This window comes from Lissotriton helveticus, chromosome 2_1, assembly GCF_964261635.1.
Source record: "Lissotriton helveticus chromosome 2_1, aLisHel1.1, whole genome shotgun sequence".
NCBI classification, from domain to species: domain Eukaryota; kingdom Metazoa; phylum Chordata; class Amphibia; order Caudata; family Salamandridae; genus Lissotriton; species Lissotriton helveticus.
In genome coordinates, this window is record NC_136059.1 from 1433741911 (window position 1) to 1433886089 (window position 144179).

The window sequence follows — 144179 nt, forward strand, 5'->3', positions numbered from 1 at the left end:
CTAGTTGCACCATACTTATACTTTTTCTCATCTTAACACTAGTGTTAATTAGCAGAGCGCCTAGTTCTCCCTGGCCACTAAAAACCCTTCCTTAGAGATTTCCCTTATAGTCAATGGTGTCCCGGTCACTTGGCAGTCGACCATGTTTCGTTGCCTGGGCATCAGGGTGTATCACGATGACCAGGACTTACTAGATGGCAATCCTACCAGGGCCCTCACTTTTCTGTCATCACAGATGACTTTCTGGAAGACGCTTGCTCTCTCAGTAGCTGGAAGGGTATCGCTCATTCAGATGGTGGTGCTCCCTATACTTCTTTATTATTTCACCAACTTAACGATCTATTTAACTCCCTCCTTTTTCCGACCTATCGAGTGTATGCTACATGAATTAATATGGAACACATCCAGATACAGAGTAGCACTCGCAAAGCTATACCTACTGTCAGATGAGGGAGGACTAGCAGTACCCAATCTAGAGCATTACTACTTAGCTTCATAACTTCAATGGTTGTGCCGGTGGGCGGCTAGACTAAATATATCGGATTCAGCTGGGGACGATGCTCCATACATATAAAACACTATTCTCCCTTTGCTTCACCCCTGTAGCAGAAAGTCTGGCTCCTTCCCCCTGCTGCTATAAGTGGCCAATCACTGCTTTCATAGATCACTGTTCCTCACCAGAAACATCAAACCATATGCCCCAGCAATTCCGTTTGCTAGGGATCCTCAGAGGCAATGCAAAAACTTCCCTGACGGATCTTGCTGCTTGGCACTCCTCAGGTATACACACACTGAACGATCTCTACCGGGACGGTGCACTCCTGCCTTACAATGTTCTGACACAAGAGAAATGTCTCCAACGCACTTACTCACACACGCCTTGTGGATTAGTCTATTGGACCATAAATGGGGGGATATAACGCAAGAATTACAGACACATCTAGTGCTCCAGTATATAAATGTTATGGAAGAAGGCCAACATCTTACTCATTGGTTTGCAGATTAATTATTTCTACACACAGCAATAGACCTGACTCCGCTACGTGCAAAATGGTAGACTGATCTAGGCCGCCCGTGCACAGACATGGAATGGAATACAACTCTGGCAAACCCCACTCATATCCCTCGCAATATCAGGTTCGGACTGATACAATACTATATAATACACAGAGCATACCTGACCCCGGAAAAAAAAATATTTTTACTTTCATAGACATGATATGGGTTGTCTTAGGTGTTCATCGCGAAGCTGGCGTCACATATATGTTATGGTCATGTCCTAAACTACAACAATACTGGAAGCGGGTAACACAGAATCTATCCGACTGCACACATAGACAACTCTCGAACACATGGGAAACGAGCACACTATGGATATTCACATGTGATATAAAACACAGAGCCACAAATCGATTCCAAGATTTGGGCCTTGGAGTGGATAAAGGGCTCATAACGAGGTATTGGAAATCTGGGGATTTACCTCCTCTATTAGCCTGGACCTGCTCTGCTCTCAATTGGGCAAACGCTGAAGGTGAATCCCTCTATGGGGAGAACACTCTAGGGTTACGGAAGTTCCCTATATCAGACAGTTGGAACTCGATCCTCGTAGCTCTTCAAATGACTGTACAACCTGACTTAGAAACAGACATCTCCCCGATCGGGGAACCGGTGTCTAGGTGAGAATTGAGGACCAATATCCACATTGCGGGGCAAACTGTGTGTCACGACCCATGTAGAGCTATATAAACAGGTGGGTGGGGTGCGCGGGAACATGCTGGTCTTGTAGCCTACCATATACACTCACTACCCATCTGGGGAAGGACGCACTGAGTATTAGTATGCCTGGTGTTGGTTAGTGTTATTGTTCAAATGTTCTCTGATCTCCTACACTTGTTTGTAAACAGCACTTCTTACCTTGATGTTACTCGACTGTTACACTAAGGATTAACAAGAAAACACGTTTAACCACAATGTAATTTATTTCCTTTACTCTCATTGTAAAGTATGGGACTGCTGAAGTGTGGTTGAAACATGAATACAGGCTACACATGTTAACCGATTTATGTATTAATTTACTGAGCCACTGTATCAACAAGTTGAATCATTTGTAATAATCCAATGTTGTTAACGACTGTAGCAGGGCACTGTGACACCCCTGAGCTAATACCACGTGCATATATGCTCTATATCCATATCCTTTTCTATCTGCAAAAATCAATAAACAGATCAAACAAAAAAAACAGTGACTCCTCTCGATTTGTGCACTGTCACCCGTACATGAAACTCTAGCAGCACTCCTCTAGTTTTGCCAACGTGTCTCTTTGGTCAATTGGGCTTTCTGCAGTTTCTGCATAGATTACTTACAGGCGTTCCTTCCACTAAACTCAGCACTCCCACTTGGTTAACACCCTATGGACATAAGAGTGCCTGCAGCAGGTATGGTCCCTTATTGCTTCTGGGTATACTCTATATCATGCTCTCCTGATGATTTCACAGTCCTTCAATGAGTTCAGGCTATTGATGCTCCTGGATTTATTCCATATGACCCCCCTGCTGACTTAGCAAGGCCTGTAGGAGGGTTGGTCATCTGTCACTCCTAGGTGGGGTCTATATAATATTTTATTGGTGGTGCAACAGTGGCTCCAACACTGTGGGCCCTTTTTGATGCTACAGTGTAGACTCCATATACCATAATGTAACCCTGATACGCATCAGAATTGGCTCCTATCCTTGAAATTATGCACCAAAATATGTGCACATGTCCTTGCATCTTTTCTCAGACTGTCCACAACGGATGTATGACATTACAACGCATGCTTTTACATCGCATGCCTTTACAACGCTGTTTTTACAACGCATGCCGTTACAACGCATAGTGCTTTGGGGCGCTGGATAGTGAATAGTTTAATTTACTATTCCAACTCCAGTCCCCGTGGATAGTAGGGAAGGTGTTGGATAGTAAATTAAACCTATTTCCTATCCTAGAGCGCCCCCCAGCGCAATGCGTTGTAATGGTTTGCGTTGTAAATGTTGCGTCGTAAAGGCACTGCGTGGTAAAAGTTGCGTTGTAAAGGATGTTTCCCGTCCACAACGCCATATGATTGCATGCAGCGTCATTTGACGCACCATGCCCATACATTGTCAGACCTTGCATACCTTCACTCAGCATGCCCAATGTTGGCCAAACCATTACATCCCATTGCAATCTGAAGAACGACCAGGAACCATTTGCAAATGACAGCGCTAGTAATTCACTTATAACTATATAATTAGCACAGTTAGGGAGCCCCTAGAATCCATGTTGGGCGTTGCAAGTTTGAAGGTGCTATTCAAACACCAAAACAATACATTAGAGTGTATTGTCATAGTGACAACATTCTCCCTAAAGATTCCTAATTTGTCGACATTATTGGGGCAGGTGTTGGTGGGTTTAGAAGCAGGTTACAAAATTCTCAAAATATCTCATAGTTCTAATTGACTGTAAAACTATTTTGGCTATGTTGCTTATTCATTTACTCCTAAAATGAATCATTTAATTAAAGATCATAAAAAACTCTGGCCTAAAATATTAATGCAGTTTAGTTATCTACGCCTGTAAATGTGTGCGTTCCGTATTTTGATGAGCTTAATTCTAGAACTGTCAGTAGTCTTTGGAAATGGGAGACCTCTGCCATTTTAAATGTCATTAAAGCATACAATGGAAAAAACAGCAGCAAAATACTTCAATTGCACGGATAGTCCTCTAGATTAAGTTTATTAATTTAGCTGCCATTATAAGCTCTTTCTTTGTAGGTTTTTAATGGTATTGTTTGCTGTTTTCTATTTAGGTATGTCTCAGCCATGACCACGCCTGCTAGAATGTCACCAGTGGACTTCCAAACACCATGTTCTCCAAGATCCCCTAATTCAGAAATATCTCCACCGGTATCCAGCCTAACAGTTTCAGTCCCTTCAGTGGCTGTCAGTCCATTCATGGAAGAAGACAGGCCTTTGCTTCTGGTCTCACCCCCTCGAATACGGGATAAGAGGTACGACCATTACTATACCCAGCAATTACAGACCTATCACCACCACAATCCTATCCATGACAGTGGAAGTCTTCCGCCAAGTCCTTTGAGGATAGTGGAGGATGAAGAGTATGAAACCACACAGGAATATGAGCCAGTACAGGAGCCTACTAAGAAACTAGTCAACAGCAGGAGATCAAAAAGAACAAAGCCTAATGGTCATATATCCAATCGACTGGAAATGGACACTGACATAAGCTCTGAGAGTTGTAGCTCTGAGAGTGAAACAGAAGATGAACGAATAGGTGAAGATACACCATTCCTGAGTATTCAAAACCCTCTGGCAACCAGCTTAGATTCAGCCACTACATACCGATTGACTGAAAGCAGGACTAACCCAACGAGTCGTTTCTCTACGCAGGAAGAATTGCAAGCAAGGCTCTCTAGTGTAATGGCTAATCAAGACCCTATAGCTGTATAGAACATAAACATAAATTCACCTGTAAAACTTTATTTTATATAATTATCCCTTGCTAAATTAAACAATTTATTTTATTTTAACTGTTAAGAATTAGACAGAAAATGTTTTATAAATTAAATGTATGTACAAATGTGTTATGTGCCATATGTAGCATTTTTTACAGTATTCCAAAATGAGAACGATATCAATGGTGCCTTTCTGTTATATTATGTTGAAAGCAGGTATTGTACAGTTCTCTCCGTTGGTACTCCACAGTATTTTTTCAGAACCTCCAAATATCAGTTTTTGTGGCTTGTTGTGTATTGCATTACTGGTGTGGATTGGCTATATGATTTGCACGTGTTGCTGCAGTCCCATGATTTGCTTCAAGCAGTGCCCAAATGTATCAGCCCAGTAACACATAGAATACCCTTTAATACTTTTTTTCTCCATACATGGTTAGTGTTGGCTTTGAGTATGGAATATCAGTTTGGTCTGCTTTCTTGTAACCAAGAGGTTTGTTTCAGCAGGCACTAAAATAATACTAGATTCAACAGCCTGCAACTATTAATCACAGCAGGATTACTAAAACTACATTAAGTAACAATACATGTTAAGAAACATAATGTGATGAACATTTATAACCTGAAGCCCACAGCTTCTTTAGAACTGTTTACCCATTTTTTGTTTAGAACACAGTGTGCTTTGAGTTATCACCTGGGAGTGTTTTCATGTTGTGTGAACATCTAGTTAAACCTGAAATGTTTTACTAGTAAATATTTCAAGGACTCTCCCATCTACATTACACGACTTCTCTTTATTCAAACTACAAGGAGCACTAAACTGGACATGAAAACCACGTAATAAAGGTGCAATTATTTTTGACCACGTTTTTAAATGTTTAATATTTAATTTCGGCATTATGTTTTTCAGTTTGATATGTGTTTGACAAGGCTATGGCCTTGTTATAAATTCACTTTTTATTGATGGTCATATTTGCTGTGGAGACTATTCTTTGTATTGTACATAGGAAGTTCTTGTTACATAATGCTCTATTACTTAAAGGGTATAACAAAGTGTAATTTTTTAATAAAACATAAAACCTTAAAAATACAGCCAAAATGTTGCTAAAATAGCAGCTACGCAACCTATTTTCTTAAAAATATATTTATTTGAAAACCACTTATGTAAACAAGCACGTTTGCATTAATTAGGCCCATGAAGTGCATGAGAACAGTATGTTAGGAATGTGCATGTGACCAGCGGTTCAATGACACTATTACTGTTTGTGTACCAATGTTGCAAATATTGCGCCTTTTACGAGCAGACTCGTTTTTTCTCTTTCTTTCCTTGTTTTATGAGTTATTCTTAATGGCCGAGCAACCCTCCTGTTGCTTCTTTTTACACCATCAACATTTTCACACCTGCTAAACTCTGCACATAAATAAAGAATAAAATATCTTTTTGTCATTCAACAACTATTGCTGAAATGTTTTGGAGTATGTATTTAAAAATTAGCACGAGGTGTTCCGATTTTAGATTTAGCAAATTCACAATTATCTTTATCCCATAAAGAATAATACTTTTTTTTAGAAAAAAGTTAAACATGTTTAATTATTTTAGTTTTTCAGCAAAGCAAATAATTGTGCATAAATCAATATTCAGGATTTCTGTCTTTAGTATTACTTATGGTGCGCGCTATCTTTTTTTTCTATATTCTCATATGATGTCTTAACTGTTCCTCATAGACCTAAGGGTTTTGCATCCATGTGAAAGCAATATTCTCGTTCTGGGGGTGTGACAACCGGCTTCATTCAATTATGTGCGAGCGTGGGTCATATTTTTCAAGAATTTGTTTTTTGTACTCTTGCCTACCGCTCCCGGTTTGTCTCTTACACATATGCCGCTGATGTGGGTGTTAGATTGTGTCTGTACAGCCTATATTCTTTTTTAGTGTGAAGTTTTTGTTTACTTATGTTTCTATATCTGAAATCCTAACGTCAAAATGATTATCTGTGCTTACCCTCGCCGTCGTGGGTCTATTGTCTGTATCAGGTGTGGGTTACAAATGGATGCATGAAGTGAAATTGCATGGGAAAGCTTAAAATTGGAAACCTATGCACTGGTGAAAAAAACCAAGCCCGATCCCGCATCAACTATATTGGCTTTCGTCATTAAAATACCTAAAAAAACTGCAGTTTTGAGGTAAATAGAAAGGCTGCATATTACATTGTTGAATTTTAGATTGTTTTGTAAATACCATATACACTTCATGGATGTAATTCATAGCTCATGAACTGTCTTGAGAATTCTGCATCAGCGATCCTTTCATTTTTTTGTAACCGTGTAAATAATATAATGGATTTTATTATTTATGTTAGGACAGCTAATGAGAGTTTTCATATTGTTTTAAAATTATGCTTTTTCTTATCAAATGTAAGGTGTCCTATTTTCCTTGTGTTTTGAAAAATAATTTATTGTTCAGTAGAGAGAATGTATCTGTAATGGAAAATATGCACAGAATGAATGTCAGAAGTTACCAAGACAAACTAAAATATGTACTATCACAATTACTAATCCTTTATTTATGCTCCGTATTTTTTTAAATTTTGATATATATTTTTATCATTTGACTTTACTACAGCTGTCAGCAGCTAACAATGTGTATGAAAGTGCTCTACCGGCATTCTTTTAGCATATACTGATCAGAGGTATAGAACAATATGTTAAAGCAATTGTAAATTATGCAAGAAGATGAACATTCCAAAAGTCATGCTGCCCCTGAATGTTCGTGTATTTTCCAATGCCAAAAATGTAAGGAAATATATTGTAAACAGGAATCAGCGGACTTGAGAGAAATATCATGCATCCTTTAGTTGGGTGCCAGTTGTGTTTTGTTTGGAGGTTCTAAAACCGCCCGTGATCGGCTGATGAACCTGTATCCGATCACCAATGATTAATTTGTAACTGCAGAGAAAATATTTTCATCAGAAGTCTGCAGCGCCACTGTAAAATGTCTGGGTTGCTGAACACCAGGAGTGTATAGTCTTGATTTCACCTCATGCCTCTTCCATTAACATACTCCCCCTATTCTTTTATCTCACTCCTCCAAGTTCTTTCTCAACCCTAGTTTCTCCCTTTATTGCTATGTTTCACTTTTCTCTTTTGCTGCCTCCTTACTCTTCCTCTGGTTCAAAGTTTAATGTTGGAAAATTAGTTTTGTTCCCACAAAAAGCGCACCAGTGGACCTCACCTGCTACCACCTGCTCAAATTAAGCATTGCCGATAACTGAGATTGATACCCAAAGGGAGGATGGTCAAAAAACTGTTAGGACAATGGGCACATGTAGTAGGCACACTTTGCTTTAGACAGCTGTGGAGAAAAATACATTCCAAGTGATAACTGTAATATTTAAATTAACATTTAATATGATTCAGGTCAGTTTAGCTAACATCTCAGTAATCATTAAATTCCACTCAAGGGGCCAACACGTATTTTGTCAAAAAGGCTTTCTCAAAATGGTACGGTATAGTACCAATCAAAGACTTATGTTCACACAATGTACAGGTATTTGTTCATGAGGTAGACCTTACGTATGGATATCTGTATGCATATGGGGCACCAAGAATAACAAGGGTGCCTGACAACACTGAGAGTTCTGGTGTGCTTTGTTTTGGAGATTTGAACAGATGCTGACCATTCTGTCAACTTGGAGTGTATTAGTTTCCCATGAATATTTAACGGACTACAACACCTACTGCATTTGAGTCTGAACTTGACTGAAGCCAAAACTGTCACTCTTAGCAGGGGTATAGTTGATCTGAACATAAGTTTCCCGCCTCCTAGAGCTGTATCACCTGTCTAAAGTAATTCTGATTTGACTAAAAAGTTTAACTTTGTTTTTTCTTTAATCTTTGAAAACATGCCATTGTACGCAATGGGAATGCTAAAAAGTTGATTGTTATTTTATTTTTCTTTGCTGACAAGGTTTGCATTATTATTAAAATTTCATTTTCAGTTGCGCTCATAGATACCATTTCCATCAAAGAAATGCCTAGTTTAAATTGGATGAAGAAAACATATTTCCATTTGCATTGACCTTGAGGCTGATCCAGCGGGTTACCTGCAACAGGTAATCGAACACCGCATACTCACATGGGCTAATAAATTCATTCACAACATGCTGGCAATAACCGCTGGGGTCATGTTTTTGTAATTCTCTAGATTAGTTATCTCTAGTTCCTAACTAATCTTTCACTGATCAAAAGTTCTTCCCTTTGGTCAGTGGACCATTAGTTGGAACTAGTTGATGGTGAAATTACATATGTTTTCAATATAGTCACAACTCAGAAATAATCACAGGGTTGGGATGTCATTTTAAATGTTATCTCAGATTAAATTCATGTGAACCACTTACACAGTACAGAACCAACTCTGTTTCTCACAGGAAGGAAGATTCAATTAATCAATCAAGATACATTCATTTATATTTTGCAATGACACTGCATGAAAGGGAGAGGATAGAGAGAAAAGCACATACACAGATATATTTATATTTACCCAAAATGGTGTGAAAACCAATTCCCATGCCTAGGAATTGGTCAGGGCCCCCCAGGAAAAATCTGGCGAACAAAGGCTTCAGGACAGGAATTAGGACAGGACTCCGGACAGGACAGATGACCTCTCTATCACCGACGCTTGCATAGCACCCCTCTCCGTGACACACTCTTCCTCCTCGAGATTCTTCCGCCATCTTCTTCTAAATTCATTTGCTTAAGATAATTGGTTCAGCACTTCGATTCTTCTTCAGCATCTCCGTCTGGGACTTCTCCGTACTCTCGGACAGCATCCCGGTCTCTAGCCAGCTAACTAAATAATGCTACCTCAATTATACCTTTCTGTATGCTTGTACCACCCATTAATGTTTCAAACTTATGAAATTACTAACTCTGATTGGACAGGCAAGGGAAGGTGATCATCACACCATTCTTATTTCCCATTATTTTTTTCAGCTCTTTGTTTAAAATCCCACCCCTTAAGTTTTATACATCAGTTTTTATTCCCACCCGTATTCACGATGTAATTGTCACAAATTAGAGAAAAAAAAATTGTAGTTCCCATCCATTTCAGTGGACTGTCGTTCCGGTTCCCATGAAAGTATCCCCTGGAAACCTGGGACGAGGTACAAGTTGACATCGCGTCTTCTAGCTTGGTTGCACTACGCATGTGCGCTAGAACGAGAGGGAATAGACTGTGGTTCGTATTTCAAGGGCCCATAATAAGCACTATTGAGAGAGTCAAAAAGACTAATTTTAAAATAAAAAATAAATGGTTTCACTGTATACCACCTATCTCTACTCTAATCCCATTTACTTATTATTACTCTCCTCGCATTAGCATTAGTAGAATAGCTGGATTTAGTTTTTCAGCAAGCAGATGGCATGCATGTGAGTTTCAAGCAGCCATTTTGTTAGCTACTGCGCAAGTGCAGAAACATTCCCTCCAAGCGAAAGATAGGTCATACTACATAGATGCAGTAGATGCATGGGCACTAAAGATTTTTGGTTAGCCGCCATTTTAGAATCACACTCCGGTTACTGGTTTATAAGACACATCGGCAAGCTTCATTCTTATTCTTAAATGTTGTGTGATGCATGTTATTTCCACCATACAAGTTTAGTACGGGGTTAGTGGGTAATTGAGAAGATTGCATCCAAGCAAGTCTCTTTTTCACAAGTCCTTGCGCCATCAGACCTTATGCTTCAACATCTAGTGTTTGTCTTTCTGTTTCTCCTTATTTAATTTAGACCATTCTACCCTCATTGGGTGGCATTCTCTAATACCATTATAGCCCTTCTGCATTGAGTTATTTGTTTTCCTGTGGTTCTTAATTAAGGTACAAAGCGTACACAAATGGCTTATTGAACAAAAATAAGTCATATGACATTAAGTGGTACAACAATTGAGATTTGTGCATCACATCGGAAGTGAGCATATACATGGCACAGTTAAGCGAGCAGTACATATATATAGTAGTGGAATTGCTGTGTGTGTTCCTTGCCAAACATCAACAAGTATATATACTGTGACCATCTAAAAGAAATAATACTACCACACTGGGACTTAAATGGTCTATGTTGCATTTGCGAAACTGACCTAGCATATTTCGCAAGAGGAAAATGATGTCCCCATGCCTCATGAAATCTTTCAATGTGTGGGGCTCTCAAGTCCAATCAAAGGGAGGATAGTAATATTATATGATTGGAGCTTTTTACACGAGCTCCAGTTACATTACACAAGGACACATTCAATTTACTTTTTATGCATGGCTGGTACATATTTTCCAGTTTTAAGTGTTGAAAGCCCGAAATGGTATTTGAGCCAATGTTTACTCAGAGTGGTTGGTAATACGTACAGGCATATTTTTAATATCATAAAAATGTTTGCACAAGTTTATAAAACTTATTTTTTTATTTGGTTGACTATCACAATACTGGTGTACTTAACATATAATGCACATCTAATGATGAGTTAAGTGCAGAGAGGAGAAGTCAAGAGACACAAATGATTAGCATACCCAACATTTGAACTTTCAAAAGCTATACTATCTATAGCTTGGCAAATCTTTGCAACTTCGCCTCTAAACATTTAATAACAACATGTTTTTTTCAGAAGATTGTCCTTTCCAGCGGCTCATACTTAGGTTTGCAACATGCACAGCCCAAATCCTTAGTGGAGTTTAAATATGGAGGTGCAGTGAGCACAAGACCTAGATTACAAAAGACTCTACATATACAGGACCACTCTGTGGAATTTAGAAATAACAAATGACAGGCGCAATGAGCGAAAGGATAACCAAAGTTTATTCAACTTCGTAAGCGTAGATAAGAACGACCTCAGCCACAGCAGGTGACAGATAAGCTTTTCCTCCGCGGCGCTCGCCTTGGAACACTGGTCGCGGTGACATTCTAAGTGATGTCCCCGCGAGCAGTTCCATTACATGCTGAGCTGCCAGGGACGGGGGGGGGGCAAGGAACGGGTGGGAGATACCACACATCCCCCTTCCCTAATGAATAAGACATCTGGAATGAAACATTGTAAAACAGGTGTGCAACAGGAAGTCACATCATCACATAATGCTCTAAGTGTCTGGGCGGTCTGATCACTCTCCGGCTAGTCCTACCACCCAGGTGCGGGACCGCCCCCTGTTCCCTGGGAGGGGAACCCATACTCTTCTCTGAATTGCCCTCACGCCCACCTTCCCTACAGGAATCCTGCCCGGGGGGGGGGGGGGGGGGGGGTGATACCTCACAACTCTTCCCAGGTTCCAGATTTTTCCTTCCTGGGTCTTTACAGCATTCCTAAACAATTTAGTAATCTTAGTGGGCCTACTGTATTCAGACCAACTTGCCCTGCCCGTGGGTGTCCTGATCTTAATATCGTCTCCGACTTTGAACCCTGCCTCTTGTGTAGAGTGGAGTCTGTCAAACCTTTCTTTCCTCTCAATCATTGCTTCCCTCTGTCTCCCCAGTCCCTTTGCTTCTTTGGAGTGGTCCGACCATCCCTTGTTCCACCCCATCCAGCCTGGTGATAGTTTTGTGTTGGGTATTCTTCCTCGGAGCAACTCAAAAGGGGTGACGCCTGTAGTTTGGTGGGGTGTGAACCTGTATGCTTCTACCCGTCTCCATACTTCTTCCTTCCAGTTCATGCCGCTGGTTTTGGCCAACTGTATGCTCTCTTTGAGAGTCTTATTGAAGCGCTCGACCATGCCATAGGGCTCAGGGTGGTACAAAGCACAGCGTTTGTGTGTGATTCCCCTCTCTTCAAGGAAATCTCCCATCTCTCTCGAACACAGTTGCACTCCATTGTCCGTGAGTAGACTTCTAGGTAGACCTTCCCTACAGAATAACTCTCGAAGGAACTCCATGACGGTCTTCGTTGTGATTTCGCTTACGAACTTCACTTCCGGCCATCTGGAGTACAGATCCATGAGCACCAAAATGTACGGTGTGCGCACTTCCCCCGTCAGTGGGCCCACGATGTCCAACGCCAACTCTTCCCAAGGTCCTGATGGGGGTGGCCTACACACCATTGGAGGTGTGAGTTGTTTAAGTACTTTGTCGCTGATGCTGCACGGGATGCAGTTTTCTTTCAATGGCGAGGTCCATGCTCGGCCACCAGTAGTCTTCTCTCAATCTTTGTTTGGTCTTGGTGATGCCTAGGTGGCCATCATGAGCCATATCCACGAGATTTTCCCTTACAGCTGCGGGAGGTACCAACCTCGTTCCCCTGAACAGGCATTCGTCGACCACAGACAGCTCATCTTTGATCATCCAGAAAGGCCTAGAGCGTCGTCCCGCTTATCTTCGGGTTTCCATCTACTTTTCACTCTTTTGCATCCCACATCCAAAACTTCGTCTGACTTAAGTGCTTCTTTCCACGTTTCTTCTCCAATGGCTCTCTGTACTATTGCACACACATTTTCCTCTTGGTAGTCTTCAAATTCCTCTTCCTCTTTTCCCTTCGATTCGTTCCCATCATTTTCCCTCACCAGTCGTGACAAGCAGTCCGCTGCAAGATTTTGTGTTCCAGGGACATACTCGACATGGAATGTGTATTCTTGGAGACTTACAACCCAGCGTCTAATCCTGCTAGAGATCGCATCCAGGCCCTTCTTGCCGAAAACTTCCACTAATGGCTTGTGGTCAGTTCGCAGAGTGAACTTTGTGCCCCATAGGAAGTCTCTGAATTTGTCCAATGCCCAGAACACCGCCAAGGCCTCTTTTTCAATCACAGAGTAATTGTTCTCTGCCTTCTGTAGAGATCTTGAGGCGAAAGCTATTGTTTCTTCTCCGCCTGTTCCTACTTGGGTGAGGACCGCTCCTAACCCCTTGGCACTTGCGTCGGTGGTGACTACTGTCACGCGATTAGGTATGAAGGATTTCAGGCTGGGCGCTTCTGCGAGTGCATTCTTCACGTCTTCAAACTCACTTTGGCACTCGTCACACCATTCGAACACTGTGTTTCTTTTTAGTAGCTGTCGCATTGTAAATGTTCTTCCTGCAAAGTTCCTTATGAATTTTCTGTAGAATTCCAGCATTCCCATGAAGGACTTGACTTCATCCTTTCTCTTCGGGGGCACCAAGTCCATAATGGTGTTCTGGAGCTCAGCTTTCGGACGGATCCCCTCAGCGGTTACCTTGTGTCCCAAAAAATGTAGTTCTTTGCAGCCAAACACACACTTTTCTCTTCTCACAGTTAATCCTTGCGACCTAAACCTGGTCAGCACATGTCTCAACCTCTTGTCGTGTTCCTCATGGTCTTTTGCGAATACTAGCACATCATCCTGGTAGCATAGGACGCCAGGGATCTCTCTCAAGATGTTCCCCATGAGTCTCTGGAACACGGCTGCCGCCGATACCAAACCAAACGGCATCGTCCTGAACTTGAATGCGCCCATGGGCGTAACAAACGCCGTGAGTTCTTGCGACTCTTCGTGCAGCTTGATCTGAAAATAAGCAGAGGTAAGGTCAAGTGTGGAGAATACCCTTGCGCCATCCAGCATGCTCATCATCTGGGTGATGTTGGGCAGAGGAAACCGGTCGACCACAACCTCCTTGTTCAAGGCTCTATGGTCAGTGCATAGACGGACCGACCCGTCTTTCTTCTGGGCTGCTACAATAGGCGCAAGCCACTCTGTCGCTTTCACCGGTTCGATGACTCCAGCTTTGCACAGTTTCTCCAGTTCGGCCTTCACCGCCTCTTGGATGGCAATGGGTAGCTTCCTTACCTTGGCTACCACAGGCTTTGCGTTCTCCTTCAGTTTGATCTTGTGGCAGTAATTCTTCAAGCACCCAAGCTCTTCACTAAATACTTCTTTGAATTCTGTCACCAAGTCTTCCTTTGGCTCTTGCACTTCTTGTATTAAGATCTGGGGATTGCTATTTGGATTGAGATAGACCCCCAACTCCTTCTGTGCCTGCCAGCCCAGTATGTCGTCGCCTACTCTAGATACATAGACCTTGGACACTGTTGTCCTGTCCCTGTATTCAACTGTGTCCCAAAAGTAACCCTTCATAGAAATGGGGCGACCAGCATACCCCCCCGGCCTAACATCCATCCTCCTCAAACTGATCCTCCCCTTAGACACCGTAGTAAATTCCTTTGCACTGATGATTGTTATTCTTGAACAGGAATCAAACAATGCCTCTACTTCCGTACCCTTTACCTTTATGGTGTCTTTAGGGCTGCAGACCTGACCTTCACCTACTTGTACGACTATTTCATCACATACTGTGCCTTCGGAGCTGCAGATCTGATCTTCGCTCACTTGCACAACTATTTCGTCACACACTGCGTTTGTCCTGTCCTTACTCTGTTTGCTAAATCCCTGTCCACTCCTGCAGTATTGCCTGAAATGACCTTTCTTCCCACACTTGTTACACGTGAATTTGAGGGCAGGGCATTCCTTGTCGTTGGCCATGTGCCCCTGTTTCCCGCATCTATAACAGGTACCCTTGAATGACCATCCCATTTTACTCTCTTTCTGCTCTTTCCCTACAATTTTTTGACCTTTGGCCACAGACACAGCCTCACATTCAGTCACAATTTCGTTTACTTTGGGTTTCTCTTCGTTTTTTTTCTCACCACTGTCCTGTTTGATTTCACTGACACACTGCAGCATGTGTTCTACCTGTTTTGCAACAATCAAGACTTCCCTCAGTGGTGGGTCACCTTTCAACCATAACTCCTCACGTACGCGCTCTGTCCTGCACGCTAACACAAACTGGTCCCTGATCCTCTCTTCATTAGCACCCCCAAACTTACATGACGCCGCAAGTTTACGTAGATCAGACACAAAATCTTCCACAGACTCCCCTTCCTTCTGCACCCTTTTACCAAAATGGTACCTCTCCATTATTGTGCTAGTCTTAGGAAGGTAATGCAAATCTAATTTTTTAAGACTGATTTCTACCTCATTCAAGCCTCTCGCTTCCTGTGCTCCCAGTTCTGGTAGATGATCCAACACCTCTTCCCCCTCCGCCCCTAGGTAATATGCTAATAGGGCTACTTTTCTTTCTAACCTTAGATTTGGACCACACACTGTTGAATAGTTCAAAAACACTTTCTTCCACTTTTTCCATTGTATGGTGGGCTCCCCTGGGCTAGTCAGAAAGAATGGTGGTGGTGTCACACTTTGCATAATGATGTTATTACTAGGGGCCTAATAGGTGGGACGTATTTTCCTTGAGATACAACCTGGGTTGGGAGTGGGGGCCAGGTTACAGTTCCAAGAAGTTCCGAGCAATTCTTCCCTTTCTGAAGAAATCTGACCAGTATCACATTAGCTGGGTAGGTGCAATACATTTTCAAACCACTAGGTGGCGGTGTTTCGCTAAAGTCAGCTCCCCACACGGTGAGATGTCCTTGCTGGTAGTACTGGTGTATACATTATTCTTTTAAAAGAACACTTCACAGTCTCTCTCTCTCTCTGACAACGCGTTTTCCTCCCTTTCCCAAAGTCAATTTAGTTTTTCCTTACAAGTCCCTTCAGGATAAGTATGATATGCAACCAGATTCGCTTTAGATCAAAAAGGGTTTGTTGAAAGGATCAGTTATGGCCACTCGACACAGAGAAGGTGAGGACATTCTAAGTGATGTCACCGCGAGCAGTTCCATTACATGCTGAGCTGCCAGGGAGGGGGGGGGCAAGGAACGGGTGGAAGATACCACACACTCCTTTTTAAGTAATTGCTTGCATTTGCATTACCCTCCACTTCCTGTGCGTCTATTGGAATATGCATTCCATTTTCAGTTTTAGTTGGACACATTGTATTTTCCTGGGCATCGTGGTGGTTTATATTTTAAAATCAATACTAAGACATTGTTTAAAATATCAATACCCTCACATCTCTTGATTTATTACAGCCATTACCAACATAGGTTGTGTGTTTTGGAAGTAGATGTGTGTATCATGAAATCATTCCATCATGAAGTGTTATTGCCCTGATGGAGAGTGTGCACAATTCTTCTGTATGGAGTTTGACTATACCTCTGTCCCCAAATTATTTATTGGAAATAATCATGTTTGGTTTTTGTGTCAGTCACAGTTAAGTAATAGAATTCGAGAAAAGTAACTATGAAAAATAAGTACAAACCTTTCAAAGAAACATCTCAATAATACAAAAGGGCCTAAGCAGCCACATTTAAATATTAAAATAACTTCAAGGGTGTGGCATAATGACCAGAGCTGCCGACTTTGACGCTAGGAATCAACGTTCGTGTCCTGGCGCCGGCTCAACATTCTGTGATTCTAGGCAAATCATCAAAGCTTTATTTCGATATAGATATATCATAAAAGCATTTTCCAGTTTGTATTTTTTTTTATAGAAAAAAAATGTTTCTTTAAAATCAGAATTAAAAACATAGCAGGATAAAACGTGTTCCCCTCTTATACAATCAGTAAATAACAGTTCATCCAGAAAAGGGAGAATACAAGGTTATAAAATCAATTACCATCAGGTAATTGAAAGAAAGAATGCACAATACATATTGTTTAAGATTGAATTAAATAATCACAGCTTTGATGCAAAGTTAAAACGCAGTTTGGGAGATGGCTTCATCCAACACATAACTTTTTCGTGCGAATCACCCATGACCACCTCAGGAATTTAGCCACCCCACAGACCAGAGTACTGTTATTATCTGTGCGTAATATTCTCAGGGCTTCACAATGGTTCCTAATTGGGAGCAAACCGGATTCAACCATTTTTTCCTCGGTTTTACGTAGGCAGTACAGGCGAACATAAAATGTGGGACGCTTTCCACTATTTCATCACAGTGGGGACAGAATGATTGGGTCTCGTACGGGTGTTTCCAACTACTAGTGAATTCTCGAACAGGAAGTGTGCCTAGCCTAAACTGGATATAAAGAGCCCTGTCTTTGGGTTTCTGAATGAAGTCAAGGTAGAGTTCTAGTTTTGGGACCTGTTTGTGTAGACGAAAATCGTCGATCAGCCTACCTAGTCTATTGTTTCTAGTCTCCTGCCTATCAACCCAGGCCCAGTAGGCACACTTGATGTCTGACTTACTCAATGGGGTCTCTGAATCCCAGGCTTCTCTAAAACCCAATTCAATAAGAATTTTATTTATATTCGAGAGCCAACTGATTTTGTGGGATCCCTCAAGGTGTATCACTTCTCTTAGGCCGTGGGCGTATTTGGATAACTCGGGTGTACGCCACAAGCGAGCCCAATAGAGGAGAGGACGTAAAGTGGCAAGGTCTTTCAATGAGCGACACCCCATGTCGCTCAACAAGGGCTTGATTGGGGTTCCTTGCGGCAAAGAGAACAGCTCTCTAAGGAATTTATTTTCTGCCTTAACCATGTCGTCAACTTTCTCAAAGCCCCAGAGCTCAGCACCATATAGTGCTGAGCCTATGGCCTTAGCAGCATAGATCACAAGCGCAGTAGCAATTGGCCTGGAACTTGAGGAGCGATGCTCTCTACCTATGGCTCCAACAACCCTCTTGTGGTTCAGAGCCATTTTATCCATATGAGGTTTCCAGGACAATTTATCTGAAATTCTGATGCCCAAGTAATCAAATGTTTAGACGCACTCTAAGGGGACCCCATCAAGTGTAAGGATAGACTTCGACTGTCTACTGGGGTTAAAAAAGAGATGTTTCGTTTTTGTTGTGTTAATTACCAGGACCCTCAGATTGCAAAACGAGTAGAACCTATTTAACAATTTCTGAAAGCCTGTGGGAGTTTTGGAAATTAATAAGGTGTTGTCCGCAAAAAGTAGGGTGGGCCCCTTATCACCCGCCAGGACTGGGGCATCTGCATTTGTTTCTAGTAAATAGGAAATAACCCCATTCACAAAAAGAGAAAAAAGGGTTGGGGCCATAACACAGCCCTAACGGACACCTCTCTCAATTGGGATTTTCTGAGTTTTTTGGCCCTGTGTCCCCCACCTGATTCGGGCATAGTTGCCCTCATGCATATGGACCAGAAGGTTCAATATCGGCGGGGGTATCCCCATCTCGTGTAAGACCAGCCAAAGGCGGTCTTGTGGGACCAGGTCAAAGGCAGTCTTTAGATCGATAAAAGCGAGGTAAAGACTGCCCTTGCCAATGGTCACCACCTTCCAATGTAGCAGGGCTAGCCTAAGGCCTGATCAATCGTACTTGTACAGGCTCTGAACCCTGCCTGATAGTCAGACAAAATGTTATTCTCCCCTACTCAAGAGAGGATCCTCTCCAGGAGGACCCGGCCAACCACCTTCTGACCGACATCTATAAGACTAATCGGGCAGTAGTTGGCAGGGTGGTCCCTAGAACCCCTCTTAAAGATGCGAATTACCTCAGCCCCCTTCCAGGAAGCGGGCACAGTTGCCCCCGCCAGGAGAGCATTGATGAAGAGGGCAAAATATATGGCCCATTCTCTTGGACTAGAACGGTATAAATCACCTGGTATGCCATCCTGGCCCGGGGCCTTTGCCGGGGTAATCTTGTCTATAGCTCTCTCGACCTCGCTAACCGCTATTGGTTGAAACGGCTCAGGCGGAAGGAGACACAGTTGACAACAGGAGGACTTTTGGCACCCTGGATCACTAACTCCTTCATACAACTTTCTAAAATGTTCATACCATTCCTGATTGGTGATGTGGTCAGGGTCATGACCATTGGATCTCCTGACCAAATTCTAGAACAGATCACCGTTTTTGGATAGGCTAGCCGCCTTCAATTCTGACCAATGGGATTCCTCCCACACCCTCTTGGCATCAACCAAGGATCGTCTATAATCCTTTCTAAGCCGTAGGACCTCCCTCGGATTGTGGTTCTTAATTGCGGAGATCAGAGAGGACTTCTTTAGTCTACACTCCCTATTGTACCATACATGTGGTGACTTACGGGCCATGGATTTATTATTGGGTGCAAATGGTTCCAGAAAAGGGAGCTTAACTTGTCAATGGTATTGGTGTAAACATCCCCTACAGTTTGAACCCCTTCCTTTTCTGTGCATGCTTTGGTCAATTTTGAGGTCTGGATGCTCACAATTTCACCAAGGACCAACATTTTCTGCTCATTGATAGCGACTTTTGGCCATTTGTGAAACCGTTTATAGTTGGATGGTATAACTTCTTTGGTTAACATCATATGGCCACTATTAGCACGTGATGCCTCGCTGGGCCAGACATCCATCATTACAAAGGAGAGTGGGTTATGGTCACTATCAATTGACGGGATGATAACCATATCAACCACCTGTCTCCAGAGTCTTTTGTCAACCAATATATAATCAATTCTGAAAGGACATGAAGCCCTATTAAATGTATTGGCTCCTAAGACATCTGAGGTGGTTCGCCCATTGAGCGCCCTTAGTCCAAGTTCTAATGTTCAGGCGTTAAGTTGGATGGCCACCGGTGACCATCTCTTGACTGGCGGAAGTATTAGAGGGGGTATACCCCATCTTGAATCTTCCTCCTCTGTCCCAATGAAACTATCAGAGGCCAAAGGTTTGAAGGTGCAATTAAGGTCACAGGCCACCATAATCTGAGCACTAGTTGGACATAACAGGAGTTCATTAGATAATGTAGAAATAATTGGTGACTTAGCTCTTCCCCTCGTGCCTCTAGCATAAACATTAAACAGTTCGATGGTAATGCCTCCAGTAAACCCCCTCAGAGTTAGTCTCATTATGTCAGGGGTGGAACAGATATGATGAGTAATTCTACAGTTAAGTGCAATATTCACCCAGACCATGAGCCCCCCTGATGGACGACCACGACCTTGTGTAATTGCCGGTATAAAAAAGCACGAGTAGCCGTGTTGATACAGTGGTACTAGGCTCCACGTCTCCTGGAAAATACATAGATCATAACCATCTATGAAACTGTTCCAGTCTGGCAATGGTAATTTACTTTGGAGACCGGCTATGTTCAAATAAATTATTTTAATATTCGCAGATATTGCCCTTTGGGCATTCACACTGCTTCTATGGACCAAGATATGGGAGGACAAGGCACCATCCGAAACAATGTCACTCGTATCAGTGGTAGTAGAGAACATAGGATCGTCTTTTTGGTGGGCAACCAGGATAGAAGATATAATGTGTGCAATAGGGGCTGTACTGATGCTACTATTAACAGGATTAGTGTTAGCAGGTAGTCAATCATTTGCATCAAGTGCTGACTGACCCACTATGGCTGGAACAGGGACAGGACTACAATACTTTATAGATTCCATGGTGGGGAACCGCCTAAACTGTATTGCAGATTGGCCTGGGGGAAAGGTTCTAAAGTCCAGTGCTAGAAGGCCCCCGGCGAGCAAATGATTAGTGAGAGTTAACTCAATGGTATCAGTACAAATGCCCCTGGAGCTACTTCTACATGCCCTGATTATGTCCTCCCTTATCAGGGACCGGCACCCCCTTACGTGTCGAATCCAATGTGTTGCCTTGTTGATTAGAGAGCCCTCATCTTCTCGGGAACATGATTTAGGGACATTAACCATATAAACTCTAGGTTGGATAGTCTTAGGCCCTGTTCCTAGATTATACAAAGGTTGGGATAATTGATCAGGACCCAGCCTGATATGTGCTGGGTTAGGGGCAAGACCAACACTAGGGGGGGCGGGAAACGTTCTCAGCAGAAGGCTGTTGTGGTGGTTTGGTTATATTATAATCCATTAGACTATTCTGCTTTCTAGTGGAGCTGTTTATTGTATGTGTGATCATTACACTAGGGGTTCTAACATTATTTCCATTAGGGATTAACTTATTTTTGTCCCACCCTGTCTCTCTATGATCTTTGGGGTCAATGCCCCTGGCTGCTGGGCCAGTAGGGTGTTTATTTCCAACGCCCAGCAGTTCGTGCATTATGAGCTTTAATTCTCCTATTTCTGCTCTAAGAGAGGCGATTGATTGGACAACATCATGTAAACTTCCCACATATGGTGTTACCCCCAGGGTCCCATTGGTTATACAATTTCTAGGAGCTACTTCCTTCCCAGTCTCTTCAAGTAAATCAGTGGTTTCAGCTAATGCCGAAAAGCGATTAGAGCAGGAAATTACTATAGGCTCCAAAGGTACATGGTTAGGAGTTGTTATGTGCTCATTCCTAGCTTCATGAGTTTAGCTGGAGGTTTTTGGAACATCGAGGGCACAATAACTGCTCGAGTAGGGCTTGTATTTTGAGGGCTACATGAAGTGGATTTGCTGGAAAGGGCGGAGGGCAAGGTGGGATCCAAAGACAAAATATCCCCGTATTCAGCTACTAAAGTCTCAATTCTATCGAGTGACTGAGAGATGCAGGGGTTTTTGGAAGCCTTCCATGCCTTTTTCCGTTTAGCCGCCCCTCCATTTGCACCAGGTATCCCACCTGCAGGGTCCACGAGTTTCCTTTTGCCCATGTTTACTAATTAATTGAAAATAAAAATGAGCCCAAAACAAGTTCCCACCCCTTAACAGATACAAATATGTTCCTAATCGAGGAAAGTTAATATCACAATTCCAACAATGCAGCCAGATGGAGAGAAATTCCTATAAGTTGTATCAAAAGTACCTTTACCACGTTGTAAGTGGACAAGTCCAGAGTTCTGGATACAGGCAACAGGGGGGTGGCCCAGCCCCGCCTCTTCCGGGCTGTGACGGGCAAGGACGGGCCCGCCCTTGGCCCGGGTTTTACCCGGGCGCACGCGCGCAGGAGGCGCTGAGCAGTGTTAAAGGCTGGCGGCGGCACCGAGCACTGACGCTGGCTCTAGGCGCCGGGAGTGGTGCTGGGAGTTGGAGTCCCCCCTCGCTGGCCGTTTCCCTCACGGCAGACTCATATTGCTGGCAGGAGAGGTAAGCGTTGGACCGTTCCCCTCACGGTCGTCCAGGAATTGCCCCCAATAGTTTGCACGTCCCGCGCTGCGGGAGGCCATGAGCAGTGTTAAAGGCTGGCGGCGGCACCGAGCACTGACGCTAGCTCTAGGCCCCGGGAGTGGTGCTGGGAGTTGGAGTTCCCCTCGCTGGCCGTTTCCCTCACGGCAGACTCATATTGCTGGCAGGAGAGGTAAGCGTTGGACCGTTCCCCTCACGGTCGTCCAGGAATTGCCCCCAATAGTTTGCGCGTACCGCGCTGCGGGAGGCGCTGAGCAGTGTTAAAGGCTGGTGGCGGCGCCGAGCACTGACGCTGGCTCTAGGCGCCGGGAGTGGTGCTGAGAGTCCCCCTCGCTGGCCGTTTCCCTCACGCAGACTCGTATTGCTGGCAGGAGAGGTAAGCGTTGGACCGTTCCCCTCACGGTCGTCCAGGAATTGCCCCCAATAGTTTGCGCGTCCCCTAGGCAAATCACTTAATCTGTCAGTGCCTAGCAACACCACCTAGATACCCTCACAGGTGATTAGCCTTTCTCTGAAAACCCCAGTATCATTATTATTTCTTATTAAGTTTATTACAAGTCATTCAGCTTCTCCTGGCTCACTATACTTAGGTCACAATAAGAGAGAAATAAAAAAGTTTCCAAAGTATGGTAATGGAACAAAATCCTGACTAAAAAAACGCTATAAAAGACTCAAAAGATTCATTGCTTGTGTGGGAAACGTCATAGCAGCTGTATACAATCATGCCATACATTGTACCAATTGTCACAATAGACACATAGACAGTATCTAAAATAGCAAACGCAAAAAACAATATGACATACGTATGTTGAATTCAGACAATTACCTTGTACAGCTCCTCAAAGGACCAAACTATTTCCTCTGTGGAAATCAGCATTTTGTTTGCAACTCACAGAGCAGTCTCTCTTTATATACTTCAATTTTTTGCCATTGTATGTACTTTATTCGATAAAAAAATTATCATAAAAGTCTGTACAGCATCGTTATAAAAAAATACGGCAATCCATTTATACATACAACTAATGTACATGATAATAAATACAATAAAAACCATATGTACAATAAAAACAAGGGATCCATAAAATGCCAATATGTTGTACTAAATTATCACAATCTGGGTAGGCCCACAATCTTCTAAGGCGTACTATTCTTTATCAACCTTGTGCGGGTCTGCCAGGCACTTCCCAGATACTTTGCTACACCACACACGGTGACCAAGGATGATGTATCAGTAATTAAAACACGTAAGGCCATTCTGTGGCACCTAAGCCCCAACTCTTTGCAAATTGGTTTCAGCCATGTTCTCCTGGCCGCCCTATAGGCTTTACATGCAAAGAGAAAATGGGCTAGTGACTCCAAAGGGGCTGAGCACCCTGGGCATGGAGCTGGTGGGGAGCTGCACTTTTTCCAGCCTGCTTTGGTTTCGTTAATCGGGAGGGTCCCAAACCTCAACTTTAAGTAGAGAGACCTATCTCTGGGCTTTTTAATGTAGTCGAGGAATGGTTCGAGCTTTTTAACTGTTTTATGCTAGAAAGAACCGCTCAGTAAGGGTCCCCCATTTTGTGCTGTGTGACTCCTCCTCCTGTACCCAATCCCAATACATCTTCTTAATAGTCTGTTTGGGTGGCGGATGCTGGCTAACCCATATGTCGCTCAATCCTATATTTGAAACCAGCTGTCTAAGTTTGTTTATCCACTTGATCTTATTGCAGACATTCAGTTTGATCAGTTCATCTAGGGCAGCCGCATAATTTGCCAATTCAGGCGTCCTTCTTAAACGTACCCAGAATAATAAAGGACGTAGGCAAACTATGTCTTTGATCGAGCGCTTACTCATGTCCTGATGCAGGGGTTTTAGCGGGGTTGATACAGGAAGTGAAACCAGATCTCTAAGAAACGTATTCTCTGATCTTAACAGATCACTGGTATTCTCAAAACCCCATAGCTCAGACCCATATACTGCCGCAGACAGTGCTTTTCCCTCGTACACCGCAAGGGCTGGAGCTATTGGTTTACTGGTAGACCCCCGATGTTCTCTTAGGATAGCTCCTGACACTCGCTTATGATTAAGAAGCATTTTAGCCATGTGGGAGTTCCAATTCATCAGGTTGTTAACCCTAACTCCCAAGTAGTCGAACGAGTCGACCACATCTAGTGGGGTACCATTTAGGGAAATGTTGTTCCTAAATCTTTTTGAGGGTGCCATGGTCATTAGCTTCGTCTTGGTGGTATTGATAGTTAGGCCTCTTTCCACACAAAAGGAGCTAAATCTATCTAGCAACTTTTGGAGACCTACTGAAGTTTTAGATATCAGGAGCGTGTCATCCGCGAAGAGCAGGGTCGGTATTTTCTCCCCCGCCAGGACTGGGGCATCGGCTGGGTCCTCTCTCAAATGGACTACCACCCCATTAACAAAGAGAGAGAACAAAGTCTGGGCCATCACACAGCCCTGGCGGACTCCCCTGTTCACGGCCACCCTCTCTGTCAGCTGCCCCTGATCCCCCCACCTGATTTTCGCATAATTCCCCTCGTGCAGCTTTTTAAGGAAAGCAAGTAGGGAAATGGGGAGACCCAGGTCATGCAGCACCTGCCATAGTTTGTCGCGGGGTACCAAATCAAAGGCCGTCTTCAGGTCTATAAAGGCCAGATATAAGCTGCCTTTCCCAATGGTCACGGTTTTCCAGTAGACAGCAAAAAATCTAAATACCTGGTAATGTAATGTAATGAGCATTTCTACCGCGCAGCTTCCACTCCAAGGAGTATCTTGGCGCATTACACAACTCAGATGGAGGAGTCGGAAAGGGAAAAAGAGGTGCTCTGATTTCTGATCACACATTACACTAAAGTCCTACAAGTGGCGTCGGGCAATGAGAAGATCCAAGTTTTCAATGCCTTCCTGAAGGGGGCTTCTTGAGAAAAGGACCGCAGAAAGAGCGGAAGTTTATTCCAGGCTTTAGACCCGAGTACAAAAAGGGATTTGCCACCTTTTGTGGCTAGTTTAAAATAGGGGAGGGAAAGTAAATTCTGACTTGCAGATCTCAGACTTCGTGATGGATAATATCTTTTAAACCCATTATATAAATAGGTAGGGCCTCGTTGGTGAAAAGCCCGGAAGGTAATTAGAAGAAGTTTAAACAAAATTCTCTTTTACCTATTGGCAACCAGTGAAGGGTGTTTAGGGCTGCTGAGGCTGACGATCTACGAGGCAGGCGTAGAACAAGGCGGGCTGCCGCATTTTGGACCATCTGTAATTTGTGGAGAACAGATTTATTAGCTCCAACGTATAATCCGTTACAGTAGTCCAGCCTAGAACTTATTAAGGCCACTGCGACAGTTTTCCTAGTCGATAAAGGGAGAAGATCAAAAAAACTTCCTTAGTGCTTTGATGATTTGAAAGCACGTGCCTGCTACTGCTACAGCCTGGGTTTAAAGGATAGCTGGTTATCAAATTTCATGCCCAAATTGCGAACAGATGCAATTGTATTGGGGGGCACTTCAGCATCCGAAGGCCAACATGCTATTGGGGAAAAAAGATTGTCATTCCCAAAAGGAAGGATCTCAGTTTTTCCGACGTTACACTTTAAATGGTTATTAGTCATCCATTTAAAGATTGCTGCAAGGCAATCCTTAAGATCTTCCTCGGCACCTGGGCGCTCCTTATCCAACATCAAAATCAGTTGGGTGTCGTCAGCGTATGAAATAGAACTGATCTTGAATGACGCGATCAGTTTCATCAGGGGTGCCATATATAGATTAAAAAGAACAGGGCTCAAACTAGAGCCCTGCGGCACCCCTGAGCTGACGTTTTTGGCCTCAGATTGGTATGGCCCTAAAACTGTTATTTGGTGTCTGTTGGTAAGGAAATTCCTACACCAGGCCAACACCTGTCCCCCTACCCCTGCGGCAGCCAACCGGTCCACTAAGATGTTATGAGAGACCGTATCGAAGGCTGCCGACAGGTCAAGTAGGATAAGGACAGCCTTCTTTCCTTGGTCCATTGCTGCCCTAAGTGTTTCTGTAGTATATAATAGGGCTGATTCGGTGGAGTGTTCTGACCGAAATCCTGACTGATTGGGATGGAGAACGTTATTCTTCTCCAAAAAGTTAGTGAACTGGCTGTTGACAAACCTTTCAGTCAGCTTGGAAAGAATGGGTAACAAGGAAATCGGGCGTAGGTTGGACAGGGTAGTAGGATCGGCCAGGGCCTTTTTTTGGAGCGGCTTAACAGCTGCCAGCTTCCAATCATTGGGGATATTAGCCGTTGCTAGAGAGGAATTGATGATTTTGTTTATCATTGGGTTAACCATCTCTATTAATAAATGCAACACCGGGAGAGGGCAGGGATCAAAGGGGGAGCCTGATTTACTGGCTAAGATCGCTTTGGCGGATTCCTCCAAAGATACTGGGGCAAAGTCATCCAAGCAAGGGTACGATATCGTCTCCCCTTTCTCTTCAGCATCCATTATTGCAACAGTTCCTGATGGAAAGGTATTTGTAATGGCCAGGATTTTATTGTCGAAATAATCAGATATCGCATTGCAGAAGTCTTGCGATGGAGGGATTGCTTGCGATAGAGCTGAAGGATTCATAAAATCCTTAACAATCTTAAAGATTGCTTTTTGTTCCTGGCCAACCATTGATATGGCCTGCAGATAATATGTTTTTTTTGCTGACTTTATTCCTGCATGGTACTTCCGTCTCGCTTCTATATAAGTAGTACGTGCAGTTGTGTCATAATTTCGACGCCACCTCCGTTCCTTTGTTTTTACTTCACCTAATTCAAGCTTGAGAATTGTTGTAAATCAGGGGGCATTCTTTTTTGGCTTCCTGGATTTGGGGTTTTCATTTCTAGATGATTTAAGTAACGTACCTGCTTCAGCAATCCAGTCACAGAAAGTCTGATTATCAGTGGAGGTACAGTCAACTAGAACTGGTAGGCTAGTCTTAAGTTTCTCAACAATGTCAGGTCTGCTGGCTAATAACTTCCAATCCGGAAGAATTTTAGTATGCAATGTGTCATTGCCCTTTAGAGGCCTTGAGGAGGGTTTCGGAGTCCCAATTATATTAAAAGGAATTAAAAAGTGATCTGTCCATACCTGAGGACAGGGGGGTTTAGCTATCAGACTGGGATAATTAGAACAAATACAATCTAGCAAATGTCCTGCATGGTGGGTGGGTTCCTGATTCACGAGAGTGAGACCCAACACTTCAATTGTGTCTAAAAAACCGCTGACCCCAGAATCATTTGGGGACTCAAGGTGCAGATTGAGATCGCCCAGAACTGAGAAGTTGGAAAACCTGAGTGTTCGATCGGTCAGCACCTCACCTATAGAGTCCAAGAATTTTATAGGAGAGCCCGGGGGGCGGTAGATATAGGCCCCCGAGAAAACAAAGGAATCACGGATTTCAAGAGAGAAGGCTAAAGCTTCTGCCTCTTTTATTTCCGTCAGTTCTTCGATAGAACATTTGAAAATGTTTCGATAAATAATAGCAAGGCCCCCACCCCGTCGTTCATGTCTATCTAAGCGCTGAATAAGATAATCATGAGGCAAGGCTATGGATAGAGCGGGATTACACCACGGCTTTAGCCACGTTTCTGTGACCAAGAGCCAGTCCAGATGTGAATCGGTGATAAGGTCGTAAATATTCTGGGCATTTTTCACTAGGGAGCGTGCGTTAATTAGACCACCTCGCACTAGAATAGTGTCTGTGGGTGTCTCTGTTGCTGGTTCAGGGCTTAATGTCGTGTGACAATGGGCACAGCTAGCAGGGCCATGCCAACTGTGAGGTAGTATGGAACAATTACAAGGGCCACGGGGCCCTTGAAATGCTAACAAAAAGTCACGGGACATACCTGAGTCAGGAGTTTGCATTACAACAGGTATACGGTTTGTCAGAGTCCCCTGGTCCATCGTGCCCACCTGGAAGTGTGAGAGAATGTTCCCGTCATCCATCCACGACCCTATCCTAGAGACAATGACCCTGCCAACCACCTTCTGGATCACGTCAATTAGACTAATCGGCCTGTAGTTGGCAGGGTCCTCTCTAGCACCTTTTTTGTACACCGTTACTACCTCGGCTCCCTTCCATGATTCCGGGACAGGGTAACCCCTAGCAATCAAATTCATTAGCAGGGAAACGAAGTTAGCCCAGAGCATAGGGTCGTATAGAAGTAAATCCCCGGGAAGCCCATCAGGGCCTGCCGCCTTTCCCCGGGCTAAGTTCTTGATGGCCAGATGTACCTCATTAATGCCAAAGGGTTCTGCTGAGACCTGTACTTCTGACCCATAACTAACCGGAGCGGTTTGTGGGGGCCGGGCCTCGCCCGGACCACAGTACAGACCAGAAAAATGGGTATACCATTGATGTTCCGCAATGTGGTTCGGGATAGCATCGGCTCCTCTTCTCTTGGCTTTATTAATTAGATCCCAAAATAGAGTTGAATCCTTCATTTGGGAGGCAGATTTAACTTCCAGCCAATGCTGCTCCTCCCAATTACACTTTGCTCGCACTATGGCTCTTTCATAATCCTTTCTAGCCTCTCTTACTAGCATCAAATCTTTGTTATGGAGTGCTGTGGTAAGAGCCTTCCTCTTTACTCTACATAGGGCCGAATACCAGAGGTTACTTGATTTTACTAGGGACCGTTTCTAAGTACCGGTCTCCTTAATAATAAAGAACGAGCCCAGCCTCTCTATCAAAGTACTATAAAATTTGGTGAGGGACTCTGCCTGAGCTTTTTCCAGGGCTGCCTCAAACTGTTCCAGCTCCAGGATCTTCAATTCTATGTACTCCCTGGTGTTGAGTAGTTTATCTTCCTGGCAAGCTAAACTGTGCCATTTCAAACGGCGATTACAATGCGATGGCACGACCTCCTTTGTTTGCATTAGCGGAGCCTTAGTCACATTTTCATTGTGCATTCCCCACCTAATTTTCGTACACAAGGGATTGTGATCACTGTCCTGGGACTGTACTACCTCCATTTCCAATAGATCACCCCAAAGACGGGTGTCCAGCAATATGTAATCTATACGTGACGGGCCGCTAAGCCTATTAAAGGTATTAGCCCCGTTAGGATCGGAGCATGTCCTGCCATTTAGTGCTCTCAAGTTGTATTCAAGAGTCAGAGCATTGATTTGAATTGCCCTTGGAGACCACTTTTTAATTGGTGGCAAGGTCAGGGTAGGTATAGACCATTTGGTATCTTCCTCCCCTATTCCTAAAAAATCTTCCCCACTTAGGGGTTCGTATGTACAGTTAAGGTCTCCTGCCACGATGGTATTGGCGAGGGGAGGGAGACCAACTAATTCCAACTCTAAGGCTGCTATCGTGGCAGATGTTTGTGCCCCTGGAGACCTTCTTGCATATACATTAAACAGCTCTACATTATTACCCTTTTGAGGTCCTTTTATTGTAAGATGTAAAACATCCGCTAAGGAGGAATTATGCACAGTGATAACCCAGTTCAATGCAATCTTAACCCAAGTGTGGAGACCCCCTGCTAGTCGACCCATCCCTGAACATGTGGTGGGGGTGTAGAAGGTGGTGTACCCGGGTTTGTATATAGGGAGCATTCTCCAAGTCTCCTGAAACAAGCAGACATCAAACTTCTCGATAAAATTGTTCCATTTGGGTATGTCCAATTTTTTTTGGGTCCTGCTATATTCCAGGAGAGAAGGTGTATCACCCTTGAGTTTGCTATTGGCGTTTCTACAATGCCGCGCTTGCCTCCATCCTTCCCAACCACACTGCAGGATCTTGATACTGTAATACTTTCACATGGGGCACTCCCTCGCTCCACCCCCTCATATAGATCTAATACGGGAGGCTGATGATGGGCCTCATCTAGTCAGTCCACTCTGTTGAGACCAGATTCACACCCCTCACTGTCAATGGTCCAAAGTGGCAAACGTCTGATTTGTATATCTGAATGCTTGGGGGGGGAGGTGCGGTACTCCAGGGCCACTAGATTCTCCGCAATTACTTCAATTTTGATTCTGTTGATCAGCTTCTGATACAGGGCTGAAAGCAGAGCGACTTTCCCTGTGTTTTGCCCATGAGTCTGGTCTAATCACTTCTGTCATACTGCTACTTAAAAATCCTTACACCAACTTGAATATTCCATTATATTCTTTTATTTTAAAAACCAAGTTATCTAAAAAGTGTTTAGCTATCAGATATGTTTTATATGTGTGTGTTAATAAAGGATACGTTGCCTGCTTACCCCCCATTTTCTATGGTATTGGAAATTCACCCTATGGATGTATATGGTATTTATATAGCGCAAACCTAGGCAAAATACACTGTACATGGTAAGAGACTGTATCAAAGGGAAACATAAACTTTAAAACCTCTTCAAGTGCAGATCGCTTAATTAGCTGCATGTAGAATAGTAAGATTCTTTATGTACAAGTGGGTCCACTAGCCACCTGACATCTTGCTATCACTTGCCATTTAAAATCTTTTGCTTCTGCTCTATCAAACAGGCTGCATCCTTTCTATCAAAACTTATACAGAGGTCTTCTATGCAAAAGTTCAATCTTCAAGCATGCTCTCTTTTCCTAACACACCTAGATGTATTGCAGTCACTTTAAAGCAGTATTGGAGAGTCTATGTTGAATAGTATACTAAGCAACATAGATCCAGTTGTGCCGGAATTACAATTATGGTTTCTGTTTTTGATTATAGCTCATTATTTAATTGATGGCTCACAAGTCATGCAGTTGTTGATTTCTCAGTACCACTCTGAACTGCTGGAATTCTTTCTTTCTCCAAAGCCATTGCTACTCAGTTGTGCAAAGCAAATTGTAGGAAAGAAAGCTCTTCCAAAGTTAAGCAAATTGCTTGAGCATTACCTCCAGTAGTATTAAAGATTCTTTCCAGTACAATCTCTTCGTATATTTCCTTTGTCCTTCCCTAAAATAGTGTTTCCCAAGACTTACATAATTGGTACCTTAAAGGGAAAATCATCCAGACTTGACATCTCGGAACTGCTTTATGTATTTTATAAATCTATAAATGTGTATTGGTGAATAAAATAGCTAAAATATTTTGAAATAATGCTATCATGTATGGATTCAAAAATGGTTTCTTTTACATGCCTTGCTTCAATCAGTAATGAATATCCCATGATTAGTTGCTACATTACAGCCTAGTCCCATCCATATATGTTAACAGTTTATCGGATGAAACAAAATTAAAAAAATACATTTGTGGGATTGATTTGTGCGTAAAGGTGCTTTTTGTACAAACTTACATTTTTTTTTATACCTAATGGACTCCAATTCAGGGAAAAAGTTTAAAAAAGTAATTCTACAAACATCTATATTGGATCTATTTGCTGAAGCAATATATGAATCTCCAGATTGAAAGTGCCTTCTATAGTCTGAACATTGTTTGCAGATTTCCCAATGTATTTCCTGCAGGGATGGAGTGCTTTAAAAAGGACTTAACATTTAATTTTTAGGTATGAGATAATAAAAGGTTTTTGTCATGAACAAAAATCATGAAAATACACTGAGATGGGCTTTGAATCATTCCTCTTCAGCCATTGTGTGGGTGAGTCCTGTATTGCATTGCTTGAATAAAATACCATTCACATTTTGAATCTAGCCAGAGGGTTTTGTCTTGCTCACCGTCGTTTAGTTCTCTGGCAACTAACTGCTAAGCTGCCTAGATTCTTGCAGTCGTATTTTAGTAAACGATTTTTCAACAATATATAAGATTTCCCATGAATATAGGCACATACATCAATGAGCACCTCAGCATTAGCAGCAGCATAAAAAACACATAAATTTCCGGTGGTAAGGGCAATGGAATTGGTGAATAATGCTGAAGACCTTGCGCACCACTTGGATATTCTCTCCCAGGAGATTTGAGTACTCATAAATACATGCTGAATGGGATTCCAAAACATTGGGTACAGTCTTTCAGAAGGCAATTAAAAAAACTGTCCTAGCATAATCATGTACACTTGAATACGCTTCTGTCCATCCACAGAAACTGCAAGCAATGGCCCAGCTCATAACTTTACCATTTGGAAATTCATATACAATCAATAAGTGTCTGCACAAAAGAGCTCCCTGTTGGGGATTGTGTTCAATGGCCTCTTCTGTCCCTACATTGAGTTGTTGGCGTATGGAGTTCACATAACAATACTTTGCAACCAAAAATGAAAACATGGGATAAAACAAAACTTTTCAGATGTGGACCACTCCATGATACACATGAGCAAGGGTACAAAGAGGATAATGCTACTAACATGCCTGTAGGTGACAACCCAGAGACCATCAGATGACTGGGAACAACCACATGTAATCCAGTTATCTTTCCCCCCATTGGGCTGTCATTTCGAGGGTTGACTAGATCATTTGAAGCATAAACTGTATGATTGGACATAGGAGGAAAATTGGATAGGTTGGGGTAGATAGCAAGGAATATAGGGCAACAATATATAATTGCTACTGCATCTGCTCAAGCATTTCCTTTGGTGACTTGGTGTACAACCATTTGGCTACTGACTTTGCAAGGCATTTGAAGATCAGCAAGCACGAGGGAGACCCACATTCCATTTTAAATGGCTATATCCACTGATGTGAAGAACCTTCAAGCCCATACCCATCCGAAATCATAGGCATTTTTTGAATCATTGTTAATAGTTGTTCACTTTTGAATCCAAGAACACATGCTTGGATAAGAGCGAGTAGTGCATCCACCTGGGCAGAATAAATTCTTTTTAGTACATTGCTTTCTATGAGACCGCACATACATTATAAGACGCTGTCAAAAAGCCTGGTTGGTTTTGTAAAGAAGAACCATCAATAAAAAAACGGTCACTATTGTGGATCTTTGTATTAAATAACATGAGGTTTGGAAATATGGGCAATAATCATCAGTCATGAGGTTCACCATCACAGGGAGTAGGTAACCCTTAAGAAGGGTTTAAGGGATAGCACATAGTGGGGTTATATTAAAAGGTGCAAGAAGGATTAATTCATACTCGGCTTAGTATGGATGAGATGTGGAGTCCTACTCGTTAGTAATGGAAATGCTATATCTTGAGGGACAGCCACAGTCGGGGGGGGGGGGGGAGGGAGGGGTTACCATTGATATTATTCTCTTAAGACTGCATAAGTAGGCTCACTCCTTCAACAGCTCATAAACAAGGGGCTAAAGGGTAATAAGCAAAAGAATGGCTCTGATCCCCATGTTTTAAAGTCAGAACATTTCATTCCAAGGAATAATGTTAATGAAAAACAGAGGGGTTTAGTAATCTGGTGTGTGAGGACCAGGGAAGAAGGCAAAGCCTGTTTAAGAGCAATACGAGAGTATTCTGCAGCAGCAATCCAGAGAATGGGATTGGCATTAGAACAAAATGTTTGGTAGTTCCTGCCATTGTTTAGCAAGCACAGTGTAAGATGTGATCCACGGACTGCAATATCCATATATCTCCAAGAAGGTTCGGACTTGAAACTGGGCCACTGGCTTGAGTACTGTGTTGCACAATGAAGGGCAAAACTGCCATTTCAAGTTGGCAAAATAACCCATTTGCCAAATCTAAACCTTCCTTTTTAATAATTAGAAATCTCCGTTAAGGTAGGCCCTAAATGCTCATAGGAAGTGTGCATGGTATTCAAAAAGTAGGACATGTATATTTAATGGTTTGCATGTCCTAGCAGTGAAAAACTGCTGTTTTTCACTGTGGCAAGGCCTCCCATAGACTATCACTGGTTTATCTTATTACATTTAATAAGTGCTAAATTCAGTTAGTGAACCGTTAGAATACATTTTTTCTCATTTTAATTGTAATTTTAAATTATTATTTTGGAACTGTACCCATTTTCTTTTACGTTACTTTAGAAAGTTGGCATTTCCCTAATGTTTTTGGGGCCTTTTCTGTGAGTGGCCAGCTGCCTTGGACTGTCGATGGCTCCTAGGCAGGAAGTATGCATTGGAGCCAGACAATGGGCAAAGGACTTGGGTGTATTGGGGGGTGGGCGGGGGAGGAACTGTGCCATGCCCTGATTAAACTTAGAAGGGACAGTCCTACACACATAAAGTGATCCTACCTGCCCCAGCCATTTGTTTCACTAGCCAAATTGGCGCCAAATGCATGAAAGAGGGGAGAACTAACCAGAACTACTTTTGGGGGTAGACAAAGGATTGTTCATGCTGGCACAAAAGGGGAAAATCCAGAAACTGAAATCAAAACACTCCTGGGCCTATGATGACTCAGAAGGAGGACTTCCCTGCTGTCTGAATCCTAAAGGATGGCTGTCCCAACTTGATTTGAACCCATGACTCCGGAACTGACTCCAGAGGTGAGTTGACTGACTTGTGTGAGCTACAGGTACGCAGGTTTCCGGAGGCCATCTTCCGCAAATTCTTTCTTTTCTTGCAGACTGGTTCCAACTGGAACTGTCCTGGACCCTGCTACTAGCCTCTACTTAAGTAAGTCCTAACTCCGAAGAGGTGCCCCCAAGGTTCTTGATCCTAGATTGGTGTTAGAGTGTATTGCTCCTGTCCAAAACTGTAAACTGGGCACTAGAAACCTTTCTCAAATGAACCAGAGGCTCCTGCCAGGACCATTGCAAAGCTGCAACCTCTGCCTTCGATTGGCTTGTCAGATCCAACTTGCTGGTTTGCCTCACTAACAGGATCGCGACTTCCAGAAAAGTTGCCAAATCGGAACATATAGGATTTCGCCGGTACCAACACTGAGCTGCAACCCGATGTGGACAATGAGTTCCTGGGCCTGGACTTCGCCTGCTCTGGGCTTTCCCACTGTCTACATCAAGAGCCTACCACTGAGGTCCTGCTCTTCAGCTGGCCACTGTGACTGAACCCCTCTTCGGATCCAGCCAGCAGCGAGACCTGCCAATGACCCTGTCTATGAGGACTTCTTGCCAAAAAAGGTTCCACGTGAAAACCTGGTTCCTGTATCCAACCTGTACTCAATCACATTTGGCCATTGACATTTGACTTTGACTCTGGTAGACCCAACATCATTGGTATGCAACTTTAGTTCTTTCTTGCTGACCGGTTTTAACTGGAACTGCCCTGGTCCCCCTCTTAGCCTCCGCTTGAGTAAGTCTTAACTCACAAGAGGTGCCTGAGGTTCTTGACCCTAGATTGGTATTATAATGTATTACTCTTGTGTAAAACTGTAAACTGTACACTAGAAACTTTTCCCAAACTTTTCTTCAAAAGAACCAGAGTCTCTTGCCAGGACCGCTGCAAAGCTGCAACCTCTGCCTTTGAATGGCTGGTCAGATCCAACCTGCTGGTTTGCCTCACTAACAGGATCGCGACTTCCAGAAAAGTTTCCAAGTCTGAACATAGAGAATTTCGCCGGGACCAACACTGAGCCACAACCCGACATGGACAATGCGTTCCCTGGCCTGGACTTCGCCTGCTCAGGGCCTTCCCACTGTCTACGTCAAGAGCCTCCCACTGAGGTCCTGCTCTTCAGCTGGCCACCGTGAATGAGCCCCTCTTCGTAACCAGCCGGTAGCGAGACCCGCCAATGACCCTGTTTATGAGGACTTCTTGCCAAAAAGGTTTCCACATGTACACCTGGTTTCCTGTATCCAACCTGTACTCACTGCTGGCCTTAACATTTGACTTTAACTCTGGAAGACCCAACATAATTGGTATGGAATTCCCCCAGACATTTTGCCTTTACACTCCTATTTCTGCCTAATTTGTCTTTTTTGGCTTTATTACATTTTGCTAGTAACAACAGAGGGTCCCTACAAAACTGATAAAGTGAGGGGGGGGGGCAGGGAAAATTAGACAAAATCAAGAACAAGCCCACTCACTTAATAATATTCACAACTAGGTGGTACATCCTAGATACATATATAAAGTAACATTGCCCCACAAGCAAAGGATATTCAAAAAATATTATTCCTTTTTATTTACATATTTTTATAGTATTTTGAAACATAATAGCAGTATACATTCATATTCGTGACCACAGTACACAGCAAATTATCTATATATACATATTTATACTATATACACATAAAAAAGAGGACCCCCATAAATCATGAACACAACCAGGCAAACTCAGTCAGTCAGAACCATTCAAACAATCCATCTGCACAAACCGTTACAACACACTCACAAACCCACTACACACAAGGTTCAAAAGGTATATGGTAAATGACAATCAATTTCAATCAATAATAAAAAAATATAAGAAAAAGCAAACAGAAGCGCCGACGCGCGTTTCGGAAAAGGAACTTAATAGTCCTAAGGTCCTTCGTCAGGGCGCAAATAAATCATAGGTTCCATATAGGGGTTTCCTGTTCTGGATATAAGGATCCCCGGTCCAAAATTCAAGTAATTGGTTATGAGGAGGTACACTCCAAGAATGACGGAGTAACCTGATTTAGAATCCAAATGAATAGACAAAGGGCATAGGTCACGAGCTACAGGTCATGAACGTCCTGATGTTTGTTTATGAAGTGTTAATTCAAACACTACCAGGAATAGAAAGCGCACCGCCCCAATGACGATAGAATAGGGCAGGTGTAAGTACACAATAGGGGAGCCCTCAAGGTCAATTCTGGCATCCCACCGAAAAAGTCCAAGGATCAGGACGATAAAAAGCCCGTCCGCTGTCCAACCAATTTGTTTCAATGCTGTATATATAGAAAGCGGTCCGTCACCGAAGATGCCAAGGAGTCGGACATTTTGCACTTTATCCCTGCTAACTAGAGGCAGGGTGAGTCTTGTGCTCACTCATTTAAACATGGTAAACTTGGCATACACCTAATCAGCACATTTCATTTACTTGGATATCCTTAGTAAAGGGTACCCACAACTATTAAATCACATGCTACTAGTGGGTAACAGTACCTCTTGTGCCGCCCACTAAATTAGCATTGTAAAACATCCCAGTCCTGTCACTGCTGCATGTAGTACAGCTTTAAACTGCTATTTCGATTCTGCAAAATAAGCCTTTCCCAGGTCTAAACCTTCCTAATTCATAGTTTTAAGTCATCGCTATGGTAGTCCGTAAGGCTCATATGTCAGGGTGACTTAATAGGTGGGACATGTGTACTTATGTTTTACATGTCCAGGAATTAAAAACTGCTAAAATTGTTTTTCCCGGTTGTAAGGCTTTCACTCCCTTATTACCCTTAATAAGTGATAATTTCAGTTTCGGAACAGTACATATCTTTCCCACTCATTTGAATTGTAATTTTAAATTCTTTTCAATGGTAAAGTCAGATTTTAAGTTACTATTCTGAAATGACACTTTTAGATAAATTTAGCATTTTTCTACCTAAAACAAGTGTGCCTTTCTGCCAGTCACATGACTGTGAATAGTTCTTCTGTGGTGTGTTGTGTATTCCTTCCACACATGAGTACAAAAGGGGCCTAGGTGTCAATGGCGTGGGTCTTCCTGACAAGACGTCTGGGGAGGAGATGTGCCCTTGAAGTCAAACTCAGTAGAGTTAGTGACCAGAACCTGTTCAGGAGCAGGCCAGGTACACCCCCCCACCCCCCACACACACACAAAGGCTGGCACTCAATATGAATGTAGCACTTTCAGAACCTCTCATCAGAGCAGTCATAGGCATGTGGAAGATTCAGAAGGACTGCCCTGCCTTCTGAAGAAGGAAGACTGGACCTGCTTGCCTTGAACCCAGCATCCCCCGAAGTTGCTCCAAGGGTGAGTTGGCTAACCTTTTTGAGGCTCTGGAACACAACAATCTTCCAGATGTCTTCTCTGCAGCTTCCTAGCCAGCACCAGTTAGACCTGCCTGAGCCATGGCCTCTGCTGGAGTGAGTCCTGATCCCGAAGAGCTGCCCACCAGACCCTTGCCCCTTAGCTAGCATGAGACTCTACCCCTCCTGCCTCTGAACCAAGTTAACAGTTACAATCCAGAAGATTGAAGCTCTTTGAGACTGTGAGTGAGCTCTTTGCACATCCAGAAGCTTGAAGCTCTTTGAGACTGTGAGTGGGCTCCTTGCATCAACAACGGTCACTGCGTCACCCACCAACACTGTTCTGACATTGAACTGCTCTACATGACTAACAGCAACTGCCCGCATCTCCCACCAGTGCGGAGCTCCAGTGATGACTGCTCCTGCTGAGGCTCATCTCATGGACCGGGACTTTCAGAAAGTTAAACCTCCTCTGGGGCACACCTGTTCCCATCATCTGACCCAGACTTCATCGCAGTTGGCCTGAACTTGTGACTTCGACCTGGTCCGGCATGACCAGATTCTGATGAGTGGCACTTTGTGCTTTTTGGCACTCTTTTCACCTGAACGTTTTAAAATATATAAGTTTAGTTCTACTTACTGGTATTTTATCCTTTTGATGTTGTATTTATTATAGTTTACTCTAGTATGGAATATTTCTTGTGTTGTTTCCCTTTACACATTGTCTCATATTTACTCTTGATTGCTTTTCTACCAAGCCACTAGAGGGTAAGCACAGGTTTATTTATTGACCGTTTTTGGTTCTCCCTGACAAGGAGTGTGTTCAATAATGGAGTGGGGCTTCTACCCCTCTCAGCTAATAACCAAATTATTTTACATTGGTGTTCTTTGGTAGGATCCAGTACTTGTGTCTGTGCAGTGTCACTCATTGATTTCTATAAAACCAAAAATTCCTAATAATAATCTGACATCATCAATATTTTTTTGATTCTCCTTGATTGACTATTTTTTATCTTTTTCCAAATTAAATCTGTGTCTCATATTTGCGATACTTGTCTGAAAGGGGAGTCCTAAGCAACATTGAAGTCTACACTAAGGTGGAGCTGAAACAGATGTGCAGGGCAAGCCGGCTGCAGCTATCAAAATGCCTGAAAATAAAGGAACTCCAAATAACCCTCGGAGCCTGGGAGGGAGCTCCCCTGCTGCAAGCTAAAGCACAGGAAGAGGATTAGGATCATGTGGTAGAGAAGGAGGCAAGAGAGGGCACCATGACCATGGCCCAGAGGTGAGAAGAGTGAGGGCCCCTGGTGGATCGAGAGCAGGAAGCAGTGTGTCCTCTTGTTAACTGTCCCCTGAGGAATCGGAGGACAGGAAAGCTGAAAATGAGCTGAAACTAGCTGCTGAGGAGAAAAGGACAGAGGTTGAGATGGACCTGAAAGTGAAAAATGTGGAGATGACCATGGAGGCGAAAGGGCAGGCCATGAAGGAGAGAACTGCCGCCAAGGGCCTGGAAGATAAAAGATAGGCTTCGGAGGACAAAAAGTCGTTGCTGGGAGTCAGAAGGAGCTGTCTTTAAAAGCAAAGAAACTCAAGAGACCAGTAAAGATGGTTGAAGTGTTGCAGAGGTGCCTAGAGTAGGTAATTAGGTCATTCTAACAAAGATAACAGTAGGTCAAGGAAAGTAGTAAACTATCTAAAACTATGTGTTTGATTAGGGAACAGTCACGAGGTAAAATGATACGTGGTGACCATCAAATGATTCCCATCAGATACCCGTCCTGTGCCGCCCTACATCATTTGGGATCCTTCAGCCGAAGGAAGTGATGTACAACCACTAAAGATTAGGTGAACTGTAACCCAATCAAGTGGAATCGAACTCAAATGTGGTAGCTTGGTTTATGTGGCATAAGGAGGGTAAACTGACTAGCAGTGCAAAAAGTATGATCAAATAACGGTGCTTAATCTAAAAAGTGAGTGCTTTAAGATTGGGTTGTGGAAGTGGAAAAAATATATTTTAATAGTATCCTATCCACACCCAACAATAAAAACAGTGCAAAGTAGTTTATACAAATAACTACTCAGATGGAATAAAGGTCGACATGTTTCTGCGGTGGACATGGAGTCTCGAGATCTCCTCCTGCTTCATCAGGACCTTATAAAAATGCTACTGCGTGATGTGAACAAATAAGAAAAAGTGAAATTGGTATCACCTGAAATTCGCCTGTTCGGAAGAACCCAAGGATCACATCGTGACAATGGACCAACAAACAGTTAAAAAGAAACAAGAAAACACATAGTTATTGTCGACAGTTTACAACGCACATATTGTATGTGTAAGTTGCATCTAGCCAATCGTGTTATTGGTCAGAGGGTCCCATTTAGTAGACCATATATGTAATTGCCGTCTTATTTGAGACCTGTTTGAAGGACATATTAATATCCACTCACCCAATTTGCGGGGAATATACGCCCCACCTCACCTGGCTACAGCGCAGGTAGAAACGGAGCACCGCTCTGAGGGAGGAAAGGAAGAATGAAGTAAAAAAGGAAGGATACAGTAACTGTACTAATAGCATCTACAGTAGTAACAGAATGGCCACAACATTATTAGTAAATGGCCAAAACTCATGTGTCTATAGGAATGTATAATACGTGATCACATGGTCGCTTGTCTTCACCATTATCCACTAATAGTGTCTACAGTGGTAGCAGAGTGGCCACAAATTTGTTAATACAAGGCCAAAAATCATGTATATATAGAGTAATGCGTGATCAAATGGTCGCCTGGCTTTACCTCTATCAAAAAACCAGCCATGTTGAATTAAATATTGCTCTGTGTCGTTTATGGTTTCTACACACTTTGGCAATTTGCAGGGTTAAACGTTAGATCATGATGCCCAGTGATATCGCATTCTTAGCGTGCACACGTCTTATGGGGAGCGTACACTTGAGGTGAACACAAACGGCTGACAGGCATGAAAAGATCCGCCCCGCCACTGCAGGCTATCAGATAACAGCCTAGCACGCTGTCATGCGTCTACCCCTAAGAGTGCATTTAAAACAGTGCCTTGCTACCCGACCCGCTTACCTGTCCGTCGGTACTCCAGACATCCGTCTAGGCTGTCATGGAGGGAGGTATCGAGACGGACAGGAAGCGGGTATTTATTCATCCTGTTTAGGTGGTGAAAAAATCACGCTATGATGACGGCGTCACGTAGTGATGCGTGGCGATGTCTGGGTATGCCGGGAAATGTAGTTCCCGCATATTATTACGTTGCGTGTCAGAAACAAAACTCCTTGCGCTCGAAAAGAGCGTACATCAATGTCCACCTGTGTTGTGACCTGACGTCAAGAGACTAGGGGAGATGATGTTTTTAATGCGAGTGCCAGGTATTTGCTGTGCATCGACCAGATCATATGTATATTTATACGCGATGTATATTCTGTGTGTATGCGAGCAAAATCACCCAGGTACCCTGAGTGAAGATGGAACGGATACCGGGAGTTATGAGAGAATCCAATATTCTCATGTGTATGCTCACATAGATAACATTCAAATTGATTCACCTAGCTCGCTCTCTTCCCTAGGGGAGATTGCTGCAGCCTCTAAAACAGAATAGTGTTATGCATGGGCACTTGATTAAATATATTAGATTTGCACTATTGCAGTTTGTAAATCTGCGTTGTTCCCAGACTTCTTCGGTGCCAATATCAATAGTTGTTGATCTTGATGTCTGGGGGCATGCTGCACATTGTCCACACGGATGATGCCCTGTGACTGCTGGCATGTTCCACAAAGTTCCAACTGCTCTAGGTACCTCGCTCCTCGGCCTTGTATGGACTAATTTGTCCTTCAAGTTTTGTGCTCTTTTGTAGGCAAAGAGTGGGGGAGGCAATGTATCTTTGTCAGTGTTAAGAATGCCCCAGTGCCTCTTTACAATCTTAGTAATTTGGTTGGAAAAAGTACCAAATGTGCTGACACATGTCATGCGTTCGGTCTTAGGCTTGGGAGGCAGGATTTCAAGTAGACTGGCTCTGTTGTTGTTTGCCGCACGTTTTTTGGATGTCTGAATCAATCTTTTGGGATATTCCTTATGTGTCAGATCTTTGGCTAGACACTGGGCATGTACCTCAAAGGATGCACGATTGGAGCAATTCCTCTGTATGCGCAAAAATTGCCCATAGGGCAAATTGTCATGCAAAGACTTCGGGTGGCAGCTGTTGTAATTCAGCAAGGAGTTGCGCGCCATCGGTTTGCGATAGAGTTCCGACGCAAGGCCAGTAGGTGTACTGTGGATAAGCAGATCCAGAAAAGCCAATTTCTGAGTGTCATATTCCATGGTAAACTTTAAGAATTGGTTCCTTAGATTAAGCCAAACATGGAACTCTTTTAACTGTGTTTCACTTCCACGCCACACGACGAAGATGTCATCTATGTAACTTTTCCGTGTCCGCAGACACCTTAGATGGGGGTTGGTGTCTGCGAACACGTGCTCCTGTTCGAAGTGATGCACGTACAGATTAGCGAGACTAGGATCTAAAACTCTGCCCATGCTAGTCCCGCTAATCTGCAAGTATAAACAGTCTTCAAAACTGAAAATCAGCCAATCGACTAACACATCCAAGACCTACTGAACAGAGTGGACTTCCTGGAAGATAGAGCGGAGGACGCGGAAGGCAGGGCGCGAAGGAACAACGTGCGCCTTGTAGGCGTTCCGGAGAAATGGGAAGGGAGACACCCAGAGGAGCACATGGAACAATGGCTGCGGGGCCTACTACCGGAGGGTTCGTTGTCCCCACACTTTGTGATTGAAGGTGCACACCGCGTCCCCACCAAACCACTGGCAACAGGCTCTAATCCGAGGCCCATGCTACTACGTATCTTGAATTACAGGGACAGAGACTCCATCCTGAGAGAAACGCGCAAGCTCCAAGAGATCAGAATCGAGAACGCATCAGTGATGTTCTTCCCGGACTACACTATTCAAGTGCAGAGACAGCGGCACGACTTCCTGGAGGTGAAAAAACGCCTGAGGCAACAAGGCCTGCAATACTCTCTGTTGTTTCCTGCGAAACTAATGGTGGTAGCTGGAGAACGCACCCACTTCTTCACTGCCCCGACAGAGGTGGAGGCATGGCTGGACAGCGGCATGGGCACGGACCCTGGGACCGTGGCGGGTCCTGCGCCCAGGAGGCAGAACGGAAACGCCCGGAGGAAACGCAGACCGCGCCGGAGTTCACGATCTGCTCCGCGAGGGACCGCAGGGACGGCCCCCCCGGAGGACGCTCGGCAACAGGAGAAGCAAGACGCCCTTCGCCTGGTCATGGAATTGAGCTCTTCCCCAGTGCAGAGTGTGACGGCAGGAGACAGCCAGCAAGACCCTCCCAGCGACGATGAAGCCATCTATGGCATTCCGAACTCACAAGGCTCGGAGGAAAGACCGGACGTCACGCCCCAGACGGCGGACTATATCAGCTGAGCGCGCCACAGGGGTAAGGGACATGACTCCGACAACGCCTCCACGTCGCGTGGAGGTATGGATGGACATGCGCTCACCCCATGCCGGGTGTGAGCGTTGGCCCTGCATTTTGCTTGAGAGGTGAATGCACACCTGGGAACCCCTGTGGCGATGATGACCCACAGACATGTCACCAGCGCCCATTCCCGGCTGGCACACACGCCCGGAGAAGCTGCTCCTGAACACTGCCACCCTGGGACACGTAACGTATAGTGAATTGGTGCATGTGTACATGGGGGCCCGCATTTGCATGGATGTTTTTCTTTTCCCCTTTTCTTTTGTGCTGCCGAACATTCACCGGGTGGGTGGAGGATCTCCATGGACAGACATTGCTAGTTTGCTACCACGATCAAGGTGCGCTTTGCACACCTACCCCCTTCAATCTTAGATATGGTTACTCTCCTTGAGAGTATGGACGGGAGCACGTTCCGCACCCGACCTTTTGGTATTCTATATGTTCACCAGGTTCGAAGGTTCACTGTTCCTCCCTTTTTTTGTACCCTTACCCCCTCCCCCCCTTCCATTGCTGGGAATTGTGGTCATGGGGAGGCTGCTGGGGTGTGGTGCTGGGGCGAGTTATTTGACGATAATGTGGGGCACGAGGGGCGGCGACGGGGAGGCGGGGTGAGGACTGCTATTGGATTGCCGTAATGTCTGCCATTAAGATATGCACGTGGAATGTCAGAGGCATGCACACACCATCCCGGCGCTACCAAATATACTCCTACCTCAAACGCCATCACATACAGATAGCTCTCCTACAGGAGACGCACCTCAGTGACCCGGAGGTCTGCACCCTGCGCCGCCGATGGCGGGGACAGCTATACGCCATGCGCCATTCGTCATACACCAAGGGATCACTAGTGTGGGTCAGACCAGGCACACCTTGGGCGATGTCGGACACGCACATAGATCCCGGAGGAAGATTTGTAGTGGTCCATGGCAGGCTAGATGGGAACCCACTGGTGCTGGCCTCGGTATATGCACCCAACACGGGCTTGGCGGCTTTCCTGGCACAATTATCCACTACTTTAGCTCCCTGGCATGGTGTCCCGTGGGTGTTGGGTGGGGATTATAACGGCACACTAGACGTGACCCTGGACCGTTCACACCCCCCGCCGCCCAACTCGCATGCACAGACTACTGCTGACACCCTCCAGGCATGGTCCACGCAATGGGGCTTGCGAGACGCTTGGCGTAGCCGCAACCCGCACACCAGGGCCTATTCGTACTACTCTGGGGCACACGCTCTTCATGTGAGGTTAGACAGATACATGGTCACTGGAGACATATTGCCACACGTCATAGACGCCTGCTACATGGGCCGCACACATTCAGACCACAATCCCCACACTCGGAGTATAGCATGGGACTGCCCCCGATCCCCGGCGCCCACTTGGCGGCTCCAACCTGACCTGCTCCTAGACGGCCATTTCCGAAGCTCCATTAGCGCACAGACGGCACAGTATTTTGAGGACAACACTGGCACGGCGTCATCCCCGCAGATTGAGTGGGACGCATTTAAAGTGGTCCTCAGGGGGCAATGTCTAGGCACACAGGCCCTCTCACGCCGCCGCATAGAAGCTGACCACAAACGACTGGAAACAGACCTGTTGCAGGCTGAGCGAGAAGCGGCTAACGGTGATGACTCCAAACTATTGGAAGCACGCGCGGAACACGACAAACTGATGGACAGCCTGAAACATGTTAACTATGCGGCACACTCGGCCCGCACGCATCACACTGGTGATAAACCTGGCAAACTGCTGGCTTGGCTAATACAACGCGAGGAGCGAACATCCCCCATCACTGCGATACACCCGCCCACTGGCGCCGCGGTGTACACCCAAGCGAAGATCCATGACGCCTTTATAGCGCACTACCGAGCGCTATATGAGTCACGTCTCTCAAACCCGCACCCGAACATTGCCGATTACCTCGACGGACTCATGCTTCCCGCCCTCACGGCAGACCAGCAAGACGACCTTGGGTCGCCATTGGAGGCGGACGAGCTCCGCGACACCATCTCTGCCCTCTCAAACGGTAAAGCACCCGGACCAGACGGCCTCCCGGCTGAATACTACAAGGCTTGCTCCGACATCTTGATCCCGGAGCTCCTTAGAATGTATTCGGCGGCATTGGATGACTCTGCCCTACCCACATCCATGAATGAGGCGACACTGGTGTCGCTTCTCAAACCCGGCCGGGACGCCGCGCTCCTCGGCTCGTACAGGCCTCTGGCACTCCTGAATACGGATTACAAGATCCTAGCGTCCTCCCTGGCAAGGCGACTGGCGCCGCTGGTGCCGTCCCTGGTACACGGCGACCAGAACGGCTTCGTGCCCACTAGGTGCACATCCCACAACATCAGGAGACTGTTTCGGGTGCAGGAATACGCGGTGCGGAACTGGCCAAGATCGGGGTGCCTAATTCTCGATCTCGAAAAGGCATTCGACTCGGTCGAATGGCCGTATCTGCGGGAGGTACTGAACAAATTTGACCTGGGTGATAGCTACATCGAAATGGTCGGTCTGCTGTATAGGAGTCCGGAAGTGCGCGTCCGCACGGGCAAGCTACTTTCGGATACTATAAGAGTCAGGCGGGGCACCAGACAGGGATGCCCGCTGTCCCCGCTACTTTTCGCGCTGGCAATCGAACCTCTCGCTGAGATCCTGCGTGGAAGAGGGGCGAACTGGGGCATACCGCTAGCAGACGGCACACATGTGGTCTCGCTGTACGCTGACGATCTACTACTGTACCTCAGAGACCTCACGAATTTACCACAGGAACTTACGGACATATTCCAGACCTTTGAATCCATGTCTGGACTCAGAGTGAATTGGGCGAAGTCGGGAGCATACTCCTTTGCGCCCAACGTCCCGAACCCAGGAATTAGCATCGGTGGGGAACTACTGCCATGGCATGACACCGTGTTCAAATACCTGGGAATTTATGTATACAGATCACACCCTGACATCCTGGATGGCAATCTGACACGCGCCATCACATCCATCAGGTCGCAAATATCCTTTTGGAAGACTCTCCCACTCACTGTCCCGGCCAGGATCACATTGACGAAGATGATAGTGTTGCCTAGGCTTCTCTATTACTTTGCCAACATACCGATGTATGTCCCGGCCCGTACATTTAAGGACTTGGAGTCTATACTCAGGGATTTGATTTGGAATGCTGGGCGACCCAGGGTGGCACTAAATAAGCTCTACGCACCAATCGAGGCAGGCGGCCTTGCGGTGCCAAATCTGGAGCTATACTACCTAGCGGCGCAGCTCCAGTGGGTGACCACCTGGCTCTCGGGCAGGAACCTGGCAGACACGGCCTCGCACGAGGACCCGCTCACCCTCCTGCAGATACACTCGTTTTTCCACCCATTAACACGTACGAAACACCGATCACAGCTACATGTGGACGTGGCGGTGAAATGCTTCAACAGAAGCATACGGCTCACCAAACATGTCACACCTTACGCCCCAGCGCTCCCACTCCTGGGCACGCCCAAAGCGACTACCATAGTCACAGAAGCTGCACTGGAGCACTGGACGAGCTCGGGGATTGAAACCATGGCGGACCTATATGCCGATGGCACCCTGATTCCCTTTGAGACACTGGCTGACGACACGGGCATTCCCACGGGTCAATTCTTGCAACATGCGTCCATAGTAGCGGCATACACCCGAAGATGGGGTAACATCACAGTTGAGCCCCCCACACATCAACTGATCCAACACCTCCATGTCATGGGGGAAGGTACGCACGTGATACACTGGTTGACCCAGGCCTTATTGGCCCACACGCAACATACCCTACAACCCCTGCGTACTAAATGGGCAATCGACAGAGGGAGGGACTGGACGGACAAGGAGTGGGCGATGGTGCTCGCCGGCCCCAAAAACATCCCTCGTAACGCACGCTTCAAGGTGATACAATTCTATGTGTTGCACAGAGCATACCTCTCGCCAGACAGACTCAACCAATATTTCCCGGGTGCCTTGGCTGGCTGCCCCAGGTGTGCACTGACTGGAGCAGATCTGCTGCATATGTTATGGCTTTGCCCACGGATACAACCATACTGGCAATCAGTGCTACTGGTCCTTGACCGTTGCACGGCTATGCCGTTACCGCACACATGGGAGACGTGCCTGCTGGGCCTCTATAAGAGGACTGCCCTCAACAAAGTCCCCTCCCGTTTCTGGGATCTGGGCCTCATTACAGCCAAGAGACTACTCACTAAAAATTGGAAACGCACGACCCCACCCCTGATTCAACATTGGCGCACCTCTCTAGACACCTGGGCAAGGGCGGAAAGCATAGTCCTACACAATGAAGAGACGGCGGGGTTGCGACAGTTCCCGATAGCAACACTATGGGATGACATGCTCAGCGCCTTTCACAGCGACAGACAACCACTGGGAGACCACACACCCGCCAACTCCCCCGAGAGGGGTGAGGACACGTTCGCGGATCAGGCCGATGCGCATGACAGCCCTGATGTCACTTGCCCAGCCCCTCGTGCACCCCCCTGAAACGATGTTCGTCCTGCTGCCGGTCAGGCCGCCCTCTGGCTAGCGGGGAGATGACCTGCATGCCATTCCAACACCTCGCGCCTCCTGCAGGACTCCCCGCGCCCCCCACCACACACATCCACCGACCACCGTACCGGTTGCCCTCGCTGGCACCCGCTCTGGCTGCGCCATCCCCACGACACCACGCGAGACGTATAGCTGACCTTGCTGACCGAACCCAGCCCCTCCCTCCCCCCCCATTCTCTCTCCCCTGTTCACCAGTTCATATAACAGAGCTCATGAGACAGCGATGACATTGCTGCGACCACACCGCGAATTGCCGAGTGGCAGTGAGGAACACAATACGCAACGCACCGAGACTTCACCTACTTCCTTAGGCGTTAAGACCAAGTGGGACATGCCTCTACATTCCTCCTCCCCACACGCCATTGGTGCGCGTTGACCGGTCCGGGAATGGCCCGACCCGCACACTTCATGGCCCTTGGTGGCGCCACTCCCCACTGACACTCCATTGGCCGCACTCCAGCGACTAGTGCAGCACCACACTCACATTAACATGCACAGGTGTCGTTGCCTCGGCCTACAGAGGCTTCCATTGTCCTGGAGGGTGGACGGGGGTGGCCGTGGAGGGGAACGGCTCATACTGGTGGGAAATGTAGAATAAGGCTGTTATGTGTCACCACCACTGTTTTCCTCCCCTATACCCTCCATTCCCCTTCTCCACAGTGACACTAGATGAGCCTCGTGCTGGTGGCACCGTACAAATTTCTCACTGTATTTGCTCCTAGCTGTGATTCCTATTACTCACTGCTGTCTCGCCCTGTACCGTATGCAGCTCTGTATTGTTACTATATGTTGAAATAACAATAAAAAACATTCAAACAAAAAAATGATGTAGGGCGGCACAGGACGGGTATCTGATGGGAATCATTTGATGGTCACCACGTATCAATTTATATGGACCTCGTGACTGTTCCCTAATCAAACACATAGTTTTAGATAGTTTACTACTTTCCTTGACCTACTGTTATCTTTGTTAGAATTACGGTATAGGGGATGATATCATTGTACGGTCATTAAATATTCCCCTCTGACCCTCCTTGTTGTTATTTATTAGGTAATTAGGTCCACATTCCCAATGACATGGTGCCTGCTTGTATGGTGGGGGATGACATTCACAAATGGTTTGATGCCCTTGAGGTGGCCCTGGAAATGTACAGAGTCCCTGAGGAGGATTGGGGCTAGCCTGTAGAAACATATGCCCAAATCACGGAGGAACACCCCTGGAATAGAGGATTGTAAACTCTGGTTATGAAATGTTGTCTTACCCCGTAGAAATACAGGCTAAAGTTTAGATACAGCCAGATATTGTCTTACCAGTCTTGGGGGAATTTCTTCAGAAATGCTCTGGATTCTTGGGTAAAGTGCAGTGAAGTGAGCAATTATAATGAGCTGTACCTTCTTGTTTTGAAAGTAATGGTTTTACAGAGCTTCGCCAACATCTATTAGAGTCCATGCTCACTGCCTCCAGTAACCTTGCCAAGGAAGCATACTTTTGGCTCTGCAAAAGGCTCCACAAGAGAGTACCAGAGGGCAATCACTAAAATGGTTGACTGGTTCCACAACAAAGGAAAAAGGGGAAGACGAGGAAATACCTAAAGAGTTTTCCAAAGGCCCATAAGAGTTCTCAGGATAAGTTCCCCAGTTCCACCCTGAACAAAAGGTCACTTTACACCCAAGAGCCATGAGTGCTAGGAGTTTGGGCACTTTAAGGGGGATCCCATCTGCGAGCGCAGGAAGCAGCCCCCTAAGGGAGGAGGATGCCCCTGTTCGTCTTGTGGGGAGGGGAATTCAGAGGTTACCATAGTGTCCCCAGGTGACAAGGAAAGGGTACCAAAGGCACATATTCCTGACGATACCAAGAAGTACTGGCATTGGGTCACCCTCAATGGGCAGAGGGTGGAGGCTCTAAGAGGGACAGAATCCAGAATGGCTACTGTTAAGTGGCATCTGGTGTCCTCAGAGCAGGTAGTCCCTGATGTAGTGCTCCAGGTGTGACAGCAGACAACAAGGTGAGACACTGTTGTTTGGCTCGACTTTCCTTTGAATGAAGGGGATCTCCGGTTCCTTAAAGATAACTGGGAGTGCAGTCATGCTTATTGAATGTATGTTAGGGAATGAACTAGAGGATACCACCTGGAAATAGGTGGCGTTCAGGTCTCACCTGGATGTGTTGGGATTGGCTAAGTGGGTGTACCTTACCACACGGTCCATGGCAACCCATCAGGGGAGTCAATCCGACCAGGAAAATGGCCCAGGTAAATGCCAAGAACAGGATGGGTAGGTGGCATCAGAAACCCATGTCTGAGATTAGCATGGCCTGGGAGGAATATTATCCTGAGGTTGATGCCCGCAACCTACAGAGCAAGACATTTCTGCCCTGTGGAACTAACTGAGTTGGCTGGGTGAAAAACTAAATGGGGCCCATCCCAGGCAGAGTTCTGAAAAGCACAGAGGGAATGTCCTACTCTGGCAAGACTATAACAGCAGGCCATAGCCCAGGCAGCTGACAACATGGTCTGGTGATCTCCTTATCGTTTGAAAGAATAGTCTCCTGTATAGTGAGGCAGAGGTCCTTGATTAACCCATGTGCTGGGGTTCCCCCAGTGTTACAGGGCCTTCCCAATAAAATTGGTTCACAATATAATCCTGGGAGGACATCAAGGCAGGTCAAAACCTTTCCAACTAATCACCCATTTCTGTTGTCTCCAGATGGCAATGCAGTCAGATGCATTCTGCAGAGCCTGCTTAACGAATCAGGCCCGGGCTAAATCGGGGGCAAAGCACAAAACCCCTGTTTCCATTCTATACATTCACCCTTTGAGAGGGTGTGTACAGACCTTGTTGGGGCTCTGGACCCCAAGACTGCCCTAGGTAACAGGTTCATCCTGGTCTTGATGGACCATGCCTCACTGTACCTGGAGACCACTTCTTAGGACGGTGACTGTGCCTTAGCAGTGGCCAGGGCACTGACCGATATTTACCAATGTGCATTTCCCCAAGGAAGTTGTGTCTGACCACAGCACCAACTTCATGTCTACCTACATGAGGTCTGTGTTGGAGGAGTGAGGGGTAACACACAAGCTCTCCACTCCATACCTCCCCAGGCCAATGAGCTTGTTGATAGGTTCAACAAGACCCTGAAGAGCATGATTATGGCCTTACAACAACCAATGAGACGTTAATGGGACATCCTTTTGCCATGCCTTCTTTTTGCATGCAAGGAGGTGCCTAAGAAAGAAGTGGAGTTCAGCCTCTTTTAAATTTCTTTTTGGGCACCCTGTGTGTGGACCTCTTAGTCTTGCCAAGGATGGATGGGAGCAAGCTCCTTAGAATCCTCTTCAGGATGTAGTGAGCTACATGTTGGCCCTCTGATCTCAGATGAAGGGCTTTTGGAGGGAGGCCACTGAGAACCTGGGAGCGAGCCAGGAAGTGATGAATTACTAGTACGACCTGAAGCCTACTCTTGCAGAGTATCAGCCTGGCCGAACATTTTGGGTGATTAAGCCTTTGGAGCCCTGGGCCTTAAAGGACCAGTGGTTCAGGCACTGTGAGGTATGGAAGTTAGAGAGAGGTCACCAACCTGGTGAACTTAAGACATTTAGGGTCATACATGTGAAGCACATTAAGCTCCTCTTCAGGAGGTCCTAAGTAACCATGCCCCTGGTAAAACATGAAGGCAAGGAACAGGAGAGCAAGCCCCTCCACGACCTCCTGTCTGACAAGGAGCAAGATGGGTCAGTGGAAGGAGATGTCCTCATTCCTACCCTGAACCCAGAGCAACAGAGGAATGGTCACCACTTGTTAGGGGAAGATCACCTCTCTTTTCTCACTAATCTCAGAGCTTGCTGATTGGTGGACCCATGATATAGACACGGGGGAACAAATGTCTCACAAACAATTTACTGGAGGTCCAAGATGCTGGATTTGGGTGTGATTGAGCCCTCCTGTAGTCCCTGGTCAAGTCCAGTTTTATTGGTACCCAAAGCCTCAACCCGGCATCCCTCCAGAGCTAAGGCTCTACATGGATTACAGGGGTCTCAATTCAATCATCAAAACAATAAAGGCCTGGCTAGCAGAGAGTCAGTAATTTTTCTCTCTTTGGACCTGCTTCTAATGTGGGGATACCTCTCCACCCGTTCCCTGGCACCCTGTTCAGTTTACGGCAGTCCCAGAACTCTCAAATCAGGAACCTTAAAAGGTTTATGAAGGAAAAGCGGTGAGTTCAGCAATGTACGGTGCTGAACTCTGGGGCTTTGAAAAAACTGAAGAGATTGGAAGATCAGAGAATAAATTCCTCAGAGAACTGGTGTCTGTCCTCATCAATACCCCACCTAAGCCTTTATTCTCTGATATGGGTAGACGCCCTTTTAGTGAGGTGGCCAGACTTCGTCCCCTCTTGTATTGGGTAAGACTAAGACGCACCCCAGAACTTTTTAACTACGCGACTGGTCTCTCCGTGTTGATTACCCGGGACACTAACCAGACCCTCCAGCATTTCGCGATTTCGCGATTCACGAAAAAATCGCGAAATTTGCAGACAAGCGCGACGGCCGCGATATTTAACAAACTGGCCGCGAAAAAGAGTCTCCCGGTAGGCATCAAAAAATCATGCCATTGTTTTGGCTGTACGTGCCTTCGTCACCCCTTGAAACTGCTCTGTGCGCCCCTTGAAACTGCTCTGTGGGGCCGTATGGTATTCGCTGCCTGTGGAAAGTTAATTGCCTTTGTCAGAAACCATGGAAGTACCACACAAAATATTACAGGCAGAAAAAAGTGGAATAGTGTGCTAAAAGATCCCTGTTATGGCACAGAAGCTGAAGTCAGTCACATCTGTGAAGTTAGGAAACCGAGGGACAGATTAGACACGTTTTGGCCAGATTATGTGAAACAAAAACTACAAGTGTAATGTGGGCGCGCAACACCTTTGAGCTCACGGGGCTTCAGCCCCCCCCCCCCCTCCCCCTCCTCCCCGTCGTGTCTGTCAGCCCGAGCGGAGACAGCTTCGGGGGCTGGCAAGGACCTAATTGCGGCCGCACCCGAGGACTTAACAGACCATTTAGTTGTAAATGAGGCTGTTGTGTGTTCACACCTTTTAACAGCCACTTAATCCCTGGTTGGAAGAAGTAGCCCCCCCACCCCCGAAATATTTTACAGCCCCCCTCGAAATGTGGCTCTAGTTGCCCGCCTAAATGTGTCTGAGACACTTTAATCTTTTATCACTCACTACGGCTTTGGAAAGATGACTAAACAAGCCTTTGACAGGCTGGTCGGTTACTTGACAGGTGCCCGTGTCGGTTTGGAAAACAAAATGTAATTATTAAGCCTGATGTAAACACTCTCATGTCCTATATTAAGCACTTGAACTAAGTAGCAGTTTTTATTCCAATGGCAAAAAGAACTGAGCACATCTCTGATTTATTTATAACATTGCATTATCAAAATGACAATTAGCACATACCACCCAACTATACCAAATCAGCTAACTCTTAACATATGTATGCTTTCTACCCTTAGGCTCCCATCTCGAAAAAGCACTCCAATACCTATATTAAACTTCCAAAAAAAAGGCATCCTTGATTCATTTGGAATGCAGGAGATACTAACTGAATCTGGGTTAAGGAATACCACGTTCCCTGTTTATTCCAGCTTGACCTTACACCAACTAAAAGCTGAAAAAAAATCCGGGTTGAAAATGCCCCAGATTGCAGACTCACCATGGTAATCAGGTGAAGTAAGCGATTCCTTTTCCATCACCCATTTTTAAGGAGACTCTGAGGTTTCAATTGGAATACCACAGCATTCCTGGAATTACCAATACCCTCAATGAGAGGATGTGTCCTAACAGCCAGGGGCCATATACTCTTAAAAAATCAGGGTTGACTACAAAACATCCAGGCAGTGATAAGATCAGCCGCGGCTCTTCCCCCAAAGTGGAATACTCTGCTAAACCGTTTCCATTGTTTTAACGTTGAAAATTGATGATTATGAGTTAAATACAGTGCCGCAAAAATGCCGCTAAATTTCCATATTTGTGCCGCTAAATTTCCATATTTGTGCCGCTAAATCCTGGGGGGGTCTGACTAACAAAAGGGTCAAATGGCTTAGGGACTTGAAAGACCTGTTTTCCAAATTAGGCTTAGCTGAATCTTGGGTCAATCTGGTCCCTCCGACCAAGAGCGTGATAAAAAAGACCTATTGGAACGGGGTTAATCATCAGCTCTTACTCAATTCCAAACTTGGGAGACTTACTGATTAATTTTTTCAGCACAAATTAGTTGGCTCCCAGAAACCTTATTTAGATTTCATCAGGACACCCAGAGATAGAGGCTCTATATATGCAGTTTAGATTTGGGTCCCTAATGCTAAATACCACTCTGGCAAAACGGGATCCTATAAACTCCATCCTAACTAACTGCCCTTGCTGTTATGCAGAGCAAGAAACTATAGCCCATCTATTTTTTGCTTGGCCAACATATAAACAGGCCTGTATGCCTTCAACTGGGCACTAGAAACCACCTTGTGGCCCTACGTATCCTGAGAACAGATTCATCCAGGTCACTGTTTGTCTGTGGCATTGCTAAGTACTTGGGATGTGCGTGGATTATCCGTACTAAAGCACAAAAAAATAAGGAAGCATGTCCAAACAAATAGTATTCATTTTAGGGCTTTGAGAGTAAAGTATTATTCGGGAATGTCATGTAATGTGCTGTCGTTTTATGTTATCCCCGAGACATTTGTATCAGAAAACTTTGTAAATTTATACTTAATGGCAGAACGCTGACTTGGATATGATGCTCATTTTTTAGAGTGGTTTTGTATAGTAAGGCTGTTCTTAACTCTCATATTAACTTTGATATGAAATGCTAATTTTATATTCTTTTATGATTCTGAAATGCTTTTATGATACTAGCTATCGAATAAAGCTTATTTGAAATGAAAATAAATAATATGATACATCCTACCATCCTTTATGGTTCCATTGTGTAGAACAAGTATTCAAAAGTAGATTCTTTCCTGGAAAAATACACAAGAAAAAGACTGATAACAGTTCAAAACTGCAGATTCACATGTATTTGCCGCATACACCAATTAGTTTATTTATGTATCAGTAATCACATGAGGATTTACTTAAGTCTTTTCAAATAACAATTACATTTTCCTTAACTCACCCATTATCTCATGGGAGTAATCCTTACCTCTCCTGGCAACCGCTCAGGTGATGAGGCCCTGCTCTGTAAGTGGATAAAAAGTGGCAGAGGACTGTTACAGTATCCCTCCCTCAATTTCCACTAGCTTAAAAAAGCTAAAAACCTCGGTACTGGTATATGCAAATAGATAGCAGCCTAATTCTGTCTCCTCTCCTAAACGGATGTGCCAGTGACCTCTCACTTGCAAAGATCTATTAGGAAAAAGTCTATTTAGAAAGTCGCTAGCATCCAGTATGTGTAAAGATGTAACCAAGACATACTATGGATAATGGTACCCTGTATATGGTCTGGACTAGGAATCAGAGTTGTTTCATAATACTTGGTCACTATTCAAAATAGTAGTGTCCTCAATTATCATTACCCTCCAGAGCGGCGTCCGTGATAATCCAAAACGCCTAACTCAAAGAGAGTTATTTAGTAACTTAATCAGAGGTCTCGGGATAGAAGGTTCACAAGCATCTACAGCAATATTGGACTTAGCGCTGTATTACCGCCAGGCACACATCATTAATGTACATAACAACAACACCACCAGGCTGTGAAATTGCATTCTGAATAGAATAGCAACAAATGGAGATGCTGGGTCAAAAATGTATACACATGCGTCTACCTCAAAAGCAAAAAAACAAAGGGTTAAAAGGTTTTCTAAGAGGTCAACACCCAGGATTATGCGAGCCAACTGCAGGAGACCCAGGGAACAAGCTTGCCGTAGTAAAGCCGCCCTACCTGTCCGTCAGTACCTCAGGCTATTCCTAAGCCGAGGGGGAGGTAACCAGACTGGTAGGAAGTGCAATTTTTATACACATGCTAGTAATACGTCACTGTTAACAAGGCAGACCACAGAGGAGACTAAGATGGAAAGGACCGCGAACGGAAATGCTATGTTTTCACTTCCTGTTCAAGATGGCGCAAGCGCAGAGGTAGGCGGACCAGAGAGAGCGCAGCAAAAAGGTCTTCATACCTATGCGCCGACAGGAAGTACTGTATTTTGTTCTTCCTGCCTATTGACGTATGCGCATATGATGGCGGACCCGATAGGAGGCAAGGAAGATAACCGCCACACATGCGCAAAGATACAAAGTGCATCAAAATGGGTTAAAATGGATCGGGTGTCAGTCGATGTAGACTGAACAAACGGCCATAAGGCAACATGTTATTATGACTAAAAGTAATCCTACACAACAGACTGTGCGCCACATATCTAATAACGCTATGTGATGTAACAGGACCCTAGCAATAACCGGGGATGGTAATACCTGCTCACTCGAGTATCTCACTTTTGAAAAAACATATATATATATAGCGAACTTAGAAAGGCAACACAGTCACTGGATTAGTAATTATTTAAAAATTGTGTATGTGACCCTGAGACAAAATCACAGGTGTGCACGGTTCTCATGATGTAATGTGGCGGTCTATGAAAAGCAAAGAAGTGAAAAAGTGATTTGTTAGTACAGAGTCACTGGATTAGTTTAACACATACAAAGATTATTGTTTCTCGAAAGGAATCTTTTCTAAAAATACATTTTATTGTATATGTCCCAGAGACAGAAAGCAACACTGTACACGGTTCGCTGGTACTGTGATACATGTAGTTGAGATGTTACCGCCAGGGACATGGCATAATATCCATTGTACGCTCGGGCCAAAGAGTGAGATAACCCAACAGACATACCATATCGCCCATGCCAGGGCCATAATATTGGATATTGGAGCTCACGCTACAAAGGAGAAAAACAAGCAATAAATATGCTCGACATACCGCCGGGAGCAAAAACAAGCTATTTAATGTTGTGTAGTCATATCATAACCCATGGAATGTCATCATTCAAACCTTCACTTAAGCTTGAAAATCCATTTTTGTTCTTTCAGAAAAAGATAACGTGTGACATCACTGATATGCAGCGGAACAAAGGGTTGTTTCAAAACAACCCATTTCATCTCTTCTGCCTTGTGTTTCATGCTCAAGAAATGACTAGTTAGGCGTGTCGTTTGTTTGTTACACCTAATAGTGCTCTTATGCTCGTTGATTCTCAGTTTGACCTTTCTGGTCGTTATACCTACATACTTCATGGAGCATGCATGTGATCATGTAGATGACCCTTTCGCTGTTGCAATTAGTATGCTTTCTAAGGAGCCATGGTCTACCCGTCCCTATGTCTACCAAAGAGGTTTTCTGTGTCTGAGGGCATGCCGTGCAGGAACCGCACGGATAATGCCCTTGGACAGCAGGGAGGTTCCACAGAGTGTTTGGTAGCTCCTGAGCTTGTTGTCTTGGTCTTGTACGAACAAGACTGTCCCGTAAATTCATCCCCCTTTTGAAGGAAAAGAGTGGTTTCGGAATAGTTTTCCCGGCCACATTAAGAATTCTCCAATTTTTACGAACAGACTTTTGTACCTGATTGGACAGAGTACTAAAGGTGGTTACAAAAGTGAGTCTGCTCAAGGGTGGTTTCTCTACTGGAGGTTCCAGAAGGGCATCACGATCATTGTGTGAGGCTCTTTTCAGAGCTCTACGCACCAGGCGTTTAGAGTAATCACGTTGTCTGAGTTTGGTAGACAAATCTCTGGCATATGTGACAAAGTCCTGTTTGTCAGAGCAATTGCGGCGGACACGTAAAAATTGTCTGACCGGAAGGTTCTCTCGAAGTGATTTCGGGTGATGGTTGGTAAAGCTCAGTAATGAGTTCCTCGCCATCGGGTTCCTGTATAATTTACTGCCCAACCTGCCAGCTGTCTGGAAGATCAGGATTTCTAAAAAGGGGAGTTCCGGAGGAGCCAAGCTCGCGTCCGCGATGGCCGCGTTTTAGCTCGGCTCCGTTCGCTTTCCTGCCTGGAACGTCTATCCTGTGTCTTATCCTGCCCCGGGAAGTATTCTTTGGTAGACTACGGAACTAAGACATTTCGCTGGCACTTACCGTCTGATCCGTCTGTTCCTAGGTGCCGCGGATCCTGAGCTGCGCCCTTGTTTGCTTCGGGGCCTCCGGAGCGGGCGGGCCTGAAACTCCTCGGCGGCGCCCGGGTGGGGCGGAGCGCTGTAGCCGGCCCTTGGTGGAGGTGTGGGCTCGGTCGGAGAGGCCGATGTGCAATTAGACCGGTGACGGCTCTCCGGGCCTGGACCGGCGATCCTGCTGCCTGGTGTTGAGGCGCTGCCTTCCATGGACGGGGGTTGACCGTGTATGTGGCTCGTCTCCCCTTTGTTCTCCTGTCCGGCCCTCTTGAGTCCCTCCGCCCGGACTCGGAGAACGGAGCCGGTGGCGTGGGGGAGCCGGCGACCCTCCTTATCCTGGTGACCCGTCTTCCTGCCCTGGGGGTGCCTCTGCTTGTGGTCGGCTGTATCCTGTGTGACCCCGCTTGTGGCCGGACGGGGGTCGGAGATTGCCGCGGCCCCGCCGGGCTTTCAAGATGGCGGCCGACTCCCTGTCTCTCAGCCTGGCCGAGACTGGCGACGCTGGTCCGCCGCATGGCTCGTTTGCTGAATACCGTAAAGGTGAGCCTACGCTTGGCGACATTCTCGCCGCCTTGCGCTCCTGGAGTGCTTCCGTGACCGCACCTATCGCTGGACCGGATGATGATCATTTTGCCGGGCCTGCTGGGCCCCCTCCGATGTGTGCGGCTTCATCGCTGCTGTGTGCTGCTGGGACTTTCCTGGAGGTCGTGGACCCGGCGGCTGCCGCTTGTTGGGGTGTACGGATACCCGCTGCTCTCAATCATCATGTGATTTCTCCTGTGCTGGGGGTCTGCCGGCCGGGTCCCGTCCGGACCAATCTAGTTGGATCTCCTATTCCTTTTTTGCCTCGAATGGCCGAACGAAGATCCTGTGGTTGCTCCGCCGAAACGGCTTTCCTCCTATTGTCGGCGGAACTGTGCCTGCATTACCTGCGGTGGTTACCGTCTTTTCCTGTTCATCTGGGTCGAAATCGATATGACTTGTGTGGATTAACGATTGGACTCCCTGCTATTCGCCTCTGGTTCCTCATGATCTGGTTCCTGGTGCGTTGGATGCCTACGGCTTTGGATAGACAAGGACAGGGTTGAGATGAACTTGCCTCGGTGGACTATTATTTTGCGGTATGGTCGGATGATCCGTTTGTGACTGTATGATTAGGTTCGATTCTCCTTCATGTTCCTGGAAGTTTATCCTCGTAATTATTATCTTCCCGTGGGCACTGAGTGTGTTCGGACGGGGGGGTGGGAGCTGATGGTTTTGATTACGTGGCTCCTCTCCCGTCGTTGTCTCCCTATTTCCCCTTCTTCTTTTTGTCTTTGTGGTTCTTTCTTTACTTTTACCTCTTCTATATTTCGGGTTTCTAGTTAGGGTGACAGGCACGCTGCTGGGGGGTAGGCCATAGCCTTCTGCAGGGGTGCAGGGTGGGGTGTGCGGGGTGGGGGGGGTCTGTCATTTTGTTTTTTCCCCTCTTTTCCTTTTTTGGTTCTATGGCTCTTATGTATCCCTTTTTTCGGGACGCGATGTCTGCATGTGGGCCCCCTGGGGTGTTTTTTGCTAGCATGGGCCTTCTGGTCTCCCTGCCGTCACGGTTTACTACGCATCTATTACTCCTGTTACCACTGGTTCCCTGTGCCGGTCTATTTTTGAGTGCTTTGTTAGCCATGGGGCGCATGCGTGATGCCGCGTTCTTTCTTCTCCCCTTTTTCCCTATGTCCTTTTCCTTTTTCCCTTCCCCCCCCTTTTTTTTTTTTCTTCCCTCCCCTGGGTTGTTGTAGCAGAGGGCTCTTTGTTTTGTAAGCCTATTTTTCGTTCTCTGTATCATTGTGTGTTCTCGTAGTGGTGGGTGGGCGCTGGGCAGCGGTTGCAATTGCTTACTAATGTGGGACTCACGTTCTGCCTTTGTTAAAATGTAACTGTTCTTTTTGAATTTTCCTGTATTCTGTATTACTGCTTGCTCGCGGCCCGCCACAGCCCTCTGGACCTTAATGATTGCCATCATTCTGCTATACCCCTTCTTCTATTATAAAATCAACCTTCTCTCACCCTGCTCGTGCTGGTTGCTCAGTGGCTTTTCGCCTTTGATTCCCGTTTGGATTACTGTGGTATCCTGCTGGAGCTTCTGTCCTGACCATTGTGCTTCTATAATTGTGGTGGCCGGCCCGACGGGTTGTAGGCCCGTATTTGTGAGCAATTTATGCACAATAAAGGTTTTTAAAAAAAAAATTTAAAAAAAATAAAAAGGGGAGTTCCGATTGACTGTACTAGACTGTGAATTTCAAAAATTGATTCTTTGTGTTGAGCCAGGTCTAAAAGTCAAGTATGGCTTGGGCATCACAACGCCAGATGACAAGAATGTCATCTATATATCTTTGCCACAGCAACACCTGATGGAAAAACTATTTGCTGTGGTTAAGAACGCAATCTTTCTCAAAAAGATGGACTAAAAGATTGGCTAAGCTAGGCGCGAAAACGCTGCCCATCGAGGTCCCCGAGGTTTGCAGAAAGATGGTCTCCTCGAATTTAAAAAAGTTTTCGGTCATCGCTAACCTGGCGCATTCCATTATAAAGCTCACTGGTGTAATGCTACCCAGGTTGCTAACCTCTAGCAGACCCGTAACTGCTTCGAGAGTTTCCTCCTGAGGGATACAGGTGTATAATGATTCAACATCAAAACTGACTGTTTAGAAACTGGATGGGGCATTGAAAATCCAGTGGATAAGCTATGTTCGAAGGTTCTTTCAAGATCTTGACCCCCCAGAGTACTTTACGAATCCCAGTAACATCAGGGAAATAACTAGGAAGGAACTAAAAGCAAAGGGCTTATCTCTGCTAGACACCGCCATACTATCAACTGAGATCGCAAAACCTACAGTCCTTCACAACCAGTTGATTTTAACTACTTTTAACATACAACCCTACCTCACTTTGTTCCTGAGTGATTTTGACAGGTTCCTTTTAACTCGCTTTCACTTAGGAATTTTTTATAGATTAGTTACTCTGCCTAAAGCGAACGATTGGTCCCAAGTCCTACAGCTGTGCCCTTGTGATAAAATGTCTAAGCAGACCTCGATTCATGTTATTCTTTTTTGTAAATTTTATTCAAATGCCAGAAGAATGAGCATAGTACCTGTACTAAAACGGTTTGGGCTTCGCCAATGTAGACCTGCCCTTCTGGCACTACAACAACTAGACAATGTACATGTTTTTTTAGGATGGTAACTTATTTGAAAAAGGTCTTGCGTCTAAGGAAACAGTTGCTTCTCCCTTAAACATTTTAGTTTTAACATTTCGGAAAGCTTGTGGAGTTTAATAATGTTTTATCTCTCAATGAACTTAATCAATTTGTCTAAATGAATTTCATAGGAATTTTAATATTTGTGAAATTATGTTATTGTGCTTTTATGATTGTTTGTTTTCAATCGAATAAAGCTTTCTAACTACACATATACAAATCAATCTCTTTCACTCAACTTTCAAACTCATCAAAAACGTTTTCACACAACTCACACATTCATGCACTCCATTCTAAATTGTCTTTTGCTATTTACAATACAAATAAAGTTGGATATTTGATTTTTTTCTCTTTTAGAAAAAAGCCATAGAAGAATCAATAACAACATTTCATCATTTGAACTTAATTAAAGCTTGGTTTTAACATTCTTATGGCTATAAATGGTTTATTGTTTTGATGACTCGTGAGAGGAAGGCGGCCTGGTGTATTCCCTCTAAAGCTCCCTGTTGTGAAGGGCCCAATTCAATCACCAAGACTGATACCCCATCCCCAGAGCCAATGAGCTAATTGAACGGTTGGGAGCTACCAAGTTCCTGAGTACCTTTGATCTCATATCAGGGTAATAGTGATTGGCTTAACCAAAGGGCCCGAGGAGAGGTCAGTGTTCTCCACCTCAGAGGGTCACTTTCAGTTTGAAGTGATGCCTTTTGGATTAAATAATGCCCCTGCCACCTTCCAGAGATTGGTCAACCTGGTCATGGCAGTGTTGGAGGATTTACGTGTTGCCTACCTAGCAAGTTTAAGAGTTGTGTTCTGGTTTGTTGGATTTACCTGTTACCACTAACCACAAATCAATGAACTATCATTTGAATTTTGTGATTACTGGGCCACGATTGTACTGTTAAAATAAGGCCCCTCATGAACATTCATATGTACATGTCTCTTTTTTATTTATTGTATTGAATTATCTGTAATACTGCATAAATATAGTTTTGATAATTTACTGAGAGTACTCTCTATTATGCAGATATATTTCTTGAGTTATTCTGTGATTGGATTCATTTGATACTAACCCCATATATTGATTCGAAATTGTTTGCAGGTTACTCATTCAGGAGCTCTTTGTTTGGTTATTATAGTCTTTACCGAATCTCCTGTGGAATTATTGGGTAGCCCTATTACGTTGTCTGAAAGGGCCCTTTGTTTCTAATGGTTTTTTTTAGCCTCTTAGAGGCTTTGTTTCGTATTACTTTGTCTGAACAAGAGGTACTGTCATACACACATGACTATTTTGTAAAAATACCTAGCGGCCCATCTAATCTTGGGAACAAAAAACCTCACAACCACCCATAGTGTTTCTGTACATGCGAATTTTAAGATTTCATGAAAAGGTTGTTAGAGCAGAACTCCATGCTAAGTTTCTCACTTACAGGTCTTCAATTTGGTATCATGCCCATTATTTTTGTGGAGAACAAAGAATTTAAATAAATTTAATATTTGTGTCCAATAAGTGTTCACGAAGTTGGATGGTATGAAGCATTGCAGCTTCCTTGAAACATATTGAGAAAATCAAAATCTAAATTGCAGAATTAAAAAATAACTTTTTAGAAGACCAAAGCTTATTAAATGCTAAAGATTCTTCAAAGAAATTAGAAGCCTCAAGAAAAGAATTCCAACAGACTAACATGCGTAAGAAAACAGAGAAACTACAGAATAATATCAAAAGAACAAACTTACCCATACCATAGGAATTACTTTTATCATCAAGGTACTAGTGACCACACTGGCCCTAATACAGTGAGGACAAGATGGTCACATTTTCTGATACTACATCAGAATCAGACAGATATTATAGCAACTACGGCAACACAGCACTAGGATCTAATACACAGCCTTCTGGTTCAACTCTGCCTTTTTAGGTAGAAGCTTCAGACCACAGCAAGGCTAAGGCTAAGGAAAAAAGAACATAAGGGGATGGTACAGGAGCCAGTACACCCCAATGTCAAACCTAGAACCAAGACTATGAATTATAGAACACAGAAATTGTCCCCATCTTTAATTTTTTCTGATACCCTTAGCTCTGCCACAACTAAGGTCCTTAGAGCAGGGGTGTTGTTTGTTGTTGACCCATAAGAGTGATGCATTCACAACACATATTGAGGCGTTTTTTTTTTCAGATCAATTAGATTGAAATTCTACCCTCTAGACCCTTACTACAACTACATAGGGTATAACCATGCTACATTACCCTTCAACCTTCTATCCACCGTACTACGAGGGTGGATTCGGACGGGAGGTTTGTGGCAGTGTTGGGGAGGTTGGATGGCCGGGATGTTGCGCTTTGCTGCGTTTATGCCCCTAACTTTGATCAGGCTGCGTTCTTCTCCGTGTTGTCGAGGAGGTTGACACCTATGTTCGTGGGCACGGTGGTCATGGGAGGGGACTTTAATTCTGTAACGGACGTTGAGATGGACCGTTCCCACCCGCCGCTGGCTCAGTCGGTGGTGCGCAGAGTGGCCAAGGCTCGGAGGGACTGGCAAGAACGGTGGGGGCTCGTGGACGCGTGGCGGACGTGTCATCCCACCGATAGGGACTATTCGTTTTATTCTGCACCACATGACCTACATGTGCGTCTCGACACCTTTCTCTGCTCGGGTGGGGCCCAGGAACTTACACGCGACTGCGAGTACCTGGCGAGGACCATACCGGACCATAACCCTTGCCTGCTTACGGTCCTCTGGTCCAGACAACGGCAGCCGGTTCCCACATGGCGGTTGACCCCGCTGGCGTTGGAGGAGCCGGTCTTCCGCACCGAAGTGCAGGACTGCATTGAACGTTACTTCTTTGAGATCTCGGGTACTGCAACCACTCGAGCGATTGAGTAGGACGCCTTCAAGGTGGTGATAAGAGGCACGTGCCTCTCGTCCTCATCGGGGGTTCGCCGGACGCTGTTGGCTGATGTAGAGCGGGAGGAGGCCGTTCTGCGGCAGGCGGAGAGGTGCGGTCACGTGGCGGGGGGCAATAGGGAAGAAGTGCTAGCGGCTCGAGAGCGGGTGGCTGCCCAGGTGGAGAGGCTCCGCTGCCATGACTATCGGGAATATATGGTCCGAGCACACGCGGAGCGGGATCGGGTCGGCTCGCTGTTGGCGTGGCTGGCCAATCCTGAGACTCGGGGTACGCCGATATTGTCGCTGACTACTCCGACCGGTGATCTGGTCCATTCGCAGCAGGAAATCAATGCTCAGTTCCGGGATTACTACGCGGAACTTTATCGGAGCAGAATGACGGCGCACCCGGCGGCACTGGATGCCTTTCTTGAAGAGGCTCGGTTGCAGCGGCTGGACCCAGAGCAGAGCACCGCGCTGGGGGGGGCTATCACGCTGGGGGAGATCAGAGCGCGATTAAGCATATGGCCAGGAAGAAAACGCCAGGGGGTGACGGCCTCCCGGTGGAGTTTTATGCTGCGTATGTGGATCTCCTGGCACCCCGATTACACCAGGTATATGGGGAGGCCTGGGAACAGGGCAGATTGCCGGTGTCAGCACGTGAGGCGATCATAGTGCCGTTGTTGAAGAAGGGCGGCCTTCCCACGACTAGGACGGCATATCGCCCGCTATCGATGCTCACGGTGGACTATAAGGTGTTGAGCAGGATCTTGGCGACGCGGTTGACGACCCATATGTGCTCTCTGGTACACCCGGATCAGTCGGGCTTTATCCCCACTAGGAACACCTCGACATGTATACAGCGCCTAATAAGAGTCATGGACGTTGAAGGGGGGGCCCCGCGGGTGTGGCCGTGCTCTCGGTGGATATCGAAAAGGCGTTCGATAGTGTGGAATGGCCTTATTTGTTCTGCGTGCTTCTTCGGTTCGGGCTGGGGGACGGCTTCATCCGCTGGACGAGGCTGCTGTATGAGTCTGCTACTGCTAGGGTCCGTACGGGCCGCTCGATATCTGCGGCGTGCTCGGTGGAAAGGGGCACCCGCCAAGGTTGTTCATTGTCCCCGCTCCTCTTCGCTTTGGCGATTGAGCCGCTGTCGGCGCGGGCCCGACAGGGTCGGTACTATGAGGGGGTAACTTCGCGCAATGACGTGCATTATATTTCCTTGTATGCCGACGACCTCTTGTTGTACCTGGCTGATGTGGAAACGTCGGTGACGGGTGCACGGGCCTTGCTCCAGGAGTTCGGGGACCTGTCGGGCCTCCGTGTTAATTGGTCTAAGACCTGCCTCTTTCCCTTGACCTCCCGTTGTGTCCAGCCTGAGGGGCTCGATGGCCTGCGCTGGGAACCGGATTGCCTGCAGTACCTCGGAGTCCACATTTATCACACCCATTCGCTCCTTTATGAGGGGAACGTGGGTAGGAAAAAGAAAAAGGGAGTTAGAGGGTTACTAGCTCGGCTCGCCCTCCAGTCATTCAAGTCAAAAAACAAAAAAGTATCTGTTTCCAGATACCTAAGAGCCTTGCTAGGAGGAAGACAGCCAGTACTCAATTGGGTTGGCTGTTGGGATTGTGTATAATGTATAAAAAGGAAAAAAAATTCCTTTTTTAGGTGTCCCCTCACTCACCGGGGTTGCCCCACGGTGACATGCTTCATCATTGGGGCCATCCCAGTCCTCTACGGGCTGGGGCGTGCTACGACTTGCGGAGTTACGTAGGAGCACTTAAATGGACTATGTGTGGTGCATGTGTAATTGTGGGGAGTGGACTATGTGATGAGTTTAAAAATTACCTGCCCAGTAGGTTACTAATAAACTTTATTCTGACCTCTAGGTGGTAGAATTAAAAACGGGGTGGGGAGATAGGCTGTACTAAACTTAATGTGTCCAGATGTACCTATCAACTCCTAAGTCGACATGTTTCGTGCATACCCCAAGCACTTCTTCGGGACTACACAGGGACCAGCCCTGTGTTCGCCACTCCTTAACTCTGTCACTGAGATATTTACAAAAAGATTATTTACAAAAAAATTATAAACTGCAGCAAACTCTGCTAAGTGCATGCGTTTATACCTACGTATTTTGTTCCAAAAACACGTGGTTCCTGAAAGATAGAAAACAACTTTAAAAATCACAGGGTGATTAGCCCCATTACTTATCACACACAGTTCATTGCAGAAGTGGTGTATTCTGTGAAATTCGGAAGCGGACTCAGTGGTCGTGCTTGTTTTCATGCACAAAAACGTGATTCTTTTCGTGCATTTCTCGAACGTGGTTTTTAAAAAAAAACACCTTTCTTAGTGTCACACCCAATCATTCAACAGTCATACACACTCATACATACTTTTTTAGAGACCTAACTGGGCCCCATGGAGTCGGAGGGGTATCGGTATCCTAGCAACTCTAAAGGGGGAGAAATAGAGTTGTTCAGTTGCCCAGCACTGCTCGTTTTGTTGGCGGTGTTCCGTGTCCACATCGGCGGTCCCAATTACCATATTGTCACTTACTTGTGCTCTGGTTACCTCCTGCATTCAGGCACCTACTCTGTCTCCCTCCGGTCCGAATGTTATCGGACTCGGGGTTCCGTGATGTTTATATGTTGATGCAGTTCGCGGTTTCCCAGTGTTGGCGCGAGAACGCCCTTGCGCAAGCTAGAGCGTGTGGTTCTCTACCCGTGTCCCGCCAACGTGGCGGCCATCTTAGGGGTAGCGATCTTCGCTCTTAGGTGGTTATCAAGTATCTAGCAAGACAATTTTTGTATAAACACACCACTAAATTAATTTAGGGTGTTGGACGGGGTATTTGGAATATTATCAGGCTGTTAACCCGCCGAGTTAAAAAAATCGAAAAAGGTGGTAAATATTTCGAAAATAAGGCTATGTACCGGGCTCGCTAGTAATACCCTCCGGATTTTTTAGTGCGGAGTATCACGACTATCTAGTGATAGTTTTAAGCTTATAAGAACAAAGTACAGTATTTCATCAGAAATTGTGACCATCCAGTGTTTGATTTAGGCAATCAGGATAAACTTCAGTATTTTTGTCAGGGACTACACAGTTATTACCTTAAGGTGGTAATGCTTATCTTCGTGAGACTTCAAGAATTTAACACATTCTGGGTCTGATCATTATGTTTTCCGCATTAGTTAATCAAGTGAACTGTCCCCAGGGAATGTCATCATTCAATCCCACGATATGGGAACGGAGTCTGAACACCCAACGTTGCTCCTTTTCTAGCAATTTCTTTCCCATATCCGCATGTGGGGGTTGAGTTTCCAGCACTACCCAGCGCATATCGTTCGGTGTGTGTCCCTTTTCCAAAAAGTGTGTTGTCATTTTGGTGTTCGAGTGTTTGCACCTGAAGTTACTGCGATGTTCAACCATTCTGGTGTTAACCTTTCTGGTTGTCATCCCTACGTAATGCAAATTACACACACATGTGATCATGTAAACGACCCCTGATGTATTGCAGTTTGAGAAGTTTTTTAAGGTCCATATGAGGCCTGTGTTACAAGTCACCTGTTTCGTGGTTTCAGTCAGGTGGCACACACTACAGTTGGAACATGGATAGTGTCCAACTGGTAAGGGGTGCTGTCGTCGGACAGGGCCTTCCATTAATCTTGGGCGTGTGTGTACCATCAAATCCTTCAGGTTTTTCCCTTTCCGATGACTGAACATTGGTTGGGTGATGTTAAGACCTCCGCTGTTCAATGTTCTCCAATGTTTTTTTACGATCTTTGTCACCTGCTGTGAAGCTACGGTGTATGTAGTGATGCAAATAGGTCTTTTCTCAGATGGATTTTGTGGTGGTTCCTTAGGTTTGGACTCCAACAATGAATCCCTGTTATTGTTGGATGCCCTTTTCCTAGCTTTCTGTACAATTTTTTTGGGGTACTGTCTGTGATATAGCTTGTCACATAGTTCCTTGGCCTGCATCTCATAATCACATTTTTCAGAGCAGTTCCTTCTTAATCTTAGAAACTGTCCAAAAGGCAGGTTTTCCCGAAGTTGGCGTGGGTGGAAGCTCTCAAAACTTAGTAGGCAATTTCTAGATGTTGGCTTAAAATGTGTCGTAGTTATTAGTATCCCTCTTTCAGCCTTAATGTTTAAGTCTAGGAAGACCAAATTCTCACGACTCATTGTTGAGGTGAACTTCAGAAAAGGGTCCTGCAGATTTAGCCAAATCAGGAACTCATTTGCCTCCTGCTCATTTCCATTCCAGATGAGGATGACGTCATCGATGTATCGTCTCCACATTTGGATTTTCGTGGAATGGGGGTTGTCTCTACTCAGAATCTTTTTTGTCTCTAACCAGTGCACATACAGTCCCGCCACGCTCGGCGCGAATGTGCTTCCCATGCTAGTTCCATGGGTCTGTTTGTATATGGTTTCCTGGAAGAGGAAGAAGTTCTCGGTTAGGGCAAGGCGGCAACATTCTAGCACTACATGTCTGGGTGTTTTGTAATCCCACTGGTTTTCAAATAGGATGTCCTCCAGAATCTGCAGTGTCTCTCTGTGGGGCAAGCTTGTGTAAAGGCTCTCTACGTCGAGGCCTATTAGTATCTGTGTGGAGGGGTCAAAAGGTAGGTTTTTTAGGAGGCATAGTACTGATTTTGTGTCTTGTAGGTATGTGTCTGTTTTCTGTACCAGCGGTCTCAGAAAAGCGTCTGCAAACTTAGACAAAGGTTCTAGTATTGATCCTATACCTGAGACGATAGGTCTCCCAGGTGGTTTTTCCAATCTTTTGTGGATCTTGGGGATAGTATAAAAGTACGGGGCCCTTGGGTGCTTGTTTTCCAGAAAGTCAGCTTCCTTTTTAGTTAGCCAGTCGTTAACCAGACATTCTTCCACCATCCGAGCAATCTCGATTCTTAGGCGTTCTGTCGGGTCTGCCCTCAGAACCTCATAATTTCTTTGGTCTGCCAGTAATCTTAGGCATTCAGTCTCATAGTCTATTGAGTTTTGTATCACAATAGCCCCGCCTTTGTCGGCTGGTTTTATTGTGATTGCGGTATCATTGGCTAGTTCGTATATGGCTTCCTTTTCAGCTTTACTGGTATTATAGAACGTATTCAAAGCCCTAGTGTCCAGATCCATTACCTCCTTTAGGATTGCCTTTTCAAAAGCCAGTACCTCAACTGGTAGGCTATTCGCAGGGGGGGTGAAAGATGATTTTTTCTTAAGTCCTGTGTCACTTGCAGTTCCCATTGGTTGTGGTTTATCTTTGAAAAAGACTTGCAATTTGATGCTGCGTACAAATTCTTTTAATTCACAATACAGCTTGAATTTATCCAAGGTTGTGGTCGGGACAAAACCCAAACCTTTTTCCAAAACTCTCTTCTGAATCGGTGTCAAAACTTTGTCAGAGAGGTTTACCACTAGGCTTAAATGTTGCTGGTTGATGGTGTTGTTACCGGTCCTTGGCTCCTTGTGTGTGTCCTGTTGGTTTCCAGAGGTTGGGCCCATTGGACTTGCTGCCCTCTGGTTTTTCCTCGGCCTGGTCTCTTGCCCCTCCCTAAAAAAGGCTGCTGCGGTATTCCTGACATCTGGGCATTGTCCCAAAAAGGGAAAGGTTGTTGTGGGTACGGTTGTTGGAAAGGAGGGGGTCCATAGAAGAACTGCGGTGGTGGTCCTTGGTAGGGTTGCCAGTTGTTTCCCCTGTTCACTCTCCTCCCCGCTCTGCCTCGTCTATTTCTTGGTTGATTGCGATTGTAACTGTTATCAGAGGAGTCGGATCCTGTGTCTGAAGCTCCGCTGTCACTGTTGTAGCCCGGGTTCCTTCCAGAAAGTACATACTCGGCTTTTATGTATGGGTACACCTTTTCATGAGAAAAGGTTTTTTTATCTTTATAGAACTTTGTATACTTGGTGTCTTTCAAGGATATCTCGAATTCGGTCATTGATTTGTTCAACTCGTCCAGTCTTTTTTTAAGTTCTGTCGGTGATTGGTATGTTTTCAATTTTACTTCCAGATCCTGGATCTGCACCTTCAGCGTCTCAGCTCTGCGTGCCGCGGTCTTCACAATAAGGACTAGCCAGTCTTTAGTGCAATGCCAGCTGATCAGTGACCAATCTTTTTTGAAAATAAGGTCGTCTTGAAAGATGAATGGTTCATTATTCACTATGAGGCCGCGCGGTGCTGCGTTGGCCCTGTGATATTCACTCATCATTACCCCATGGATTATGGTTTTGACTAGATTACGCTTAAGTTCTGTTACTTCATCCCAACTCTGTTGGGACTCACTAGTATCCTTGTAGGTAGTGTTTGAATGTGGGAGCATGGAGGCTATTATCCTGTCTGCCTCATCTTCTGTGAAGGAAAGCCCTGTGATCTCTGCCATCTCGATTTTATATCAGTTAGTACTTGTGTCAGACTAGAACGTGGGTGTGTATCACTGTCTAGGTGTCTTAATAGACTCCCGCAGCTGCGCGCTGCAACGTGTCAGGAAAAAGAAAAAGGGAGTTAGAGGGTTACTAGCTCGGCTCGCCCTCCAGTCATTCAAGTCAAAAAACAAAAAAGTATCTGTTTCCAGATACCTAAGAGCCTTGCTAGGAGGAAGACAGCCAGTACTCAATTGGGTTGGCTGTTGGGATTGTGTATAATGTATAAAAAGGAAAAAAATTTCCTTTTTTAGGTGTCCCCTCACTCACCGGGGTTGCCCCACGGTGACATGCTTCATCATTGGGGCCATCCCAGTCCTCTACGGGCTGGGGCGTGCTACCACTTGCGGAGTTACGTAGGAGCACTTAAATGGACTATGTGTGGTGCATGTGTAATTGTGGGGAGTGGACTATGTGATGAGTTTAAAAATTACCTGCCCAGTAGGTTACTAATAAACTTTATTCTGACCTCTAGGTGGTAGAATTAAAAACGGGGTGGGGAGATAGGCTGTACTAAACTTAATGTGTCCAGATGTACCTATCAACTCCTAAGTCGACATGTTTCGTGCATACCCCAAGCACTTCTTCGGGACTACACAGGGACCAGCCCTGTGTTCGCCACTCCTTAACTCTGTCACTGAGATATTTACAAAAAGATTATTTACAAAAAAATTATAAACTGCAGCAAACTCTGCTAAGTGCATGCGTTTATACCTACGTATTTTGTTCCAAAAACACGTGGTTCCTGAAAGATAGAAAACAACTTTAAAAATCACAGGGTGATTAGCCCCATTACTTATCACACACAGTTCATTGCAGAAGTGGTGTATTCTGTGAAATTCGGAAGCGGACTCAGTGGTCGTGCTTGTTTTCATGCACAAAAACGTGATTCTTTTCGTGCATTTCTCGAACGTGGTTTTTTTAAAAAAACACCTTTCTTAGTGTCACACCCAATCATTCAACAGTCATACACACTCATACATACTTTTTTAGAGACCTAACTGGGCCCCCTGTCGGGCCTCCGTGTTAATTGGTCTAAGACCTGCCTCTTTCCCTTGACCTCCCGTTGTGTCCAGCCTGAGGGGCTCGATGGCCTGCGCTGGGAACCGGATTGCCTGCAGTACCTCGGAGTCCACATTTATCACACCCATTCGCTCCTTTATGAGGGGAACGTGGGTAGGGCCATGAGGGGCATCAGAGGCAGCATGGGGTTTTGGCGCACCCTTCCGCTGTCTGTGGCAGGACGAATTGCGTTGTTGAAAATGGTGGTCCTTCCGCGCCTGCTTTACTTTTTCCGCACACTGCCGGTGTGGATACCGCTTTCCTTCTTCCGAACGTTAAGATCCATGGTGATAGGATTCATCTGGGGTTCTGGCAGGAGACGTATAGCCCTGAATACTTTGCTTAGGTCCCAAGAGGAGGGTGGCCTAGCGGTGCCGGACTTCGAATGGTATTATTTAGCTGCACAACTACAGTGGCTCACGCAGGCTGTGGCGCGGGAATTTAGAGGACCAAACGGCCCGCAGGGTCGGATTGTGCAGCGCCATGTCCTGTCCTTCATCGTGCTCCAACAGGGGCTTCGGTTGGAACAGCTGACTCTTGAGGAGCGGACCCTTCGCCGGTGCTGGCTACGTGGCCACAGGCGGGTGGGATGTCGCGTCCCATATGCACCGGAGATTCCCTTGGGCATGTGCACGGCCCTCCCGCATGGCGGGGACTGGTTGGCGCTTGCCAGTTGGGAGGACTCCGGGGTCCACATGCTAGGGGATTTGTATAGGGATGGTGCCCTGCTGCCGTTTTGTGCCCTGCGGGAGGCCTTCGACCTGCCGAGGGGTGACTTCCTGCTACATGCTGCTTTGGTGACTGGGATTCAGAAGCGCTGGAGGATGGGGCTGGTAGAATCGCCCACATCGCTGGGTTGCCAGTATGTCGTGATGGCGGCTGGCACTTATAAGGCCATCACCTGCCTATACAGGAGGCTGGCGCTGGCTGAACCTCCTCCCCTTGACGGGCTGCGGGAGCGCTGGGAGGCTGACATCGGTCGGCAGATACCGGAGACGACCTGGCCTCAGCTTGTCCGCAGGGCCTGGAAGGGCACACGCAATGTTAGGTTCCAGCTGGTTCAGTACTACACTCTGCATAGGGCATACTGGACGCCGGCCAAAATTCAACGGATCTTCGGGGGTGCGCAATCAATATGTCCCCGCTGTGCCACGGAAGGCGCTGACTTTGAGCATATGTTCTGGTCGTGCACAGGGCTTGGCACATACTGGATTGATGTTCTATCCTGCTTGAATGCGGTTACAGGTCGCTGGGTTGACGCAGACGCGGAGCATGCCTACTACTCTGGTTTCCCCATACTCCTGCCACTAGAGTTACCAGCAAATTTTACGATCTGGGGTTGATAATGGCCAAGAGGGAACTTACACTGCATTGGAAATCTAGAGGGGGGCCTAACTTCTTGAGGTGGCAGGGGTGCTTCCTGCAATGGGCTGCGAGCGAAGGGTCTCTTAGATTGCAATTAGCTAGGCGCACGGCCAACGATAAGGCGCTAGATACGGCCAGGGCGTGGAACGCGCTAGTGACGGACCTACAGTCACTTTTGGAGGCTGATGATAGCGGAGAGGTTGGCGTGCCGGCGACTCTGGAGGGGGACGCGGGACGGGAGGGTGCGGGGGAAGGGGTTGTGGAGGAGGGGAGCTAGATAGTGTGTTCAGCTATAGGGGAGGGCGGATCGCATGGGTCACTTGGGTTCAGGGACGGAGTGGAGGTCTTGTGCAGCACTGGGCGAAACCTGGGCTTCCGTCTGGATATCGATTGGGGGGTATGAGGGGGGGAACCGCCTGCTTCATCCAGGAAATTTCTGGCAAGCCGTAGTGGGGGATGGAGGCACACTGACAAGGGGGGGGTGGGGGTAGTGGGGGAGGTGGGAATCTTTGGCTAGGGATTGTTGTTTGGGTTTGCAACTGAAGTTGCATCATTGTACATGCTGAGAACAGAGACGTCTATGAATCAAGTATGTATGTTGTGTGCACAAAATCAATAAAAATTGTTTAAAAAAAAAAAAAACTTCTATCCACCGTCTAACATCATGACAAAAGAAATAACTTTTTAGAATGTGGTATTATCTGAAATCAACAAATTATTTCACCAATGTAAATACATACGGTACAATTTGTTGAAATCGCAAGACACCGCTCAACAAACATTATCATTGCTCAGTAATATAGTGAAAAAATCTGCGGAGAAGGGCAGCAGTATTGTGATACAGTATAAAAACTGATTATAAAAATTATATTTTACAACAACTTGCTGATCCTGTACACTACAAAAAACTTCCAACGAACCCCACTTCAACAATGCATAAAGAAATGAATTCTCTAACTGTGACCAGTCTGAATAAATCTTGGCCCAGTACCAAATTATTTGTGTACCTTGATAAGAATGAATATATTATTCCTGCATTTTACTTGCTTCCCAAAATGCACAAAAATAGAGCAAAATCACAAGGGTATCCTATTATTGCTAGATGCCAATCTATTTTGTAACCTTTAGCAGAATACTTTGATTTTGTTATCAAACTCTTTGTTCTTGACTTTTGATGTCACCCAAGATATTCTGGTCACTATGGACAGAGAGTAGAATCTTTACACAAGGATCTCTCAACAGGAAGCTTTGAAATCTGTTCAGTCAGTTCTAGAGACTCATACTAGACCCTACAGAGTACCTGCTTCTTTCGTTATTGATTATACTACAATTGCCTTGGAGCATAATTACTTTTGTTTTTAATGGTGGGTTTTATGCTCAGGTTCAAGGTGTTGCTATGGGAGCAATTTTCGCTCTGGATACAGCTATTCTTTATATGGCAGCTTTCAAGGTTAGAACCATCTACACTGAATCCAGTCCTTACAAAATACTCACCAAAAATGGCTTAGTCATAGTGATGATTTGCTCTTCTTCTGGGTGGACTCAACAATGATTTGGTATAGTTTTGTAAGTGACTAAATAATTAGAATAGAAATATACAGTTGAAACTTGATTTCAACACCAACTAGATCAATTTTCTGGATCTTACCATAAATAATTACTGAGGTGCTTTTTATACATTTATACGCAACAGGATATCCATGGGTCTAAACAACAAGAGAACTCTATTTTAATATCTAAGAACCACACTAGGCCTCTTGGAAGTGTGAACCTCTTAACAAGCACAAACATATCTTTAAAAATGATGGATTCCCATCTCTCACCAGTGGTGACATGCTTCATCTGCTGGGTTTCCTCCTAGTGACACACTAGTGTCACTAAGGGCTGCAACCCTTCCAAAAGGGAAGGGGAGCTCACAGATGTTTTCTTAATATTTCAATCGGAGCGATATAGCTCGCTAAGTTAGATACTACAGATGTGAGCAAGAAATATGTATAGAAGTAATAGGTGCAGTGCATATAAGTGAAAGATAGTGAATTAAAATTGAACGGTGAGAGAAAAAAATATTTAATTGGTATCGCTCACTGCTTAAATTAAAAACAGTGCAATGACAGTTTTCAACAAATAATTGTCTCTAGGTGAAAAACAGGGGTCAACATGTTTCAGCCAGACGAATACGAATGATCCTAGGCCTCCTTCAGGACAACGACAAGTTATTGCTACTGCATGAGTGTAATACGTGATAAAGTTTATAAAAGAAAGACATAGGTTGTAACAAATACAACCTCGTCACCTGTATTCAGGGATATACAAATCCTCTGCCCAATACGAAATGCTGACGGCATCTGCAAAAGGAATAAGATGACCGTACATTTGTAAAGGGTACAAACAACTTCAAAAAGGCTTGATGAGCTAAAAATACAAATCAATACATAGTGACCTGCTTTCTGTCATCTATGATATCAAGTGCTTAGCAATCACTTATCGTACATGCCTTTACACGAAGCCTACCTCAAGGAATACTTTATTAAAGCACAGCAGCCATTACCCCTAGAATTCTCATGGATAATTTGTCCTTTTGGCAATTTCCACGCATCATACACGACTGCACAACAAAAGAGTATTATTTTAAAGAAGCCAAGAATCTTTCATCCAAATTGATTGCCAGGGGATATCCTATTGTCTTGTTAAAAGATCCCTTGAATGAGCATTGTATAACAATTGTGATGCTCTCTTACAATGAAGTAAAGAGTTAAGGAAACCCATATATCATGTGTAACCACATTTTGAACATCATCCAATAAGTTCAGAAAGATCATTTCTAAAACCTGGCATCTTTTGCATTCAGAGAACTTTTCCCTAGAAAAGCCTATGTTCTTTTTTATAAGGGCCAAGAATCTTAGAGATAGATAGGTAAAAGCATGTGCAGAATCTCAGAAATCTACGCTGACTCAACTGGGGGACACAGTCCTGTAACTGCACACTATCCTTATGTGGTTTTTAGGGCATGTAATACCACTGGCACTGTCAGAACATGTAACTTGAATAGAAAACAATGACAACTTAAATATTTTTCGAATTCTGCTTCCAAAAATGTAATACATTGCATTGACTATTCATGTAACCTCAATTATGATGGAAAAAACAACCAAAGAAGTACGCTGCCGTATCCTAGAATACCAATCCAGAGTTCATTGTCATGTACAAAATGCCAGCTGATCTTTAACAGACTCTTAATCATTCTGCAAATTAAATAAAATGATTTGTACTTGAAGTTGCCACCAATTCTGCAAGAAAACAATGTGGATTAGATATTGATATTGAAAGAAATCAGATGGGTTAGCTTTGTGCAGAAGCATCAGAAAATATTTCAGTGGGTGGTGGCAAGATGGCGGCTGTATGAACGCTGCTGAAAGTCACTCATCATTGCTCCATGGCTCTAATATGAGTTAAGGATTAAAACCCCCGACTTTACGAATGATTATACCCCTGAATACAGATGGTGGTGGGTGCGTGTACAGAAAGAGGCCGACAGACTAAACAAGGAGTTTTACTTATCTGTCTATGCTGTCCCGAGCCGTGCTGAAATCTCTGCTCCATTGGTGCAGCAGGTGGCTGCGAGTGCGTTCTGCACGGAGCAGGATGCTTCCTAAGCCACCGAAACTTCAGCGGGACTGAGCGGAGAGTGGCACATTGGCAGGGAATACCGTAGGGAGTCTACGGGGCCCGCTGGTTTCGCGGAAGACTCCGGTCGGGAGAAAGACTGGGGACGCTACTCCCCTAGCTGGAAGCAAGGAGGCGGAGGCAGGCAAAATCCAAACCAAAGAACCGCGTCCCAGGGAAGAGGTGGAACCTATGAGACAGCACAGGGTAATTCCTGGGATGTTCGCCGGCCAAGGGAGATCAAAGGAGAAAGTGACTATTGTGGAGAAAGGAGAAACTTCTGTTTTGAATGGAGGCACTCTGACAGTGCTGACGGAGGAGAACACTGTTCTCCCAGTGGACATTGTGAGTACCAGTTTAGCTGTATTGGGGGTTTATGATCCTGTGCAGGAGGGTAGTAGGGCACTCGAAGCGGCAACTCCTATAACTGTGGACAATCAATACAGCGGGGTCGGCAGCTCAATAAAAATAAAAGACCCCAGGTTTACTGGTATTCTGGGGAAGGCTGGGGGGACCCCTGAATGTGGGGAAAACTTCTCCCTAAATAAGGATTCTGAACTGTCCAATCCCAGGGAAGGGGAGACTTCAGAACTGGATAATACAGGGACAGAGTCAGATAGTGCCCTCTCTAATCCTAGCACCAAAATACTCCTGCCCTCACTAACCAAGAAAAGAAGGAGAACTCATAACGGGAAAAAACGCAAAGCCAGGCAATCAGGTTCAGATAATAGTCTCTCAAGCCAGCTAAAATGGGATTACTCGACTACTCCGTTTTTAACTGATGATGCAGACTTTGTAGAAGGCCCCAAAAACCAACCTGACCACCCTTCAACGGAGGTAGCATCTCCCCCTTCAATGAGCTTGATATATTAAACTCTAAAACAGATGCAGGGGGAAGCAAGACAAGAACATAAGCCGGCTCACCTTGCTACAAAGAAGCTCCAAGGGGCAATTAGGAAACTAAATAAATTGTGTACCGAGATCACTGAGAGAACTACGGCTCTTGAAGAACGGGTGGTTGCTTTAGAGGCTGAAACAGAAAGCTTATGCCGACAAGTCAATTGAAACACATATAGTGGATGTGATGTGGAAGTTAGAAGATTTTGAAAACCGCCAGAGGCGTAACAATTTAAGACTTCTTGGCATCCCGGAAAATGCAGAGGGTGGGGACATTCAAGGTTTTGTTTTGCGCTGTTGAAGGGTGGTTTTCCCAAATTCTCACATTGGGATTGAGATACTGAGGTGCAGTGCAGCGCATACATTGTTTTCCACTTATGCTCAAGAAAAGGCAGGGGCAGAATGGGACGATGGAAGAACCCAGAGCTATATGCATTTTTTAGGGGAAATTTCCTCCTTAGACAGTCAGTGTTTGACAAAGTCCGACCTGAATCAAGACGCCCGGCGGAAGGCAACACCTTCTTTGTTAGGCCAGATTTCTGCCATATTACCGTAGAGAGAAGGAGGAGGCTTCGCCAGTAAATTTTACCATTTCAAAAGAAAGGATGCGAAGCCTATTTACTCAGCCCGGCATGACTCAAAATCATTTGGAAGGGAGGTACCAGAGTATTTTCTCGAGAGATACAGGCTCAAGACTTTTTGCGGAAAATCTCTGAAAATTAAGGGCGAAAATGGATTTGAGGATAACCAGGGATAGTAGTGGGAGGACTATGAGAGGAACATGGTCTATGGTTTGCTTGTTTGTTTTTTTATTATCACTTGGGTGTTTTCACTTCTTTTGTAGGTTGGAGCGAGGTGAGTGGTGGTGGGAGGCAGCTTTATGCAGGAGGCATCACAAGGGTCCATGGACCTTTTTTGCCTAGGGAAAGAGGATAGGCGTAGGTTGAAAGGAGGAGGGGTGGTAGGGGGTAGGGGTGGGCTCAGGGGAGGATTCAGCCAACTTAATTTGTTGATTTAGTATTTGTAGGTAGCAGGAATTGGAACAGTCTGGACTTGCTGTGGTATATGAATGGCATTTTGTAATTTGCGGATAGTCTCAGTTAATATATGTGGCCTGAATAATCCCTCAAAAAACCCGCAGGATTAATGAAGATATGAAATACCTAAAGGCTGATATAGTTTGTCTCCAAGAGACTCATCTTGAAGCCAGTAGACAAAAGATTGCTGAGCTAGAGGGGTACCAGCTGATCTCTGTTACGACCCAGGGAACACGCACAATAGGGGTTGGGATTATGGCTCAAAAAGTACGACAATGACAGTTCAAATGCCGGAAATATAAACTTTGTGATAAGACCCATCAGGTTTAAACACAGTAAAAAGAGGATTATTCATTGGTAACACACGTCTCAATCACTCCTTAATACTCCAACTCAGTTAGAACATCAGAAATGGGACCTTTGGCTGTCTGCCGGATGGGATATTGGGGTTGAGGTTGAGGCATAGACCGCAATGGAATCTCATGTGGCGGAGAATCTTTATCCCTGCCCACTTGATTACAGTACACTGCCGGCGCCAGGCCAAAGGCCACTCAGCTGCAAAAGCCTCTGCATGCTTCTTGGGGATGTAATCCGAAAAACTCAGAAGAATCCCGTCTTTCCCTCTTGATGGGGTCATAGGAACCTGTTAGATTCTCCCAAAAAATCCTTGTGATTACACTCTCAATGTCACCTTCAATTCGAAAAACTATTTCATACAGCCTATCTGGGAGGACTACCCTGGTGTTAGCTGTCTCTACTGTAATGAAAGTTTCAATTACTGTCACCTCCAGACAAGGACACCGTGCCTCCTGCACTATGGTAACGTCCTCTGCGCTGTCGAGCAGAGTCACAGCCCAAGTCCAATCCAGCAGTCGGGTTCTCACTGTTTGAGGCATATCTCGCTGTCAAAGCGGCAACCTTTTTCTTTTGAAACGGGGCATGGAATTGTGGTAGCTCCTCTTGTTTCCCCCTGCCGTCAAACTGACGAGGCTGATCATGTCCCTGTGGTGCAGGATGACTTTTGCCACGATCCTGGTGATCCCCACCTCTGACTAGAGAGTCAGAGGTGTCCTGTGAAGAACGAGGAGAATGCTGATCAGGGACTTGAAATCTATCAGGAGTCTTAATTTTTGTGTGGTCGCGCAAGTCATCAGTATGCTCAGAAGTGTCAGGTGTCGGTGAACCAGCACACAAACCTTGCTTCTTTTGTTGCTGCCCGTTTTTTTAATTTTTCCAGTTCTTTTTTAGGAAAGACTGGACGCCTGTCTTTATCAGACTGAGCTTTCTGTTGTGTTTGAGATTGTGTTTGCATTTGAGTAAAAGGCTTAACTCCCAAATTATTGCGGCTTATTGTTTTATAAGCCTTTGCAATAATCTTCAGTAATTTGCGTTGTTTGTCTGCTTCAGGTACAGCCTCCAAGCCGTTAGCGACTGGAAAGTTTACTACATCGCACTTGACATTGGCAAGGATCAAATCAGCAACCGCGTCAAACATCCCCACCAGTCTCATCCCCAGCTCTACAGCTGCTTCAGCACCGTGTTCATCTTGAACACGTTTAATCACGGAGGGGAGTACAGTCATAGAGGGATTGCCGAAACACTTTGAATATACAGCTGCAAACACCCTGCCCCAGGTGTTACAATCAGCCACCTCAGGAAGTAAGTCTTTAGGCAAACTTATTGTCAATATCATGTGTTTCTCCACAGGATTTGTATTGGGATAAACAGCTTCAAGCTGTCCAAATTTCTCAGCAAGCCAATAAGGTAAATCATCCTTATTTTGTGGGCGCTTGCCCATTACCGAATTAACCATGACAGGACTGATCGTTATACCAGCAGGTCCAGCAGGCTGTACAGCAACGACAGGCGGTCCCACCTGGTAGTTGAGCAACATGAACTGAATAACAGCCCTATGTACGCGTATTAAAGAAGTGTGTAACACGTGAAGTTCTGCTAGTGAAGCTGTTGTAAGCCCACGCGAGTGAGGGGTATACCCAGCCAAAACGAGCCATGTGGCCCCATCTATTGATAAAGGACCTAAACAGACGGCCATGAGTGGGTGAGGAAGGGCGCATTAAACCAAATTAGGTGTTGCCAAGCTGTGAGACGAACCTCTAGAGCCTGATAGGGCTGATACGCATTAGGAACAGCTGTGGCAGTGTATTCATGAAACAAATTATCTGCTCCGTCTACCGCGGAAAGGTGACCCAAGAGTAAAAGACTTCCAAGCGGTATGCTGGATCCGCTTCTACTACAAAAATCAGCGCAACACTAGCTGCAGGGACCCCAGGTAGAGTCAAATAAGCCCTGAGCGGTGCGCAACTAGGTGGTGGAATATTAATCGCCATCACGAAAAGCAAAGAACAACTTAATAAGCGGCAGCGCAAAAATGGGTTAAGAATAAAGAGAGAAACTTTTTATTTAAAACTTCAAGCTTGAAAGAATCTATAAAAACATCAATATAGGAGGTTACACCGTCACAACTGTCTCCAGAGACAAAAGTGAGGGTATTGTGGACGAGCACAAGCACTACTCAAGCGTCTCACAGATAAGAACCAGACCAAAGGTTGGTGACGCCATGTTGCAGGGATTCTGCACATATACAGAACTATGCGCAGGAAGAAAGGACCTCTGTGAATAGGGGTGTTCCAATCCACCACATTAGTACCCAAAATCCCAAAATGACTAGCTATAGTGTCTCACTCGTTCTCCCACTAACAGCGAAGAAGCTACCAATGACTAGACAACCCAGAACACAACACTCCCGACTCTCTCAGGAACCGCGGGAGTCAGACAACTCTTTCACTCACTCACTCATACCCAACGCGAGTAATCAGAGTTGCAGTATAGTTTAAAATGTTTATTTTAACTAACGCACTCTATGGTACAGTACACATGCCATTACTAGTAGCAAAATACATAAACACAATATAGTCAGCATTGTCACAATTCCATAGAATACAAACGAGGATATAGTTTTATAAAGACAGTGGAAAATGGCTACAATACCTAACCATCCTCCCCGTGGTAAGAAATAGTTTATTATGAAAAAGAAGACCTCTGGCTTTGTCTGCAGACCCCATACCTCAAGGCCTAGATGAAAGGTTTACATCTCAGGAGAAGCACAGCTCTTCTCTCTGGAAAGGTGTCTCTCCAAGTGTGTCAACCAAATGCTTCACTGGCAATATTAAAGCATACGATTTCCAGTAGTGCAGCTGTGTGTAATGTTATGTCTAGATGTGAGGGACTGACCAGAACAGAATAACAAGGGGCATTGTTGATTGACCTTCTATATCGTGTGCAGACTAAACCTCAGAGAACAGCAGAGAACGCGAAAAGCCGACAGTTCCCATGTGAACAGGGCACAAACAGAGTCTTGCGAAATATATGCATGCAGTATTGTGAGCAAAATCAGCCTCATGGCAGCGAAGCTCATGCTAAGTTAACAGATGTCGACAATGGACCCACAATCTATACTACATGACATTTTTTCTGATAGTCTTTTAACACCATGCTATATCTTTGTTTATCCTCATTATTGTACTTTTTTGCTAGGTTCTTTCCAGGCCTTAACGCAGTTTTTTTAGATTGGTATAATGAGTTGTTGTACCATGGGGCACAGGGGGGAATTCTATGATGTTTCCTACTTAAGGTAGGTGCTAAAGCATCCAATGAATATCTGGTCCAGACATATGTGATACAAATGTCTGATTCCACAGAGTGACTCAATACAGGGCGATTAGCATTAAGTAGTGAATTAAGGGCGGGAGATCCAACTTTGACCTATTCCTGCCAGTGTATATCGCCTGGGTGACTTGGGTATGAACCTCTGGAAGGGCTAGGGGAGAGAATGGGACTGAGAAGTGGTCGAACCATGGCTGGGGAATAGGCTGGTCAGTCTAAAATACTGAGGTTAGTGGAAAAAGGGTCCGGCATATGAGCGTGGAGGACTTCGTAATAAGCTCAATGTCAAGAGTAATCTAGCCAACAAGATCCATATACTGAGTGGTTGACTCAGTGAGGCTGTGAAAACTGGCTATGCACCTCCTAATAGCCTCCAGAGATTTATCTTTTGACTACTACTGTCTCAAATATTTACAACCGTCTGCTTCCCTCTTCTGGTATACTTTTATGGATTTATTGCTTTGTGCCTGTTAGTTTATTCACCCTCATTATTACTATGACTGGCGAGTCATGATTTGTAAAAAATGTCTATGGTCTGGTTTCATATGCTTGGGTTGATTGTTCACCATGTTGGTGCTGGATTTTAGCTTGCTTTCTGTGACTGTTCCACATATTGTGTTTCTTCTATCACTTCAGCATATTTGTTATATTCATTGGCCTGCGACAATGCAGGCTCTTTCCTTGGTCTCAGTTGGTATCGCGATGCTCCAGAAATCGTGTGGTCTGGGAAGACTTCCTCGGATTCATCAGGTGGGATGGCTTGGTTTTTCTCCATATCCAGAATCTCTCGATGGTCGGTCAGCACAACAGGTTCCACCAAGGTAGGCGACACTCGCTTACAGTGAGTGCTGTGGATCCAGTTCTTTCTGTTCGTCACTCGAACTGCTGTCCTTGTGGCTAGGAGCACTTGCTCCAGTCCTCGCCACCTGGGTACCAAGCTGTTCGACCTATCGAAAATCTTGACCATCACATGGTCACCAGGCCGGAGTTCGTGGGCCTCACCTGTAGATCTGTCCGGAAGAGCTTCTCGTACTCGTTGATAGATTGAGATCAAAATGTCAGTTAACTGTGCCAAATAGTCATTTATCATGTATGGGGCGTGGCTTAGGAACTCCCCAAATATTCATCGGTCTCCCAAATACCACTTCATAAGGTTTAAGCCCAGATCGTGAATGTGGCACCGATCTTATGGATAACAATGCCAAAGGTAATGCATCTGGCCACTTCAAAGACGTGCAAGCCAGTATTTTCGCTAATTTCAGCTTCAGAGTAGCGTTATACCTCTCCACTAATCCTGCTGATTGTGGGTGAAAGACTGCATGGACCTTCTGTTTGATCCCTAATCCTTTCAGGACATGCGCAACAACTTGCCCAATAAAATGAGGTCCGTTGTCACTCCACAAAAGTTTACAAACACCATATCTAGGGAAAAACTCCTTTAAAAACACCTTTGCTGTGGTGAGAGCAGTATTATCCTTTGTAGGGTATGCCTCTATCCATTTACTGAAGGCACATACCACCACTAGGACATACTTTAAGTTATTGCAGCATTCAAGTTGGATATAATTCATCTGCAAAACTTCAAAAGGTGCAGTTGGTGTAGCAAACCCTCCTGTATGAGTCTGCATCCCTTTCCCAGTTTTATACTGCCAACAGATCAAATAGGACTGTACTACTCTCTTAGCTGTGCTGGCAATTTTGGGATGCTCCCAGACTTGTGTAAGCAATTTCGGTATTGCTTGAGCTCCAACATGTGCCAGCCCATGTGCCATTTGAACCATAGGTTGTAAATAGGCTGCAGGCAGTTTCCACTTATCCATGTCTTTGTTGCGCCAACAACCCTCATCGTCCAATATTCCTTATTTGGCCCATTGCTCAAGTTCTGCTACCGAAGCATATCTCTGTATATCTAGCACTACCTGTCTAGCATCATGCCATCGCTCAGCTTGTGACTTCACTACGTATATGGAAGTAGTGCTTCGTTGAATTGCAGTCTCATGAGCTACGCGATCTGCAAAGGCATTGCCTTGTCCTGTCTTATCAGTTACTTTCTTGTGTGCACTACACTTCACAGTAGCTATCTTCTTTGGATATGTTAGTGCAGTCAAGAGATTGTGCACTAATTCTCTGTGCATTATCTGCATCCCGTGGGACTTAAGGAAGCCTCTTTCTTTCCAAAGTAAGCCAAAATCATGGGCCACTCCAAAAGCATAGCGGTTGTCTGTATAGATGTTCACACGCAAGTCAGTGCTAAGTTCACACGCTTGTGTTAAAGCTATTAGCTCAGTTGCTTGAACCGACTTCTGTGGTATGCGAGCTGTCTCCACTACTGTCTTAAGTGTCGTAATTGCATATGCAGCTGAGGTCCTACCATCTGGTAACTTCAAACAGGACCCATCAACCCACAGTTCCCCATGTACATCTGAAAGGGGCGTATCTTGCAAATCGACGAAACCCTTTGTCTGTTCCTCAGTAAGGAAGATACAATCGTGAGACTCCTATGACTGAGCCTGAGTCGCTGGATATAGCAACAAAGTAGCTGGGTTCAGTGTTGCACATCTCTTCAATGTAATGTGAGGGGCTAACAGTGTCAACTTGTATTCTGTTAAACGAGCACTAGTCAAATGTTGCGTCTTCGTCTGATTCAAAAGGGTATTAACCGCATGGGGTACTAGCACCAACAGTTTATGTGACAAAACTATCCCTTCACTCTGACATATGGACACAGCGGTTGCTGCAACTGAACGATAGCACCCAGGCAATGCACAAGCAACAGGATCAAGAACTGCTGAAAAGTATGCACAGGGACGTTGCTTGTCACCATGTGTCTGTACTAAAACTGACAATGCACACCCATCTTTTTTGTGTACATAGAGTGTAAAAGGTTTTGTGTAATCTGGAGTACCTAACACTGGTGCAGAACAAAGTGCTTGATGTAACCTATGAAAAGCATTCTGACATTCATCTGTCCATGGAAGGGGCATTGGAGTATCTTTAGTCAAAAGCGCTAGCAGGGGTTTAACAATGTGTGAATACTCAAATATCCATTGCCTACAAAATGAAGTAAACCCAATGAATGCACAAACATCTTTCTGAGTGGAAGGCACTGGTGTATAAAAAATTACTTGAATGCGATCTGGTGTAAGTGCACGGCCCTCCTTAAATAGAAGGTGACCTAAGTAGGTTACCTTCGCTCTACAATATTGCAATTTCTTCCGTGACACTTTATGATGGTGTATAGCAAGAAAAGAAAGCAAAGACAAAGTGCATACTTCACACTGTTCGGGCGTATCGTCTGCCAACAAGATGTTATCAACATATTGTATGAGAGCCACTCCTTTAGGCAAAACGAAAGAATCAAGTTGTCTTTTCAATGCTTGACTGTAAATGCTAGGACTCTCAGTGTACCCATGAGGAATTCTACAAAATCTGTACGATCGAATATTCAAAGTGAAGCCGAACAAATATCTGCTATCAGGATGAATAGGAATCGAAAAGAAAGCGTTTTTCAGGTGAATCACAGAAAATATAGTTGCTGTCGGGGGAACCAGAGTAAGAAGTGTTGTAATGTCAGAAACCACAGGGTATTGCGGCACTACAATCTTGTTAACTTCTCGCAAATCAATAATGAATCTGTAAATACTAGTGTCAGTGTCTTTTTTTCAAAATAGGAAGAATAGGACTGTTGCAAACATTATAAGGAACTTCTTCCACAACCCCCACTTTAATCAAATCATGGACAATTCGTATAAGTGCTTCTTCGCCTTCTTGAGAAATTTTATATTGAGGCAATCGTGGCAATGAAGCGCCCTCCTTGACACTATTATGCACTGGTGGGATAACCATCTGACCTACATCGGTGTCTGGAGTAGCCCACAAAGTACTAGGGAGGGAAGCTAATGCAATATCCTCTTTAACAATACATGATCTCTCCATCACAGTATAGTTGTCATTCAAAATAACCCGTACTCCTTCTGGAGAACATCGTATCGTAGCCCTGCAATATTTAAGCATATCAAGACCCACAATATTATCTGGTTTGTTTGGAGAAAGCAAAAATGGACATGGAGCAGTAAACTTATCAACATGAAATGCAATGAAATAGTTAAGCCAGACAGGGGAGCCCTTGGAACCAAGTGTTTAGATAAGGCGCTACGAGTAGCTCCTGTATCAACCAGAAAACTGATCAGTAGAACGCAAAACATGTGCTGTAACATAGGGACCCTTCTGATCTACTGGAACTTCAACTGATTTCTTACCCCATCCTAGGCAATCCTATACATAAACTGAATCTTTGAAATCGGATGGCACATAATCGGACATTTGATATTGATTTCGTCTGTCAAAAGCATTAAACCCATCCTGCCCACGCATGTTAGAATCAAACCTAGCACGATCATCCGTGCTTCCTTTAGACCCTGAATATCCTGAACGATTTCACATTTGTCCCCAATCACGTGGATATTGCTGAGCACGTAGTGCTGGACAATCAGAAGCCCAATGTCCAAATTTCTTGCAATACGCACACTGATCAACAGACAAATTCGAACGAGTATAAGAGGAAAAAGACAAACCATAAGATCCATGTCCACCTCTATCATTGCCTCTAGAAGGCGGACCATAAGCCTGAGCCAACATAACCTTTTTTTTTTATTCTTTAGTCTTTTTATCCTCATTGCCTTTCGCTTCTAATTCCTGTCATTCGTAATACTGAGCCATAGTTAAAAGAGAAACGGGAGAAGAGGTAGTCCATGAACTCTCACTGGTCTTTAGGCGACTAGCTATTCCTGGCAACAGGTTTGCAACATATTTATCGACAAACAGATGCCTGCCCATGTCATCTGTTAATGACTGGCCACTAAAATCGCGGAATGCCTCTTCAAAGCGCGTGAAGAAGTCAGAAACCGATTCGAACTGTCTTCTGCTTACAAGATGCTAATACAGTCCAATCTATCTTATTCGGGGAAATAATCGTCTTTAACTTTACTATAATAGCTGCGGGAAGACCTAAAATTAACTGACACGGCTTCTGCGCAGGTTCTCTTTCTTCATCTAATTGTTCTAAATCTTTCCATAATGCCCCAAAAGTCGCACGATCATCAAATTTAGGCACAGTTCTCCACATATCAGGGGGTAATATCAAACCGAAAAACTGGTCAATATCAGGCAAAGTCATAGTACAAGAGCTAATAGCACCCTCAACTTCCTTATAAAAAGCTGCTGGATTTTTCCGCGGATCAGGTAATGCAGTTTTAAGAGCCGTAGCATCTGCTCTATTCCAAGGAGTGTAAACCCAATTATAAATAAAATAACCCTGTGCATCAGTAGAAGCCTTATCATCACTTGTACCCGCTCCTTTAGGAGGAACATACAAAGGTGGGGCTTCCCACATAGGTTTCGCATGAACTACCATAGTCTTATCTGTTCCAAAGATAGAAGCTTGGGCCACCCCGGTCTGAGATGCTTGTGCCGCTGCGTCTGCTGCCTTCTGCTCTTCCCGCAAACGGACAGTCTCAACACGTAATTTAACCAAACGCCTGATTGAATTAGCCACCTGGGAAAAGACATTCGCTTACAATCATTTGCTATATCAACAGGCTCCAAAACGTCAGAATGTTTCCTAAACGGTTCAACAGCTTCTGTGGCAAACACCTCTGTAAAAAAACCTGCTCCCTTTCCTGCCAATCCTTCATGTCATCTAAAAGTTCAGAAGCAGGAGCAATATTACGGGCAGCTTTACGAGCAGCAGATCTAAGCTGAGACGCACGCTCAGCAGACAACATAGAGTTTCCCGTGCTTTCTCCTGATCTGCAGGAGACTCCTCATCTGACTCATGAGGAGTAGAAGGAAAAATATACGGAGGCGGAGAATGATCTAATAACAAGAAATCATCTTGAGGCTTATTAAGAATAGGATAGAGGGGCCGCCGAACAGCATATTGGCCAGTTACCTGTAAATGGCGCTCCCTATCTTCTCTCTCTTTTAGTTCTTTTATGTCTTTATTTTTCAATTTTATTGCTTTTGCATGAATATTCTTTTGCTGTTCTTTTTCAATCAAGGCTTGTTTCCGCTTCATTCGCTCATGCACTTCTTTCTCCCACATTCGCACACAGTCAAACATATCTTGCCTAGTCTTTCTCTCAAACATACATTGTTCTACATACTGAATCTTTCGTAAATCAAATGGCCCATTCATAGGCCAACGCAACTCAGGATCCTTACGAGTATATTTATTCCATAACGTGCTGTACATTATAGAAGAAATACCATATTTAATATACATGTCCCTATCAGGCATCCCCTCCGGAGGGGCCCGTTGTGGTTCATCGAGTCTCAAATTGGTACCACTACAAAAGCAACACATCCTACGAAGTGTGCTAAAAACAGGCATGCCAAAAATAGTGCAGAATATGCAGTATTATAACCAAAGTAGCACTTAAGGTACTCTTAGTACGTTGTGCCGTTCAAATCAATTCAGAACAGAGAAAATTCTCCTCATTACTTGCCTATATAAATTGCAATTCATATATCAATCACATACAAATCCAAGTTGGCCAACACAAATTCCAAAGCCACAGCAAGCGCCGCAAAAACGACCTTACCAATCCGAGGCAACAAAACCAACAGCAAGTGTTGCATAACAACGCTTTCCAATCACTTGGTGTCCAGATTCCAACTGCCAAGTTCCTAAATCGACCAAATGGTCACTGCATGACGAATCGACAGAAGAGATCTTAGTCGAGGACCGGCACCACCTGGAGGTTCAGATCAGAAAGAGAGTAAAAACGCAGTGGTTGCCAAGACGCGGGTCTCCTCGGGCAGTGATCGTCCAAAGCGAGATTCCAATCCTCCGTTTCGACCACTCCTTCGGGCATCCGAGTCGCCGATTAGCGCCACGTTGGGTGCCAATTTGTGGTGGTGGGCCTCAGCAAGGCCTACAAGTGCTAGGGTTTCGCCCTTCTCTGCACAAGTCCTCAGACCAATAGGATAGAAGTTGGCTCAGAAACTGGAATAGAAAATACAAAGTTTATTAACCTCATGAGGTGGAACTACATTCACACAACACCCTTCGGCAATGTATGAAGTAGCACACTGAATGGAAGGAGCTTGGTCCTTTTATACCCACACAGGGGCTCAAAAGAAGGCGGTGCAAGTACAAGAAGTAGGTTTTAGGAACATATAAGGTCATACAGAAAATGCACAGTCAACAAGTAGGAGGAGCTAACAGTTGCTAATTCTGGTGAGCACATCCTGACATTTACAGACTAACAGCAGCTGCATGGACAGCTGCAAGCTCAGCTGAGCATGCGCAAAGTGGAAGAGAGTAAATATAACCTGTCTCTAGACAGATTTCAAGAGCAGACAACAGCAAGGTAGGACAGAGCACATGACACGCACGTGGTAGCACATGGCAAACAAAATGGCTGCCAGAAATACAAAATGTATTCCACAAAACGGACAAGATAGCCTCTAAATACAGGATGGCTTCTGCTAATGCTAACCCAATCGCTGCCAAATTACAACAACAAGGCCAGAACTTACAACTTTAAAAAAGTGTGCCAGGCCCGTGGTCAACGAGGCATTAAAGATTGTGTGAATCAAAGCACTGAAATGCAGGGGTAGATCTGAATTTAATAAGGCTTTCACCTCAGTACGCTTATTTGCAACGTGAAGGATGAATGTCTCACACGCAGATATAAGGAGGACTTCCTTCTGGGACAAAAGAGCTCTTAGTCGACTTGAGGTTCTGAAAATCTGGATTCGTATAATTATTCTGGACTCGAGAATTAAAACTTCGTCGAAACATGACGAATTTGGTATCAAAAGACCGAGAATGATGAGTACATTATGTACATATATTTTCAGCATATTCGAGTGACGATTTCACCTCGAAATCGTCATCTACATTCTGAACCCTTGGCTCCCATTTATATGTTGCCCTTTACATAGGCCTTAATCCAGTTGAATTCGATTCCACAAGGACACACACTCCTTAATCGACTTTTCCATGACCTGTACAAGTTGGAACCATTGCCCCAGGCCGAACTGGTTAGGTCAGTTCCCCTCCCAGTGGCCGAGCAAGATAGCATCTAGGCTCAACAAACCATAAAACCATTTCAGCACGCACACCTGCCATATCTCGCTCGCATCTATCTCCACTCCTTTGCTTCACTTTCTTTATGGTGGGGAGGTGCCCGTTTTTATTAGGGGTCCAGTGATATCTGATGAAATGTTGGGCCTTGCCAAATGATTTGTTGTAGGCAGCACGAAGTGAAATATGGACATGTCATCATGACTCTGCTTTCTCTTTGTACTAAAAGTATGTTAACGATTTACTTTACAACCAGGAATGTTTTGCCTGGAGCGCAAAATTGTGTATAAGAAGAGAAGCCTGACTTTGTAAAAGTGTGCAGTCTCCTGAGAATATACCCGTATTGTACTTCTAGGACACTTGTTACCTTGGTTGCAGCCAATAAACGAATCTTTGACTTCACCTAGAAGACTCTGAGTTTCTGTAGGTCTGGATCAGGAAGAACCCGAGGTCTCTGGGTGTTGATCCCCTGGCACCGCTGGGTTACCGCTCCTGTGCCGGTTCTTAAAAACCCAGTACCTCAGTTGGCGCCCAACGTTTGGGGCGATTCCAGTGGTACCAGTCAGCCAGAAGATTGTGAGGAGCTTCGTGTGGAAATTCCGGAGGACGGCCAACCACCTCATCGACCCCTGCATGTCGACGTGGTCCGAAGGTCTTTGCTGCGAGGTTCCCCACTTCCCGACGGCTACAAGGACTGCTGCCCTGGCTATCGCCCTGATTTGGACCCTTGAAGTTTGGTAGAGCGAAACACTGAGACGAGTCTTCTGGTGAAGTCATCGATATTTCAGTTAAGTATAAGTGGAGCGTCTCCCAGTCCTTAGTTGGACTTAGTTTTGGTATCTTTGGGATACAAAGTTTTGTGTTGGTACTTGCAAGCACCAAAACTGAAGGACTCATGTATTCACGAGAAATATCGTAATCGATAATCCTTTGAAGTTTGGAACTAGACTAGAGAGCGAAGATGCCTAGTCTTAGACTTGGGAATTTGTTTTGTCTTGGTGGTAATAATAGGGACTCCCGATTGGAGGACTCATGTCCGGTTCCTCCAGTTGGAACTCCGACTTACGAACTATATGTAAAACATGGGGTAGGCCCCATCACCTACAACGAAGTATGGATTAAATACACCAGGAAAGATGGTGTACTAAAATGGCCCCAATATGGTAGCTTTGATTCTGAAATCTTAGACAACCTTGAAGTTAAACTCTTTAAAAAGAAAGCCCGTCGGCGATGTTTGACTCTTTCCGCTTATGGCGTAAAGAAGCCAAACAAAAAGAAATTAAATTAGCTAAGAAAAATAAGAGAGAAGGGGGACTTTCAGTAATGCAAGCTGCTGTTCAGTTTAAAGATAATGAAGAAGAACAGATGAATGAGCAGTTGCACAGGCAACGTAAACTGGCAATAGATAAGTGTTATCCAGTTTTGCCGTCTCTTCAGCAAGAGGCAGCAAAAGAGCGTGAAAAAGACCCATTAATGTCGCATTTACTAAATTCACCACCCCACAATGCACAGAATGCCACAGCACCCCCGCAACCTTTAGTTGCGCAAACTACGCCTCCTGCTCCTCCACAGCACCCACCAGCTATTCTTCAGCTGGCTCCTACTTCTTCGGTGCAGCCTTCTCCAGGCCCACCGACCACTTCTGTTTCACCTATGTATTCTACAATTTTGCCTACTGTACTTTTTTTGTCTCCTTATGCTCCCTCTACGATTTTGCCTAGTGCCCCCTCTATTTTCCCTGATACCTCTTCTGCTATCTCTGCCCCTGCCTTATCTCACCCCGTTTTTCCATCTGTTTGTCCTTCAGTTTCACCTTCCATTCGGCAGAAAATGGCCAGCACTGTTACTAACCTTCTTTTACCTCTTTTCGGGTCGCCTACTACGACCCCTAACATGGGAAGAAGACAGTTGCGAAGTCAACTACCTGATTATCAAGAGAGAGATTCACTGAATGGTTTACCTCGGAAATGGGTCATGGACACCGTAAAATATGATGTACAGTCTGTCATGGAAGTCTTCCATCAATGGGAAGCAGCGACACAGAGATATGTTTTCGAACAGATGTGTGTTTTCCTTTGCGAGGATTTAGAAGACAATGATCAGGATTGCATCCCACGTGAGATGTGTCGTGTACGGTTTAGGTTCGGAGAGGGTATGATTGTAGGTCCAGATGTGGAAAAAGCAGTTGAAATGTTGTTATCATATCGGAGTAAGGGAAGCAGTTCTGGGTCACCATCTGAATCTAATACATCCAGTAGGAAAAAGGCGCGACAATACCCTATGAGAGAAGTTCCCCCACAATGGAGAGAGGGTGACACGACTGCTGTCCCACCTATTCTGCCACATTTTCAGCGTGTATGGGTACATGTCCCATGGAAGCGAGCTGAAGTTTTAGCACTCAAACAAACATTACCAGATCCACGTAAAAATCCTGCAGGGTACTATAAAGAGTTGTCACAAACTGCTGGGTCATGTATAATGAATTTAGCCGATATCGATATGTTATTTGGGAATGTTGTTCCACAGCCTTTATGGGGTAAAATTCGTCATATAGATCATGACCAGGAATTAGGTGACACATGGGCTAATATTACTGCTGCAGATGCCCGACAAGTTGGTGGTGCCAAGCCTGAGCCTTTGATAGCAGAACTCCCTGGTAAAATAGTAGATTACATGAAAACGATAATGCCTGCAATACGCGTAAATTGGGATAAGTTGTCCGCATGCAAGCAAAAGAAAGAAGAAACTGTTTCAGATTTCTTCACCAGGTTTGAAGAAACATTCGTTGACCACAGCGGTCAAGATATGACCACAGAAGGTGGTCAGAGATTGTTTGTCAATAAATTCGTGCACAATCTGCTTCCAGAATTGTGTAAAAAATTAAAAGATTCAGAAAGTTCGTGGGAAGTCTCATCTTCAGTACAGATATTGGCTACTGCACAGTATTACGAAAATAGAGACAAAGATGAGAAAGATAAAGTAGAAAAGAAAACTAGAGAACTTAAAACGAAGGTTTTGCTACAGCAAGCCTATCCGCCACGTGGTGGTGGTAATCAAAATAATAATGGTCAGAATCACTACCAAAATACTTTTCAGCAGCCTCAACAGTATCAGAGAGACTCGCAAAGATTCGAGTATGCCCAACCCTGTGTACCTGTAGGCCCCAACCAGTGTTTATATTGCAAACAAGAGGGTCATTACAAGTATAATTGTCCTATTCTATTACAACGTGCAAATGGAGTTTCTGGTGTTAGAGGTCGTGGCAGTCAGCAAGCACCTAGAGGTAGAGGGTGTGGAAACGCCCCTCAGGACACACGTCCCCTTCCACCACAAAACTCTATGAACAGGTTTGATCAGCAAAATAACGTATCTGATAGGACAGCTCAATACTACGTTGATGATTATTACACAGAAAATGAGCAGTGGGAGAATAATGATTGCTAGGACAGCCGTAGACAAAGAGAGGGAGTTGTTTCAGTTCCAGTAGATCAGAGTGGACCTTACGTTGAGGTGATTACATCAGGTGTGTCAGAACCTTTTCTGTTGGATACTGGTGCTACAAAGAGTTCTATTATGCACTCCAAACTCCCTGGCGCACCTTTGTCTGGCGAAATGAACGTTTCTGTAGGTTTTTCTGGCGCCCCAGTTAGAAATCCGATTTCTGACCCTTTATCTCTTTTTGTTGGTCCTTGTGAATTCGAAGCACCCCTTATTCTGACAACAGGTTGTGGTGAAAATTTGCTAGGATTGGATTTGTTAAAAAGATTGTATGCGACTTTGTACTGTTCTCCTTCAGGAGTACAACTTACTTTAGGTAAGAAAGTGGTTTCTCCCATGTATTTGTCGAGAGATGCACTTCCAGCAGAATTGTCATTTCTCCCGGATATTCTTTGGGCTACTGGTCCTAATGATGTAGGTCTTTTAGAAATTCCACCATATGTTGTAACATTGAAGTCCAATGTCAAAATGCCACGAATTCCCCAATACAAAATATCTAATGAGGGTGAAAAAGCTTTGCTAGCGATTGTTTACGAATTAATTGAAAAGGATGTGATTGAAGAAACACGAGGCAATATTTGCAATAGTCCTGTTCTGCCTGTTTTAAAACGAACTGACCCTTCTCAGCCACCTGTGTACAGATTCGTGATTGATCTTCGAGAAGTAAATAAGATAGTTGTGCCACAATTCCCAGTTGTCCCCGACATTACCACATTATTGACTATGATTCCAGCTTCTGCTTCATGGTTTTCGGTGATTGACCTAAAGAATGCTTTCTTCAGCATCCCAATTGCTGAGGAGAGCTGGGACATTTTTTCCTTCAGTTTAGGAGGTAGAAGTTTCCGCTTTAAACGCGCTCCTCAAGGCTACTGTGAAAGCCCCTCAATATACAGTCAAGCTCTGAAAACACAGCTTGACACGATTGTTTTGCCTAAAGGTGCCACTCTTGTACAGTATGTGGACGATTTGCTCATTGCTGCAGATACTGAGAAAATTTGTAAAAAGGCCACATTGACATTATTGCGTCATCTGTGTGATCTGCATCACAAGGTGTCACTTTCCAAGCTTCAATATTGCCGACAAGAAGTGACCTACTTAGGTCACCTTTTATCGAAGGAGGGAAGGAAACTGACCCCAGAAAGAATTCAGGCAATAGCGAAATTGAGTGTGCCAAGAACACAGAGAGAAGTGCGTGCTTTCTTGGGCATTACATCGTACTGTAGACAGTGGATTCCAAATTTTTCGTTATTGGCCAAACCCTTGGTGGCATTAACGTGCAAAAATACACCCAATCCCATTCCTTGGTCTGAAGAGTGTCAGAAAAGTTTTCTCGAATTACGAACAGCATTATGTTCGGCCCCTGTGTTAAGTACGCCCAACTACAGTAAGCTTTCACATTGTATGTCCACGAGAAGGAGGGCTGTGCATTGTCTGTGTTGACTCAGTTATTCGGAGGTAGACAGCGGCCATGCGCCTATTTTTCGTCCACTTTGGATCCGGTAGCACAAGCATTGCCAAGTTGTTTAAGGGCCACAGCAGCAGCAGCTGTTTCTATTCGACAGTCTGCAGGTCTAGTAATGAATAATACACTAATCGTGATGGTCCCGCATGCAGTAGACACATTGTTAAATAGGACCAAGACACAGCACTTAACTAGTGCTCGACTGTCCAGTTACGAATTAACGCTGCTAGCGAGCCATGTGCACATAAAAAGGTGCAGTACTTTGAATCTAGCCACATTGTTACCAATTGCAGAGGAATCAGATGCTTTAGAACAGCACGATTGTTTCCTCACAACAGAGGAAGAGACAAAAGGGAGAGTGGATTTATTTGACACTCCTCTTGCTGAATGTGATGGTACGTTATGGGTGGATGGTTCATGCTTTAAGCTCCCAAATGGTAACGTGACTGCAGCATATGCTGTCACGACTTTGCACACAGTTGTTGAAACTGCACGAATACCACATGGTTCAGCTCAAGCCACAGAATTAGTCGCACTCACGAGAGCATGTGTATTGTCCAAGGGAATGAAAGTGAATGTCTACACCGATAGTCAGTATGCGTTTGGAGTGGCTCACAGTTTTGGACGATTGTGGAGAGAACGTGGATTCCTGACTTCGCATGGAGCTAAGATTCAGCATGGTCAGTTGGTGAATGAGCTTCTTGAATCACTGACCTTGCCCCTGCAAATGGCGATTGTGAAATGTAGTGCTCACAAGAAGGTGACTGATGATGTTGGTCGTGGAAATGCGTTTGCTGATGAGACCGCTAAAGAAACGGCAAAGAATGGGATGAGCCGAATGTATGTTGCAGGCCCTGAAAGATGGACTGGTGAGGTTGGAATATGTGAGGACACGATAGAAAGTGTGAAGTCCATCCAAGCTGAGGCCACAGAGAAAGAGTTGAGCACGTGGAGAGAGAGTACAGGGAGAAAGGATGCAAATGGTTGTTGGGTTGAATTGACAGAGCATCAGAGATGGTTGTTACCCGATGCATATGTGCTTGCAGTGGTTACAATGGCTCATGGAATGGCTCATATCAGCGTGAAAGGGATTTGCGAGTTGTTGGCCCCAGTGTGGAAGAATTCAGGGATTTCCAAGTGTGCAGAAAATGTTGTCAAGAATTGCATGGTATGTCTGAAGCACAATCTTGGTAGGGGAACCCCAACTCCAGCTGGTCATTTTGCTCCTCCTACGTATCCGTTCGAGGTTTTGCAGCTAGATTTCATACATATGGAGAGGTGCAACAACTTTAAATACGTGCTCGTGGTTGTTTGTGCTTTCTCAAGATGGGTAGAAGCCTATCCCCTAAAAGACAATACTGCCTTGTCCACAGCGAAAGCCCTTGTGAAAGAGTACTTCCCCAGGTTCGGAATGCCTAGAATGGTCTGGTCTGACAACGGAAGTGAATTTGTGGGTCGTGTGATGAAAAGAGTGTGTGAAGGGCTAGGCATTAGGCAGAAGTTCCACGCTGCAAATCACCCCCAATCAGCTGGATTAGTAGAATGTTACAATGGCACGCTAAAACTTAAATTGGCCAAAATCCAAGCGAGCACAGGTCTTAAATGGCCTGATGCTCTACCCTTAGCACTCCTATCCACCAGAATGACTGTGCATTCGCGAGTTAAACTCAGCCCTTATGAAATTGTCTTTGGCCGGCCAGCCAACATATGGGGAGTGCCTAGGCCCACGAAGTTCAGCGAGCTGCAAAACCCTATTTTGCTTGATTACTTGTATGAATTGACGGCTAAATTGCGTGTTTTGCATCAACAGGTCCACAACACCCTGCCTCCGGTCTCTGAGACTCCAGGTCACTCCATTGTCCCTGGATCCTGGATTCTCGTGAAAAACTTTCAAAGGACAAAGAACGACCAGCCCAGGTGGACCGGGCCGCACCTCGTCCTTCTTTCCACGAGGTCCGCCGTTCGAGTGGAGGGGAAGGCCAACTGGATCCACGGGGTCCACTGCAAGAGAATCCCTTTACCTCCACCACATGACCAGTGGGTCCAGAAGGGTGTCACTGACTCAGAGCTTACAACTGTGCCACGTATCATACCTGTCAGCGATGACCGTGTAAAAGAAACTAACCCTGAATGTGAAAGCGAGAACATTTTTCAAGAGACTGTGCCACCACCAGAACAATTGAACTCTTTGGAGCCTGAACTGCTGTTCCAGGACCAGACAGTACCAGGAAAAAGACGCTACAATTTGAGACCTAGAAAAACAGACTAATAAAAGTGATTGCTTTTTGATTTGAGTCCAAAACCTATGGACAAATAAAAATATCCTTTTTCCTCCCAAGTACTCTTTTTGAAAGTGCAGCTCTCCCATCTAGGTAAACTTGCTTATTTTTGTTTTTCGAACCGCCATCCGGGTTCCGCTGCTAGGGCCGCGGTTGATTAAAGTCTTTTTGGTGCAGCTGACGACGTTAGGTCGGTAGTTCTGGTTGGTCCAAGGGAGTTACCCTAGACTGACGGAAGCATCCTTTAGCAGAGGCAACCTCCCACCGCGGGCAGCACTTTAGAGAGGATGGAGTTTCCTGATGTGGAGAGACCTGCCAAACCAATGAACTTTAAGCAGAGACTGTGTAACACGATGACAAAGAAAAGTTTTATAATATTGTGTATTTTTATGCTATCCAGCGTAATGATCTTTTTGATAAGTTATGTTTTATTCTCTTTTCATGTAACCTATGCGCCCACTGCATCACCCATACCTCCTCCTACTGTTTCCTCTCATTCTTTCCACCCTCTGCCTGACCACGAATCCAATAGAAGGTTAGAATTCATTAATAACTCCTTCGTTCAGTTATTACACCAACACCAACTTGTAATGAACACAACTAACTGTTGGGTGTGTGGTCTCATGCCTCACACAATGGATAAAGGTATCCCCTATTTGGTCCTGCCATTTAGTCACAATGGTTCAGTATGGGCATATAGGACTATGTTCATATATGCACGAGAAATCCAACCCCTGCGTTCTGTAAAAGACAACCTCAAGACCAGCGCCCTAGTCAAAGGTATAGTTGACATGATCAAGGAAGTAACTTCTTATGAAAATACTCCGGATGATGAGATACTTGCATATGTAGGTTGGAACGTGACCGGATATGGCACTACGTTAAGTGAGAAACAGCAAGCTAAAAGATCGTCCCCTTTCTGGATCGTACCCCATCAAGGTCACCTGTGTCTGCAAGGTATTGGCAAGAATCCCAGAGCTCAGCTAGGGAAGAGTATCTGTACAGAAACGTATGTTTTTGGATCTCAGACTTCCCCTGCGTTTTTAGCAGCTAAGGGTACTTATTTCATCTGCCATGATAGAGCCTATACATGGTTGCCCCCTGACTTCTCGGGCTCATGTTTTGTTTCATTCCTGTTGCCTCCCACCTACACAGCAGCGGCGGATTACCACCGGACAATGGTAGTTAGAGGTGTTTTGAGTAAAGAAGACACTGCAGGTCAAGAATTTGGGGACTTTGCAAAGGGTTTTCTGCCGTTCTGGGGATCCATGGCTAACAGTAGAAACATAAGGCAATTAACAAGGGTAGTTGAGTCCACCGTGACTGAAACTGCTGGTGCCCTTAGTAACTTGACTGCTGAGCTCCAGTCGGATCGACTTATGACCCTTCAGAACCGGGTCGCTTTGGATGTTATACTTGCAGACCGAGGTGGAGTATGCAAATTGATCCAGTCTAGTTGTTGCATTTTCATCCCAGATAATGCTCCAACCGTGTACAGGGCCATCTCCAAACTACATAAGATTTCCGAATCTATTCATGTGGATAAAGGAGATTGGTCGTTAATGGGATGGTTCTGGGAACTGATATCTGCCTGGGGATGGAAAATTCTGATGGTCATTGGGATAGTCTTAGCCATTCTTTTCCTGTTCTGTCTGTGCATACAGTGTGCTCCTGCAATGTGTGGCCTCTGTGTTACATCATGTGTAAGGAAGCCTGTGTCAAGAGATAAACTAAGTACTAGAATGATGTTACAGCAACATCTCAATGACTTTAGGAATATAGATCTGGACTCAGACTAACATGAGGATAGATTAATTGCCTATGTAAGGGCAAAAGGAGGGATTGAGGTTCTGAAAATCTGGATTCGTATAATTATTCTGGACTCGAGAATTAAAACTTCGTCGAAACATGACGAATTTGGTATCAAAAGACCGAGAATGACGAGTACATCATGTACATATATTTTCATCATATTCGAGTGACGATTTTACCTCGAAATCGTCATCTACATTCTGAACCCTTGGCTCCCATTTATATGTTGCCCTTTACATAGGCCTTAATCCAGTTGAATTCGATTCCACAAGGACACACACTCCTTAATCGACTTTTCCATGACCTGTACAAGTTGGAACCATTGCCCCAGGCGAACTCGTTAGGTTAGTTCCCCTCCCAGTGGCCGAGCAAGATAGCATCTAGGCTCAACAAACCATAAAACCATTTCAGCACGCACACCTGCCATATCTCGCTCGCATCTATCTCCACTCCTTTGCTTCACTTACTTTATGGTGGGGAGGTGCACGTTTTTATTAGGGGTCCAGTGATATCTGATGAAATGTTGGGCCTTGCCAAATGATTTGTTGTAGGCAGCACGAAGTGAAATATGGACATGTCATCATGACTCTGCTTTCTCTTTGTACTAAAAGTATGTTAAAGATTTACTTTACAACCAGGAATGTTTTGCCTGGAGCGCAAAATATGTGTATAAGAAGAGAAGCCTGACTTTGTAAAAGTGTGCAGTCTCCTGAGAATATACCCGTATTGTACTTCTAGGACACTTGTTACCTTGGTTGCAGCCAATAAACAAATCTTTGACTTCACCTAGAAGACTCTGAGTTTCTGTAGGTCTGGATCAGGAAGAACCCGAGGTCTCTGGGTGTTGATCCCCTGGCACCGCTGGGTTACCGGTTCTGTGCCGGTTCTTAAAAACCCAGTACCTCAGACTCATCTTGTTGAACTCTGCTTTCAAGGTCGGGATAGAAGGCCAGATGAAAACATCGAGCCTCCCATGTGGAGGAGGAAACAAGACATTCTTACAGCAAACTACACGCTGGGAAACTGTAACGATATAAGGAATACCTGCAAGCATACCACAGCAATCTTCGTTATTTAATAACAAATAACTACAGTTTGCAAGCAACGTGAAAGTCAGTGTAATAGCCGGTGTGGGAGGGCCTTTCAAAACCCAGGCAAGGTTTGGTGCAATTACATTACAAGAACCGTGCAATTGCAGATTTCTACAGACTAAAGAATGATCTGGTGTGGTTGTGCAATCGTCACTGTTCAAATAAACTTCCTCTCCTTCCCTCAAGCACCTATATGTGAATGGGAGATTCCAAACTTCATGAAGATAAGCACTACCTAAAGGTTCAAATCTACCTATGGCATAGTGTTTCATGCATGACTCAAATTTAAACAAGGGGAAAGGTAGAGTTATTAACCCATGGATGAGCCAAACTGCTGAATTCGACTCGGCCACTGAAAATGGTAACGGTTCCAGTCTTTCAATATGCAACAGTGAAAACGTGGCATCCTTCATGGACATAAATTGTTGTTTAAGAGTCAAATTAAAAGGCAAAAATAACAAAGTCGTGTTCATGTAATCCCAAGGCACCTTTCCATTTTTCAACGTTTGAAGAGTCCAAGGAAACTACATAACAGAACGCAATTGATTCTGCCCATAGTACAGTACTGCAACATCTTCTTGCACAATATCAACCACAGATGAAATAATATTGTCTAATGTGTAAATACGGGAAGAAAGGGTGTTAATGCTATTATCTCCAACAGCAAGCACTTTTTCTAAATTGGCCTGATCTATACTCTGATCCTAGAAGCAGCTTCAATCTGGGACAGTTTCCAAACCTTCGTTGCAAGCAGCATATATCCATCTTTTCGATCTGCCTGCTGCAGGACCTTTAACAAAATCATTTAAGTCAACGGCGTCAGTGAGTTTGGATAAATGCAGCTTAACAGACGCCAAGGTGGAATGTCTGAGCCAACTCTGGCATAATTTGCCGACAGAATAGGTGGTGACTGAATGTCGAGTCTGAAAACGGGTATCTACTCTAACCTCTGTATAGCCAGGGGTCAGACCCAGAAAACGGTGCTGGCAGGAATCTGCACTTTTTTGCCATAACAACCAGCCTTTGGTATTAATGCTGGAAACATTAAAAGTGGAATTTCTCAACAGGGCTTGTAAATCACTTAGGGAAGTACTGGTGTAATTATTTCAATGGGGAAATTCACCCAAATCAGGAAATGAAGGAGCATTACATTTTTTAGAAGTAGCCAATCCAAAGCAGGTGGTTTGTGAAATAGTAGCATTCAGAAACAACATATGGTTCGGGATGAGACATGCCTCAGTGCCTCGCTCTTTCCAATTTTAGAACCCCAAACAGATTTAAGATCAATAGTATCTTTCCACAGTTCATATCCCCAAACATCCAACTGGTCAATAAAGGACTTCGAATACAGTAATTTTGTGGGGGTAAGTCTAACCTTGGAAGAGGACTTTTCAGTCATCTTAAAATAAAATGCATTAGAGTTTGATTGATTAAAATCAGTAAAATAAGAAAAAAAATTCTAAAGTGTTTTTGAGCTGCCTTCCATAGGTGCGGGACAGTGTTCCCACTGTGTGTAGTTTACCACATTTCTAAATGAATTTCTTATGCAGAAAGTGATTGCCAAAATATTGATAACAGTACAAATCACCATAGTTTGCAGAGTCTAAATATAAATCTTCAGTATTGAAGGCAGCATAATATTTCAGATCAGAAAATAAAGCCTCTACGGCCTGGACGTCCCAATAATAAGGGTGAATATTTTGTTTAACCACATACCCAATAGAAACACGGAGTACATTGGGAACATTAATAACCTCTGTGGGCCCATGAATCTGGAACTTTACAGCATCCCATACAATCCCATCTAAAACGGGCCAAGCAGTTATATTCACAAATGTCTGGTCACTCTTCATTCTGTGTGAAGAGGAGTGGGGGGCCATAGTTCCATCAATTAGTCTAATTGAAGTTCTTTCTTGAAATTAGTGTCAATTTATAAAATGAAAAAAATACACCACAAATCCGATGGACATGAATAAAAAAATCGAAAAAAGCACCAGCCAAATGTAAGTCCAAGGGGGAATCAAAAAATGTTTTTTAAACCAGGTAGCAAAAATCAAAACTTTTGAAGGGGACTTTGATGTGGTAGAGCCAGAGTCAATTGAACAACGTGATTGATTAGCCACACAGGTCTCCAAATCAGGCATAGACAAGTCAGTGGGGTAAGTATATTCAGTATCATCAAGAGGATCACCAGCAGGTAGGCTCAATAAAGGATTTGCAACTGTATTCATCTCAATGGCAACATCAGGCCTGATGGCAGGATCTTTGACTAAACCAGAGTGTCGCACCATTGCTGGACAAGAAACCGCAGGTGTCATACTATAAAGAATCGGCCACCCTGTGTAGTTTGACATTGTCAATGGAGATGTACCTGTTCGCCTTTCACCCACGAAGAGGAGGTAAAATGACTGTTCTTGTACCCTGCACGACAAGCACAGGAACTGCAGCTCGATTGGAGGGACCGAATTTCTTCTTGTTCTCAATCTTCTCTCGGACCAGTTCTCCAATTTGGGGTAACCAGCCGACTACCGGAATCTGCAACGCAGCATCAGATGTGGAGGGCAAGTGTTCCTTTGCAAGACTGTCTCTGGTATTTTGTAGGTTCTGTGAAACATTAGATCTACGTCAAAGGATGCGGCCGCCGCCGCCGTCTAGACCATCAAGGCCCGGAACTAACATTTTGATGTCAAAGAGCATTTTGTATGGGGTACGACCACCCAGAGACCTTCTAGGGAGATTATTTAGTGCACGCTGTACGCTATTGAGGTGGCTAAGCAGGTCTCGGCCAGTACCTAATACCTTCGCTGTCAAGGATTGCTTTAAGTCACGGTTCATTCGCTCCACAACACTATTACCCTCAGGCCTGTAAGGAGACGAAAATTTGACTTGGACCCCCAATGAATGCATGGCATCCTTGCATGCCTTAGAGGCAAACGCTGGACCCTGGTCTAAATGGAAGGTCCTACACGCAAAAATTCCCACAAAGACACGCAAATCCCTTACGACAGTTCTGGAATCAGCACTCCTTTGAGGACACAACCACACAAAGCGCGTGCAAGAGTCAACTGCTACTAAGATGTACTTATATGCAGTATCAGAGGAGAAAGGACCACAGTGATCTAAATAAACGCATGCAAGTGGCTTATTAGATATGTACAACTGAGTCTGGGGTGGGCGTGCAGCAGTAGAAGGTTTAATTTGCCGACAATTGCCACATTGAAGGACATAATCATGTGTTTGTTTGTACAAACCCCGCCACCAATATCGTTCAATATCGTTCTTGCTTGGAGAAGAGATACAGTAGCTGACACGCCAGCATGCGATGAGGCCATTCCAGCGTGGGCTGCTGTAATCAAAGTCTAATTCAGAGTATGAATTACAAACACAAGTGGGAGCCGTTCTTTAAGCTCAGCCACTCGAACCCAGATCATTTTATGTTTTATTGTGCAACCCTTGGAGTCACGATAATCATTTTGAGTCCAAAAGGGTAGATTGTCCATTGTTTGATTGAACACAGTAGTAAGAGTCACTTACAATAAGAGTAGTCACACTGGGATCGGCGTACTCCAATGCAAGCATCAGAGCACGAAGTTCTGCCAATTAGGCAGTGCAGTCCTCTAATGTCTGTGTATGCACATCATCGGACTTAAATTCACCATCCACCATAGTACCAACCACAATTGCGCAGGCCGAAGAATATGCGTGCTTTGAACCCGTAGCCGCCTGTGCGCTTCGTCAGTGTAAATGATACAACGGAAATTCTCAAGTGGGCGCATAGTCAGAGGAGCAGGATTAACCAATTCATACTGCAAGTACTCCTGAGTCTTCAAAGAGGAATCAAAAATGAACGTGACAACCGGGGATGTCAAGGACGTGGCCCATTGTATCCACTGCGGGTGCAAAGGTTTTGAATTTGGTACACTGGCTTTTGTCACTGCCTCCAAGGCAGGATACGGAGTAACAACCAAAATGGGTTTTCCCTGCGGCAGTGCCCATTCCTTAAGAATCGCCATCTGCACTGCTGTCAAAACGTTTGCCACAGTGGAAAACCGCAACTCAGCCGAAGTGTACAAGTGTGACTTGTAAGCGATAGGGACTGTGTTGCCCTCATTAAAAGTGAGGTACCTGAAACCCACCGCCCCTGGTACGATTCTTATCACTAAGTTGGTATGGTCACCACGAGTCGACAAGAATTTAGATTCTAGAAGATAAGCCTGCAAAGACTGCAAGATGGCTGAATGTTCAGACAGCCAGCACAATTTGGAAAAAGAAGGTTGTATCAAGGCATAAAGAGGCTTGATACGCTGGGCATATTCGGGAATATAGATACGCCAGAAATTCAAAAAGCCCAGTAAAGACTGTAGTTGTTTCTTCAGTGTTGTGGGAGCTCGCAAAAGAGTGCATTTCTCCAAGAAGTGAGGAGCTAAACCTCGACCTTCACTGTTGAGCTCGTAACCTAGGAACAACACTGTGTACTCTGCAATGTGACTTTTTGCAAAGTTGAATTTATAGCCCAAATCCGCAAAACTGCAAATTATTCGGTCTACACGGCACATATGCAGCCATAATTCGTCGTCTGTGAGATAGATATCATCCACATACGAACATGCATCTGCGTCGAGTTCTTCCAAGAGAGAGACAATGGGGGCGGCAAAGACGCCTAGACTGTTCTTATAGCCCATAGCCAAATGGCGAAATTGACGTTGTTTGCCACCACTGGTAAAAGCTGTCCATTGACTACTAAGAGGGGACAGATTGTGGGCAAAAAAATCATTGGATATGTCAAATGCGGTTTTAACCCTTTTACGCACAAGACTATCCACATGAGCAGAACTGTGAGTATTCTGCACCGCACAAGTCCGACAATCGGAGTTTAAGTGATGGTAATCCAATAACAAACGGTACGAACCATCCGGCTTGGTCACAGTAAAGAGAGGGTTATTCATCAGAGACTCAGACGTTTCAATCACACCTTGATATTCCAATTGCTCAAGGATTTCCGCAATGGAAGCTTTTGCTTCTCGCCGCATGGGGTATTGGGGTTGAGGCTGTGGCATAGACCGCACTGGAATCTCATGTTGAGGGGAAAATTTGTCCCAACCACAATGAGTACGTACAATGCTGGCGCAAGCGCCTTAGCCCAATCTTCTGCAAAATGCAGAGCCTGGTCCTTCGGCACTGTGTGTGCGAAAGCAGGGAGGATCACCTCCTACCCTTGCGGAGCAGCTAAGACAAAGGGTGGGGGCCAGTCGACCTCCGCCAACAAAGTATGTCACCTTCAATTATAAGGACAATTTCATAAAGTCTTTCAGGGAGAGCCACTCTAGAGTCAGCCGTCTCAACTACAACAAAGATGTCAGTCGCTGTTACCTTCAGTAGTGGACGCAACGCCTCTTGAAATATGGTAATCTGTCAGTGCCCATGTCAGATTCCGAAGCTGTGTTCTCACTATCTGTGGCATATCTCGCTGTTACTTCAGCAACTTTCTTCTTCTGAAACTAGGGCCTTTGACCCGGTGACTCGTACTACTTGCCTTTTCCGTCAGCCTTGCGGGGCTGTTCACGGCTCTGTTGTGCACCTCGTCCTCTGCCGCCGCCTCCTCCACCAGTGGATTACACCAATGTTTCCTACAAAGAGCGAGGAGAACATTGTTCAGGGACCTGAAATCTATCAGGTGACTTAATTGTAGCGCGGTCGTGCAACTCATATATACGCTCAGCAGAGGCAGGTGTAGGTGAAGCAGGACGGGACCCCTGTTTCTGTTGCTGTTTCCCCTGTTTTTTGTTCTTACTCTAATTCTGTTTCTGAACTTTCTGACGGTCATATTTATCAGATGACGCCTGCTGAGTTTGCTGCTGTGTTTGTTTTTTAGCAAAAGGCTTAATACCCAAACTATTACGGCCAATGGTCTTATAAGCCTCCGTAATAATTCTTGGTAACTGATGGGGTTTCTAGGCTTCGGGAATATTGTGCAAAGCATTATACACCTGGAAACTTACCACATATCTCTTGACATTAGCAAGGACAAGATCGCGAAACAGCCATCGACGTGGCGCCAAGCACCTTGTATAGACTGCTACAAAAATCACACTCCAAGTGGTACAGTCATTTTCGTCTGGCACTAAGTCTTTCTGCAAACTAATGGTCAGGATCCTGTGTTTCTCCACAGGAGTGGTATTCGGGAATACTGTCTCCAGTTGGTCAAATTTCTCGGCAATCCAAAAAGGCATTTTATCCTTATCTTGGGACCTCTTGCCCATAACCGCATTAACCATAGTGGGACTAAGCTTCAGCCCGTTAGGCCCAACTGGCTTCGCCGCACCACCCGGGGTCCCACCCGGGAGGTTGCGGGAAATGTATTGAACCAGACCCCTTATTACTGACACTGCAGGGGCATAAAGGGGTCTTAACTCAGGAGCTGTCAACCCCGGTGCATTAGGATGTGGGGTATAAGCAGCTAAAACAGGCCAAGTAGCGCCTGGAATTGTCAACGGTCCTTCTCTGACCACTGTTATAACGTGTGGGAAGGCGCCATTAAACCAAACAGCATGCTGCCAAGCATTAATTGGAACTTCCTACATCCTATATGGAGTGTACACTGCAGGGATGGCAGTCGGAGTGTAAGTATGAAATACACCAATTCCAGTATCAACCCCAGGAAATGTGACCCATGAGTAAAATAGCTCAAATGGGTACGCTTCATCAGGAGATACTACAAAAACCACTGCCTGTCCTTGCGAAGAGACTTGGAAATCCTGCAAATGATTACGTACAGCCATGCGACTGTGAACAGCGATATTAACTGCAGCCATATTGACACAGTGAAAAATAAGCACAATGCAATAGAAAAGCACAACTGGGTAGTAATTCAATAGAAAACCGTTTTATATTATCAAGCTTGAAAAGACCTATGTAACTATAGGCAGATTTTATCCTTCACCACTGTCAACCGGAAACAATAGTGAGGGGGTCGTGGACTGATACAAGCACTACTCAAGAGTCTCACAATAAGACCACTATGTTGGCGGCGCCATGTTGCAAGGATCCTGCTCATATACAGAACTGTGCACAGAGACCTAGGACATCAGTGAATTGAGGTGTACCAGAAACTCACATCAGTACCTAGGAAAACCCCAAACAGCTAGTATCAGTGTCACATTAGCTCTTCATCCTATAGAAAAGTAACCAATGATTAGACAACATAGAACATGCGACTTAGGATCATCTCAGGAATGGTGGGAAGTGAGAACACTCTTTTGTTAAACTCTCATACCAGTCCACAACAGGAGTAAATTATATACACAGGTAAGGTTAAAATATTTATTTTAACGACGTGATCTCATGTGCAGTATCTTAGCCAACATAAGCAGACATACGATTAAAAAAAAATATGGTCAGCATTGTTAAATTCCATAAAAAACTAAAAGAGGGGGGCGTGGCCAAGATGGCGGAGTGAGAGGTCGCACTCTTCGCGAGCTCTCCCGACCTTGAGCCCCTAAGCCACGGTATTGCACGGATCTCCCCCCAATCTGCTGCCCAAACCACAGCGGGATCGAAGAAGCACCCTTGGCTCGCCAAGAGACCCAGCCAGGTGTCGAGACCGAGGCGGAGAAGCGCCGGAGGCCGAGCGGAGATTGGAGCGGAGCAGGGGAGGGGTCTAAAGCGGACGCCCTCGGGCGGACGAGGAGGCCTTGAGACCCAGGCCACGGCAGACCGGAGTGCGGCAGCCGTCTCGGCTGAGCAAGTGAGGCGCTAGTGGAGCCTCGGGCAGGATCCCGGGCCGGGGGTGAGAACAGAGAAACCTGGCAGTGGCGCCCCGAGCGACACAGCCGACGTGGAGCTGGTACGCAAGGCCGGGGACGCGGCCTACGGCTGGAGCAAACCGAACTCCGTAGCGGACTGAGCATATACAGACCCAGCCGCCGGAGGAGGGCAGATGAGGGGCCGGCAGCGGCTAGGGGAGCGGTGGTGAACGAGCGCCCGGGAGCACGGATGCACAGCGACCAGAGGGAGGAGTAGCCCCGTGATCGTGCCTGCCTGAAGAACAAGGACTCGCTGGGGCGCGACCGAGTGAGCGGCCTACCTGCGCCACAGTTAACAGTGCGACATAGCGAGCCCCCGCGGGCTGGGCTGGGCCTTCGGTGGCAGTGGGGCACGGCGGGTCGCGGGCCCTCGGCCCCTGGACATGGCCTACAGAGCGGGAGAGGCGCGAGAGGGGAGCGGTCGCCCCCCCCCCCCCTCGGTGCATCACGAGGAGGACACCGATCGGGGGGCCTAAGAGACCCGGGCCTGGCCGAAGACTCCGGTCAGGCTACCAGAGAGATCGCCAGGGCTCGAGGTTTGAGGGCAGCGAACTCAGGTGCTCGGGAACCAGGGGAGCACGGGCTGTGACCGGCCCCACACGTTAAGGGCACCTCGGGCCTACACCGGCGCACGGACCGGCGGTGCTGCCGGGAGAAGCCCCCGGCCCGGGACGATGAGCACAGCGTCCCGAGGAGGTCGAACGGCGGATCGGTGGGCATACTGGGTCACCACCAGCAGATAGCGAGGACGGCAGTGGCGCGAAGCTGTGGACCACAAGGGCCGGTAAATAGACACGTTCCCGGGGTTCCCCTGGCAACGGGGGCAATGATGGCTTCCTGAAGTGGCCCGAGGACAGGTGAGAAGCCCGAGCGCTCGCTACTGAAAGGACGCAGCGGACACCCAAGGGAGGGCTACGGCAAGGATTGAGCACACGTAATCCCCTCCGATGGCGAAGACGACTGACCGCAGCTCACGGTCAGGTCGGTGCTTCGCGGGGAATCCGGACGGGGACCTGCCGGGCAGCAGCAGGAGTCAGATGGACATGGTAGCCGCAGCAGCAGCAATAGCAGCCTGAGGCCCGAGAAGGGCGCAAAGCCGCGCCGCGCCGGACAGGTCGATTCACCACGTGGTTGGACAGCAACTACTGGTGGCTGCCATGCAGTGACTGCATCTGGGGAGTTCACTGGAGGTCTGTGGCGGAGGTGGGCGATCTGCTGCACTTACGGGGGCTGACGGGCTGAACAATGGAGTCAGGGGAGGTGGTCCCCCCCGGCTGGCAGTCCCCCTGCGCATTGTTGGCTGCCGACTAAGTCCAGAGAATGTACAGGATCTGCTCGAGAGGTGCCCACATCAGCAATGGCCAGCAACAGAGGGAACAAGAAAGGGGAACGGACATTGCCGGAGATGATGAGCAGGAATACCACGAAACAAGACAAGGGGCAACACTCGCCGGGCCCCTCGAGCAGCTCGCTGGAAGCAGGGGATATAGAGCCACCGGTCACCAGGTCCTTCCTGGAATCACTCTTCAGTTCCCTGCGGGACGATTTTCAGACACTAAAACAGGAGGTGGCCGGAGAAGTTCGAGAGGTGCGGAGAGAGGTCGATAGCCTAGGTGAAAGGGTGGCTACCATGGAAGGCTCCGGACACTCCAGGGATGAAGAGATAGGGCACCTGCAGCAGGCGGTGCTGCGCCTAAGGGAACAACAGCTAGACCTCCAGGCACACAATGAAGACCTTGAAAACCGGTCCCGCCGGAACAACATCCGGGTCCGGGGAGTGCCATCCAGGGAGGAGGGGGAAGACGTTGCCGGATATCTGCAAGGTATGTTTCGGGATATACTGGGTGAGCCAGAGGACTTCCCTATAAGAATCGACAGGGCGCACAGAGTGGGCACGATGCGCCGGGCCTCAGCGCCCCCGCCTGATATACTGGCATTCCTGCCGGACTTTCCGCTCAAGGAGCGAATCCTTCGTGAAGCAAGGAAACAGCAATCGTTGCAATTCCGGGGGCACCCGGTTGCTCTCTACCAGGACTTATCGACGATCACGCTTCAGAAACGTAGAGCGTTTAAAATAGCAACAGACTTTTTGAGGTCCCATGGGATGCAGTATTCCTGGGGACATCCTTTCCGGCTCATCTTTTGATGGAACGGCGTCCTGCATCAACTTCGGTCCCTTCAGGACACCTGTGAAGTGTTGGGGATTACCGCGCCCGATAAAGAAGCTCACACGCCACGTCGTAGGCGTATCACCAGAGAAGGCTGGCAGAGAGTCCCTGATCACCGGTCCTCGGCCTCCTCTGCTAGACCGGACTCGCCCACCATCCGAGCTGGAAGGGACGGTGCGCTGCGAGAGACGGCCGGTGACGCCGTCCTGACTGAGGTGGCGCTGACGGCCTAAGATGTCTCCGGGGGGAGATCCACACAGCCTTCCTCATATTGCAGGTTTGGGGGTTCTAGGGGTTGGGGGTGGCGGACGGGGGTGTGGTGGCCGGACGTCGACTTCAATAACTTACCACAGACTCGTCCCTTGAGGACCGGACTGGGACTATGATGTTTTTTGGACTCGTGGTGGGTCCAGGGGGGAGGGGGAGAGGGACGGTGGGGTGTTTTGGGGGTTTGGTAGGGGAGAGGGGGTTGGTGGGGGTGGGGGGTGCAGGGTGCGGGGGAGGGGGAGTTTTGGGTAGGGGGTGGGGAGTTGGAAGAAGGGGAAGTGATCGTCCAGTGCGCTATACAGGTCCGAGCTGCGTTAGTGGCATGCAGGAACCTTGCTTCACCCAGGCGAGGATATTACGCTTTTACTTGCACCTTTTCCTATGCCTCCTGGGACTTTTAAGGTAGTGACTCTCAACGTCAGGGGCCTCAACAACCCGGTTAAGAGGTGGGCAGTATTATCTCTCCTGAAGAGCACACGAGCTGACATTTGTCTCCTTCAAGAGACACACCTAGTATCCCGAGACACCCATAGACTGTGCTCACATAAATTCCCGACACAATTCTTCTCTTCTAGTAACACTAAGACTGCGGGGGTGGCAATCCTGGTGGCCCGACACTTCAGGGGAGAAATTCTTCACAAACACGCGGAACACAAAGTTCGGCTGTTAGCTTACTGGTTTTAGATCGGAGGGGTCGCTTTTACAGTCGGGTCCTTGTATAGCCCTAATGAACAGCAGGAGCACTTTTTGCGATCGGCGCTAGTGGATATTACAGCTTCGCGGGATAGACATGTTATCATCGGAGGAGACTTTAATCTGGTCTTTGACTCGGCCATGGATAGATCCGCGCAACGCTCCCCGCAGGTCGGGGAGTTCTCAGCCGGGTGTAAAGCGCAGTTGTCGGAGGTAGACCTACACGATCTTTGGCGTCACATGCACCCCGCTGACAGGGAGTACTCATATTACTCTCACGCCCACAAGACGTACGCGAGGTTAGACCATCTCCTAGTCACGACTCCGGTACGGGCCTTGGTTTTGGCGTCGGACCTGGGAGTGCTATCCTTATCAGACCATGCCCCGGTCTCCGCTACATTATGTCTACCGCCGGTGTCTTGTCCTCCGAAAACATGGCGCCTCCGCAATACCTTGCTGCACAGGAAGGTAGTAGTTGACCGCATCGAGGGTGCTATCCGGGAGTACTTGTCCCATAACGATAACCCCGACACCACCCTGGCAACGCAGTGGGCAGCCTTGAAGGCAGTCCTTCGAGGGAAATTTTTAGCCATCTCCTCTGTTGAAAATAAAGAACGACAGAACAAGAGGGATGAACTTACCCAGCGGGTCCGCGAGCTCGAACAGATGCACCGCCGGACGGGGGCCCCCAGGATCTGGAAGCAACTTAAGGAGGCGAGGAAACTTCTGGCGGCCCTAGATTTAGACCGAGCGGAATACGCTGCGCTTCGCTTGCGACATGCCTACTACACCGGGGGGGACCGCTGTGGCCGACTTCTGGCTAATAGGCTCAGAGTGGCGCATCAGAACCAGCTAGTGAAGGAGATCTCTGACTCCACTGGGGCGACGGTCACGGAGGACGCCCATATAGCTGAAGCGTTCCGCAGATTTTATGCAGAACTATATACAGGAGACCCACCAGATGATACCGCGACATCAACATACTTGGACGCGGTCACCCTCCCCTCCCTAGATCCCTTGCAGTCAGAGCCCCTAGAACGGGAAATTCGAATAGAGGAAGTGATCTCAGCTATCGCCAAACTTAAGCATGGAAAGGCCCCGGGACCGGACGGATATACCTCGCTTTTTTATAAAACGTTTTGCACGACGTTGGCCCCGCTCCTTACCCACCTATTCAACTCATTCGCTGCTCCGGGGGCCATCCCACCTGATCTCCTGCGAGCCTCACTCACAGTTATCCCCAAGCCCGGGAAAGATCGGACGCAATGCGGCTCTTACAGGCCGATCTCCCTCTTGAATGTGGATTTAAAGCTGTACACAGGGATCCTTGCGGCCCGACTAGCCCCCCTCCTACCGGGACTTATAGACCCGGACCAGGCGGGATTCGTTCCGGGGCGGCAGACGGTGGACAACACCAAGAGGATTGTCCACCTTTTAGAGAAGGCCTCCCGGATTCCGGGTGAGAGAATGATGCTAGCGGTGGACGCTGAGAAGGCGTTTGATCGAGTGCATTGGCCTTATCTCGAACGAGTCTTGATGAATGTGGGTATAGGAGACAAATTCCGCTCCATGATCCTTAATTATTACAGTCTACCGACGGCAGTAGTGCGGGTGAACGGTTATAGTTCAGGAAGCTTTAACATCGAGAGAGGCACCAGGCAGGGGTGCCCGCTCTCACCCCTGCTTTTCGCGCTTTATATGGAACCATTCGCCCAGCGGGTACGCACCAACCCGGCAGCGACGGGGATACGGTTTGGGGGCTTTACTCACACCATAAGCCTCTATGCGGATGACATTATACTATCATTAGACGAGCCCCGGACGACCCTCCCTGCGTGCATCAAGGAGCTGGACTCCTTTGCTGCTGTTGCCGGTTTCAAAATGAATATGGGGAAATCTGTGGCTTTGGACATCTCCCTTGCGCCAGCCACCAGATCTCATCTACAAGGCCTGTTCCCCATGCTCTGGTCGTCGGATCTGGTGCTTTATTTGGAAATCTAACTGGCCCCCACCTTGCTGGCCATGGTGACGGCTAATTACACCGCACTGGGCAAGAAGATCCGGGAGGAGCTTGGGCGTTGGAATCGCAGCACTCTTTCATGGCTAGGTAGGATAGCTGCTGTCAAAATGACGGTCCTACCCCAGGTTCTTTACCTGTTTCGGGCCTTGCCGCTCCAGCCACCAGTCAGGTGGATTCAACAGATACAGACAGACCTCTCGCGCTTTATCTGGCAGGGCAGGAAACCCAGAATGCGCAGGGCACTCTCCATGTTAGCCCCTGAGGCTGGAGGGCTTGGGATACCGGATCTGCGCAAATACTTTCAAGCGGCACAGCTGCGTTATCTTGTAGAATGGAGTAGATGGGAATCAGATAAGCACTGGCTCTTCCAGGACCAGGCGGTGGCGGGACGACCCCTGCAGGAGGTACCATTCCTGCGCCTGGACTCACCGCCCCGCGAATCTCTACGCTTCCTTTGTCACCAGAGTTCCCCTGCGGGTCTGGGATGCCACTAACATTACGCACAATCTCACTACTTTCCCGTCGCCACTCACACCATTGGTGGACAACCCGGACTTTACTCCGGGGATGGAGAGAGGGGCCTTTACCCACTGGCGAGCGGCCGGATGTCGAGCCCTGTGTCACATGTACGGCCCAGAGGGGGTCATCCCCTTCCTGCACTTCCGACAGGAATTCTCACTCCCAGAGTCTGAAAGACTCCGCTATATGCAGGCTCGACACTGGGCACTACATTCAGATGTACGGGGATCAGCCGATAGACAATTCCTCCCTTATGAGAGATGGCTCATGACACGCACCTCAGATACAAAACTGATTACTGATCTCTATAAACTACTACAACCACTCTCTTCACACCTTTACAACCCTGGGAGGGAGCGCTGGGAACGGGAGTTGGGCAGAACACTGAGCCATAAAGAATGGGAGCAGATATCCTACAGGGCAAGGCACTCGGCATACCACATGGGCCTCACTGAAACACTGACTAAGGTCTCTACCTACTGGTACTACACGCCGGAACGGGTTCATGAAATGGACCGTAGCAAGGACGACACCTGCTGGAGGGGGTGCGGGCAGCGGGGCACACTGACACACATTCTATGGGACTGTCCGCTCCTAGAGCCCTACTGGAAAGAAGTGTTAGATGAAATTGACTCCAATTTTGACACCGAACTGCCACGCTTCCCCGCATACACCCTGTTAGGGCTCCCAAATAGGTTGATGTATCCCCTCAGATCTCGCAGGGGCAGACAGATAGCTATCGCATTAGGTTCTGCAGTTCAGAACATCTTGTTACATTGGCGTACCGCCACATTGCCCTCCATCACGGGCTGGCTACATAGATTATGGCATGTGTTGGGCATGGAGAAATTATCACTCACAGTGGCAGGGGATGTGGAGCAATTTAACGACTTATGGCAGCCATTCCACTCCTTGCTGCTCACTGAATTCAAGGAACTCACCTGTCCCAAATACCTCCGCCTATTAAGACTCACGAGCCCTGCGGACTTGACCACCTTAGGGGATAAGGGTTCAACCTCTCTCGCTATGGGCGACAAGGTAAACGGCTGGGAACAGATCTGCACACTGGACGATGGGGGGGGGGGGGTGGGGGGTCAGGGGGATTGGGGATCCGGGAGTTGGGGTTGGGGGGGAGTTTGAGGAGGGAAGGTTATACTATCATTGCAACAATGCATATCCCTTGCTGCCGCTACAGATTAACCCACGATTGCACTGTCCTTTGAAGCCACAACGAAGGGGGTGAGGCTTTGTTCGCATTGAACTGATACCGCATGTACTCTGTATGTTTGTCTATTTATGTTGCACTAAATAAAATACTTTAAACTTAAAAAACTAAAGGAGAAATCATATTACAATGATGGTGAAAACAGGTCTTATAGCGCCTAGTTTTAACACCCTCCCTATATAGAAACTATGTATTATAAACTAAACAAGGTCTCTTAGGCTTATTTGGGGGACTTCATTACCTTTCTGCTCAGTAAGAGTTAATTACATATGGATCAGCATAAGCACTCTGCATCCCCGTAAACTGAAATCTTCGAAGTGTGTGAAATCATGGCAAGTGTGGAGGCAACAGAATCTTACTTGGCTCACAGCTGCCAAAATGTTGTGTCTAGAAAGCGTTACTCGAACATGTCGAAAAACAGCTAACATGTTTTGATAACCTTGACAGATTCAGCACTCACTGTTCAGACTAGGGGCACAATGTAAGTCTAGAGATGTCGAAAACAAACCTTTTCTCATGTGTAGAACTTCGTGAAGGCTAACTTACAAAAACAGCTATGCAGTGCCGTGTGCAAAGGCAGCAAAAGGTAAAATGGCGTTTAAACTTCTAATAAGCCATGCTAACATAACATGCTTGCAAAGCAGGCCTTGGGCCATACTACAATGTTATATATTTCATTTTGCACAATTAATTAAAATCATTGCAATTCATACAAAAACGAGTTAAAAGCACTTTCCGAGTTCTATTAAAAAGAGAAATTCAGGGGGGCGGAGCCAGACCGGCGACCAAGATGGTCGCCCGGGCCCCCGGCTCTGTCGACCTTCTTCCCCCGCCGCCTGATTCTGTCGGCCATCCTGCGCTGCGATGGTGCTCCCGGACGTCGGAAGGGGTGCTGAGTTGCTGTGTCCGACTCCGGGGTTTTTTCGAGCCCTGGAGACGGTGATATGACCCTTCGTATTTTGTGGCCTGCACGAGACCTGAAGCCGGGACCCCGCGTGATGCTGCTGCCGCCCGCGAGTGCAGCAACAACGGCCATACAGACCCGGAAGGTGCCGGTCAACCGCTATGGAGGTCAGCCCATCCCCGAGAGTGTGCATTTAGCGCTCGATCCGTGGAGCCTGGTGAACGCGAACCACGCCACCCCTATATGCCGATTATGCTCCCCCCCGTCTGCTGATTGATGCAATGGCAACCTAGACGCTGTTCTCTGTTCCCACACGAAACCCCGGTTTGCCCGCGTGCAGCTGTTTCCATCCCGCACTCCAGGTGATCGTGGCTGGTTGAGACACAACGCAGCTGCGGTACTTTTTGGTTTGGGGGGGAGTGACCATCAGTGGGGAAGTGGAAATGGCAACCATATTGTGTGCAGCGTGGAGGACGCGGTGATACTATGCTCCTCTCTATATCAAGGGCTGGTGGCGCTGGTGTTCGTTTGAGCGGCGCTCAGGCCGGGAGTCCCTTTTGGAGGTGGCGTCTCGAATGGGACATACCTAACCATGGCGATGGCAGTCTGCTCTGAAGATCGAAGGGTGGAGACCGGATACCCCCTGTGTATTGAAAGGATGGAATCTGGAATAGAACGATACGGGGACACCCCGGTATATATGGAATGGAAAGAGAGCCCGATGCTGGTACTATCCTTATGGGACTTTGTTTGAGTGGCCCCTTCTACAGTTGTCCTTTGCTGTGGGGTCCGGAGCTGACTCTATCGATGGCTGAGAGGGAGGGCTTGTACTTGGAGGACTCCCGGCTCGTTCCAAGTGGGTCGTCACAGAGATACCTGGTTCCATGGGTGCATGGTTCCTTTGGAGACACCGCCAGATGTGTGTTTACCGCTTCCCCTTTCACGCTCTTTTTCCGATGGCGGGCTTCATCATGAGACCCGGAAACTACGTAATGACTATTCTTTTTGCACTCAACTTTGTTCTCAGGATCGTGAACGACTAAGTGGCGGTAGATGGCTTTTGAATGTGTTGTATACTGGTGCATTGCAAGATCTCCAGCTTCTTCCGGACTGCCCTGTTTGTTCACTCCGGTACTTTGCTTGCCCGACCCTGCATCACATGGACTGGGATAAGTTTATGATTAGAGCTGGGTGGATCTACGTACATAATGGCACTCTGATTTCTGATGGTGATACACAGGGGGACTTTCATCTTAGATGTGTGACTTGAGGATCTGAGCGGCGAATGTTATCCTGTTTATGTTGTTGTCTTGAGGCTTTGTTAATAACTCTGGCACAATTGCAGTGCTACGCGGCGGTGGGGGGGGGGGCCGGGGGCCCGTACTGGGGACCAGGGGCCCGTACTGGGGACCCTCCAATGTTTTTTTCTTTCCCTATCGTGGGGGGTTTTCGTTAACTTTTCTTCTTCCCTTTCTCTTCTGTTTTCGTGTAGATTATTGTCTTTCCTCTCCATTTTTCCTCCTTCTATATTTCGGGTTTTTGACACTGGGCGATAGGCACGCTGCTAGGGGGGTGGGCCGTAGCCGTATGCAGGGGTGCAGGGTGGGGGGTTGGGGGAGGGGTATTATTGTTTTTGTTCCCTTTCTGTTACTATGGCCTTTTTATTTATGTCCTATTCGCTTTTCTGTAACTTTCTTCTTTTTCCTCTCTTTTCCTGGGATCCGAGTTGAGGTAACTCTCCGTGTGCTTTGCTAGTTCAGATGATAAGGGTCTATGTTTTTTCTGTTCTTTCTGTTACAGCGGACTTACACTGATTCGGTGGGCTAAATGTACTGTCTGTTGTTTCTCCTGATTATATACACCAGTGCTAATATCTTGCCTACAGTAGTCCTGACTGTGAATATCCTGTTTTATGAACATCCCTTGACTTGTTGTGGCTTAATTGTACGGCATCGGATCCTGCTCTATCTTTAACTTTAAAAGAAACCTTCTTTAATCCTGTTATCAATGTGGTACGAACATTCTCCTGAGTTACAACGGAGCGTTTGGAAGGCGGCTTTCTGCATTATTATGGCTTAATCGATTTGATTTGACCGCATCTGTCCTGATGGCCGACCGTGATGGTCTGTAGGCCCGTGACTGTAACTGACTTAAGTAACAATAAAGGTTTATAAAAAAAAAAAAAAAAAAAGAGAAATTCATGGTAACAAAGGGGTTCATAGCTGGCAAAGCAGAGATTCATGGCGGTTATCTACTGGTAACCTGGAATTTATCTCAGACATGTATTTTACAAAACTTGTGGCCATCTGAGCTGAGTCGCCCTTCATACACTCCTCTAGAGCTTCTTGACATGTCTGGACGTTCAGGATCCGCCAAATTGGACGCAGTCAAAAAGTTCGCAGAGGGAGTAAAATTCTGCAGGTGCACAAGACGTGGATTAAGTTTTCTTCCCCGCTGTTACAAAAACGGCACTATGAGGGCACATCTGCCGTGTACCTCCGGCCATACTTGTACGCCATCAGTGGAATTATGCCAAAACGTAATCTCATCAGGTGATGTTTCTCTCCTGGCTTCATAGTTGATGACAAGTAGTGTTGCAGGGTTTTAGGGGGGGTAGAGTTTTGATGCCCAACTGCCATGAGAGAGTTTTTTCATGGCTAGCACGTCATGTTCTAATGACAAGATCTTCGCTTGTTTGGTCAGGACTTTTGCAGCCATCCCTATGGGTAGCGAGCTTGCCCATATGTCTTGAGTTTCTAGCACATGCACATATTGGGTACATGTGTCTGCCAGGAGGCCCACGTTAATGGGTGACCATTTCTGTCAGGCTTTCATTTTTAGCCTATAGCTTCTTACATTCTGGCACTTGTAGTTTGTTTTATATCATTGAAAATATGGCCTCGTAAACTGCAGCAAGCAAAGTGTTGCTCATTTAAAACACCGGATGTGACTGAAGGGGATGCCTGCTGACCAGGATAAGGAGCAGGACCACAAGCCCCAGTGCAGCTCGCGGCAGCTGCCACCCACGCCAGTTCTCCTGTCCCAGGAGGTGTGCACATAGGCTGATTTGGCTCCCTCAGTGCTGGATGTCCGCTGACCAGGATGGGGGCAGAACCGCAAGCCCCCGTGCAACCTGTGGCAGCCCGCACCCACACCAGTTCTCTCACGGCAAGAGGCGCACACATAGGCTGCTTTGGGCTCCTGCAACATCGGATGTGCCAGGGCGAAGACCGGGCCAAGAGTGGGCTCATCTGCACCTGTCCGCAGCCGGCAGAGGCTGGGCTGGGCCAGGTCTTTTGGTTCGTCATAAGGACTAAGGACTAAGGTACTGTATTTTATCTTTATTCTCCTTTTTAAAACTTTTTGTGTTTTTGATGCACCTTGATGGCGGCCTCTTGCAAGCTGAGTGTATGCCTCACCCTCTCTTGTCTGCTCCAGGAGCCTGTATAACCTTCTGCTGGGCTATGACATCCAGTTGATTTAAGTTGATAAGATCTATTGTGAGCTAGAATATACTTCTATATTTTCTAGACTCCCTATTCTCTTCCTGTACGCATACAAGGCCCACATTCATGGGTAAAAGGAAAATGACTGTTGGGACAGCAGGGGGTAATACCGTAACCACCATAAACTTTTTAATTAGGGCAGCTAACAGCTGTGGCTGCTGCAGGTAAGAGCGGTGGGGTCGGGTGGGGGGATTTTGAGAGACGACCACGGGGGAAATTAAATAAATAATTAATTTTCCCTCATGGTCTTCTCTCAAATCCCCCTGACCCGGCCCACCACCCCACCGCTCTTACCTGCAGTGGCCACGGCTGGCAGCTAATGTCATTTGAAAGGAGATAGCCCTGACTGATAGGAGGCTCTCTGAAAACTGGGAAAATCACATAGGATTTGATTTCAACGGACAATCATGAGCCTGAAGGGGTAACATCTCGTTCTGTTTCACTGCCTGTAGTAATAACATCTATCGAGGTCTTTAATGCTAAGGATGGTCAGTTAATGGCAGAAGATGACACAGTTATGGACTCAGATATGGATGCAACCCCAATTAAGAGGAAGAGGACTGGAGGGAAAAGAACTCCTCTGACTCTACCGCAGAATAAGGCACCCACTTCAGCTTCTATTGATTCTGAACAACTGTCAGGCATTCTTTTTCCCAAACTGGAATTTGTGTTTAGCATGCTGATAGCCCCCATTCTGCTATGGTTGGAAGGTGTAATTCCTTCTCTCTGCCAGCACCTGGGACTCACCCCCCTGAGGCAGAGGGGCCCAGTCATGCAGCTGGTCTCTTACCTACGGGCTTGACCAGAATAGGGGTGCCGCTTGTTGTGATTAATAGTTCAAAACAGGTGACAAAATATTATGCCATTGACGCGGGGTGAGGTCCAGGGGTCTACATGCCATCAATACATCGGACACCACTGTTCAGGTGGTTGATTTGCAAGGGGCTCCCTCATTAAAGGGGAGCACAACCTATTTATCTACCACAAATAGATCCTCAATGTCTCCAGTAGAAACCCTGAGCACCTTAGAGCTACCACAAGAATCAGCTCAGCTAGTCGCAGTCCTACTCGGAGTAGCACCAACTACACAGGGTTCTAAAAAATCCACAGTGGATCTCATGCACAAGGTCACTCATTGGTGTGACACTAATGTAGTAAACGGGCATCATCTGTCTCTCCATATTTTTATGGCCAGAAAAGAGGGTTAGGTGGGTCATAGGGTAAAGAAAAATGTTGAGGGGTACTGTGTTGTAGTTAACGTAAGACATTCTGCCCATTCGAAAGCGCTTGTTGAATGTCACTTTTTGAGTAGCTCCAAAACATCGATCAAGGTTGTCCCTTTTCAGCATTTCTATCCTACTAACATTTTCTTTTCTTTTCTGATCGCCCCTGAAAACCTGTTTTTAGACCAGCAAGGTGTGCCCAGGATAATATTGGTAGAATTGCACTTCCCCTAGCTAATATATTCAAAGCCTTGCTGGCAATAATTGACTATTATCCATTTTGATGAGTTGCAGGGCCTAAGGCCTGTGAATCAGATGGGCTATGCACCCATCTTACCCTCCAAGCCAGCACCTATCTTACCCCCAAGCCAGCTCCTATCCTTACCCCAAGCCAGCTCCTATTATCCCAGGTCCCTCTTGTTTGACGATTATGTCCTGGAACATCGAAAGATGTGCTCTGACTGAGGTCCCTCCTATTTTGTCATCTAATTGCTCAACAGGAAACAAGGGACACAACAGAGAGTTTTTTCTGGATGGTTTTACCTCGATTTTTAAATGTGCTTCTCCATCAACAGTGGGCAGAGCAAAGGGAGGTCTTCTGGTTTCACTTAAATTAACCTGCAAATCTAAAATGGTAGATTAACACTAATCCCACTTGTTAGCTGTTGAACTGCTGTTTAAGACCCACCCCCCTCTGTTGGTTGTAAACTTTTATAATTCTTTTACCAGAAATTGTGAAATTGAACACTTAGCTGCACTAGAGGGGTTACTCGAACAATACAGGTAGAATAATACGAGGTTATAATTCTAGGTGATTTCAGTATTCATCAGTGTCATTTTGAATGCACTCCTGTAAAGGGCCATGTGGAGATTTTACCACTGGCATCCATTTTGAGCACTCAGAATCAGGGTAGCTCATAGAAGAGCTCCTCACGGTTAACAATCTGTCCTGCCTAAAACAAACGGGAGTGAATGTTCCTGTTCCCACCTGCAAAGGCATGGGTTTTTTCAGTACTATTGATTTCATAATGCTCCCCACACCTTTAGCCCTTGCAGTCCACAAGCTGAGTGTCTCCTGGAGCAGTTACAGAGACACCAATCCTCTATTGCTTGAATTGATTTACACCTTTGAACCACATGGCGGGGAGGGCAGGAGCATTCTTAATTCTGCCATCAGCACAAAAGATCAAGCACGTAGGCTGAAGTGGAAGAAGGTGATACCAGAGACCTTCTTTGATAACCTCAATGCAGTGTGCAGTTGAGATTTCACTCTATTTGGATATGAGAACGCAGGACAGTATTGTTCTAGATGCTTTTGATAAAATAACCAAACAGATAGCCAATAGTCTAACCATTAAGAGCAGGTCCAAATGAGTTAAGGAGAAAAGGTTGTTTTTGATGGTGCCTGTTCCAAGGCTCACAGGAATGTAATGTTGTCATTAAAACAAATTCAGAGGGATCTGGAAGCACGTCCCCCGGGCACCAACCCCGTAGTTTGCACCCATAGACACTGGCCATTAACACAGAGATGTCACCCATTGGGCCCAGTGGGGCTACTGGACTACACAATAACTGACCTCCTTTAGATACCTCCTGGGACCTCAAAGACTTACTGCTCAAACAATCAAGCAGCCTTGACTCAGCAAGCGCAATGCCCCAGGACCCTGTACAATCAGAGCAGCTGGACGGGGCTGATGGCCCGACTACGAAAGCCTTCATGATGGAGCTATTTTCCGCCATCAAAGAGGACATCCTAGACCTGAAGGGCCAGCTTTCGGCTGATCTCAAAGATGTCCGGCGGGACATAGACGAAGTAGGCGAGAGGGTGGCTGTCCTCGAGGAGCAGAAATTGAGTCAGGAATGCGACCTTCACCAGCTACAACAATAAATAATTCGGCTGCGAGATCAAAACCCAGACTTGCAAGCACCTACTGAGGATCTCGAGAATCGCTCAAGGAGGAACAACATCCGAATCTGTGCGGTGCCCTGGCGAGCAGAAGGGGACGACCTTCGATCCTATGTCCTGGCCTTCTTTCGGCAAGTGTTGAGAGACGAGGGCCTCAGGAGGTACGAATGGACAGAGTACATCATGTGGGCCTGCCCAGGGGAGTGAAGGCCCCCCGCCTGACATACTTGTCTGCGTGCATGACTTCCAGCTAAAAGAGCAAATCGTACTCAAAGCCCGTGCAACCCAGCCGATTTAGTTTCGAGGGGAATCACCGCTCCTCATCCAGGATCTGGCAGCGTCTACGTTAACTAAACTGAGAGAATTCAGAGCGGTCACCTCCCATCTTCGTGACAATGGAATCCCATACTCAAGGCCATCTCTTTCGCATAATTTTTAAGTATCAAGGGAAACTGCAACAGATTTGCTCGCTTGCTGAGGCACTTGGCCTGCTGGGGTTAACAACACTATAGCTACGGATCAGAAGAAAGGCCCTAGAGACCAGAGACTCCCTCAATGGCACACTGTTGGTAAACCTACAATCTCTGTGAAACCAGACCCGGAGGTGATGGCTAAAGAACAGGAAGCTGTGATCTCCTGTCTCAGCCTCAGGATCGTCCGAGTTCTCCTTGAGCACCTCAACCACTCTCACGGGGACGGGTGTCATGGAGTGAAGCCGGGGGGGCACCTGGGACTATCACCTTTCCCAGATCAGCGGAATGCCCCTCCGCAATTCTTGGTTCACTAGGTACTTTGTTCAGCAGCTTACTGCTAAAGTCATGACCCCTTATGGTCTTTCTTTATTGACGGACTTATGTCTATTGTGCCTTTTTGGGGTTGAGTTTCTGCGGGCTGTTGTATTATTTATGTTATTTTTAGGGGTTTCCCGTGCCCGGTCCCACACTTCCATTTCCTTCTAAATGGCCCACACTCACTCCAGATCGACACTTGTGCTCTTCTCCTTAAATTCTACGGCTGCGCCCCGCATGTTAACCCCCTCCCGTTATGGTTAGGGATCTGAAAATTGTGAGCCTGAATGTCAGGGGTCTGAACCACCCTGCAAAGCGCACCGTGATCATTTCTTTACTGGAGCATTCAGAGGGGGATATCTGTCTGCTCCAGGAAACCCACTTGCTCACTAAGGACACTCCCTGTATGCACAGGTGGCAATTCCTTCACCAATACTGGGTCTTCAGAAACAGCAAAAGAGAATGGGGTGGCCATCCTTCTGGGTGAAAAATTCAAAGGCAAGGTACTGTCCACTTTTCATGAGTCCAAAGGCAGGATCCAGGCTCTCCAAATTCAATGGGGGTCTACGCTTCTCACTTGGATTAATATTTAAGCACCTAGTGCACATCAAGAACCCTTTTTACACAGGCATGTTGCAGAAGGCCTATTCTCCCCGGACTCTGCCTTGGTGGTGGGTCGGGACCTGAACCTGGTCATGGACAACGATCGTGACCACTCAGATCAGCGCTACACACTTTTGGGTGCCCACTCTTTGGAGGGTAAGCAATGGTTGGCCGACAGTGGCCTTCACGATGTCTGCCGCCTTAAGCTTTCAGACATGCGAGATTACACCCTTTACTCTGTGGCTCACAAATCCTATGCATGTCTAGACATGTTCTTGGTCTCTAAGGCACTTCTCCACAGTTTCAGTGATGCCTCTATAGCCACTCGCTTCTTCTTTGACCATGCACATATCTCTATCTCCATAAGACCAGAAGGGATTGGGCACGTCCATGCTAGATGGCGACGGTGCGTAGAATTTTTACATTCCTCTAGCGCAGTAGAGAGTGCAGGGGTCAAGCTATTGGACTACCTTAAACACAAAGACACTGGCGAGATCTCTCTAGCTACCGTTTGGAAAACACTCAAAGTGGTGATCCGTGGGGAATTTATAGCAATCTTCTCCGCTGATGCCCAAAAGCATAAGGAAACTCGTCAGGGCCTTCAAAAGGAAGTGGCAGAACTGGAAGCGATACACAAACGTACCGGGGCCCCGCGGGTATGGCAGTCATTGGAAAAGAAGCGGATGCTTCTCAAATGTATAGACCTTGACAGGGCAGAATATGCCTTGCTCCACCTATGCAATAAGTTTTACTTGGGTAGTGATAAATGTGGGAGGATGCTAGCACAGACACTGAGAGCCAGGGCAGTGGCAGGGACTATTCCCACCCTAAAATGGCCTACAGGCGAATTGCTCCACCTGGACTCCCAGATCGTAGAGTAGTTCCGACAATTCTACTAATCTCTATTCAGTGCAGAGGCGAATGGCCCCCCTGATGCCAACGTGTACTTGGAGTCTAGAAACTTTACCTGCCTCCCTAAAGCGCAGGCAGAACCCCTGGAGGACCCCATTCGAATAGAGAGGTCTTCTCAGCTATCTCTTGGCTGAAGCTCAACAAATCCCAGGCCCCGATAGGTATCCCGCCATGTTTTATAAAATATTTTATCACGAATTAGCTCCCCTCTTAACCCGCCTGTTCAACTCTTTCCTGGATAGTGGGGCGATTACGGACTCTATGTCCGAGGCGGCGATTTCCATAATCCTTAAGCCTAATAAGGATGCAGAGCTCTGTAGCTCCTATTGCCCGAGCTCGCGACTCAACATCAATGCGAAGCTCTTCACGGGCATACTAGCATTGTAGTAATGAAAATTCTGGACTCGAGAATTAAACTTCATCATAACATGACGATTTTTATATCAAAAGACCGAGAATGGCTAGTACACTATGTACAAACATTTTCGTCAATTTCGAGTGACGATTTCACCTCGAAATCGTCATTTTCGTTCTGAACCCTTGGCTTCCATTTTGTATGCGGCAGCCATTTTGTGAGTTGCCCTTCACATAGGCTTATGATACAGCTAAATTCGATTCCAAAGGACACGTACACCTTAATTGACTTTTCTCTGACCTGGGCAAGTTGGAACCATTGCCCCAGGCCGAACCTGTTTGGTCAGTTTCTCTCCCAGTGGCCGAGCAAGATAGCATCAAGGCTCAACAGGCCATAAACCCATTCATCGCACACACACCCTGCCGAATCTTGCTCACACCTGTCCCTGCTCTTTTCTCTCACTTGCTTTATGATGGGGAGGTGCCCATTTTTATTGGGGGTCCACCGATATCTGATGAAATGTTGGGCCTTGCCGGGTGATTTGTTGTGGGCTGGACGAAGTGAAATATGGACATGTCATCATGACTCTGCTTTTCCTTTGTAACAAAGAATGTGAATAACTGTACTGTAAATTCGAAGAATGTTTGCCTAAAGCACAATATTTTGTATAAAAAGAGAAGCCTGACTTTGTAAGTTGGAGCAGTCTCCTGAGAATATACATCCAGTGTGTTGTACTTCTAGGACGCTTGTTTCTTGGTTGCAGCCAATAAAATCGATCCTTGACTTCACCTAGAAGACTCTGAGTTTCTGTGGTCTGAATCAGGAAAGAACCCGAGATCTTTGGGTGTACCCTGGCACCGCTGGGTTACCGGTTCAGTACCGGTTCTGAAAAACCCAGTACCTCAGTTGGCGCCCAACGTAGGGCGATTCCAGCGGTACCAGTCCAGCCAGAGGTTCGTGAGGAGCTTCGTGTGAAAATTCTGGAGGAAGGCCATCCACTTCATCGACCCCTGCATGTCGACGTGGTCCGAAAGTCTTTGCTGCGAGGTTCCCCGCTTCCCGACGGCTACAAAGGACTGCTGCCCTGGCTATCGCCCTGATTTGGACCCTTGAAGTTTGGTAGAGCGAAACGATAAGACGAGTCTTCTGGTGACGTCATCGATATCTCAGTTAAGTATAAGTGGAGCGTCTCCCAGTCCTTAGTTGGTTTTGATTTGGAACTTGCAAGTGCCAAAGCCAAAGGATTCGTGTATTCACGAGAAATATCGTAATCGATAATCCTTTGAAGTTTGGAGCTAGACTAGAGAGCGAAGATGCCTGGTCTTAGACTTGGAAATTTGTTTTGTCTTGGTTGTAATAATAGGGACTCCTAACTGGAGGACTCATGTCCGGTTCCTCCGGTTGGAACTCCAACTTATGAATTATATGTAAAACATGGCGTTGCCCCCATCACATATAATGAAGTGTGGATCAAATACACCAGAAAAGATGGTGTTTTAAAATGGCCCCAATATGGTAGCTTTGATACAGAAATCTTAGATAACCTCGAAGTTAAACTTTTTAAGAAGAAAGCCCGGCTGGCGATGTTTGACTCTTTCCGCCTATGGCGTAAAGAAGCCAAACAGAAGGAAATTAAATTAGCAAAGAAAAATAAGAGAGAAAAGGGAATTTTGATAATGCAAGCTACTATGCAGTTTAAAGACAATGAAGAAGAAGAGATGAGTGAGCAGTTGCACAGGCAACCTAAAATGGTAATAGATAAATGCTATCCAGTTTTGCCGTCTCTTCAGCAAGATGCAGCAAAAGAGCGTGAAAAAGATCCGTTAATGTCGCATTTATTAAGTTCGCCACCCCCCTATGCGCAAAATGCCACGGCACCTCCGCAACCTTTAGTTGTGCAACCTGTGCCTCCTGTTCCTCCACAGCACCCACCAGCTGTTCTTCAGCTGGCTCCTGCTCCTTTGGTGCAGCCTCCTCAAGGCCCACCGAACACACCTGTTTCACCTGTGCTTTCTACCACTTTGCCTAGTACACCTTCTATTTCTCCTAATGATCCCTCTGCTATTGCTTCTGCCCCTGCCTTATCTCACCCTGTTTTTCCACCCGTTCTTCCTTCAGTTTCTCCTTCCGTTCGGCAGAGAGCGGCCAACACTGTTACTAATCTTTTCTCACCTCTTTTCGGGTCACCTACTACGACCCCTAACATGAAACGAAGACAGTTGCGAAGTCAACTGCCTGACTATCAAGAGAGAGATTCACTGAATCGTTTAGCGCATAAATGGGTTATGGACACTGTAAGGTATGATGTAGAGTCTGTCATGGAAGTCTTCCGTCAATGGGAAGCACCGACGCAGAGATATGTTTTTGAACAAATGTGTGTTTTCCTCTGTGAAGATTTGGAAGACAATGATCTGGAATACAACCCGCCCAAGTTGTGTCGTGTACGGTTCGAGTTTGGAGAGGGCATGATCGTAGGTCCAGATGTCGAGAGAACGGTTGAGACATTGTTGTCATTTCGGAGTAAGGGGGGCAGTTCTCAGTCGTCATTTGAGCATGGCACATCCGGTAGGAAAAAGGCGCGACAGTACCCCATGAGAGAGGTTCCCCCACAATGGAGAGAGGGTGACGCAAATGCTCACCCACCTATTCTGCCACACTTTCAGCGGGTGTGGGTACATGTCCTATGGAGGCGAGCGGAAGTTTTAGCCCTTAAACAGACATTACCTGATCCCCGTAAAAATCCCGCAGGGTATTACAAAGAGTTGTCACAAACTGCAGGGTCATGTATCATGAATTTAGCCGATATCGATATGTTATTTGGGAATGTTGTTCCACAGCCTTTATGGGGTAAGATTCGTCATACAGATCATGATCAGGAGTTAGGTGACTCATGGGCTAATAATGCTGCTGCAGATGCCCGACAAGTTGGTGGTGCTAAGCCTGAGCCTTTAGTAGCTGAACTTCCTGGTAAAATAATTGATTACATGAAAACGATAATGCCTGCAATACGTGTAAATTGGGATAAGTTGTCTGCATGTAAGCAGAAGAAAGATGAAACGGTCTCAGATTTCTTCACCAGGTTTGAAGAGACTTTTGTCGACCACAGTGGTCAAGATATGAGCACAGAAGGTGGTCAGCGTTTGTTCGTCGATAAATTCTTGCACAATCTGCTTCCCGAGTTGTGTAAAAAGTTAAAAGATTCAGAGAGTTCATGGGCAGTTTCCTCCTCAGCACAGATATTGGCTACTGCACAGTATTACGAAAATCGAGACAAAGACGAGAAAGACAGAGCAGAAAAGAAAACTAAAGAGTTGAAAACTAAGGTTTTGTTACAGCAAGCATATCCGCCACGTGGTGGTGGTGGCCAGAATAGTGGTGGTCAAAATAATAGTGGTCAGAGTAACTATCAGAATAATTATCAGCAGCCTCAACAGTATCAGAGGAACTCGCAAAGAGTCGAGTATACTCAACCACGTGTCCCTGTAGGCCCCAATCAGTGTTCATATTGCAAGGAAGAGGGTCATTTCAAGTATAGTTGTCCTATTTTATTACAGCGTGCAAATGGTGCTTCTGGTGTAAGAGGTCGAGGTGTTCAGCAAGCGTCTAGAGGTAGAGGACGTGGAAATTTCCCCCAGAACACACAGTCTCTTCCACCTCAAAATTCTATGAATAGGTTCGATCAGCAGAATAACGCATCTGGTAGGACAGCTCAGTACTATGCTGATGATTACTATACAGAAGATGAGCATTGGGAAGGTAATGATTGCTAGGACAGCCATAGACAAAGAGAGGGAGTTGTTTCAGTTCCAGTGGATCAGAGTGGACCTTACGTTGAGGTGATTACATCAGGTGTGTCAGCGCCTTTTCTGTTGGATACTGGTGCTACAAAGAGTTCTATTATGCACTCCAAACTCCCTGGCGCACCTTTGTCTGGCAAAATGAATGTATCTGTAGGTTTTTCTGGCGCCCCAGTTAGAAATCCAATTTCTGACCCTTTGTCCCTTTCTGTTGGACCTTGTGAATTCGAAGCACCCCTTATTCTGACAACAGGTTGCGGTGAAAACTTGCTAGGATTAGATTTGCTAAAAAGATTGTATGCAACTTTGTACTGTTCTCCTTCTGGAGTACAACTTACACTGGGTAAGAAAGTGGTTTCTCCAATGTATTTGTCGAGAGATAAACTTCCACCAGAATTGTCATCTCTCCCTAATATTCTTTGGGCTACTGGTCCTAATGATGTAGGTCTTTTGGAAATACCACCATATGTTGTAACATTGAAAGCCAATTTAGAATGCCACAAATTGCCCAATACAAAATCTCTAGTGAAGGTGAAAAAGCTTTGCTAGCGATCGTTTACGATCTAATTGAGAAAGATGTGATTGAAGAGACAAGAGGCAACGTTTGCAATAGTCCTGTTCTGCCTGTTTTAAAACGAACTGATCCCTCTCAGCCACCTGTGTACAGATTTGTGATTGATCTTAGAGAGGTCAATAAAATAGTTGTACCACAATTTCCAGTTGTCCCCGACATTACTGCATTATTGACTATGATTCCAGCTTCTGCCACCTGGTTTTCGGTGATTGACTTGAAGAATGCTTTCTTCAGCATCCCGATTGCTGAGGAGAGCAGGGATAATTTTTTCTTCAGTTTAGGAGGACGCAGTTTCCGCTTTAAACGCGCTCCTCAGGGCTACTGTGAAAGTCCATCAATATATAGTCAAGCTCTAAAGACACAGCTTGATACGATTGTTTTACCTGAAGGTGCTACTCTTGTTATGTTATGTTATGTAACATTTTTAATGCGCACAGATGCTCCAGCAAAGGAGCGTCCTGGCGCAAGGGAAAGGCAAACACAACACAACACTAAAACCAGCACCAAAAACAGAGCACTTAAAACAGGGGGAGTTTAAAACAGAAAAGTTTTCAAGGCCCTACGGAAAGATATTAGATCATCCAGAAGACGGATTTCCAGGGGGAGCGCATTCCAGAGAACTGCAGCTTTCACTCGGAAGGAGCGTCCTCCCATCCGGCTGAGTCTGAACCGAGGCACAACCACCAAGGATTGTCCAAGGGAGCGAAGTGAGCGAGTTGGCACATAAGGAGAAATCAAATTATTAAGTAGCAAAGGTGCCGACTCACGAAGAATTTTAAAAACCATGCTGAGGGCTTTAAATTGGATTCGCTTATTCATCGGGAGCCAATGTAGGGACCGCAGAGTGTTGGAGGTAGGGCAAGCCCGAGGCAAGCCGACCACCGCCCTAGCCGCAGCATTCTGGACTCGCTGTAAACGGAGAATCTCAGCTTGGTTCACTCCTAAAAGGAGTGAACTAGCATAGTCCAGGCGAGAAATAATCATCGCTTGAATGACCAGCTGTCTTGTAGGAGCATCGAAGAATTTGAGCAGGGGTCTTAGCCCGCGTAATACTCCAAAACAGCAGGCCGCCACTCTCTTCGTGTGAGTCACAAAGCTTAACGTATGGTCAAGCCATACTCCCAAATTCCTGAGTTCCAGGACAGGGGCTGGCGCTGTTCCCAGCTCAGAAGGCCACCATCCATCTCCCCAGAGGTCCGCATCCCTTCCAACGATCATCACCTCCGTTTTTGATGCGTTCAGCTGGAGACAGTTGTTATTCATCCAGCTGGCCACCTCTCTCAGTCCACTGCGGAACCTGAGGGCATCCTTCTTGGCATCCCCGCTGATCGTAACCGCCAGCTGAGTATCGTCGGCATAGGAGACCATGGTTAGGCCCCATTGCCTGGCGACTTCAGCCAGCGGCTGCACGTACAGATTAAAAAGCGTGGGACTCAGCGAGGAGCCTTGAGGCACCCCCAGGTCCAACGGATGGAATTTGGACTGAAAGGGAGGGGTGGCAACGCAGAAGGAGCGATCACTAAGGAAGGAGCGGAACCACTGCAGAGCTGAACCACCAAGGCCAATGTCCTGCAAGCGGTGTAGAAGGATGCGATGGGAAACAGTGTCAAAGGCAGCGCTCAGGTCTAATAAAATAAGCGCTGCCGTTTGACCTGCATCCAATACAATCCGCAAGTGCTCAACCATTGCCAGAAGGGCCGTCTCGGTGCTGTGACCAGCACGGAACCCATTCTGCACGGGATCCAGGACATTAACTTGGGTCATATGCTCTGTGAGGGCCAGATTTACATGGGCCTCCATGACCTTGGCCGGCCAAGGGAGCAAAGATATCGGGCGGTAGTTTTCAGGTTTCGACGGATCCAAAGATGGTTTTTTCAGGATCGGGGAAACTACCGCTTGCTTCCACTTGGCAGGAACAAGGCCAGAAGTCAGGGAGAGGTTGATCAGAGAACACACTATTGTGCGTCCCTGGAAGGCAGCATCCCTGAAAAGGGCCGACCTTACCGGATCTGCAGGCGAGCCAGATTTGACTCGCAAGGCCCATTTCGCAAACTCCTCGTTAGAAAGAGTTGGAAGGGAATGCAGCGATGGACAATTGCTAGAGCCACTCCAAGGAATCACAGGTGGTAGTGGACTCGGAAACGCCTGGTAGATTTTTTTAACTTTGTCCAGAAAAAAAGTGGCTAATGCTTCACAGTGGGAGGTAGAGCTGTCCAACTGCGGAGGAACCCTCTTTGCCATCAGATCTTTTATGGTTTTAAAGATGGTTTTTGTGGGGTTGAGGCTGTTACAAAATTCTGCTGCGTAAAACGCCGCCCGGGCCCTACATATAGCTCGATGGTAGAGCTTAACTAGGGCCTGGTAGGCGGATTTCCTATCGGCGTCATACGTCCTGCGCCACTCCCTTTCTGCCCGTCTACAAGAGGACTTCATGGCACGCAACGCACTGTCATACCAGGGGCTGGCCTGCCGAGGTCTGGACTTACTGGAGATGATAGGTACCAGGGCATCAAGCGCCCTGGTAATCCAGTTACAGAATCGATCATAGCCCGAGGTGACGTTCAGCAATGGACCCAGAGGCTCAGCACCCATGATGCAGTGAAGATCCTCCAGCCTAAGTTTATTCCAGTGGCGCCGAGGTATCCGCAGAGGAGGTGGAATAATAGGGTTGGCAGGAAGAGGAAGCCAAGCAGACACCAAGTAGTGGTCAGACCAAACCACAGGATCAACCGCCACGATCTGGACATCCAAGAGGGTCGTAAAAAACGGGTCGAGGATGTGACCAGCCACGTGTGTAGGCTGGGTGACAAGCTGGATCAGCTGCAGAGCCTCTAAGTCGGCCAAAAAACCACTGATGGCCAGAGACTCCAACCTATCGAAGTGGAGGTTGAGGTCGCCTAAGATCGAAAAATTGGCGCAGCCACTAGCCAATAGGCTCACGGCCTCCGGAAAGGCACCTCTAAAAGCTACATCGCTGCCTGGGGGGCGATAGACAACCATTCCCGACAGCGAGAACTGGGGGCTGATGGTAACTTTGAACAGCGCACTCTCGCAACCAGCAATCTGCAAGACCGTCCAGGTGCAAGTATAATCAGATTTAATGAATAAGGCAATACCTCCACCTCTCGAATGGCGATTAGATCTAAAACATAGGTAACCCAGGGGACAAGCAAGGTTGACTATGGCGTCATCAGTGTCTTGAAGCCAGGTTTCGGTTAAAGCCAGCAAATCTGGTTTCTCATCCAGGATAAGGTCCGCCACAGATAGATGGTGCTTTACTAGAGATCTGGTATTAAGATTTAAAAATCGTAGACCAGATCCCAGGCGACCAGATGCAGGAGAGACACCGGGACGAACTCGTGGAGCAGGGGAGGAGGCAAGCTCGCGAATACCTCCAGGCCGGTCAAGCGACCACCCGTTACAAACACATTGACACGGGCCACATAGCGGGTGGGATAGTGCGGCCGAGCAACGTGGGAGAGAATCCCTAATGGCTCGAAGCGAGGCACTGCAATAGACAATCATCCTGACAAATCAAGGATGAAAGCGTACAGCGATTCCACAAAGTAAATCCCCCAGCGTCCCGCGCGTCCTTAGCGCGGACGGGCGCAGACGGGCAGACTCTGGCGCGACTCCGGCGCGAGTCAGGCGCGACCGCTGCGCGTCACCGCTGCGCGACCGGAGTGAGCATTAAGTAGCAGCTCACCTGTGCTGCAGAAGCGCTAGAGCGCTCAGACAAAAGGCGGAAGGAGGCAGAGACCACCCCAAGATGGCGACCAGGCGCCACGAGGAAGCTGCCAAAAAGACGGTAGGCTCCGCGCTAAGCGCGGTGGGGGCACTCTTTAAAATGCAAGTATGTGGGCAGAATAATTGTGCAGTTAAAATCAAGGCTCACCAAGGAAAAATAAACAATATGAAAAACGAGCGTTTTAAAATGCTAATATCAAGCGCAGCACGCTTAAATGAATGCCAAGCACAGCGCGCATGCAGGCGCCTTTCCCAAGAAGGAACAATGGGAGAGCTCGCCTTAAGTAGCAGCTCACCTGTGCTGCAGAAGCGCTAGAGCGCCCAGACAAAAGGCGGAAGGAGGCAGAGACCACCCCAAGATGGCGACCAGGCGCCACGAGGAAGCTGCCAAAAAGACGGTAGGCTCCGCGCTAAGCGCGGTGGGGGCACTCTTTAAAATGCAAGTATGTGGGCAGAATAATTGTGCAGTTAAAATCAAGGCTCACCAAGGAAAAATAAACAATATGAAAAACGAGCGTTTTAAAATGCTAATATCAAGCGCAGCACGCTTAAATGAATGCCAAGCACAGCGCGCTACAGTACGTTGATGATTTGCTTGTTGCTGCAGATACTGAGGAAATATGTAAGAAAGCCACGTTGTCTTTGTCGCGTCATCTGTGTGATTTGCATCACAAAGTGTCACTTTCCAAATTACAATATTGCCGACAAGAAGTGACCTACTTAGGTCATCTCTTATCGAAGGAGGCAAGGAAACTGACCCCAGAAAGAATTCAGGCAATAGCGAAATTGAGTGTGCCAAGAACACAGAGAGAAGTGCGTGCTTTCTTGGGTATTACATCATATTGCAGACAGTGGATACCAAATTTTTCGTTATTAGCCAAACCTTTGGTGCATTAACATGTAAAGATACACCCAATCCCATTCCCTGGTCTGAAGAGTGTCAGAAAAGTTTTTCTGAATTGCGCACAGCATTATGTTCGGCTCCTGTGTTGGGTACCCCCAACTACAGTAAGCCCTTTACATTGTATGTCCATGAGCAGGAAGGTTGTGCATTGTCAGTGTTGACTCAGTTGTTTGGGGACAAACAGCGTCCATGTGCATATTTTTCGTCGACTTTGGATCCAGTAGCTAGAGCGTTGCCAAGTTGTTTAAGAGCCACAGCGGCAGCAGCTGTTTCTATCCGACAGTCTGCTGGTCTAGTAATGAACAATACACTAGTTGTGATGGTCCCACATGCAGTAGACACGTTGTTAAATAGAACAAAGACACAGCACTTAACTAGTGCTCGATTGTCAGGTTACGAATTAACATTGTTAGCTAGTCATGTGCACATAAAAAGGTGCAACACTTTAAACCTAGCTACGTTGTTGCCAATTGTAGAGGAATTAGATGCTTCAGAACAGCATGATTGTTTTCTTAGAACAGAAGAAGAATCGAAAGGGAGAGTAGATCTCTACGATACTCCTCTTGCTGAATGTGATGGTACATTGTGGGTGGATGGTTCATGCTTCAAGCTTCCGAATGGTAACACGACTGCAGCATATGCTGTCACGACTTTGCATACAATTGTTGAAGCTGCACATATTCCACATAATTCAGCTCAAGCAGCAGAATTGATTGCACTTACCAGAGCATGTGTGTTGTCAAAAGGAATGAAAGTGACTGTCTATACCGACAGTCAGTATGCATTTGGTGTGGCTCACAGTTTTGGACGATCGTGGAAAGAACGTGGATTCCTGACTTCGCATGGAGCTAAGATTCAGCATGGTCAGTTGGTGAATGACCTTCTTGAATCACTGACCTTGCCTCTGCAAGTGGCTATTGTGAAATGTAGTGCTCACAAGAAGGTGACTGATGATGTTGGTCGTGGAAATGCATTTGCTGACGAAATCGCGAAAGAAACTGCAAGGAATGTAATGAGCCGAATGTATGTTGCAGGCCCTGCAAGATGGGTTGGTGATGTTGGAATGTGTGAAGACACGATAGAGAGTGTGAAGTCCATTCAAGCTGAGGCCACAGAGAAAGAGTTGAACACGTGGAGAGAAAGTACGGGTAGAATGGATGCAAATGGTTGTTGGATTGAATTGTCAGAGCATCAGAGATGGTTGTTACCCGATGCATATGTGCTTGCAGTGGTTACAATGGCTCATGGAATGGCTCATATCAGCGTGAAAGGGATTTGCAAGTTGTTGGCTCCAGTATGGCAAAATTCAGGAATTCCCAAGTGTGCAGAGAATGTCGTCAAGAATTGCATGGTGTGTCTGAAACACAATCCTGGTAGGGGAACCCCAACTCCAGCTGGTCATTTTGCACCTCCTACGTATCCGTTCCAGGGTTTGCAGCTAGATTTCATCCACATGGAGAGGTGCAATAACTTAAAATACGTACTCGTTGTTGTTTGTGCCTTCTCAATATGGGTAGAAGCATACCCCCTAAAAGACAATACTGCCTTATCCACAGCCAAAGCCCTTGTGAAAGAGTACTTCCCCAGATTTGGAATGCCTAGAATGGTCTGGAGTGATAATGGGAGTGAATTTGTGGGTCGAGTGATGAAGAGAGTGTGTGAAGGGCTAGGCATTCAACAAAGGTTCCACGCTGCAAATCACCCCCAATCAGCTGGATTAGTAGAATGTTATAATGGCACGCTTAAGTTAAAACTGGCCAAAATTCAAGCGAGCACAGGTCTTAAATGGTCTGATGCTCTACCCTTAGCACTCCTGTCCACCAGAATGACTGTGCATTCACGAGTGAAACTTAGCCCCTATGAGATAGTCTTTGGCCGCCCGGCCAACATATGGGGAGTGCCAAGGCCCACTAGGTTCAGCGAAATTGAACACCCTGTTTTGCTTGATTATCTGTATGAATTGACGGCTAAATTGCGTGTTTTGCATCAACAGGTTCACGACACCCTGCCTCCGGTCTCCGAGACTCCAGGTCACGCAATCGACCCTGGTTCCTGGGTCCTTGTCAAGAACTTCCAGAGAACCAAAAACGACCAGCCCAGGTGGACCGGACCGCACCTCGTCCTTCTTTCCACAAGATCAGCTGTTCGAGTGGAGGGGAAGGCAAACTGGATCCACGGGGTCCATTGTAAAAGGGTACCCCTACCTCTGTCGTATGACCAGTGGGTCCAGAAGGGTGTCGCTGACTCAGAAACTGAAACTGCACCACGCTTTCTGCCCTTCAGTGATGCACGAGTAAAAGGAACATTTACTGAACAAGAGAGCGAGAACATTTTGCAACCAGCTGTATCACCGTCAATACCATTGAACACTACAGAGCCTGAACTCCTGTTTCAGGATCAGACAGTACCCGGGAAAAAGCGCTATCATTTGAGGCCAAGACCTATGGACAAATAAACAAAACCTTTTTTTACCTCCAAGTACTATTTTTAAAAGTGCAGCTCTCCCATCTGAGAAACTTGCTCATTTTTGTTCTTCGAACCGCCATCCGGGTTCCGCTGCTAGGGCCGCGATTGCCCAAAGTCTTTGGGGTGCAGCTGACGACGTTAGGTCGGCAGTTCTGGTTGGTCTAAGGGAGTTGCCCTGGACTGACAGAAGCATTCCTTAGCAGAATCAACCTCCCATCGAGGATGGAGTTTCTCGAGATGGAGAGACCTGCCAAGGAAATGAACTTTAAACATAAGATTTGTAATATAATGACAAAGAAAAGCTTTTTGATATTGTGCATTTTCATGTTATTCAGTGTGATGATATTTTTAATAAGTTATGTGTTATTCTCTTTTCGAGTAACATTTGCACCCACTACATCGCCTATACCTCCTCCTTCTACTGTTTCCCCACACTCTTTTCAACCCCTTCCTGAACACGAATCAGCTAGGAGACTAGAGTTTATTAATAACTCCTTTGTTCAGCTCTTGCACCAACACCAACTTGTAATGAACACGACTAACTGTTGGGTGTGTGGTCTTATGCCTCACACAACGGATAAAGGGATTCCTTATCTGGTCCTGCCATTCAGTCACAATGGTTCTGTGTGGGCATACAGAACAATGTTCATATACGCACATGAAGTCTACCCCCTACGTTCTGTAACAGACAATCCTAAAAATAATGCTCTAGTTAAGGGTATAGTAGACATGATTAAGGAAGGTATTTCTTATGAGACTATCCCGAGAGATGATAGATACATAGGATGGAACGTAACCGGATATGGAACGTAACCGGATATGGAGCTACTCTGAGTGAGAAACAGCAAGCTAAGAGATCCCATCAGGGTCATCTGTGTCTGCAAGGTAATGGCACGAATCCCAGAGCTCAGTTAGGGAAGAGTATCTGCACTAAAACGTTTGTTTTTTCAGCCCACACTTCCCCTTCGTTTTTAGCAGCTAAGGGTACCTATTTCATCTGCCATGATAGAGCCTATACATGGTTGCCCCCTGACTTTTCGGGCTCATGTTTTGTTTCGTTCCTGTTGCCTCCCACCTACACAGCAGCGGCAGATTACCACAAGAAAAGGATAGTTAGAGGTGCCTTGAGTCAAGAAGACACTGCAGGGCAAGAATTTGGGGACTTCGTAAAGGGTTTTCTGCCGTTCTGGGGACCGATGGCTAACAGCAGGAACATAAGGCAATTGACAAGGGTGGTTGAATCCACCGTGATTAAAACTGCTGGTGCCCTTAGTAACTTGACTGCTGAGCTCCAGTCGGATCGACTTATGACCCTTCAGAACAGGGTCGCATTAGATGTCATACTTGCAGACCGAGGTGGGGTATGTAGATTGATCCAATCGAGTTGCTGTGTTTTCATTCCAGATAACGCTCCAACAGTGTACCAGGCCATCTCTAAACTGCATAAGATTTCCGAATCTATTCATGTGGATAAAGGAGATTGGTCTTTAATGGGATGGTTCTGGGAACTGATATCTGGTTGGGGATGGAAAATTCTGATGGTCATTGGGATGGTCCTAGCCATTCTTTTCCTGTTCTGTCTGTGCGTGCAGTGTGCTCCTGCAATATGTGGCCTCTGTGTCACATCATGTGTAAGGAAGCCTGTATCAAGAGACGAACTAAGTACTAGAATGATGTTGCAGCAACATCTCAATGACTTTAGGAATATAGATCTGGACTCAGATTAGCATGAGGATAGATGAATTGCCTAGGTAAGGGCAAAAGGAGGGATTATAGTACTGAAAGTTCTGGACTCGAGAATTAAACTTCATCATAACATGACGATTTTTATATCAAAAGACCGAGAATGGCTAGTACACTATGTACAAACATTTTCGTCAATTTCGAGTGACGATTTCACCTCTAAATCGTCATTTTCGTTCTGAACCCTTGGCTTCCATTTTGTATGCGGCAGCCATTTTGTGAGTTGCCCTTCGCATAGGCTTATGATACAGCTAGATTCGATTCCAAAGGACACGTACACCTTAATTGACTTTTCTCTGACCTGGGCAAGTTGGAACCATTGCCCCAGGCCGAACCTGTTTGGTCAGTTTCTCTCCCAGTGGCCGAGCAAGATAGCATCAAGGCTCAACAGGCCATAAACCCATTCATCGCACACACACCCTGCCGAATCTTGCTCACACCTGTCCCTGCTCTTTTCTCTCACTTGCTTTATGATGGGGAGGTGCCTATTTTTATTGGGGGTCCACCGATATCTGATGAAATGTTGGGCCTTGCCGGGTGATTTGTTGTGGGCTGGACAAAGTGAAATATGGACATGTCATCATGACTCTGCTTTTCCTTTGTAACAAAGAATGTGAATAAGTGTACTGTAAATTCGAAGAATGTTTGCCTAAAGCACAATATTTTGTATAAAAAGAGAAGCCTGACTTTGTAAGTTGGAGCAGTCTCCTGAGAATATACATCCCGTGTGTTGTACTTCTAGGACGCTTGTTTCTTGGTTGCAGCCAATAAAATCGATCCTTGACTTCACCTAGAAGACTCTGAGTTTCTGTGGTCTGAATCAGGAAAGAACCAGAGGTCTTTGGGTGTACCCTGGCACCGCTGGGTTACCGGTTCAGTACCGGTTCTGAAAAACCCAGTACCTCAGTATCCCGGCTGAACCCTCTGATGGCTGGCCTAATCAATCCGGATCAGGCGGGATTCATTCCCACTCATGAGGGCGGCGACAATACCAAACGCCTTATGCACCTCATGGGCAGTATTCATCGCTCCCAATTGGGTGCCGTGCTCTTCTCAGTCGACGCCAAAAAAGCGGTTGACAGAGTATGCTGGTAATATCTCTTCAACATTTTGAGGAGCTTCAGATTCGGCCCCCGCTTCGTCCAATGGGTGCAGTGTATCTACCATGCCCCCTGGGCATTTGTTAGAGTCAAAGGAGTATCCTCATCTCCCTTTGAGATCACCAGGGGCATGAGACAAAGGTACCCACTCTCGCCCCTTTTATTCGCCCTCTACATGGAACCCCTTGCACAGACAATACGGGATCACCCGGGCATTCAAGGGCTCTGGTTTGGAGGTGATACTCACAAAATAAGCCTCTATGCGGATAATATCATCCTCTCTCTTGCGCAGCCTCTCATCTCCCTCCCTACGCTACGCGCGCTGCATCGCATTTGGCAATGCAGCGCACGCAAAGGAATTTTATTGATTTAATTGTCTACTTACCTGCATTCATCAGTATTACGGTGTTTAATACCCCCCAACCTGCCCCTCCCCAGCCCCACGTCACCACCCGGCAGCACTCCCACCATCAGCCGCTACAGCTCTCTCATTAAGGTATTTGGGTCCGATGTTGTGGAGGGATTTATAGGTGTGGGTGAGGAGTTTGGAGGTGACCCTTTTCTCAATGAGGAGCCAGTGGAGGCCTCTTTGGTGTTGAGTCATGTGCTCATCGTGCGGTGTCCCGAGGACGAGTCTGGCAGCGGCGTTCTGGATGGTCTGGAGCCTGGGCAGAAGAGTCTTGTTGATGCCGGCATAGAGGGCGTTGCCGTAGTCAAGTATGCTGATGATGAGTGCGTGGGTGGCGGTCTTTCTGCAGTCTGGGGGGACCCACTTGAAGATGGCACGGAGGATGCGAAGGTAGTTGAAGCTAGTGGAGGCGACTGTGTTGATCTGGCGGTTCATGGAGAGGGAGGAGTTAAGGATGGTGCCGAGGTTCTGGGAGTGGTCCATAGGGGTGGGTGGGCTCCCGAGAGCAGAGAGCCACCAGGTGTTGTTCCAGGCGGAGGTGCAGGGTCCGAGGATGAGGACCTCGGTCTTCTCTGAGCTTAGCCTCAGGCAGTTGTCCTTCATCCAGCCTGCCAAGTCCTTCATACCTTCCTGGAAACATAGTCTGGTGTCCTCTGGATTCTTAGTGAGCAAGAGGATGAGCTGTGGAAACTTGGCAAAGATTACCGTTAGCATGAGCTGAAGCCATTTTGTTTTTGCATCCATTTTAGTTAAGCCATTTGTTTGCCATGTGCTTCCCCATCTACGCTGTTGCCTGCTTCTCTATTACACACTAGTAATCATTTATAATTAGCTCCTGCAGCACTGAGGCTGAGTACTGCGCATGCTCAGAGAGGCCTTAGCTGTTAGGATGCAGCTGTCAAGTATTTAACTGTCAGGCTATTTTAACTAATGTCAGCAACATTTTAACTACTCCCACTCTGTTGACTAAGCGATTCTCATATACCCTTGTATGTAAAAGTCTATTTGTGTGTACACTTGTACTTCCTCTTTTTGAACCTCCATGCTTACACTGCACTAACTACAATATATAAGGCCCATGGTTTCTGTACTCCATGTTCTGCCTCATACATTGCTTGAGGGTTCTGTATCGAAGTAGTTCCACTCATGAGTCCTAATAAACTATTTTCTTGATATTACAGCTTCTGTGCCAATCTCTACTTTGTCAGTCCAAAGGACCAGTGTGAAAAAGGGCGAACCCCTGCACCAGGTGGGCCCCTGAAAATGCTCACCCCACAAATTGACACCCTTTACGTAGGGCTCATTGGCGACTCAGATGCCCGACTGAGTGGTCTTGACGAAGGTTTGAAATCTCGCTAAAGATGTACACTGCCTGAGGAGGCCTTTGTCTTTGCAGTTCGAAGTGCTTTTCCGGTTTTCCAGATTTGACCCTCCAGGTGGTGCCGGTCTCCAACTGAGATCCCTTATGGCGTTCGTCTTGCAGTGACCATTTGGTTGATTCAGAGCTTGGCAGTTGGAGGCTGGAGACTTTTGCTTGGTAAGGTCACTCAATGTGACACTTTTTTGTTTGGATTTGCTTGGCCAAGATTCTGGTTTGCTTTAGGTTAATATATAAATTGCAATTTATATAGGCAGGCAATGTGGAGATTTTTCTCTAATTTTTGATTTCTTGAACGGTACAATATTGTTTGTAAGTACTACTTTGTTAGAATATTATATATAATATAATATATTTGACATGCCTGTTTCAACCACGCTGCGAAGGATGTGTTGCTTTTTTTTAATTTTTTTTTAAAGAACCTTTGTTACCTCAAGGAAATACACGTATGGGCCTACAACCACTCCGGCCGGCCGCTAGTCAAGTCGCAAGTACAGCGAAGCAACACAGGAGAATACAGCAACCCGAAAATCAGGGTCCAACAATAGTTCAGGATATAACGTGTATGCGAGCGTACAATCCAAAATTCAGGATTCGAGAAGGTTCATGTTATAATAAAGAAAAATGCAGAATCAGTGTCACATGATCATACAAGGTCCTACAATAGCTAGCATAAAGCAGGAAATCCGCAAATAGTGCAAATATGTGCGAAGTATTGGGGTAGGGCAGAGAAGTCAGGATAAATGTGAATAACAAACACGTTACGCCATAAGGTTGCGCCCCACCCCTCAAAACGAAACATACTGTAGGAAACATGAAAAACGGCGACACCAAAAGGAAGGACAGACAAAGGGCCATAGAAACAAAGAAAGGACAAATTAACAAACCCCGTACCCCCTACCCCCCACCCCGCATCCCTGCAGAAGGCCACGGCCTAACGCCCCCCCCAGCAGCATGCCTGTCGCCCTAAATAGAGACCCGAAATATAGAGGAAGAGAAGAAAGAGAAAAAGAGGAGAAAAAGAGGAGAAATGGAGGGAAGAGCCATCGATCTAGCCACCCGGCCCCCTCTCCCACCACCGCGCATAGCAAACATTCTAAAAGCAAGGTCAGGATAGCAATGGAAAACAATAATCTCGAATAACACAAGCAATAACATTTCCGCTGAGTGTCCCCCAAATCACCGGCAGCCAGCAATAAGTTCCATCTTGGCCTAGACGATTTCACCCCTGGCCTGTTCTATCAGTAGTACCAACAGACATCCACTTATCAATCAACACACAGAGCAGCGTGGAGGGTCCAAGAAGTCCTGGCGGAGCGAGCAGTGTTATTACTCCATGGGACCTCAGCCCCCAAAACCCAGTCGAATATGAATAGCGGAAATCCAACTGTGTCTGCAGCAGTCCCGAAAACACCTTCTAGGTCGAACACAATCTCGTCAGCCAGGGAAAGAGAGTCACACCGTCCAACAAGCGCTGAAACGCCTCCGGGGCAGCCCAAACCACAGAACGACGTTGTTCACCCAGCCGCCGAGCAGACAAGGGCCCCGACGAGGCACCCGCATGTACAACAGAACTGTCCGAAGCGATATCATGAGCCGGATAGTCCGGCGTCTCCACGAACCGAGGTGTAGTTGGAAAACCCGTCACTGACGCAGAGGCAGGCACATCGGCGCTTCCTTGAAATCGAACTATGTCAGTGTGGAACGGCGGTACGACAATGGCAGCCATCCGTCTCCCCAAATCTCGGGCGTCCCGGAGAAGGGTCATGTGCAAGGTTGTAAGCGCCGCCAATACATCTCTGGACGTGGGCATCATCTCGTGCCGCCAGACCCCAGGACTCTCTCTCACAGCGGTTTCTCTGTCTGGATGTGGTCTGCGCAAGAGGGTGCCATCCGCCATCTCGGCTGATTCGGCCTCGCCCTTCTCCATCTCACCTTGGGACCGGCCCCACACCGGGGCACAACAGGACTCACCACGGGGACCCCAAGGGTCAGGGTAGGCTTCTCAACGGAGGGTCACCAAAGGGCTAAACAAAATCTCCGCCGCTCCCCGTGAGCTGTCCGTCAAGGCCGGGAAAAGACAATAATCATGCCCGGACACAGCACAGGAGAGGGGGCCAAGTATCGCACACTGCCCTCGACCCTGCTGTACCGCACACCTCACAAGGCACTCCGCTATACGCTGTGGGGCAGCACTGTCGCCAGCGGCCCATCGGACCATCGGTGCCCTCCTGCCGACTCCCACCTCCACCAGTGGCCGCTGTTGTCACAGTCGCGGCCGGCTGTTCGCCTCACTCGACACCCCGGTCCCAGCTCCGTGAAGGCAGCAAAACAGGCGGGGACATTTCCACGGGTCTGCTG

At 46.2% G+C, this 144179-nt stretch overlaps 1 protein-coding gene across 1 annotated transcript in view; it reads left to right on the plus strand.

The window, feature by feature from the left end:
* The window catches only part of NRG1 (neuregulin 1), a 1265832-nt gene extending 1257248 nt beyond the window's left edge, over positions 1-8584 (plus strand). The window contains 2 exon segments of the mRNA XM_078676354.1: positions 3828-4470; positions 4473-8584. Of these exon segments, the coding sequence (XP_078532480.1) occupies positions 3828-4470; positions 4473-4544 (715 nt within the window). The 3' untranslated portion in view covers positions 4545-8584.
* Positions 8585-144179: the final 135595 nt, after the last annotated feature.